This window comes from Musca autumnalis, unplaced genomic scaffold (assembly GCF_047663935.1).
Source record: "Musca autumnalis isolate F117 unplaced genomic scaffold, ASM4766393v1 scaffold_3, whole genome shotgun sequence".
Taxonomy (NCBI): domain Eukaryota; kingdom Metazoa; phylum Arthropoda; class Insecta; order Diptera; family Muscidae; genus Musca; species Musca autumnalis.
The window spans coordinates 106,833,196-106,934,389 of record NW_027411866.1 but is presented as its reverse complement, the minus strand read 5'-3'; the positions used below and the strand labels follow the sequence as shown (position 1 = coordinate 106,934,389).

Sequence of the window (101,194 nt, the reverse complement as noted above, 5' to 3'; positions counted from 1 at the left end):
TGGTGGAGGGTATGCAAATTTACGCTCACTGAAATTACAGTGCGCACTTTGCATAACCTTGTTATAGACCATGTAATCCAAAGGTCTCCATCAATTTTCAAAGCGAAGTATAGTACATAATATGAGGGACCCATTGCCTTCGGCTAAGGTTATATAAAGGGCTCTAAAAAGTATTGCCAGAGAACCCAAAACCCTTTTGGGGTTTTGATCTACTCACCGAATAATATCATTCTCACTTGGAATTTTCCATAGCCCAGCTGCGATAGATGGGGGATGTTCTCTGATTCACACGATAGTTGTTTATGGGATCTGAGACGGCATCTGTGTGAACGCTAAACCTGCTTGATAGGCTTGTTAATCGAGGGGTTCTTTCTTGTAACGCCTATCCTCCATATGGTGATGGTGGATGGTTCGCACGGTAACACCCGAACAAGTACAGCAACGGGTATATGCCATTGTGTTGCTGTACTGGAAGAATCTTTGTCTTCTCATGTCGATGATCCACTGCAGACAAGAGGGGGCACCCTGTTGCACTTCTCAGGGTGGAATTCTGACAGGATTGAATATTTTTCATCGCCTTGCACTTACTTATATTCCCTGACCAACAAGGGTTCTTTATCTGCACCCCAATGGCTACCGGCTAGGGCCTTGAACAGATGGTTAATGGAGCCTGGTTGTAGGATATTCAAAGTCATTCCAAAGAATCATTCCCATTCTCCGCCTTGATAAGTTAGGGATGAAGATCACAATAGGACTTATAACGCGTCGCAGTAGGGTCAAATGTGTAACTTCAAGATGGGAAGACAGCGGCGTTGGCTACTGCAGAAGTGATAGATACGGTCGAGCATTTACATTGCAGGTGTCCTTTGCGGCATACTTCTGTTCCAGTATTAACCATGGAGCAAATATATGTATATTTATATCCGGCACTTGTTTTATCTTCACCAGCAATAACCTGGAAGCTTTTCATTATCATCCTCAGATCTATCCAGGAAGAACACCATGGCTGCGCATCCTTAAAACTTACCAGTTCCACTGACATACTTCCGTTGGTTTCGGTAATTTTTTGCCCATTATCCATGGTGTATGGACCTTCTACAATAATAAAACCAATAAGGAAAGGATGAAAGTCGGGCGGTGCCGACTATATGATACCCTACGCAACTGTGACTATGTAAAATATATATGGGAGATATATATAAATCTGAACTGATTCTAATAAACTTATTACTAGACCAAATTCCGTCACACATTCCAAATGTCATCAAAATTGGACAGATATAGGGTATTTGGTGCAGTAAATACGTCAAATCGGCCGAAAATATATATGGGAGATATATCCAAATCTGAACCGATTTCGATATAACTTAGAACAACTATTTTTAGGCCGAATTCAGTCACACATTCCAAATGTCATGAAAATTGGACATAAAAATCGGTTACTCCTTTGGACAGTAATCAATCGCACCAGCCAGGCAAACAGACAGATGGAAGAACACAGCTAGATCGACTCGAAACTGTCTGAAACCAATTTGTAGGTTTCAAACTTATAATTTTTATAAAGAAGAAACAAACATTCTGGTACAGAAATTTCTACTATTTCTAGGATGTTTGATATTAAAAATAGGTTATATCGGTCCACGTTTTGATATAGCCCCTACACGGAGGAAAAAAGGCCTCTCTAACATATGTCCCAAACATATTTTGCAGCAAACGTATATTTGTTTGCAATCAGTCCCAAACATAACATATTTTTGGGACCTGCAAACAAATTTATGTTTGAGTGCAAACAAATTTATGTTTGGGTGCAAACAAATATTTGTTTAGATATAATATAAATGCAAACCCGAAATCCACAAAAAAAACAAACACATGCCCCAGTGGGCGCTTACTGAGAGCAAGAGAGCGTAAATTTCAATGTAAAACACATTGAGATATATGCTCACTTGCTCTCAGTAAGCGCTCACTGGCTATCTCTAACATATACACACATTTATAAATGGTTGTGGTTTATTGAAAGGCATAGAAATGCCAAACACAAAGGCAACAACAGACACATAGATACATAAAAATTCCAAAGAAATACATAACAGACTTTAATATAAGAAAAACGGAATGAAATTATTTATAAAAGAAAAAATATATAGAAACATCGTTGAATTCTTCTCCTTAGTTGTGAAATAAAACACATTTTCCTCAAAGTTGAAATAATCAGCGGGAAATCGGCATCTGTAATCAAATGATTATATAATGTAATAAATAGATACATCCATATTTCAAATATACACATGTATGTATATGAAAAATGTATTGATGTAATTACCAATATTAAAGACGATTTCTTCCTTGTACAATAAAATATTTCCATTCACCTTTTTGATGCAATTATAAAATCTCCATTTATTATTGTCTTTTTAGGACGAAGGCCATTATTTATGAAAGTTTTTAATTATTTAATTGAATTAATCGAGCTAACATGGCCTAAGGAGTTTGTATTGAAAAAATTTCCAATTATAAAATGTATTGGGCATTTAATTTACTAAAAAACACAATTTCTTAAAGAAAACACAAAACACTGATTTATTCACTCACTTTACTCTATTTACTCAACGATTGTATTTAGAAAACTAAGCACTCCGCAGCCGCGAGAGCCCTGTTGTTGACTCTCTTTGACAAAAATCCTCTCTCCACCTATAAAAAATATATGTTGGTACCCAAACAAATAAAATTGAGATATGTTGCAAAATGTTGCAAACAAATTATGTTTGGATCCAAACATATATTTATTTGCAACCAGTCCCAAACAAATATTTGTTTGGATCCAAACATATTTCTAACATATATTTTTCTGTGTGTATAGAACAGCACCACCTGATTTTCGGTATTTTTCACGTTATATTCACATTATTCAACCGAAATGGCTAAAATGTTGTATATATTTGTTCTCCCTTGTAGACCGTCAAGGGCCATTCTCCCACAGAGAATTGAATTGCAGGCATAGGTTCACGTTTTGATTTAGCCCCTATGGAACGGTACCTCCCGCTTTGATATAACCCTAATAGAATGCCGCCCGATTTTGAGTATTTTCAAAGTTTTAGCCACATTATCTGACTGAAATTACTAAAATGTTGTATTTAGTCTTCATTGGTAGAGTTGTTAAATCTAGTGAACTACTTCAGTACCATAGTTCGTTTGCGTATGATTGATTTCATAAAAATAAAAAGATAATATAACTCATTCACAGTTCGTTTATACAAACGACCGGTGTCCACTGAACTATATATTGAACTAGGTCGTTCAAACGAACTAGATTTTAACAAGACTATTCATTGATGGTATCATACCATTGCAGGGAATTGTCGGTATAGATCTACGTTTTTATATAGACCCCCATAGAAAGGCATTATCCTACAGAAATATGTATGTCGATAAAACTCGGTATATAGTCTTCGTTGCGGATATACAACATTCCTGTAGAGAATTGGGTATAAAAGTACGTTTTTATGTAGCCTCTATAGAAGAGGTATGTCCCGTTTTTTATATTTTTTATCCCCTCCACCATAAGATGTGGGGTATATTATAGTTGTAATTTTGTCAGAGATTCTAAAAAGTATCATTTTTTACCAGCATGTTTGGTCAATGGTGACCTGCTCATAACCACTTAAGGCTCCTGCAGTATGTTAACAGGGCTGCAGGGTCAATGAAGTAAACATAAGGGAGAGAAAGAAAAAAATACAATCTCATGCAAACCAAACAACCTATGTCTTTTGATGGACAAATCTCAGATAGCCTACAATACTGTTTTGCAGTGATGCAGGTTTATTTGCACCATGTTAAGACCATGCTGTCTACTTTCTTCAATGTGACTCCCGGACGCGGAGAAGTACAGCCTAAAGTACAGCTGTCACTTACAGTTCTTTATGTAAATTCATCCATATAGAGTTTATGATTTAGTGAATGGAGGGATCTGGGGACGGTCTTGGATGGCATAGCCCTACACTACCATGATTAGGACTTGGCTACTACGCCTACCATTCGCTGAGGCGAACAGGTATTCTACTGCAGTCAGTACCCTGACAACAAACCTGAAACACCGATGGACACGTTATCGCTTAACATCCTGGTGTTAGGGGATGACCAGCATACACAATTTTGGTACTGCCCTCATATAACGGTACAATCTGGTCTTATTTTTTGAAGGTGTTAAGATTTTAAGAACATTTACTAATTAAATTAACTGTAATTTCACAATGAAAGTTTGTTTTTCAAGTCATATATTTGAATAAAGTAGTAACGGGATTAGATTCTTGACATTTTGGACCACTTAATAAGAAAAACATTTCAACGTGACAACGCTTCATCATCACATACCGCGCTGTCAAAGATATTACATCTAACATTGTAAAATTTTATAATATTCAATGAAACGAAGAACAATATTGTTTCGCTCGACAATTAAAAATCGGACGCGATCGGGGTATTCTACTTCCAAATCATCGATTAATGATGGAGGTCACAATTACTATTGTAATAATCTCTCAAATTTCGCGATTGGCTAAAAACGGTTGTGGGGGAGGTCCCCCGTCTCATCCATTTTTCGGTATAAAAACTACCTTACGATCTATTCTAAGACCTAAAGAATCTACACACAAAATTTTATCAAATTCGGTCTAGCCATTTCAGAGGATTTATATTTCGAACATCATGGCAGACATTAATATTTTTTATATATACACTAGCGGTCATCTGAATAGGTTTGAATTTTTTTCTTTTTATTTGTTAAGGTATCTTCTGATGTGTTCGTATTGCAGATCCATACTATTTAGTTTTTAAGAGTCCTATACTATGCCAGCATTCCCAAGAAAAAACTTGACGGTGTTGCCATATTTTCGGAAAATATCCCAATTATAATAAAAAATGTACAAAAAAGTGTCAAATTTTTGCGATCATCAGAATAGGTTTGAATCAAAAAAAATTGAAAAATTGTACTACCCAAGCAAATATTGCGCAGTTTTTTGGTTTAGTTTAGTAAAATGGAACATTCTGATAAATCTTACAACAAATTTGACCCGCTTTATTTGGAACGTGGGTTCAATTCTCAACATGGAAAAGTTACCAAGAACCTTCAGATAAAATCAAGAAATATTCAAACAACAACGTTTTATAAACTTGCTTTAAATGACTTTTTGATTTCGTTAGATCTCTTCTGAGCTTCGAAAATTGTTTGAATGCAAATACCAAGTGTAGCCATATTATTAGGATCGATAAATTAGAAAGGTCATTGAAAATAGTTGGTATTTTAGTTCAAGTTTCATTTTTTAACTATCCCTGCAGTACAAATTTATGTATTATCATGCTCACAAATCCACCATAGTTGCCCACATGTATCATAAATGTTCGAACCTCAGAAGTCCATTCTTTTGTACTTATTCGTGTTTGTTTCATGACTTGTGAACAGAAAAACCTTTTTGACCTGAATATATAGGTATTATTATATATATGTATATATATATATATATATATATATATATATATATATATATATATATATATATATATATATCTGAACCGATAAGAAACGTGATTCTAAATTGAACAGAATTTACCATATTATATTTTAAAGCGATCGGATGCAAATTGTGACCTTTGTGCGGCTTAAATATAAAATCGGTTGAAACATATATATGAAAGCTATATCTATATATGAACCGATTCCTACCAAATTCTGCAGATGTATTTTTATGCTCATTAGCTTATTTTTTACACAATAATTCGGCAATTAAGGTTCCAGGAGGTCCACATTTAGGTATAACCCGCATACAATGGTACCTCACGATTTTGGCTACTTTGTTATTGTTTCCGACCAATGGACAAAATTTGAACTTTTGCAATTAAAATGTACTTAAACCCTATAAAAAATTACCATTTTGGGGAGGGGCCGGGTCCCCCGCGCCTCACCCTGGCTACGTCGGTGATTCACACTGTATTTGTTTATGGCCTTGGCAACTGCGTCCGTGTAAATGCTATTCAGACCTGCCTGATATGCCTGTTGATCTAGGGATTCTCTCCTATATTGTTGGACCACCCTCTCTAGAGCATGAATATCCTTCCTGATATGCCTGGGTGTGTCGTGCCGAGCTAGCAGATGGTGATTGGGATGGCTCTCACGGTAACACCCGAGCAAGTACTGCAACCTAAGCATGTCATTGTGTTGCTGTACTGGAAGAATATTTGCCTCCTCATGTATATGGTCCACTGAAGACTTGAGGAGGCACCCTGTTGCTGTTCTCAGGGCGGCATTCTGACAAGTTTGAATTTCTTTCCAATGCGTATCAACTAAATTCGGGGATCAAACTGGCGCCTCATAGTTTACCACAGACTGCACCCCAAGTGCTGCCGACTAGGGACTTTAGGACCTTGTTTCTGCATTTCAATTTGTCGCAGATAGCTGCGGCATGTTCGGATGACGTGAACGTAGTGTCGAATGTGACCTCTAGAATTTTGGGGCAGTTTGTGGTCGGAATTCTACTACCATCGACCACGACATTCAACTCTCTTTTATACTGCGCCGTCCATGTGGTGAACAGAGTGGCGTGGAAAAATGTGGTAAGATCGGCTAAATAGGAGTTCAGTCTCTCAAAGATGTCATCAGGGTAGGTACCTGACGCCAGGATCGAACAAGGTTTCACTCTACGGGGTTTGGACTTCTTGTTCCTGAATTCAACGAACGACTGGCGTCTACACATATAATTCAGACTTGGCCGGAGGGTTGTCTGCTCAATGTCCTCAAACAGCGTGGAGTGCCTGACAGTATCAAAGGATTTTGATAAGTCAAGCGCCACCATTACCGTTCTATCACACCGTGGTCTCTGGTTGAGTCCTTGACAAATATATGTGAAGATGCCGTGCAGCGCTGTTATCGTGCTGTGCTGCTCACGGAATCCATGATGATCGGCAACTAGATATCTATTTCTAACGCTGGGGAGGACTCAAGAGTTTTTGCTACAGGCGACAAAAGCGAAATTTTGCTGTCATCCTTGCCTGGTTTCAGTAGCGGGACCACCCTGCCAATTTTCCAGACTTCGGGAGCAATGAGTGTGGCTAGCGACAGGTTAAGAGCTTTAGTGAGATTCTCCACTCCCGGCTCATCCAGCTGTTTCAGCATTACCATGGAGAATCCTTCATGGCCCAACGCTTTCGATGATTTAGCGTTCCTGATGACACTCGCAACATCATCCATTGTAAACTGTGGTGGATCTTCTTCGGCCGGAAGAGATCTGATGCGACGTAGTATTCTTCTCTTCGCCCTGTCACTCCCGGCGTGCTCGACAAACTGTCGATAGAAATAACTTGCGCACCTCTTTGGGCCAGTCAACGTAACGTCGCCAAACGTGACGGGGGTCCTATCGTCCCTCCTTCTGGGGTTCGAGAGTGACCACAATTCTCTTAAACCGGCACCAATTTGCAAATCTTCAGATGTTTTAACCACTTGCCCCGCTTATGCTCGCCGACCAGCCTATTAAGTTCCTGTGTCAGCTCCCTGACTCTGAGGTCACTGGGGTTGGCTCGACAAAGCTCATCGCGCTCATTTGCTAATCCCGTCGCCTCTGCTGGGAAGTTTGGTCTTACTTCGGGTATTCGACCAGCAGATATATGGCGAGCGGCTGCAGCAGTGATGCTGTCTCGGAACGTCCTTTCCGCTACCCGAAGATCAGAAGGATTGGGCAGTTCTCTGAAGCGGTGATTGGTGAACTCTCTGAAACCTGGTCAATCAGCTTTCTTATGATTGACGAATGTGCGGCGTTCAGAGGTGATGAAATCGGCTGGTCTGCTTATGGAGACAATTACGGGGAGATGGTCTGATCCAAGGGAAATGATTTTTTTTATCAAAAATAAATAACAAATATTTCGCTTTTATCAAGAATATATGCGTACGACATTTTTATTTAAGTTTCGCGAAGAATATTTTATCGTTTTCTTCTTCGTTTTGTGCATTCTTCGCGTAAAAACTGTTGACAGCAAATAAAGACTACGGGCTGAATTCGCCTTTTGTATCACCTTCCTAAATTCGCCTTGACTGCAATATAGGTTTATATCATGGTGCCTTGGGTTTATATTATAGTACTAGCAAGTGCCCGCTACTTCGTTAGCGGAGAATTCACACGAATATAAAGGAGGATAATAAATAAATTAAAATGCATAGTATAGTTTCACCCGTTCCTATTTACAAATTCTTTAACCAGTAAAGTACGACAGTTTAAGGTATTACCACATATTCTTTCGGTAATTACCGAAATTATAAGCATTTTAATTTTACCGACACTTGTCGGTAACTCACAAAATTAGTTTGTGAATCGCACTACTGAACAGATTTCATTACACATTTGTTTTAAAATAGTTGTTTGGTTGGATAGAATATACGGAATCGGGAGAATATATGGGAGCTATATCCAAATCTCAACCTATTCTCGTCAAAAGCAATGGCTATAGTCCTTTGGTCAAAATTGCGACCATCATAAATTTTAGCCCGGATAGGATAATAAATGCGACAAAAGTGCATTAACGGATGGACGGGCACGTATAAATGGACTCAGAATGTGATGCTATGTAGATCATCGAAAGGAACCATTGACCTATTTCGTTTCCTTTTGCATGTTACATACAAATGCACAAATTGATAATACCCCTTAAGCTACTTTGCTTCATCAAAAAAGTCATCCCAATGAGCAGTGGGAAAACAAATATGATCGGGAACTTTGTTTCGCAACTATTTCTTAAACTGGGAAAGAAAAGGCAATTCAAAACATATTGCACGATTCATCAGTCTTCGAATCTAAGCAAAACCAAATGATAAACTTGCTGATCTCTACAATTTTATCGTAGTTTGCGTTCGATCACCACAAAAAATAGTTTAACTGATATTTTTCCTCATAAACCACTGTTTCGTTTTGACACATTGTGTGCGCAATGTAAAAATATAGTGTACTTCAATAAGAGCGCTGTTGAAAGATATTGTTTTTTAATTCGTTATAGGGAGGTTCTTTTGTGTGGAAAATATAACTTGTGCTTAAAAAAACTTCTTTATAGAGAAGTATTCGTTATAGGGAAGTTCGTTATATAGAGGTTAAAATAGGTGAGCATGGACTGAAAAAACTTTGTTTTCAATATTTCTTCGTTATAGAGAAAAATTCGTTCGCGCCATACTTTTTGGGTCCCCTCGTAATAATACAACATAATGTTCGTCTCATTAGAAAATATAACGTCATCAAAGTACTTTAAAGGGCTTGAAGTCTTCTCTGTAGAAAATTCGTTTCCCTATATTTTACGGGGAGAGCAGTGGTTTTTCCTATCCCTTCGTGATAATGCTTTTCTGACTTTTTCACGTAACGCACATATTCCAAAATCGTTTTCAATTACAAAACCAAAATTTGATTCTGGTTTGTGGTCTATTATTGATTTCCTAAATTATTTAGTGACGAAAAGTTATAGACTCTACATTTCTATATACCAAGAACGCCATAATAATTCTTAATTGCAAACTGAACAACTCAATTAAAAACACAATTTTTAAAACATCTTCTTCTAACAAAAACTGTATGGGGTTAGTTTTTGACGGAATCGACATCCTCAGATGTAAAAGAAAATCTTGCAATTTTTCTCAAAAATCGACTTCGAAAAATGTTGAATATTTTGGTTTCAGTCTGTTGACAGCACTCAACATGAGTAATCCTTTGTCTACACACTTCATTTGTCTATGCCCTTACCATAACTTACAGTTCTCCGAACTTTACAGTATGTATTGCATTTTTATTTTCCAGGGCTGTGAGAGGGTTGCGCCATATTTTTTGGGTTCCGTCGTCATCTCATCAGAAAATATAACGTTATCAAAGTACTTTAACGGGCTTGAAATCTTCTTAGTAGCAAAACTGATTCGTTCCTTTATATTTTGCGGGGAGAGAACTTTTTCCTACCAACATTATTTATTGAAAGAATTTTTGTTTTAATTTTAAATTGAAAATCAAAATTTTTACAAATACATCGTTTGTAATCATTTTTTCTAACTGGACGTTAACGAATGAAAATCTGTTGTGCGACACCTGTTATGTGAAAACAAAATCAGGATCGGTTTGTCTTTGTCTTTCTATTATTTAGTGGTTTACGATAAAATAAGTGCGCCTAGAAGTAAATTACAAAATTTGAAATTATGTCAAGAAGTTATAGCATTGTTAATTTGACACATGTCTTGCAGAGGGCCAACTAAGTGAATAAGTACGTAATAATAATGAAAAATAAGGATTTTTGTTGTTGTTATTTTTGTGGTTCCAGGACGAATTTTCTAAAACCCGGCCTTATCTCGCACATTTGCATCAACATCAACAGTGACCCACTGGTAAAATTTCAAGCTCCTCAAGAAATCTACATCCTCAGATAAATTTATAAATGAAAATATTGCATTTTTTTAAATCGCCTTCGAAAAACGCTGAGTATTTTTGTTTGGGGCGGTTAACAGCCAACATTAAATGAAAGGAGCTTACAACTGGGAATAAAAAAATCGCCTGAGCGCTTTTTAAATAAATCACGGTCAAAGTTCACATTTTTTGGGGGTTTTTAGGTTTTCACGCCCTATCAAAATGGAATAAAGAAAATGTTGTAGCATCGAAAATTCTCTGCAAAATTGTCCTTTATGATATTTTTGTAGGTTTTACCATTTTTAAGATATAGATGTTCAGATTAGGACAATTCACTGACTGTATCGTCTCCATATGAAACAATGTCAGGACTGCAATTTCCCTACTTTAACTTATATATCGCAATTTTTTTTTTAAATTCGCCTTCGAAAAACGTTGAGTATTTTGGTTTGGATCGGTTAACAGCATATAACATGATACGGTGCTCTTGAACCAACATTAAATGAAAGGAGCTTACACCTGGGAATAAAAAAATCGCCTGAGCGTTTTTTAAATAAATCACGGTCAAAGTTCACATTTTTTGTGGTTTTTTAGGTTTTCGTGCCCTATCAAAATGGAATAAAATGTTGTAGCAGTGAAAATTGTCTACAAAATTGTATTTTATGATATTATCGTAGGTTTTACCATTTTTGAGATATAGATGTTCAGATTAGGAAAATTCACTGACTGCATCGTCTCCATATGAAACAATGTCATGACTGCAATTTCTCTACTTTTACTTATATATCGCAAAAATGGTACAACCCAGGAAAAAATTACGAAATTTTCACAGCTTTTCAAATTTTTTTAGTCCCATTTTGACAATACTTGCCGTTTTCAAGCAAACTCGCGAAAACCTAACATAAAACCTAAAACTGTGACCTGAACTTCTATATCTCAAAAATGGTAAAACCTAGGAACAAATCGAATGAGTAACATCGATTTCGTTTTCAGAACAACTCAATTAAAAACACAATTTTAAAAACATTTTGTTCTAACAGAAACTTTATGGGGTTAGTTTTTGACGAAATCTACATACTCAGATGTAAAAGAAAATCTTGCAATTTTTCTCAAAAATCGACTTCGAAAAATGTTGAGTATTTTGGTTTGAGTCTGTTGACAGCACTCAACATGAGTAATCCTTTGTCTATACACTTGATTTGTCTATGCCCATACCGTAACTTACAGTTCTCCGAACTTTACAGTATGTATTGCATTTTCATTTTCCAGGGCTGTGAGAGGGTTGCGCCATATTTTTTGGGTTCCGTCGTAATAGTGCAACATAATTTTCATCTCATCAGAAAATACAACGTCATCAAAGTGCTTTAACGGGCTTGAAATCTTCTTAGTAGAAAATCTGATTTGTTCCTTTATATTTTGCGGGGAGAGAACTTTTTCCTAACCCTTCGTGATGAATACTTGTTATAACACACATACTCCAAAATCGTTTTCAATTACAGAACCAATCTTTGTCTCTGGGCCTATTATTGATTTCATTAATTATTTAGCGATTTCTTCAAATTACAGATTATGAAATTGAATAGTTATGACTGTACATCTCCATATACGATAAAATTCTTAATTGCAAATAAATCGTGGTAATATGCACAATTTTATTGCACTTTAATTGATTTGCAAACATTTAGTTATTACCAAAAAGTCAGGTCCATACAGTTTTTAGTTGTTGTTATTTCTGGCCGATTTCTGAATTTATTCCCCTAATGTTGTCTTCAACAGCAACTCATTCGTTCAACAAACCCAACATTATTTATTGAAAGAATTTTTGTTTTAATTTTAAATTGAAAATCAAAATTTTACAAATGCATCGTTTGTAATCATTTTTTCTAACTGGATTTTAACGAATGAAAATCTTTTAATTGATGTTTATACCACTATCACCAACTGCGACATCTGTTGCAATGGAAGATAACAAATGTCTTGTCTTTCTATTATTTAGTGGTTTACGATAAGTGCGCCTAGAAGTAAACTACAAAATTTGAAATTATGTGTGATTTCTTACGGTATCAAGAAGTTATATCATTGTTAATTTGACACATGTCTTGCAGAGGGCCAACTAAGTGAATAAGTACGTAATAATAATGAAAAATAAGGATTTTTGTTGTTGTTATTTTTGTGGTTCCAGGACGAATTTTCTAAAACCCTTATCTCGCACATTTGCATCAACAGTGACCCACTGGTAAAATTTCAAGCTCCTAGCTTTAGCCGTTTTGGCTGGGCGTTGATGATGAGTCAGTCAGTCAGTCACTTATCACCACGCTCATTTATATATATAGATAGATATACCCAATATGAAGGAACCGGGAGCGTAATGTGGTATTTCGGATTTGAAATTGGTAGAAAATGTCTATGGGCCATTATTATATGTATGTGTTCTTTTACTATCTGATGGATTTGGATTGGATTTGAAGACGCAAAATAAACCAATTTAGAGCCATTAAAAATATAATTTTTACATTGAAAGTTATTGCCAAGAAGCTCCTCCTGGAAATTCAATCATCACTTTTAACTTTATGTTAACCGGAAAGCTATAAATCTGTTCGGTAAATCCAAACTATAACAAAAGAAGACTTATAATAATTGGGGTATGTCTCATCCGAATCAAACCTTGTTCACAAGTAATTGATATTCTTCAGTTAGCATATTCCCCTTCATAAACAATAGGAAACTAATTTTGCCAAAACAACTCGTGGTGGAGGATATAAAACGCTGTTCTTACGTGTTATTTATCAGTCATCCATTTACTTTGTGTTGACATGAACGTGATCACGTTCATTCAGCCTTTTATTAGCCTCCCTCACTTGACGTTTACTACCCATAATTATGTACATTCATTCATACCTAATCTAAAAATGTTTGTTATCCGACTGTCTGATAGAGTCCAATCAACTATAACTGAATTACTCAAAACTTCAAAGATTTCACAAGTGATGTCTGAAACATTTAATATCACTTTTTTTAGCAATCAAACAATAAAACAGCAAACCGTAACATAATGAATAGAAATTTAGCAAATATTATTTTTGTAATTATCATAGTATTTTCTTGGAATACCGCTTTGATATGAAGCTATACACACAGAAAAAAGGCCTCTCTAACATATGTCCCAAACATATTATGCAGCAAACATATATTTGTTTGCAAGCAGACCAAAACATAACATATGTTTGGGTCCTGCAAACAAATATATGTATGGGTGCAAACAAATATATGTTTGGGTGCAAACAAATTATATGTTTGGGTGCAAACAAATTGTATGTTTGGGTGCAAACAAATTATATGTTTGGGTGCAAACAAATACAAACCCAAAAACCACAAAAAAGCAAACACATGCACCAGTGGGTGCTTACTGACAGCAAGGGAGCGTAAATTTCAATGTAAGACACATTGAAATGTATGCTCACTGCTCTCAATAAGCGCACACTAGATATCTGTAACATATACACACATTTATAAATAATGGTGGTTGTTTATTGAAACGCATGGAAATAAGCAGCAATAGACACATACATAGGTACATAAAAAATCCAAAGAAATACATTACATTAATAAAAGAAAAACGGAATGAAATTATTTATAGAAAGTTACACTTTTAAAAAGAAATAAGTAGATAGAAACATCGATGAACGCTTCTCCTTAGTTGTGAAATAAAACACATTTTCCTCAAAGTTGAAATCATCAGTGGGAAATCGGCATCTGGAATTAAATGATTATAAATGTAATAAATAGGTGCATCCATATTTCAAACATATATATCACCAATATTTTTGAAAATTTAACATAGCTGAAGCCAAGGTTTACAATTTCAGAATACGCGACTTGTGATTCTATATTATACAAATTACATATTTTTGGATAAAATGAAATGTTTTTGGACGTGGCAAAAAATATTGGCCTTAAAAGATAATTTGGGTGGAAGCTGTGGCTATATTTATGTTAAAAAATGGGTAAAAATGGGTTGAAGCCACCATGTCTTTTTTTGTTTTCTCTCGATTTGTGATTAAACCACATTTCTCTCGATTTTCCAGTCAAAGTAAAAGTAGAAGCAAACTAAATAAGGATCATCTCACTAATGTATTACTTTTCAAAATTTGAACTGCTTCTACCGTTAAATGATGCTGACATTTTGAAGCCAGATTTAGAGTGGTTTTTGAAATTTTCTTCTAATTTCATTCCGCAAACAGGTTTTTGAAAAAATTATATATAGGATTGTAGTACTTGCGATTCTGAGTTATTTGATACGACTAATGTGAATGTAGTCTGCACAGCTTCATAGAAATCTACATCCAAATGCGGAAATTTTGTGTGAACATTTTTGTAAAAAACATATTTTTCGGGCCTAATTTTTACAATAGTCATTCGATTTCCTCGTACTTGATTGCACATTTTAGGTTTTTACGTTCCGGATCTAATAAATCATTCCCCGTAAAAATCCATCTACTAAAACGCGAGTTACAAGAAAGTCCAAAGTAGAAAAATCACCTAAAATTGTTTTTGGAAAAATCGCGTATTTTATCGCGTTTTCTGCGGTTCGTTTCCACTGCAATAAAACAACTAATACAGCATCTTCGTTTTAGCGGAAACAGAGATTTGAAAACTTCACTGATAAGGGAGCTACATTCATTTTATCCCAAAAAATAGTGTGTGATGCTACATCCACGGTTCTTAATTGATCGCCTTGAAATAGATATATATCGATGTAGATTTTCATGGTGGACATTGAAATCGGATGCGGACAAAAATTGTATGCACTTTGCGCAAATTAGCGATATTTTATAGGTATTTTAATGGTAAGATGCAGCTGATGCTACATCTTAGCCACCAAATTAAATTTCGAAAACTATATTCAAATTAAAAGATACGGTATTGCTGTACATGAAAATCACATGCGGACAAACTGATTTTGATAATTACGCGATTTACACATATTTTAAAATGCATATAAATAAAAATGGGTTATTTGACCTCTATTTCCATTTCAGAAGCTTTGACATATATCCCCATCAACCCAATTAGCTTCCCTAATGGGAAAGCTTTAATATGAATGTCAATAAAGCAAAATCCGTCTATTTTGTTGGGAGATTTAAGCAAAATGAAGGAAGTATTCCTATAAATTTTTACAATATTTTCTACTACATTATGCATGTGAAAAAATATTTTTTTAAACAAAAAATTATTTTTTTGACCGAAATATGTGCTTATTTTGGCTGTAACATCCAAACTAAAACACCAATCTGTATGATTGTAGTCTCATTTGATTTGCCGTGAAGTTTGGATCCACAACAATTTTTTATGTAATTTTATGACCACTAAATAGGCCTTAATTTTGAAAAAAAAGTAGACTTATATTCAATAATTTATCAATTTTATGTACATTCCGCGAATTCTGTGTAACATTTTGCAGGTATTATGCAATCTACTCGCTGAAGTCACTTCGAGAGAACCTTTTTGTAACAATTGTGCTCATTAAAATAATTAGCGTTTTTATAATATTTTCTTTCTTAAAAAGCGAAATAAAAGCGCCATAACTTATGTCCGCAACAACCAAAAATTGGCTCGCGACCAGATTCGTACTGGGAATTTTTTTCTTAACCTACATATCAAAAATCGTTGATGTAGCGCGAAAAAAATTTATCCTTTTTTTCTGAAATGGAATATGAAATAATTGACAATATTCGTGATATGTATGTATATGAAAAATGTATTGATATAATTAATATAAATGCGATTTATTCCTTGTCCAATGAAATATTTCCATTCAGCTTTTTGATTCAATTATAAAATGTCCAATTATAAAATGTATTGGGCATTTAATTTACTAAAGAACACCAGTTCTTTAAGAAAACACAAAACACTGATTTATTCACTCACATTACCGTCTTACTTAACGATTTTTTTAGACAACTGAAAGAAAGAACTGCAAGATTAATGTGTTTCTTTTCCACTTCGCTTGCTACGTTGGTTAACAACAACAAAGCACGAAACACAGGTGTTTTGCTAAAGCTTCTGCGTCTCCTATTACACCATACACACAGCTCTTTGTTATAAAACAGCATTCCGCATCCGCTAGAGCCCTGCTGTTACACACTTTGAGAAAAATCCTCTCTCCAACCATAAAAAATATGTTCTAACATAAAAAAATTGTTGGTACCCAAACAAACAAAATGTTGCAAACATATATTTGTTTGGTCACAAACAAATTATGTTTGGATCCAAACATATATTTGTTTGCAACAAGTCCCCAACAAATATTTGTTTTATTTTTTTATTTCATATGGAACGTTTAGTATCCCAAATGAAGACCAAATACCAATATTGAGGCCGCAACCTTCAAAATACCTTCAAATATGGGGGCTATACTAAGACGTGGACCTGTACGGACAAGTTTCTGGGGCGAACGTTGTATACCCCTAACGAAGGCTAAATACCAAATTTCAGCCATTTCGGTGGAATATTGTGGCCACAACCTTCAAAATACCGAAAATCGGGAGGTACCGTTCTATGGGAGCTATATGAAGGCGTAGACCTATACCGACAATTTTTTGGGGAAAACTTTTATATCCCCAGCGATAATGAGGCTAAAACTTTCAAAATACCGAAAATCGGATGGTTCAGTTCTATGGAGCTATATCAAAACGTGGACCGTTTGTCATACCAAAAATCCTAGGAGTAATAGAAACTTCTATACAAAATTACAAAGCTCTATCTTAAAAACTGCGAGTTGTATCTTGATTTCAACAGACGGACGGACATGGTTATATCGACTTAGAATTTTACCCTGATCAAGATTATATATACTTTATAGGGTCTGACAAATTTAATTATACCCTCCATATTATGGTGGAGGGTATAAATACAAAGAAAAAGAAAAACCACCCCCTCTAAATTTGACGATCTCCGAAAAAGTTTTAAGGAACATGATCTGCGAATATGCACCTGGAATATTCGCACTCTTTGTAGGGAACTACGCATTGGCAGATGAAGCATGGATTTGTAGTTGGTTGGAGGTTAAAATATCCGGTGTCCACCTTCACCCCAGTGAATGAAAGACTTGCTACCATTCGGATAAAGGCTACATTTTTCAATATCAGCTTTATTTGCGCTGTTGCTTTCACTGAAGACAAGGACGAACAGACCATATATATTTTACGAAACATATGACCGTTGTCCTGCCCATGACATGCAAATTAATCTAGACGATTTTAATGCAAAAATCAAAAATTGGAAATGAGAATATCTATGGCCCAACCGTTGGGAATTTCAGTCTCCACAGTAAAACATCTGACAATCTCGACATTCATAAGGGCACCTGGCTGTCTCCAGACCAAAGAACATTGTGATAGATGGAAGTCGTTCCAAGGAGCAAACATAGACTCGGACCACCACCTTGTTTCAACAAAGATGCGTATTAGTTTAAAAGTAGAAACTAAAGTAGGAACAGGCACAACACGAATGTTCGGTGAGCTGCAATTACAACAGATAGCCATAGCATATTCAACTCAACTGGCCCAATTAATTAATCAAAGCAGCCCTCGTCCCGATAGCTTGTCAGCACAGTTGCAAAGAGCTGCAAAATCCCTACTTGAAACTCATGTTATGACCAGGAGTGTCGTGCTGCTTCCGAAGAAAAAAATCCAGCATATAGGGCTACTCTACAATCAGTAGCAACGAGGTATCGGAAGTAAAGAGAAGAGGAGAAACGTCTTTTCCGCAGGAAGAAGAGAGAAATGGAAAAGCGGAAGTGTACAAAATCGAAATGTACAGGAGCCAGAATGAAGTCCGAAAATTCTACCAAAGAGTGAAACATCAAACCAATCCATTAGTTTGGCACAGACACATGCTCCTGTAGAGACGAGTAAGGTAACCTGGTAACAGATACCGATAGTGTGCTCGGGATATGGAAAGAACATTTTTCCAAACTGTTGGTATCCCATAATAGCAAAGATTACGAAGATACTACAGATCGAATTCCAGAAAATGGCATCGAATGTATACCGGCCCGGTCAAGATGAGGTAAAGACTGCAATAAACCGGCTGAAGAATAATAAGGCAGGCGGAGCCGATGGCTTTACAGCCGAGGTGTTCAAAATCGGAGGCGACACGTTGATAAGGTTAGCACCATCTGGCAGGAAAAACGCGTACCCAGCAATTGGAACCTGACCTATCCTGTGTCCCGTCCACAAGAAAGGAAATAAGAGTGTATGCTCTAACTATAGGGGTATAAGTCTTCTCCCTATTGCGTATAAGATAGTGTAAGGGGTATTGTGCGAACGCCTAAAACCTATGGTCAACGAAATATTTGGGTCATGTCATGGCAAGATCACCAGTGATCAGATATTTACCCTGCGATAAATCCTGGAGAAGACCCAAGAGATGCAGATCGACACTTAATAGAAACATTGTGGCGTTTTTATTGGGATAGCGTTTGCAATTTTGTTTTTTTTTTTTTTTTTCAAAATAGTCTGGCTTAATCCCATTGTTGTTGTTTTAATATTTTAAAACAACTAGTTTATTAGTGAAAAAGATTTGGCATTGTTCGCCAAGGGACACTTAATATATTTTATAGAGTAGCCTTCGACAGTCCCTTACGTTCAGAAAACGTTTAATGAAATGCTGATGATATTGACATCAAGTAACTGATACCTTTAAGATGGAAGGAGAATCCGCTAAAGTGAGTCTGTCAGTAAACGACAACAGGCGCTAAACTGCACATAAACAAAAATGTTGAACTTTTGTTCAACTGGAGTAGACCGATATATATTCGAAGTTTATCTAAGATTAGCAGAAATATTACGATGTGCAAAGTATGGACCAACTCGGTTAGTGTCTTCGAGAGTTATCGTGAGCACAATTTTAGCGAAATGTTTTGAACGTTTGTGGGGGAGATACCGGAAACAGTGGACCGATATGTTTCATCTTCGAATTTAATCTAAGTTTTTATAAAATATTACGAAAGTCAACTTTTGGACCAAATCCGTTCACCCGTTCGTGCGCTCCAGTCACTACACATGGTGCCATAGGGTTTGTTTTACACATTTCGGGCCATTTGCTCAGGAAGTATGGACTTGTCCCTAATAAAACTTGTACTGGCGTAATGGGGGCAGCGAATACAAGTGGTAGCAAACAGAATCAAAGCGATTCGAGAGCAGATCTTATACTTCACTATTTCCGAAATTTTGTGTGGGAGGTACTCGAAGGCACTCGTCCTATATAGTCCATATTCGAGCTTTATCTAAGATTCGCAGAAATAGTACGATGTGCAAAATATGGACCAAATCGGTTATTGCCTTCGAGAGTTATTGTGCATACCATTTAGCGAAAAGATTTTTGTGGGAAAGAGCGGATCGATATTACCCATCTTCGTACTTAAACTAACGGGAGGACATTGCTAAATCGACTCCAAATTGTCTGAAACTAATTTCGTCCAAACATACTTGCGGTCTAAAACCATTATTTAAATGAGGCAAGACTAAGGGTAGTTATATACCTACGGTGACCAATATTTTTGAGTGAAAACAGACAACAAAATACTTTTTGAGTTCTTCTATAGACAGCCTAAGACCTTTGGAGGTCTTCTATAGACAACAGAAGACCTTTGGAGGTCTTCTAAAGGCAACTGAATACCTTTGAAGGTCTTCTATAGACAACTGAAGACCTTTGGAGGTCTTCTAAAGGTAACTAAAGTCCTTTGAAGATCTTCTAAAGGCAACTGAATACCTTTGGAGGTCTTCTAAAGACAACAGAGGACCTTTGGAGGTCTTCATAAGACAACAGTAGACCTTTGGAGGTCCTCTATAGACAGAAGAAGACCTTTGGAGGTATTTTTATAGACAACAGAAAATATTCTGAGGTCTTCTAAAGACAACAGAGGACTTCTTGAGGTCTTCTAAAGACAACGGAAGCCCTTTTGAGGTCTTCTAAAGACAACAGAAGCCCTTTGAGGTCGTCTAAAGACAACAGAATACCTTTGGAGACCCTGAAGACCTTTGGAGGTCTTCTAAAGCCAACTGAGGACCTTTAGAGGTCTTCTTAAGACAACAGAAGACCTCCGGTGGTTTTTATAGACAATAGACTTTTGGATGTCTTCTAACGACACAAGAAACCCGTTAAGTTCGGCCGGGCCAAAATTTTTATACAATCCACCATAAAATAGTCTTAATTAAAATGGAACAATAAGTTTCATTTTATACTTAAATTATCTAATCTAATCTAAAAAATGTGTTCAGCCAGGTGAAAGGTACGACCTATGGGGCTATATCAAAGTTTCGACCTTAGACTGGTTTTAACTCAAAGGTAAAAAATTGATGTCGGAGTTTTTTATGCGGCACCCACTTAAAGTATTTAGTTGTGTTAGATTTTTAGATTGCCAAAGTTTGAGCACAATCGAAATATGTAAACACGTGCCACTGGGGCCTCGAAGTTTCCGTAGTAATTTGTATGGGTCCAAAGGCGAATTTTCACGAAATCGCTCTACAAACCACATTTATTGTCCAATCGATGAAAAATCCATTGTTGTGGATGCTAGAGTGATTACCACAGGCGGACAGACGGACATGCAAAGACCGACTCAGAATACCCTGATATTGATTATATATACTTTATAGGGTCGCAAATGATTATTTCAATGTGTTATAAACGGGAAAACAAACTTAATGTACCCTCCATACTATGGTGGCGGGTATAAAAATGTGTTCCGCCAGGTTAAAGGTACCACCTAAAATGTTTAGCTAAAATCCTCAAAATACCAAAAATCGGGAGGTACCGTTATATGGAGGCTATACCAAAACATGGACCTACGTTGTCGGTTTTTGATGGAGAAGTTTCGTGACCACTGAGAACCTCAAATGTCAAATTACACCTAATTGGGTTAAAAATTGTAGCTAAAATCGCGAAAATACCAAAAATCGGGAGGTACCGTTATATGGGCGCTATACCAAAACATGGACCTATGTTGACGGTTTTTAGTGAAGAAGTTTCATGACCACTGAGATCTTCAAATGTCAAATTACAGCTAATTCGGTTATAAATTGTATTTAAAATCGCCAAAATACCGAAAGTCGGGAGGTGCCGTTAAATGGGTGCTATATCAAAACATGGACCTATGTTGACGGTTTTTGGTGGAGAAGTTTCGTGACCACTGAGAACCTCAAATGTCAAATTACAGCTAATTGGGTTAAAAATTTTTAGCTAATATCGCCAAAATACCGAAAATCGGGAGGTACCGTTATATGGGGGCTATACCAAAACATGGACTTATGCCCATAATTTTTGGAATATAAGTTTTTTGATCACTAGTAACCCTAAATGTTACATTATAGCTAATTCGATTTGAAAATGTGTCTAAAAACGTCAAAATACCTGAAATTGGGCGGTGCCGTTATAAGGGGGCTATACCAAAACGGCACCTTTATAAACAACATTAGATATGCAGATGATACTACTATAATCGCTGATAGTATATCAGGACTCCAAAAATTAGTAACCCAACTCACCTTATGTAGCGAATCATATGGACTAAAAATTAATACTAACAAAACAAAGCTAATGATTGTTAGTAAGAAAAATCAACATAATGAAGCTAAATTAAAAATAAATAATGCATATGTCGAGAGAGTACATACCTTCAAATACCTGGGTGTACTTATTAATGACCAATGGGATTGCTCGAAGGAAATACGATGTCGGATAGAGATGGCAAGAGATGCATTTTTTAAATATAAGAAAATCCTTGTCAATCATGATATAAACATCGAAACAAAAGCAAGGTTTATAAAATGCTACATCTGGTCAGTTCTACTGTATGCCGTGGAGACGTGGACTATTAAAGCTGATGATATACGACGATTGGAAGCCTTCGAAATGTGGGTCTACCGCAGAGTTTTAAAAATACCATGGACTGCGCACGAGACAAATGCCGAAGTATTGACAAGAATGAATCAAAGAAGAGAACTCATAGCTACAATCAAAAAACGAAAAACCTCATATCTGGGACACATCATGAGAAATGTAAAATATAGATTATTACAAAAAATCCTGAAAGCAACAGTTGAAGGTCGGCGTACCAGAGGCCGAAAAGAGATGACCTGGCTAAAGAACATAGAAGAATGGACAAAATATAATAATTCGGCAAACCTTCTAAATGCGGCAAGAAATAGAAACACTTTTGAGATAATTGTTAATCTATATATATAAAAATGGTGTAAAAAATGTATAGTAATTCATAAAATGAGAACGGCTAGGCCGATTTCTGTAAAATTTTTTGCCAGTTATTCGTATTTCGAGGAGAAGGTCTTTACGGAAGAAAATTTTGGAAAATCTCTCTGGAAAAGTCGGAAAATTGGAAAAATCGAAAATTGAGTTTTTGTATGAAATTTTATTCCTTAATAGCGAGACGAAGTTCGCCGGGTCCGCTAGTAATTTATAAATATATAGTACTAAATAATATCAAATTTAATATGTATATAAATAAGTAAATGAAATGTACCTCGATATGTATTGTATTGTATGGTCGCTTACATTCGAAAATCGAATTAGCAAATAAAGAAGAAGATACCAAAACGTTGACCGATATAGCCAATCATCGAACTTGACCTGTCTGCTAATAAAATATGCATCTTCCCAAAATTTCAGCGTCCTATCACCATTTTTGTGGTTGCTAGAGCGATTACCACAGACGGACGGACGAACGAACATGCATTGATCGACTCAGAATTTTACCCTGATCAAGAATATATACTTTATAGGGTCGCAAATTATTAATTCAATGCGTTACAAACGGAAAAACAAACTTAATATATACTATGGTGCGCCTGAACTAACTTGAAATGAAAGATGCTTGTACCTGGGAAGTTTTTGCGGATTCTGAAACTACAATGTTCATAGATGACAAAAAAAACAAAAAATCGCCGGAAGGATTTTTAAATAAATAGCGTTTAAAAGTCACATTTTTAGGGTTTTTAGGTTTTCACAATTTTGCTTGAAATCAGCTAGACCTATCGAAATGGGACTAAAGAAAATGTTGTAGCTGGCCTTTTTGATTTGTTCCTAGGATTTACCATTTTTCAGATATAGAAGTTCAGTTCACATTTTTGGGTTTTGTTTTAGGTTTTCACCAGGGTTTAAAAGCCAGCATCTAAAAACATTACCATTAGTTGTACACTACAACTGCTACACAATATTCACACACACGGCTAAATAAGCAACCGAACGCATATTTATTTTTGTACATTTTTGCTTACTTCGTTTTTTACGTCTAATCTTTTTTTCGTTAGGCATAATCGACAACCACGCTACATATTTAGCAGTCGGCTGACCATTCGTCGCAGCGAATTAGCCACAGAGTGTGTTTTTTGTGATTAGAGTTGCCAATGCAGTAATAAAAAATATGTCATTTAATGTCATAATGCTCCCATCATATGGTAGAACCTAAAGAATACTAATTATTATTGTTTAAAAATAAAAATAAAAATATTTTGAACGGCTTCACCAAAAATTCACATGTCCTTTGAACGAAAAAGTGGAATTAATTATATCGTGATTTTGAATGCATTACACTGGTAACCCTGATCTCAAAAACAATTGTTTGCTGAAAACATGGCTAAGCCGTTGAAACTTTGTTGCTTATTCTCTTTTCTGATATGTGTTGATCATGTGTGCTGCAAAATATGAGTATGCGTCTCCGATGCTTTTTTATTACAGCAACAATATCGAATAGCATCAGCATCCCTAGCAATATTTTTGTGAAATTTGTTGCTACATGTTGCCGTTGTTCATTGTTGCTAAACATATTTCGAAGAAATTTTAGCAGGCAACGCTGCAAATATTCGGTGCTTTTGCTAATATGGCGTTAGCATTTTAAACACTGGTTTTCACGATTGTGCTTGAAAACGGCAAGTCTTATCGAAATGGGACTAGAGAAAATCTTATAGCTGTGGAAACTCTCTACAAGATTGGCTTTTGTAATCTATTTCTAGGTTGTACGATTTTTGAAATATATAAGTTTAAATTGGGACATTGCAGTTATGACATTGTTTTATGACCAGGCGATGGAGTTAGTGCAATGTCCCAATTTCTCAAAAATTGTAAAACCTAGCAAGAAATCATAAAGGTAAATCTTGTAGAGAATTTTCACAGCTACAACATTTTCCGACAATTTTAACAGTATAGTTTCAGAATCCACAAAAAACTTCCCAGGTGTAAGTACCTTTCAGTTAGTATTAGTTCAGACGCACCGTGGAACATAAGCTGTTACCTCCTTCGATCACTAAAAATATGTTTTAAACTAGGGGGCCCGGCGAACTTCGTCTCGCAGTCTGTTAGATACTGAAGTCGATGGCTTTGGTTCAAACCTATTATACTATTATTGCTATCTCGTGTCGAGTTCAATTGCAAATGTTTCTTTGTTTTGAACTATTTAGGACGATCTTTGACACAGATGCATATTAGACAATTGTACTTTCGATGTCAGTTTGTCGAAGAAAGAGGCAAAGTGTTTCCATTTTCCTCGAATATCTGTCCCATAAACTGACAATTGGGCAACTGTAAATCGGGACTAAGATATACAGTCTGTCGCAAAAATTAGTATACACCGCTGAAACCAAAATGTATTAGGGATAAATATCACTATAACTTATTGAAAACAACAAACAATTAGTTTTATTTGATTGACAAGAAGGTTGTCTTCCGTAATAACAATTAAAAGTGCGCAATATTTGCATGCATTAGCAAATGTGCGGTTCGAATCTCAAAAAGACCAAAATTTATGTCGCAAAAGTTAGTATACAATGGAGAATCCTCGTGGAACCGTGTAAAAAATTCTTGATATTTTTGTGACATGTCCAACGTACACTGGTATGGTATGGTTTTCTTCATATCATTTGATAATTTATTATTGTGATGGAATATTGTAGTGCTTCATTACTAAGGGCTACTTTACACGATATGCTTTTAACATATGTTTTGTCACTTTGTGTATATGTGTAAATACATATGTAAAAAACATATCACGTAAGTAGCAAGAAGTAATGAAGGTGATATTTCTTACTTGTTTCATTCCAATTTTGAATATCATACTTTTTCGATATACATACATATGTTTGTATTTGACCATTTGCAATTGCGTTCCAGCTCTGCGGGAACTAAACTAATTGAATTCATACTCCTTTTCAGTGGGGATATAATTTTTTAGTAACACAACAGGACCTAGACAGTATCAATGTATCAATTTTTATACGACAAAAATCGGAAGTTGATCTTTCGAAGATGTTTTTACTTAGGGTTTAAAAGTATACATATGTACATATATGCCACAACCTCATTTCCAATGAAATTACCTCCGAGCTCTAGATTTTTCAAATAACCCACCAATATTGTGGATTTTGTACTTTTTTCCTCAAAACTGTGGAAACCATTTCCTGCGTTATCATCTTCATCTTTTTAATCGGAATCTGACCAAAACCACTACTAATCTTTAAAAACTCTTAACTAAACTCTCTCTTTTTAACAAAGTTTTCGCTGTTACTTTTCTAAAAAGACGCTTTAAAATAAATGAAAATCGATTTGATTGTGAATATACAACTTTTAGAAATTGACAAAACAGAGTAGTACAATTGACCCTGACAGTCGGTGCATATACAGTTTTTGCCAAAACTGTCAAAAAAGTGTCATGGTATACTCCTAACACTCAAAAATATTTTTGCACATTTTTCGCAGATTTTCGCGATTTTTTTTTTTAAGTTTTATCCTTTTCTGCCATGGGACCATTCCGAATTGGTGCGAATTGGCAAAATCAGTTCAGCGGTTCTTAAGTTATAAGCGTAGTAACTAACATCATTTCCTTTTATATATGGTCTGTTCCTTTACTTCTGAAAATGGTAAAACCGGCAAAAGTAGTAAGAGTTGTAAACTGCTCCCATATGAATTGTATGTTGTCTGAAGTAAAGGAACGCTTTTCGAGTAAAAAGTGGTAAAACTTGAAGATTCTTGAACGTAAAGGAACAGAGCTATATGTATATAGATTTTCTAATTGGGGGATATTTTATGATAAAAGTCATGCCCTACCTTATTTACCTATTTATGGCAACTATTGCGAACTTATTTCCCCTTGGGTTGGATGGTATTACAACAACACAGTGATTGGCGTGGTCTTCTTCGCTAATTGTTTGTGGCGTTTGCTGTTGTTAACAAGACCGTTAACGTCGACGACACAGCGCTGCCAATAAAATTGCGATATCAGATTTGGATGCAAATGAGTGAAAATGGGATGCCCTCTTTTTTTAGTTTTCATTGAGGAATCGACCGTTGTCGATTAAAGAACCATTCAAAACAGAACAAAATCATCTGCGGTTTGAGAAAAAGGGTTCTTGTCACCCGAGTATACTACGGAGATTTGGCGTGTGTGTGTGACGTGAACGTGAAAAAGAAAATTTACAAAAAGAAACAAGCGAAAAAAAACCAAAAAATCGACTATAATGCGGTATCATTAACTAAAATTGAAAGTGATTGCATAGAGAGATGTATTGCAAGTTTTGACAATCTCTATTTTTGTTAATTCGAAAAGAGTTTTATATAAGTTCGCTTTAGAAAAGTGCATGCGTTTTGAAAACGCTTTAATAACTGTGATATTTTTGTTTGTAATAAAAACAAAGTGATAAAACAAGTGCTTAACAACAGCATGAATTCCATTGAAGAAGGCAAACAAACTCCAACAGCATCATCAAATAAAGCCGACACCACGCATTCAGCAAGTGATTCAGACTCCGAACAACCTTCGAACAATGGAGAACGTCAAAATTGGGCCAGCGGTTTGGAATTCCTCATGTCCTGCATATCAGTCTCGGTTGGTTTGGGCAATATCTGGCGTTTTCCCTTCACCGCCTATGAGAATGGTGGCGGTGCTTTTTTAATACCCTACATTGTGGTGCTGTTCTTAATTGGTAATTGATGACGACGACATAATTGAATGCAAATTGATTTGGTCAATTTTGTTAAATTGTTTTTGCTAGTTGTTTTTGTGTCTTTTGCTTTTTTATTTATTTTTTTGTTTTCCCAGAATTTCGGAAAGTAAATTATTTATTTACTACTGTAGTTGGTGAACTATGTAGATTTAAAAGAAAAGAAATATGAATAATAGCAATTACATATATTACATGGAATTTATGACCTACATTTAGTCCAGATTTCCATTAGGTAATTGTCCTTGCGGCATGTGTCAGCATGGGAACCTTTTACCTCTCAACACCATCTCTCACCGACAAATTGACAATTGCCGCAAGGGCGAACGAACAAACAACCTACGTCTCAGCGTCTGGCGGACACAAACAATTTGTATGCCGATTCTGAAAAGTCTTTACACGTGAACTGATGTTCGTGTAAAGGTATTCGATATATGTACATACATATTGTGTGTGCTTAATCATCATTGACGTGGTATTAGGCTTTTGCAAAATGATATTTTAATCATCGAACTAAGAATATATTACTAACTATTCCGATCTATTACTTTGCCTTTCCAATTTTACATACCAGCTTTTTCAGCCTCATCGGTCAGTTGTTAAATTCATCGGAGTCTTGGCTTTACCACTATTTTCGTATGCCTTCCTAGTAGGGACATCGTTGTTCGGTGTCCGCTGAAGTTCTTATGATAAAAATATCATACGAAAGGCTGAATTTTTTATAAATATCGGTACATATCGGTCATCTCATTATCTGCTCAAATATCGTTAATGGTAATGTTATCTATTATGCGAAGGGTCTTATTATCACTTAGAGAGTCCGAAAACAAAATAAACAAGTAAAAAGCATTATGTTCGATCAAACCGAACTTTTTATACCCTTCTGAACTTTCATGAAATTAATAAACTTTCACATGTTTATGTGGAGTTTTTTTTGAGAACTGGGAAATCGGGCGGTAGCGTTCATGGGGGCTATACCACAACGTGGGGCTATGTTCACAATTTTTTTATAGAGAAGTTTAGATACACGTAGATAAAAACTAAAAATCTTGAAATCAGGGGCCTAATTACGTGATTCGATTCGATCGAGAATTTGCTCGTGAATAAGTTTTCGACATGATAAAAAACGGCACGATAAGACTCGATCGAAAACGTTCAAGCAATGTTATCGATTTTTTCGATAGTAACCGGTAATCGAACTATGGAAACCTATGTGTTCTTCAAGCAACATTATGATAGTAGACGCCAAAAAATCTGTTTATTTTAAAACAAAAAATTAAAAAACAAAAATATGAATGAAGAAATGTAAATACATATGTATTTGTGGAATTTGCTGAATAATACAGCTGTGTTCAAAATAATAGGAGTGCCCATTCACACCAAGGGAATGGTAGAATAAACGTGGTTAATCTTACCCATTTTGGTTTATTTTTAATTTATTTAACATTGTTGACATCCCAACAGTTAATTCATAAGCAGAAATGTGGTAATCTGTTTTAAATTATTTACTGTTTACACCAACATTATAAATCGCCTAAAAATTTGTTGTTCAAAAAATAGGAGTGCGGAAGAAAAAGGACAATAAAAATATTTTTAGTTGAGTTTAAGATCAAAATTGTCTATATTTTAGTTGACAGTAGTGAATCCAAAAGATTTTAAGAGATTTGATGGCTGTTTGAAAACAAAAGTTCTTTTGGAGGTAGCCTAAAAACAGGTAGCCTAAAAACAGTGCTCAATTTATGGAAAAAATTTCTGCAAGGATAATCGCCTGTTTTTTGGCTACCTCCAAGGACTTTTGTTTTCAAACAACTATCAAATCTCATAAAATCTATTGGATTTACAACTGTTAACTAAAATATTAAAAATTTTGATCCTAAACTCAACTAAAACTATTTTTATCGTCCTTTTTCTTCCACACTCCTATTTTTTTGAACAAAAACTTTAAACACGATTTATAATGTTGGTGTAAACAGTAAATAATTTAAAGCAGATTGTCACATTTCTGCTGATGAATTAACTGTTGGGATGTAAACAATGTTAAACAAATTTAAAGTAAACCAAAATGGGTAAGTTTAGCCATATTTTTTGATATATTTCTTTTTTTGTATGGGCGCTCCTATTATTTTGAACGCAACTGTACATTGAATAATATTTTCGGAATGAAATAAGAAAAGAAAAAGAAAATAAGAAAATTATTTATGTTTACATAAATTGTTGTAACAGATTGCTAATACATCTACCTTAATAGTTCTCTCTCCAAAAATGAGAGAGAATTTGGTGAGTTTTTTGATTAGCCTCTCTGAGAGAGTCTTTCCTGTGGTAAACAACGCCGGATGTATTCTATTAAATGTTATTCACCTATAAAAAAGGCTATTAATATTACATATTTTCTTTTGCGGAAATACTTCCATTTTCAAATTATTTTTAAATTTTGGCTAATGAATGCATAATTTTGTATATTTATTTTAATTCTAATTTTACTACTATTTATCATACGAGTACAAAGGACTTTTCCCAATTTTGTAAAAAAAATGCTGTGATTTATTTACTGATTTTATTTTTTTCTATAAACCGACAACAAACAACAATTTTTACATTTTAAACAGAAAGACATTAAGAAGTCTTACATTTTGTTGGTTTACGATAGGCAAATTAGCTACGAGTCATTTCTCGCAAATTTGTGCTCAATAACTCGATAATTTTACTCGATAACGAACGTTGTTATACCAACTTTGAGTACTCGGTTGGAAACAACTCGATATCGAATCATATAATTCGGCCCCAGTGCTACCTTTTTATAGGGCCATATCCAAATGTTGTCCTATGTTGACAATTTTATTGAAAAAGTTTTGTGACCACTGGCAACCTCAAATATCAAATTACAGGAAGTTCGGTCAACAAATATAGCGAAAATTCTGAAATTACCTAAAATCGGGAGGTACCGTGGTATGAGTGCTATAAAGAAACATGGACCTATGTCTACAATATTTGGTGGAGAAGTTTCGTGACCGTAAGGAACCTCAAATGTCAAATTCGGTCAGAAAATGTAGCTAAAACCCTCAAAATACAAAAAATCGGGAGGTACCGTTTACGTGGGCAATTTCAAAACATCTTCAAAATACCAAAAATAGGGATGTACCATTATATGGGGGCTATACCTAAACATGGACCTATGTTGACAATTTTTGGTGAAGAAGTGTTGTGACCAGTGTTGCCGAATTTGACGATTTATCGTAATTTTGACGATTTTTTGGCCCAAAATTGGAAAATGACGATTTGACGATTAAATGGTCCAAAATGACGGTTTTTCACGTAAGCCAGAATTGCATGAAATAAAAGGCAATAACTATATTTTTACCAAAATTTCACGAAAGACTTTAAGAAAAACAATGTTCCAAACTCGATTTTATGGGCTTTTTTAATGTTTTATAGCAAATTCGATACGGATTGGCTATATTTAGACACATATGTATCTGTAATACAGGTATTTTTCATAGTTTTTGACTAACCTTCAAATTACATCAGCTGAAAATGTTCGTTTAGGATTGTAAATGGATGAAAATCTTCCTTGTAAATTTTCGAGATAAAATTGGAATTATATCTATATCGTTGTAAAAAAGTTATAAGTACAGCTTTCTTAACTTCCTACTAATGCCCCCTTTAAGCGGTTAGTCAGTTTTGAATGACAGTTTTTGTCGATTTCCGACAACCAAAATCAACGGCATAACTCCCCTAATATACTGTCCCATGGGTGGGGCGGCTTTGCCACTTTTTAGACATTTTGTAAATTCCCAAAAATTATATATTTTTTTAAAACAAAATTATAAACATTTATATATCAAAACTTATAGCCAAGATATGCTTATATTTTTTCCAAAAATAATATTTGAAAAAAACTTTAACGGTGTTGATATTAGAACATTTTGAACAAAAACGTGGCACACCTTCCCCATGTTACCATATATATACTTTATAGGGTCGCAAATGATTATTTCAATGCGGAAACAGAAAAAACCGACTTACTATACCATCAATACTATGGTGGAGGGTATACAAACATTTGCAAGCGCTTCAACTATATAAAAATTATATTTTTATACCCTACACCTCAATGTGGAAAGGATATTATAAGTTTAAAAATTTTTGCCTATTTGGCCGAAGATCATTTTTAATATAAATTTTTTAATTAATTTCTCGTTATAATCGGGCTTAATGATTATTATGTAACAAAGGAAAGCCGAAGATTCGAACCCACACAACCACCACCATGTGACATGCATGTTTCGCCTTTGGTAGAGCGGCTCATCAGACATATCGGTTGTGGAGTGACTTCTCTGTCATCGAACTTTTATTCTTTCAAATGCAATTTTTGTTTTTACAATAACAATGGGTATTCCCCATTCAAAAAATTTTATGGCTATCGATAACAGTGATGCAACAATAAATGATGCAACAATAAATGATGCAAAAATATCAATTATATAAATAATATAAAGTGTCGCAATTATATAAAATAAATTCCGTGGAAAATAGTGCCCAGAGGAAGTGGCCCCGTGCGACTATAGTCCCTCCTCTCTTACTTGTTTTGATATATTTTTGATTCTAAATTATACGAACACTATAATGTATCCCAAAAGGGCCTAATCTGTGAGTTATATATACTAAATATAGATTATTTTTTTTTTCTCAGAATTATACGAATTCATGAGTTTATGGTTTAAATAATGAAAATATAATAATAATGCAGACTTAAGAAACTGTGCTCATTTTTCCTACCCACAATGGTCCAATGTTGCACACAGGCAACATTTGGTAACTCCCTAACCACAAGAAATTGAATTTAATTTTTTTCGCTGAGGATAGTAGATATAAAAAATATGTTTATCTCGACGGAAAAAATCGGATTTCGAACTTGCTGTAATTTGTTATTTGAGGTTCTCTGTGGTCACGAAACTTCTCCACCAAAAAAGTCAACATAGGTAAATGTTTTGGTATAGCCCCCATATAACGGTACCTACCGATTTTCGGTAGTTTGAGGATTTTAGCTAAGTACACTCGGTCAAGTTTCACACATTGCCTTTAGGATAGGTGCGAACCTAACTTGGTAGCTACCTGGGTATAGTCTCTTTATTCCTCTAACCTATCGAAAATGTATTTCACAGTACATGTGGCTCAATTGCTGTAGTATTACTTTTTTTTGTAACAAACATTTCCGCTTATCTGTCAAATTCAAATATTAAAAATTTTATAAATGCTGCCTTATAAAATTAGATGCCTATAATAACGATAAGAGTGTATGGAGTTATAAAAAAATTGTTAGGCACACATGTGTTTTAAAACCAAAGCAAAATCTCTGAACGTTAGACATCTTATCTGGATGACTGACTGGATAATAAATAGATGATGTCTGAAAAAAATTCAATTGAATGAACAAATCTCGCTAAACGTTCGTTGTCCGTCGTACATATCAGATAAGATCAATCAACAATGACAATGCCACTCAATTGTTTTTTAATTGATTTTATTAAATATTCGTAAGGATTTAACGACAACATTTGCTTCCGTCTTTGGCCGTTGAAATATGTGCATGGTAACGCATCTACAATGTAAACGACACGAGTAAGATAGAACTAAATATGTAAATAGATGACGGTTGGAGTATGTAATCTCATTGGTTTTAACATGGTAAACATTAGGTCTAGACTATCATTAAGGTCTCGGTACATAAGAAGCTTGGCATTCTTAATTCATTTCTAGAGATGGGAAATGGGTAAATACGCAAATGGTAAATACCCATTAAAATGGGTTTAAGACAATTTTTCAATCGAAAAGGCCCTGAACGTTTGCCTGTGTGTCTGTCGGACTGGTGCGAACGATAACTCACGAACTAATAAACCTTATTCCAAGTTCGAAGATGGGATATATTGTTCACTCCATCGGCACCTTCCCCACAAAAGTGCGAAATATGGTGCGCACGATAATTCTCAAAGGGAGTAACCGATATGATCGAAACTTTGCACATAGTAAAAATTCTTCCTGACATTCATTCGGTTCGGATTAGGCTCTTATGTCGGTTCACTCCTTCGGGTAGCTCCAACACAAAACTTCAAAATTTTTCGAAAATTTTTTTTTCAATACAATTTTATTTGAAGGCAATAACATACTTCGATGTCTATTTCGGTTCTTGTGAGGGAGAGGATAAGTTCGGCAGTCGCCGCTTAACAGTGATGCAGGTTTATCTGCACTAAGTAAAGACCATGCTGTCGAACTTATTTACTGTGACTGCTGGATACGGAACCGAAGTCCAACCAATCCGAAGTACAGTACTCTCACAGAGTCCTTAATGTAGTTCGCGCTCGCTCTGTCACTAATCATCAATGTTCGTTCCCCATCCAGAAGGAATTGACAATGTTCACACTGTCGGGTCAGAATACCTCCTTTTTATTTGCCGATCTTCTTCAACACTTCCTCCACGTCCAAGTCTGAAGGTGGCATCCAAGTTGTGGCTGCAACTCTGCGGAGTATCTCGTAGGAACCGCAACTAGCCTGTCACCGCCCCAAACTGCACAAGAGCAATCAACCGTTTGGATGAGAAAATCCTGTGATTCCTTATCCTGGCAGTTGATGACTTTGACGCCCTTGTAAACGGCTGGCCTGCCAAAACCGGTCTTACTTACTCTTACTACCTCATCAGATGTTATAACATTCCTTAGAAGACGTTCCACTAGCAACCAATGATCAATGATCTTTCTGATGATGATCAGATCTTTTTCCACTACAAGGTTGTGGAGGTTTCAAGCCTTGGCAGGCATTCCTCCAGGCCACTTTTGCGTATGAGGCCGAGCTCACCATCCTTTTGGCGACCGGCGGTGAATCCTCAAAAGTCCTAACTCTCTTCATGCACTACTGCAGCGAAGACGTGTTCGATTTTTCACTGGCCTGCTTTGAGGTTGATGGTCCGTCATCACCACTGTTCCCAGATATGCAAGGGGTCTGTGGGACAGTTTGCTAGACGATCGGAGCTCCTAATCGATCTCCGCTCTTCGATTAGGGGCATTAGGCGGCTGCTTGGCCTGCGATTGTCTCTTTTGCAACGCCGACTTCGATACGGGGGTCTCCTTTATAGGTTCCGACCGTTTCGATGTCTTCGGGGCCGAAGGTGTCGGTTTACCCAATCCTACCGCAGACACTAATGACTCGAGCAGCGCGACACCACCGGTTTTCCGTTCTTACCTGCAACCGGTGCACCGTTCCAAGAATTGGAATCTGGTCGACCAGAAGGAAGAGTCTCTCAATGTGAGGTTATTTGCTCTCAGCTTCAGTCCGATTTCACGAAATTCCGCCTGAGTTTCCTGCTGATAAATGTGTTGCAGTAGTTAATAGCCCTTTTATAGGTGTGCTTGTCATTCCGTTCCCTGGTATTATTACTTACTCTTGGAGGTTTTGAACGTGGGGGAGGGTGTCGTTTTCTCCTCCACAACCTCTTCTACCAAGGCGTCCTATCAGGAAATGGAAGGCTTAGCAGTTGCGATCGACAATTTATCCCCCAAGGGAGTTAGACTGCGAGGCTCCAGCTATCCCGGACGACTGAGCAAAACGCCTCTTTGGACGGTTGAGATGGAATAATTGTGATATCCATCTCATCGTCTGCCAGAGGGAAGTTTTTGCACTGGGTGCAGCGTTGTCCGTTGTCATAGCAGAGGTCGATATCGAGGGTGCATCAAGGTTTGGTTTTTTATGCGTTATGCGATCTCTTATAGCGTATGAAATCACTAACTGAAATATATGTCGCTCGTCGCAGAGGAGTATTGTGGAATAGTCAATTCACCTCATTGACTCGCGACAATCCCTCCTCCTTATTCAACCGGGCTTGGGACCGTCTTCGGCCATACTTCTTTCGACCATACTTCTTTCTTCCGATAGTTGTCTCAATGTTCACAAAATCCCACCTAAGTGGTATTCTTGCAATTAGGTCCACTGTTAATGATGACTACCTCACAAGCTCCCAAATTTCGTCACATTGGGAAACGCAATTTATTTTCAAAATTAGGGATGTGTTCATACTACAGTTAGGTCCACCTCTCCTGACTGAAGAAATTAGTTGTCGGCAAAGCCGACATACTCCTTTTTACTTTTTTTTTTTACAACAACTCTTGTCCTGCATGATGTGTGTATACGCCAATTTAAATAGAAAAATGTAATACAAGAACGAATCTGTTTCATGTTTCAGGAAAGCCAATGTACTATCTTGAAGTTCTTTTGGGACAATTTACCAGCCAAAGTTCGGTGAAAGTGTGGTCAATATGCCCCTCATTTATAGGTATGTTGAAAATGTCAATGCAGTTGCAATTATCTGAAAGAAAACTTTTTTTCCTTATAGGTGTTGGTATTGGTCAAGCATATGCAGGTGTTATGGTACTCACTTATTATTCCTCGCTGCTCGCCTTGACACTGTATTATTTTGTCGCCTCATTCTATAACCCCTTACCGTGGTCATATTGTCGTGAAGAATGGGGCTCGAATTGTGTAGATTCATATTCCAAAGCCAGTAATGGAAATAATTTCACGGCGCTAAGTGATAGACTGACAAGTAGTTCGGAAATGTATTTTATGTAAGTATTGCGTGAGGATTTTTAAGAATAGAGTAAAAATAGTATTATTTGTAACATGAATCTGTTTAAGATAAGTTCACATTAAGCAAATATTTGATCCAAATTTGTTTTCCCATATTTGCCCAAACAAATGTGAATTTCATACAGAGTTGATTTTGGGTTCACATTGCGCTCATTGCGAATGAATATTGGCGGCATATATGTACATATGTTTGTTTTCCTAAAATCAGCTGTTTTCTTCTTGTTTGCTTTTGTGGCAAATCATTTTTTGACACTTTTTGTTAAATATTTGCCCAATGTGACCTTACCTTTATTCAAATCTCTACTTTAGTCGTATATTAACCCATGTTTTCGTATCTGGTATTGAAATGTCAAACTTATTAAAACGTATTTATTCCTCTTATCAGTAAACAGGTCATTCAAGAATATGATGATATATCGGAGGGAATTGGCCTTCCAAGTTGGAGATTAACACTTGCCTTATTTGTCGCCTGGCTAACCACATTCCTGGTTATAGTTCGTGGTGTGAAAACAGCCGGTAAGGCGGCGTATTTTCTTGCCATATTTCCATATGTGATACTCATAACGCTACTGATAAGAGCTGTTACTTTGGATGGTGCTTTGGATGGTATTATATTTTTCCTAAAACCCAACTGGGGTGAATTGCTGAATTTAAAGGTAAGATAGATTTTGTAGAATTTTTTATTAAGAATTTATGGTTTTACCTCCGATTATTATATAATTCCTTTAACTCCCACTGGAGCATAGGACGCTAACAATAACAGTTTTCCATTTTACTCAGTTTGGAGCTATATACATATCTAAGTTGTTCCCAGGTTAGTCCGATAGTTTTCATTTCGGCTTCCGTGGAACGTCTTCAGGTTTTCTTAGCTCTTACAACACTTTCTTCGTCTTGGCTAAACGGATTCCAAAGTAATGCTTGCTTTGCGATATTATTATCATTTTCAGTAACTTAACAACCAAAATAATGTTGTCGTTAACTCCTACCCATAGCAACAGTGCTTCAAACTTTTATTGATACTTTTCATTCATAATTTTGCATTTTAATTTTACCGATATTTGTCGGTAACTCGAGTTATGAGTTACAGAATTCCACTACTGGAGATAGTTCTTGGAATGAAGCTGCTTCGGTGAGATGTAAACACAAATCTACTGAAGTTAGTTTTGGCAGGGCAGTTGAAAAGGTGCAGTGTATCGTGCGGGCATGTGCCTCATGCTGGGCAGATGTTTTGCACTGTTTCATCGATGCCTATAGGAATTCAGATGGCTGCATCATCCCGAGCGAGGTTAAGCCTAAACTACTCTGATTTGTTGAACCAAAACTACTCTGGTCTGTCGTGGCAGCTGACGCTCCTGTGCTGCGATAGATGAGAGATTTTCTCCGAGGACCGCATTCGTGTTTATGGCATCTGCGGCTGCATGCGTGTGAATAGACCCACTTGATCTAGGGGGTATTTTTGTAACGTTGGACCTCTCTTTCCAGATCATAAAGACATGCCTGGTAGGGGGGGGGAGGGGGGCTGTCCTATTCATTACATGGTGATTAGGATGGCTCTCACAAACACCCGAGGATGTACTGCAACGAAAACATGTCATTGTGTTGAGGTACTGGAAGAATCTTTGTCTCCTCATGTAGATAGTCCACTGAAGACATGAGGCGACACCATTGAGCAGTTGTCAGGGCGGCATTCTGACAGGTGTGAATATTTTTCCATAGCGTTGCACTTACATTCGTGGACCACACTGGCGCCGCAAATCCTACCACAGACTTATCGCGTTATATGTGGTCAACAAGGTTTCTTTATCTACACTTCCGGTGCGATCCTTCCTCAGTACATTGTAACCATTACAACCCTGTAAGTTGTAATTGTTGTTGACCTTGGTTTTCTTCACCCGCCGCGATCAGGATATTCTTCCGACTCATAAAATCCACTATTTCCTCGATCTTACCTCGAAGTCCATTGCAATTAAATTACAAAAATTATTCGTTTTTAGGAATTTGAACAGCAACGGCTGGTGTTAGGTGCTGCGTGTGAGGCTGCTGTTGGAGAGTCTATGCGGGAGTCTCGTATTCTGATGACGACGACGACTTACTGGAAGCTGTGTTCACTCAGCATGCAGCAACATAGTCCCTGTCGTAGTCACTTACATGGACGAGTTCAAAGCAACCCCTGAAATGCACCCACTCCCGGCATCTATTGCAACTCACCGAAGTTTGAGTGTGGTGGATGCAGATGGACCAAAAGAATCTGGAGCAGGCATTCCGGGATATGCTGCTGATCCCAACACAGAAAAACGATCAAAATAAAAGCATATGTACACTGAGGAACACAGGTGTTGTGTGGTTCCGAGTCAATACGGTATCCGGAAGAATACGCCGCCGGGGAATTTGTTTCGTCCTCGTAATAAAAACTTTCGCATTATTTCTAATCTCCTTCATACCCCTTTGTTCTCTATACTTCTCTCTATAACATTGTTTATGGTTGGTCTTCTCTGCTACATCTGTAGTGGAATTCTGTAACTCAGTTTTCGAGTTACCGATAAATATCGGTAAAATTAAAATGTTTATAATTTCGGTAATTAACGAATTTTTCCGGTAAGTTAACAACCAAATTAAAGCTGTTGCCAAATCCTACCGATAGCAACAGTGTTGTCAACTTTTATTGATACTTTTCATTCATAATTTTGTGTTTTAATGTTACCGATTTTTGTCGATAACTCCAAAAATGTGTTACAGAATTCCACCACTGGTCCCTAATGATCTGAGGGTTGCGATCATTGGGAAGGCTAATCCTAATAGGTATATCCGTGATAGTCGTTGGTTATTAATAAAGGATGTCCCTGAGATCATCCTCATCCCAGACGAGGGGTCATCTGTCCTTGAGATCCTAATCTCAGACGATGTCAACCCTGTAAAATCGAGTCATCATCATTAACTGAGGAAATAAGGAATGGGTTGATTTTGTTATACAAGCAGTTAATGGCATTGGCTCACTTTGGGAAGGCAGTAATCGCACCTGTAGCGCCGATCCCGTGTGGGATGATAACCTCAGTATGGTTTCCTCCTCGTTCTATGTACAAAATACTAAAGTTAGTCGAAATGCAGAATCAAAGAACGCAGACAAACAAAACGATTCCGGTACCAATCACACAAAGTCACAAACTTTTCAGTTACTCCGAATCGTTTCGTTCTCAAAACAAAAGAAAATCAAACAAACTTTTCAATGCAGAAAGATGAAAACCGTACCATTGCTGAAATGTACTTCGGTTATTCTGTGCCGAGATGTTTCATTCAATAACGAAACAAAAAGAATTGTTGGCAAACATTTACTGTTGCGAAATGATCAATGATACACACAAATTTGATTGCTTAACAACCCTATAAGCTAACATCAACATACTTGGAACATACTACGGTGGATGTTTTTCAACCACCAACCGAATCATTCATTGAAACATTCATGTGTTTTGAATTTTTCATTTTCTCTCTGTTGTTGTGGAATTGAGAACTTTTCGCTATTCGTTTTGCTCGCACTCACGAATGTAAACAAAACGAAACTAAACAGCGAGTTCGGTCAAGGTGGGTTACGTTTCGTTTTGTATTGTTCCTATAGAAAATACGAAACGAAACCATTGGAAATGATTCATAAAGTTTTTTTACGTATGCTGTGCAGAATATCGGTCTTACGATGGGATTCTAAATTCCTATTCGAAGAGTGGCGGATTTAACATAAAGTTTGCCATCGATTAAACTGGTAGGAATATTAAAGAAGTCAAGGTGGAGCGTAACTTCAATAGTCTTTTAAAGGATAATATTATTTATAACAATACTATAATTCACTTACAGTTGGAAATGTAATAATAATAATTATTTTTCAGGTTTGGAAAGAAGCCGTGGTACAATGTTTCTTTTCGCTGGCTGTGGGTCTGGGTCCAATTGTTATGTTCTCTTCCTATAATAAATTCAATCACAATTCTCATAGGTAAGAGAAACTATAACAAAAGTTCACACAAAATAATTTTAAAACTTTTTCTCTCACTTTCTCTCTGACTTCCAGGGATGCAATAATTGTCACAAGTCTGGATACGGTAACCAGTCTCATTGCAGGCATTACCATATTCGGTATATTGGGTAATTTGGCCCACAATCTCAATATTAGCAACATCGATGAAGTTGTCCGCAGTGGTACAGGTTTGGCATTTATATCATATCCCGATGCCATAGCGAAATTTAACGGAGTTCCACAGGTATTTTGGAATTTTGTTTTAGTGATTTCGTTTTCTAATAATTTTTCCTTCCCTTTCAGTTATTTGCAGTGCTCTTTTTTATTATGCTTTTCGTCTTGGGCATTGGAACACTGGTTGCCCAGGCCAATACTCTGGTGGCAATCTTGTGTGATCATTTTAAATGGATGAAGGCATGGATGGTGGCATTGGCAACATCAATTGGCGGTTTTCTGTGTGGCATTATTTACGTTACACCGGTACCTATGAGCAATATTTAAACGCTTAGCACTCATACATACTTCACTTCATACCGTCATGGATCATAGGTGATGTATACGTTATGACCATACTCATACGACTATTGCAAATTTTGTGCGGATATTTGCTCTGTTTCAGAATCTACAAGATTTTTTTTTGAGATGTGTGATTTGGGAGGCTAGTTAATCTGTCCATCCTCTTCCGTTCGGGATTGATTATGGCTTGCTAATCTTTAGTCCAGACTTAGTCCACGTACCGTCCCTCTTAATTTCACTTTTGCTCTTATTGAAATTAAGCTTATAGACATTCCGAATTGTACTAAGTTTTGTATAATTGGCTTTGTTATATGATCTCCTAGATGCTTTACGTAGAGTAGCTTATTGTTTGCTAGCCTAATGCGGTTAGGGATTCCTCCCCGGATAGGGTATTTGACAAGAGCCTCCCACAGATCTCCCGACCTCTTCAACTGTGTGTAGACCATTGTTTTGGCACAGCTTTGATGCCGCCAGATCTCTCTCAATGCCACTTAATACTCTTCTCTTCGCGCTGTCACTCTCTGGGTGCTCGACAAACTGTCGAATGAAATAACGTGTGCACCACTTCGGGTCACCTCGCACCTCGTAACGTCGCCAAATGTGACTGAGGTCCTATCTTCCCTTCTTCCATGGTTCGAGAGTGACTTAACCGTTGCCCACAATTCACTAATACCGGTTCCAATGTTGCAACTCTTCAGATGATTAAACCACTTGTTCCGCTTATGCTCGCCGACCAGCCTGTTAACTTTCAGTGTCAGCTCCCTGACTCTGGGGTCATTGGGGTTGGCTCGACGAAGCTCATTTGATAATCCCGTCGCCTCTGCTGGGAAGTTTGGTCTTACTTCGGGTATTCGACCAGTAGCGATATGGCGAATGACTGCAGCAGTGATGATGTTTCGTAACGTCCTTTCCGCTACCCGAACATCAGAAGGATTGGGCAGTTCTCTGAAGCTGTGATTGATGAACTCTCTGAATCTCGGCTTATCAGCTTTCCCATGATTGACGAATATGCGGCCTTCGGAGGTGATGAAATCGGGTGGTTTCCTACTAGAGACAATTATGAGGAGATCGTCTGATCCAAGGGAAATGACAGGTTGCCAGGTATCGGCCAGCGTTCGAAAACTTACATTAAGGTACCGTACAATAACGTTTTGTAGCGTGCCTAGCATGAAAAGTTACACTACGATAAGGTACCGTACATGTACACAAACTTTAAAAAAAATTTTAGCGTTTGTGTACATGTACCCAACGAAAATCGTAGCGTACATGTTTGGTACGCAACCACCATTGTAAAGTAACAACCACGTACCCAACCGAAATGGTTGGGTACGTACGTTATAAATGTTGCGTGTACATTAAAAAACCACGTAGCGTACATCATTATGTACCCTAAAAAACAAATAGAGGTTGCGTACACCTGAGTGATGTTTATGAAGAGGTTGCGTACACCTGAGTGATGTTTATAAAGAAATACTAAATATGAATGGCATGAGGAAAAATACAACCATAAAAATAAGAGTGAATATCGTATAAATAAAATACAAAAGTATATATATTTATATTTAACCAGTAAATATGAACACATTTATTTATTTTATAAAAAAATAACGAATATATAAAAGATTAACATGTGAAAACATATGTAACAGATTATATAAAATACTAAAGAAAATAGAATTTAACAGGAGAAAGCTCAACTTTCATAATTGAAATCCCCATTGACTTTAACCATTAATATATGTTCAAGATTTGTTGCTGACATGCGGTTGCGCTGATCAGATAATCCCCCTTATTACGGTTGGCGTAGTCGTATGCATTCAAATGTCGTAGGCGTAGTCGTAGTTTGCATTTTTTATATGATGAAAAATTATATAATACGAACATTTTTGTTATTTTACAGTATCATAGATCCATAAAATATCGAAAGAAACACATTCATCATTCCCTGGACGGATTTCTTAAGCTATAAATAAAATTTATTTTTTTGATACGACAAATCGGTATCACGTATGGCGTTGAAATGCGAGGAAAGAGTCGTGACCGATTTTGTTAACGACTGCATATAAAAATAAAAACAAATCAATTTCAAAAAAAATTTTTGGCAATGATTAATGAAATATATTGGAAAATAACTAAAATAAAGAAAAATTGTACTTCTTTAATTCATTTTCGTATGACAACTTTCGTGTTTTATCAGATGACAAACTTCCTATTGAAAATCTGTTGGAGTCCTCGTATAAAGATTCAAGCAATGCAAATTTCTTAGTTCTTGTCCAAAAGATGATTTCGAACGAATTATTTTACAATTAAAAAAAATATTTTTTTTTTAATTTTGTATGAGGAAAAAATTGTCGTTGTCGTAAATTTTTCGTGATACCATAAATTAGCCCTACGACAACGACTACGCCAATGACTACAAAAACGTCTACGCCGAACAATTATTTTGATTGTAAAAACTGTAGGGCTGGTTTTTCTTCTGGATTAAAAGCTTAAACATGATCTACTAATAATTCTATTAATTTTTTAACCAAAAGAATTCTTTGAAATGTGATATTTTAACTTTTAAGAACGAATATATTCATAATACCAATCAGTCGTTTCGACACGTCAACTTGCAATTCTGGATACGACTACGCCAACCGTAATAAGGCTGAATATGTATTTAATAGCAGAAAATAAGCGTTCCACACTTAATTGGGTTGACGGTACAATATTATCAATCTCACTGATTATGGTTTTCTGAGAGTACCAAAATGCTATTATATTCTCATTTAGTGGCAATCTTGATTGCCGCACATAAGTGGCAAAATCAGCTTCTAAATTGTGTAAATTAGATGAACTCGGAATTTTTGTGGCAGGATCTATCATTTGCAGATAATCGGAGAAAGATTTGGCTGCATGTGGTCTGCTCGGTGATGGAGTTTCCTCTAATATTGGGTGGCTTGTATTGTGTTCTGAAACATAAACGATCATTGATATAAATAAATATGCATTGTTTTGGTTTACTTTAGAAAACTTTGCTTCTGTTGACTTCATGCGTTTATATAACGATAGTATGTAGCTCTTCGCCCTTTGTTTTTGTTCGTAAGTTATGCATACTTTGATTCGTGGATCCAAGAACACAGCTGCGTTAAACAGTTAATTTTCTAAAAGTTTATCCTTTCTTATCTTCATGGACTCCTTGAGAAGGGTTTTCATTTTGCTATCCGGTAAAGCGTCAATTTAAAATGTTATATCCATAACAATAATATATAGTTCACTATAGCACAACTGTTCGCTTTGTAACTTAATAGGTTTATATAGTCCCAAGAATTCAGTTGCGAAAGACCATTCTTCAGATTCAAGAAATAAATCAGGATAATCCTTGCTTAGTGTTTTTATAATATCCTTCATTTCCAGGATTCTTTATATGTTGAATTCCAACGTGTTGCACAATCAATGATAGGTTTTTTGTAGAGTTCACTTCTTAGAAAATTTAAAATCATTTTCCCAGCAAAATGTTCGATGCCAAAGATGACATTCAATCATGGGTGCAAGTGATCTAGCATGTCATCTTTTTAGCATCTTCATCGATGAATTTTATATGAGCGTGGACCCCAAAAGATGACGTTCTTTTCTGGATCCTAAGCATGTCATTTTAACCAATGCGTTGACATGTCATTTCCACCAATGCTTTGGCATGTCATTTCCACCAATGATTTGACATGTCATTTTCACCAATGCTTTGACACGTCATTTTCACCAACCCCTTGGCATGAAATTTTCATGTCTTGTTTGGAAAATGGAAATGCTGTATTGAAATATGGTTTTGATGAAAAACAAAACTCTTTATTAATTCAAACGAATTCATGAAATAGCTACAATTAATTTATCAGTTTAGTTTTTCAAAAGTTTACATCCAAAATTGCAATGTAATCACCACCGCTGCAACGCAAAAGATTACTTCCTCCCTTCTCCGCAACTGATATTCTTTCATCTTACAAAAGGTTTTTTCAATTATCTTCCCATCACCAGTTCAGATTTCGACATGGACTCCAAATGCACTCCTTTAAGTATTTTTATTTCGTAAATTACTTTTACTTTATAATTTTGTTATTTTATAACAACATTTTGGTAATTTATACTCTTTTGTTTAGTGACGGAAATATGTAGGGATCTACAACCCGGCTTGCTTTAGGGATCTCTAAGAACAAAATGTAACGAACGGGGAGGAGAGACTTTTTATGGAAAATACCATTTATGCTTAATTAATTTATTTTTAATTGTTTCTTTCCAAAAGTAGTTTCTTCTTTATTTTCAGATTCTTGTTCCTTTTAGTTTCGGACTTTTTTTTAAATTCCAAGAAGCGAGATTTGATTGATTTCATTCTACGTCAGATTTAGAACAGACAAGGGAACTTTTAAAATAGCAATGTGTGCAGTCCGATTCTATTTTTAGCTCGATGGTTGGGACTTCATATAATACCAATTGTTTAGAAGTTTTAGTTGTTTGTCCCAATTTACATTAGGCGAGTTTACTTGCGGCAATTGTCAGTTTGTAGGTGAGAGAGGGTGCTGAGAGGCAAAGGGTTACCATATGCCTCACCTCTCTCTCCTACAAAATGACAATTGCCGCAAGTAAACTCGCCCAATGTAAATTGGGACTTTGATATGCAGGAAATGTAAGACAACATCACGACGACAGTTCTAACAACTTTGGTCTGTTCCAGAAACTGCAAGAATCTACTTATTTTTACTACGATAACAATTTTTCCTTTATGTTATCGGAAAAAAATAGTAAAAATTAGTAGATTTTTGCAGTACTGGAACATACCAAAATGAAAATAAACAGGTGTGTAAATAAAAACACAAACATCATCTCTGTTGGATCGATGGAATGGGTACAAATGCTGATGAAAAGATCGGATCTTTCACGACTTCCTCTGCATTGGTTCAAATCCTAATGAAAAGATCGGATCTTCCACGACTTCCTTTGAACCAATGCAAAAGATGACATGAAATCACGTCATCGCAAAGAACCCCTTCCATCAAATTTTGCTGGGTTTACTTCTAAGTTTTTTTTACCACGAGTCGTATCTTATCGACATTGTCTTTTATTGCCGACTGTTTCAGAACATCGTTTACACACAGTTGGAGAGTGTGAGCACCACAAAGAATGCTAGTAATTGTGTTCGATGAGATGTTAAAATCTATTGATTCAATAGCTATTCGGCAATCGATATAATCTTCATCTTCTTCGAAATTCACGGCATCATTATCTATCGACAATTGCATTTCAGAGTTCAGGATTCGTACAGTTCTGAGCATATTTGATCCGTTGTCGGTTGTAATCGTTAAAATATTACGTAAATCAACATCATATTCCTTTAGAACATCCAATATAACTGTTTTTAAATATTCAGAAGTGTGACTTGATCTAAGTTCCTTTATAGCCAACGTTTTAACAACGATTTTACCATGTTTAATGTATTGAACAGCATACTTAAGTCCAGCCTTGTTGCGACATCCATCTTAAGGGAAAATAATATCCCTTTAAGATAGTTTGAGATTTCCGTTTTAATATTTTTTGAGAAAGCTATAAATCGTTCCATTCCGTTATGTTCATTTACCGTTATCCCGAGTACACTTAAAACAGGTTCTATAAGAACTTTGAAGGCTTTATCTTCGTCCATATGTAAAGGACGTTAATTTTTTTTTTTTTTTTTTTTTTTGTAAACAGTTCCACCAATGCTGTTTCAATGTTTTTTGGATTCACATTTTTTTAATAATACTTTGACGTCACTTTGTTTCTTTTACGTTTTCCCGCTTTTGACCAATATAGTTCGCATACAAATCTGCGGAATGCCAATTTAAAACATTGTTGACGAAATTTTGTAAATTACACACTGTTTTATTTGATTCGTTTGTACTGAATATATCACGAAGAACAATATTTTTTGCTCTTGGCATTTTTATAACTATTCTCACTTAACGTTTTAAAATGAAATAAATAGCATTTGCGGGGTTCTTTTGCATATATAGTTTGCAAAAAATGAATTTTCTTAAAAAAATTAATTACCTGCAACTATTCCAAAGAGTTTTCGCGAAATTTTCCATAAATTATACAATAAGACTACGAGTGTAACAAACTCAAAAACTAGATCATAGATTCATGTGGTAATGGTTATAATTTATTACAATACACAAGAAAGGTAAAAATCAATATTGTAGTTTACAATTTTTTAACTCATAATTTTTATGATGTCAAAAAGAAGGGACAGGTACTTTATGGTTTTGGTGTGCGGGGAATAATTTTTCTACCTAATTCTGACTTTCTAACTTATCAGAACCAAAATTCCGATAATTCTATCTGTAAACAAACTTTAAAAATATAGCAGACCCAAAGAACAGATGTTGCCTTCACAGCTAGGTACCAGTCCTTGGTTACCTCAAAGGAAAAACACAAAAAAGCAAAAAGTAAATCTTATTGTGGTGTAGCATTTCTTTTTGTAAGATGATGTTGATACTGAAAACAATTTACTTGAAACTGTTCTTCGATGCTTTCTTGACATTGCTAAAATTTGAAAATGAACCACCTGTTTTCACAATACAAATGATACGATTTTTAATAATAAAAAACTCCTCCATAAACTACAGCCCTATAGCAACCCTTTTGAAAAATGTCAAGATTTTAGATATTCGATGAGAGCGTTTTGTTTAGGCATTCCTAACTTCTTGCATAAGTATTTATGACATTTATAGTCCTAATTAATTGAAGATACATATTAATTTATATTTACTTGTATTTCATTTGTATATATTCCACAAAAATTAAACTTAATATTTTTAATACCTTATTAACCAAACAAATGTAAGTGTAACCTACCAACACTTTCTTTCTAAAGGTACATTATGATGTACTCTACGTGGTTTTTTAATGTACGCGCTGATGTACGCAACCTTTTCGGTTGGGTACGTGGTTGTTACATTACGATGGAGGTTGCGTACCAAACATGTGTGTTTGACGAACTTTTCGAATCTCGTTGGGTACACGTACACAAACACTAAAATGGATTTTTAATGTTTGTGTACGTGTACATTAACTTTATAATTTTTTTTAGTGTTTGTGTACATGTACGGTACCTTATGATAAGGTACTGTTTGTTTCCGAACACTGGTATCGGCTGGTGTTAAATGTTGCGTGTGCGGTTGCTGTCGAGGGGACTGCGGGGGAGTTTCATAATATGACGACGAGGGAGTTTCGTAATCTGACGACGACTCACTGGGGACTGAATTCACGCAGCATGCAGCAACATAGTCCCTGCCACAGTTTATACAGTTGGCCATTCAGAGTTCTGTTAACAACATTTGACAACAAACATAAGCGGTATTCACTCATTGTGGTAGATTTACAACCCTTGTTAATGTACTATATGTACCAGGGTTCTTTACAACGAAGTGTGAATGTCTTTTTTTGTGAATATCGTAAACAAATCAAAGCATCTTAAAGTCGTCGTAAGTCTATCTTTTAGTTAAGTTTTATTACACTTTTTTCATAAAAAATAGTTTTTATTATTTTATTATTCTTTTATTCTTTTTATTTTTCCCATTTTTCTACAAAAAAACAAAACTCCGACATAAAATAAAACTCACAACAAAGTGACGGCACAACAATCAGCTGTTCTAACCCTTGTAAAAGTACAATAGAATGTTTACAATACTTTTAGGTCGAGTAAATTAACAACCCTGTGGTAAATTAAACTTTCATGTATTTTGTTGTTGTGGTATTGTAAACACTTGTAGATCTACAATATTAACAAGATGTACAAGATCTACAATGCCACTTTACAAACATGAGTGAATACCGCTATAATATATTGTTCATTATTGTGATTTGATTTCCTTTGTATTTTATGTATTTGACAGCAAACTAAATAGTCAGGGCTAACTAGTTTGGGCTGAATGTCCAACTGTATAAACTGTGGTCCCTGCCGTAGTCCCTCACGAGGACAAGTCCAAAGCAACCTCTTAAATGCACGCACTCCTGACATTTATTGCATCTACCTAAGGGTGGATATGGGCGAAGATGCGGATGTGACAAACCGAGCACAAATATATTGGTCCTGGGTTTTCCTCCGTCCCGGCACGGACCAAAAGAATTCCGAGCAGGCATTCCGCGATATGCGTCAAAATTGTTACCCATGGCAAGGTTAAGAATATATCTAACCCACTAAAAACTACATAAATACAATATATTGACTACTACTACGTTAACATGGAACCGGGTTTAATAAATCCATTGGATTTCAAATGGCAATTTCATTGCGTATACGTCAAATAAATCCTCATAAAGAAGGTTAACCCGACAAAAACTCTCAACGTGTATGGCATCTATCAATCATCAACTTTTCAACGTCATTTCTATTTCACTCATATGTATATTGCTTGCAAGTTGCATCGCAGATAGCGCATAATAATGCCACCTTGAAACGCATATGATCGATGTAAAATGTTTTATATATTTTCATAAATTCCCCAAAAGGCTGGCCAATGGATTCTCAATTTAGTGGATTATTATGGTGCGACATTTGTTATATTCGGTTTGGCTCTATGCCAGATAATAGGTGTTGCATGGATTTATGGTAAGTAGAACATACATTCCGTAGCTGAAGTGAAGCACTTTTCTTATACAATCTGAATTTTTTTTTTCTTTAAGGTTTACAAAATTTCTGTGATGATGTTGAATTTATGAGTCGAATGCGTGTCTCATTCTATTGGCGTATTTGTTGGGCCGTTATTACACCACTATTACTTCTGTTCATCTTCGTTTATTCCATGGCTGAGTTGAAAACTTTACAATATGCTGGCATGGATTATCCGGAGGCGGCCAATAGTAAGATAATTTATTATAAATAGCTGCGCTTCATTGAATATTTACTTTGTTTTGAATTTATCATTGCCATTAATAGTTGCTGGTTGGGTTCTTCTGGGCATTGGATTTATACAATTCCCATTATGGTTCATATGGACAACGTCATCAAATTGTAATGTTTCACTGTGGAATGTAAGTATTCAGATCTGATGTAAGTATTGAGATCATATCTTTGATACAATTCTTCCATTGCAATCTCAACCTAACATCAAAATTTAAATGTTATTAAAATTATTTACAATAACATGATTTCTATATCACTTCCAGACTCTGCAAAAGGCCTGTTCACCCAGTGAAGAATGGGGTCCCAGTAATCCCGATATACGTAAACAATGGTTAATGTTCAAAGCGGAAGCTCGAGAAAAACGAAATGCAAAATTAAAGTCGAACAAAAGTTCTTCGCTATTTTGGCAGAAACTTAAAAATACCTTCTTTAATAACACATAAGAAAGGACGGGAGGGATAATTGCATTTTTCCACATTGTTTTTGCTTCTTTTAGGTGATATTTTTTGTTTGTTGTTTTGGAGCATTTATTCTTTTCATAGAAAAACACGAAAGAATATGCGAAAGTACTTAAAATTTGTACCTAAATGTGTATTGCAATAGAAATGTATGTATGTAGTAGTATATATGTAAGTAGTAAATAAGTAATAAACTTCTAATATTTTGTTAGCTAAAAGTAATTTTAAAAGTGTGTTTATGGACACCATGCCATCGAATCGAGGTGGAGGATTTTCAATGCTTCTCTATTTAGTTTTGAATATTTTCTGAGTCGAATATTTAGTTGAATACTCAAGGCAAATTTCCTGTTTCCCAGAAGGACATAATAAGCACTGTACAGTATATATGTGCTCTGTACAGTATATATGTACAGTATACATATATATGAGAACTGCAAAAGTGTGACTCCTCATGTCTTCAGTGGACAATCTACATGAGGAGACAAAGATTGTTCCGATACAGCAACACAATGGCATGCTTTCGTTGCAGTATTTACTCGGGTGTTACCGTGAGAGCCATCCTAATCACAAAATGGTGAATAGGACCCCCCACCCAGGCATGTCAGAAGGGATTTTCATGATCTAGAAGAAGAGGTTCAACGTTACAAGAGAGAACCCCAAACAAATGGGAAAAACAACTACCGTGTGAATAAAGTCCTCGGAGAAAATCTCCCATCTATGGCAGCTGAGAAGCGTTAGTTGCCACGACAAACCAGAGTTGCTTTGGCTCAACTACAATCGCATGCGGCACAAGCCCGCACGACCATCTGCACCTTTTCAACTGTCCTGGCAAACCTACTCAAATAACTGCAGTAGATCTGTGGTTACATCCCATCGAAGCAGCCCCATTCCTTGAACTGGAGATAGACCCAGAGCCAGATTGAGCGGGAAATGAACGTGGGGATAGCTGGGCAGCTTGTCGAGGGATCCCAATCCACTTATCGTAACATCAATTCAGGCCCAATACCAATTGAGGCGGCTGCATCGTCCGGAACTTAACTGGACAAAATCACTCGTGTTTGCCTTTGCAGATGGCGACTGCTCAACTGCATCAGTATGAATTTTATTCAAGCCTGCCTGATACGCTCGTCGATCTAGAGGTTCTCGTTTATACCTTTGGACCGTTCTCAACTGACGTTGTGTTGATGTAACGGTAAAATCTTCGTCTCCTCATGAATATGGTCCACTGATGTCATGTGGAGGCACCCTGTTACAGTCCTTAGGGCGGCATTCTGTCTGGTTTTAATATTCTTCCACTGCATAACGATAACATTATGTTCAGTGGATTTAGCGTCGGATATTTTCATATTTCTCAGATGGAAGATCTGCACTATGTCAACTGTGTAGGCATTTAACCTATCACATATGTCATCGACGATGGGACCCGTCGCCAAGATCGTACAATCATCTGCATACATCACGATCTCTATGCCGTTTGGAGGGTGCGGAATTTCAGAAAGGTAAAGGTAAGACACGTCTACTATTCCACTGCACGGGTCTTGGACATCTTATTTCTGAATTCCAAAACGACCGTCGTCCACACATATAGTTGATTATCAAATGTTTCAAATACGACTGGAAGGAAGTCTTCTCTATCAGGTATGTGATGAAAACGGAATCGACTCGATTTGCAGAATCGGAATGGTATATAATCGGAGTGCCGTTGATGATATATATATTTTTGCTTCACAAACACCCCTTATTTGAATAATATTTTTATAATCCATTTTCAATTCCATTAAAATATTCACCAAAATTAGAGATATACGATTTCAATTTATGGCAAAACGAGTCGAATCGTTTTCCATCCTGTATATCCTTAAGCAGTTTGGCATGGCTGACGGTATCGAAGTCCTTTGACTGTTTCTGGTTCTGTTCTGGTTCTTTCCTCGATTGATATGTGTTGATATGGAGTGCAATGCTGTTGTGGTGCTGTGAATTTTCCGGGATCCATGCGGATGTTTAGCAACTGGAAAACAGTTTCTCAACGTGGGGAGGAGTAGTGCCTCTAGAATGTTCGCTACTGGCGACAGGTGGGAAACCGGTATCTGATGGCATCCTGGCCGCAGTAGCGGAACAACCCTGCCAACATTTCATGCTTCTGGTATAATATGGGTGACTAATGATAGATTGAAGACACTTCTTAAATACTCAACCCCGGGTTCATCCAATTGCTTCAGCAATAACATTGAGATACCGTGTGGGCCAAACGCTTTGGATAATTTCGCGTTTCGACTGACATTTGCAACATCGCCAATCGTAAATTATGGCGGTACCTTGGGAGCCAGGGATTTTATAGGTCGTAGCACACTGCTTTTTGCCCTATCACTCTCGGGATGCGCTATAAACTGCCGGTTAAAATAACACACGCACCTCTTCGGATCATCCTTCTTTCCCGGGTTAGAGAGTAAGTGAACCGTTGCCCACAAATTGGTTAATCCTGTAAAAATTTTGCATCGCTTGAGGTGGTCTAGCCACTTTTTTCTGCTTATGTTCGCCTACTATCCTGTTGACTTCAACAGTATGTTCTCTAACTCATGGGTATTCAGGGTTCGTACGACGAAGCTCATCACACTCATTTCCTAATCGCGTTGCCTCTGCTTGTTCTGATTTCGGCAAGCAGGTATGTGGCGAGCGGGAATGGACAGCACTCTGCAGCAGTGATTGGTAAATTCTCTGAACCATTGCCAATCAGCTTTTCCATGGTTCAGAAAAGAATGGCGATCAGACGTTATGAAGTCGAGAGGTCTGTTCCCGGAGTCAATGATTGGAAGATGGTTTGAGCCAAGGGACGGACAAAAAGAGCTCGGAGTAAGCATTCCGGGATAAATTACCGCTCCCATGAAAGAAATTCACGAACACATAATTGTTGAGGTGACGGCCCTTGTTCGAATATTCCTCCCAGTCAATCCGGTGCATAGAACCGACCGCCGCACACTGGTCGAAACCACTGATCTAGCGGCGCGAAAGTCCAAAAGTCAAACTATAAAATTGCGAAATATTTTCCATTGTATAGATTACAGACACTTTGCTGACAAAAATTTTGTTTTTTTTTTTTTCATTTTTGTTGTTGTAAATATTCACTCAGTTATTTACTATCAAATACAAGAAATTTTGCTCCATCAGATTTTATAAAATTTGTTGCTAAAAATTGTCTTCATATTTGATTAAATGTTAAATAAATTCGTAATAAAACTGAACATAATTTATGTTTAATTCATAGCAGAGGGTGTGACTTAAATTATAAAAAATAGTTTTGTTTCAGGAGGTACATAGTTATATAGCAATAAATTTTGAAAAAAATTAATTTTTATAGGGTTTTTATTGGTTTTACGCGCTTTTTCCATAGAGTGCATCTTCTAAACTTGACAGTACTTGGATTCGATTATTTTTTGAGGAATTAAATTTGACTCTTTGGATACGGAATAAACACATTAGGGCTGCAAATATTTGCAAATCTTCTGATAACTGCACTTTTAAAATATTGGATTTTGCTTGAAATTAATACTAATTTAGCTGGGCATTTGTATGTGAGCTATATCAAAATATGGACCTATCATGAGAAATTTTTGCAAGGAGGAGTTCCACCCCCGAAGGCCCTAAAATACCATATTATAGCTAAATCCGGTAATAAATATGTGATAACAAGTAAAAATTCAGTGAATCGGGGGTACCCTAAAAGGGGGCTACATCAAAACATAAATCCACATTGAAAATGTTTTGTAAGAAGATTTTACACGCAGTGATAACACGGAATGAAAAATAACAGCCAAGTCCGTTGAAAATAGTGGTCATGATATTCAAAATGCCTTAAATCGGGAGGTACGGTTACTTGGGGACAATATCAAAACGTGCACATATGTCCATAATTTTTGGTGGAAATGTTTTGTGACCACTAGGAACCCTAAGTACAAAATTACAACTAATTTGCAACGAAAATGTGGCTTAAAGGCGCAGTTCAATATTTTTTATTTACGTTGGGCGCCACTTTTTTTTAGCGTAGACCACAGTTTATGCGAATCAACATCACGCTTGTTTGGGAGATTGAAGCAAGTTTCTCGACGGCAAGTTTGTTTGGCGTAGGTGGTCTCGCTGATCTGCTATGTGTGCAGCCGCAATGGGATATAATACTTGACCGCCCGGAGTACCAGTTTTCTTAAGATACTCTCGATACGATTAGTATGTGATCGGAATCTTAGGCCACATGGTATAGATGATGTTGCAAGTAGCGACAGACTGAAGATAGCATTGTCAGGGGAACTGGAGTATTTGGCCTTTATGCGACTGCTGCTAATTCCGAGTCATCTATCTGGTCAGCAATGCTGAGCCGCCGTTGATCTGGGAAAGTTGGAAGTACCAAGTTTCGTGGTGAGCGTTGAAGTCACCGATCACTATTCTACTATCACCCACGAGTAGATATCCAATTAAGGGTTGATAGCTTGGCCCTATCTGTTAACGGGCGGGATGTATATATTCACAATCTCTAGCTCAGTATCTCCAGCTGGCACAGGGACTGCCATAGCCTCTAGGAACTAGAGATTAGGCGGAATATGGGCTTGCCGATAATTAAAGTTATTGTTAATTATGAACGCGGCATTCTGACAGGTTTGAATACATTTCCATCGCGTTGCACTTATATATTTGCGGACCACACTGGCGCCGCATAGCTTCCCACAGACCGACCTATTGCGTTATATGTGCTCAACAAGGTTTCTTTATCTGCACCCCATGTGTTTCTACATCTCAAGTTCTCACGACAACGACGACATGAACATGCTGTCGAATGTAGCCCCTAGAATTTTGGGGTAGTTTATGGTCAGAGTTCTGCTACCATCGACCATGACATTCAACTCTGTTCTCACCTCTGTCGTCCTTGAGGTGAACAGAGTGGCCATAGATTTAGTGACGGATATTTTCGTACTCTTCGCGTGGTAAGATCAGTCAAATAGGAGTTTTGCCTTTCACAAATGACATCAGGGAAGGTACCTGATGCCAAGATCGTAGAATCATCCGCATACATTATGATCTCAAAGGCGTCTGGAGCGGACGGAATTCAGGAGAGGTAAATGTTAAATAGTTCCGGAGATATCACCCCATCTTGGGGAACTCCCAGCTTCACTCTACGGGGCTTGGACTTCTGATTCCTAAATTCCACATACGACTGGCGTCCACACATATAATTGATTATCCAACGTTTTAAACTTTGCCGGAGGGTTGTCTGCTCGATGTCCTCAAACAGAGTGGAGTGCTTCACAGTATCAAAGGCTTTTGATAAGTCAAGCGCCACCATCACTGCTCTATCGCACGCTTGCTCTGGTTGAGCCTTCGACTAACATTTGTGGAGATGGCGTACAACGCTGTTGTCGTGCTGTTACGGCAACAGAAATAGACCTTTCTGATGATGTGGAGGACTAAAGGCTAAAGGGTCTTTGGTACGGGCGACAGAAGCAAAAAACGGTCTGTACGACTCACCTTTGCTGGTATCCTTCCCTTGCTTCAATAGTGGGAACACCCTGCCAATTTTCCAGACTTCAGAAACGATGTGGGTGGTTAGCGACAGGTTTAGAACTTTAGTGAGATACTCGACTCCCGGCACATCCAGTTGTTTCAGCATTACCATGGAGATTCTATTAGAGGGTCTAAAGCTTTGGATGATTTAGCATTCCTAATGACATTTGCAACATCATCCATTGTATATTGTGGTGGTTCATCCTCGGCGGTAAGATATCTAATGCGACTACCGGGGTGCTCGACAGACTGTCGATTGGAATAACTTGTGCACGTCTTCGGATTAGTCGGCGTAACGTCGGAAAACGTGACTGAGGTCCTGTCTCCTTCTTCTTAGGGTTCGAGAGTGAATTAACCGTTGCCCACAATCCACTTATTACGGCTCCAATGCTGCAACTCTTCAGACGATTTAACCACTTATGCTCACCGACTAACCTGTCAAATTGCAGTGTCAGCTCCCTGACTCTGGGGTCACTGAGTTTGGCTCGACGAAGTTCATCACACTCATTTGCTAATCCCATCACCTTTGCTGGGGAATTTGGTCTCACTTTGGGTATTCGACCAGCAGGTATATGTCGAGCAGCAGTGATAATGTCTCGAGACGTCCTTTCTGTTATCCAAACATTTGAACTCTCTGAAACTAGATCATTAGAGCCAGGCTCAAGCGAGATAGGCCTGTATTGAACATACTGATGCAATAGGAAAGCTAGTACAACGCTGTAAACTGCAGTTGTTGTTGAGCTTGATTTCATGCACCACCGCGACCGTGGTATTCTTCCGACTTATGAAGTCCAACATTTCCTCGGTCTTACCTCGAATTTCATTGCAATTGAATTGCAAAAAAGTTGCATTTTCGGGGATTGGAGCAACAATGGCTGATGTTAAGTGCTGCGTGTTCGGTTGCTGTTGGTGGGACTGCGGGGAAGTCGCGTAATCTCACGACGACGACTCACTGGGGGTTGTGTTCGCGCAGCATGCAGCAACATTGACCCTATCGTAGTCCCTCGTATGGACATGTCCAAAATAACCACATAGATGCTTCACTGAAGATTGGTTTTGGTTGAAGATGTGGATGTGACAAACTGAGCACAAATATATTGGTCCTGGGTTTTCCGTCCCAGCTCGCACTAAAGGAATCCGGACCAGGCATTTCAGGATATTCTGCTCTCAACACAGAAAAACTTTACAAATACATACAAACATGTATACACTGAGGTGGCAGTCGCTGGCCGGAACAAGGGTGTTGTGTGGTTCCGGGTCAATCCGGTATGAAAAACCCGCTGCCTTGGGATTGGAAAAAACGTGTTTCTACAGCTGTCGGCAATCACTGGCCGAGTTGGATTCGGGTCGTTTCGAAACATATATCCAATGGAAAACTAAGCTGGTGGATTATGCTGAGAACCAATTTCCAGTAATCAAAATTCAAATTATTTCACAGATTAATTAGTTTTATTACAAAACAAAATCACACGAACCCACAAACAAGTTATAAAAACATAAAGCATTACAAAAAAAAAAAAAAAACATTTTACAAATATGGGTCCCAGCCCGGAAACAAAGAAAATAGGTTACGTGGATTAATGGCATCGTTAATTAAACGTTCAACTTGTACCGGTACACTGGATGTTCCAAATATACCACTTTGTTTGCCTTCTAGTTTATTTTGGACCACAATTAAGGCACGTTGAGCTATGAAGTTTTTCTCCTCACCTAAGTGGAATAAATTGAGACAATTTATTAATTATTTATAAACAATAATTTCCAATATACTCACTTGTATTGTTATTGTCATTATCATTGACTTGTGGTACAACTTTCCAAATATACAGTGGATCATAGAGCAGCACTTCCAATATTGTGGTTATAACATCTTGATGGCGTCTCAATATTTCCATTGTTGTTTCGCAGGATTTTTTAAAAACACCATTCGGACCACTTATACCCATTGGTGCCAACATGTCTCTTGTTAAACGGAATGGCACCGTTTCTGGTGTGGGCATAATTTTACCCTGTTCAAATGCAATTCCTTGATAAAAGAAGTTAGGTTATGTAATTTGACACAAAAACAAATCGTTTATACCTACCAAAATCAATGTGTATTATTTCGGCAGTTTTTTGGTCGATTAATATATTTTGTGTATGACGATCACCCAGACCCAAAATGTATCCCACCATGGAGGTTGTCGCCACACTACAAAGGTAACAAAAGAAATTAAAAAATATATATAAATAAAACAATGGGGGTTATTCTGAACGAAAATTCCGTGAGTTTTGTGTTTACGTTCAGAATAACCCCCAATAGTTTCTTACCTATTAATGTAGGCCAAACGACGTTCGAACCATATGCCGGGCTTCAAAAACTTCTCATAGAAAAAGTAGTGAAATACTGGTTGAATATTTTTCGTAATATGCATATGTGTCTCATAACGTTTTTCTGGATTGGCTTTTAATTGTGCCTAGAAAAGGAAGATAATGTGCCGTTTATAACATTTTTTCGAGGACGAAACATTCCATTAACACCAAACATACCATCGCTAATTGCCTGCACTTGGTCACCGTGTAATCATTAGGCCGATATTTTTTATGAGCTGTTCCCAAATACATGCCAATAGGTACAGTATTCTGACACCATTCCAATAGTCCACTACGTGTAGAGAGTGGTATCACTTTATAGGTACGAATAAGCAGTTTACGCTGTACAGCTTTTGGTTCTTGTTGCAGCAGATTATTAATCATACAAAACACTTGTTGCATCACAGCATCCTGACGCAGATCATCTTTGCCTTTTAACAATTGTGGCCGTGTTATGCCATCCGTACAAAGACATGCCAATTTTTTGGGAGCATTTATACCGCCCACTAAACTAACTTGCGACTCCCATTTGACAATGCCTGGAATGTGAAAACAAAAACAAGTTTATACCTTAGACGGACCAATATATTTCGCAGAATTGAATGTTTTTCCACAGCATATCAGTTGCGGCTGTGGAGCACCAGTAAGTAACCATATCCTGGAAAATTCATCAGACTATTCTATCAGAATGAACGAAATGCTTTAACAGTATTGATATCCTGGAAAATTCATTAAACTACCCTATCGGATGAACGGCAATCCCACGGCGGCGGGTACTTCGATACCAGGATGTTCTGGAACCAAACAACAGCCGTGTTCTAGCCAGCGGCTGCCACCTCAGTGTACACATGTTTGTATTTGTATCGTTTTTCTGTGTTGGGAGCAGCATTTTTCGGAATGCCTGCTCCGCAGATCCGCATTTTCAGCCAAATCCAATCTTCGGTGAGATGCAATAGATGTCGGGAGTGGGTGCATCTAAGGGGTTGTCCTGGAATAGTCCATGCGAGGAACTACGACAGGGGATATGTTGCTGCATGCTGCGTGAACACAGCCCCTAGTGAGTCGTCGTCAGATTACGCGATTCCCCCGCCATCCCCCCAACAGCAGCCCGCACACACAGCACGTAACTCCAGCCGTTGTTATTCCAATCCCTGAAAATACATCCTTTTTGCAATTTAATTGCAATAGACTCCGAGGTAAGATCGAAGAAATAGTGGACTTCATGAGTCGAAAGAATATTATGGTCGCGGCGGTGCAGGAACCAAAGCTCAACAACAACTGCAGCTTACAGCGTACTGAGGAAGTATCGCACCAGAAGTGGAGGTGGGCGGATTAGCTTTCCTATTGCACCAGTATTTTCATACAGACCTATCTCGCTTGAGCCTGGCTCTAATGACCCGTACGTGGAATGTATGGAGGTAGTGGTCAGGTGTTTAACTGTCGAGGTAGTGCTGCTGAACGTATACATCCCGCCGGTAAATAGCTGTACTTCAAATTATAGGCCCAACATTAGCCCGCTTTTGAAAGGTTATAACCGTCTGGTCTTGGGGGACTTTCGTGCTCATCATGAGTTGTGGCATTCGGTCCTCGTAAATGATCAGATGGGTAAAGTGCTGGCTGAGCAGATAGATAACTCTACGTTGTGTACGGTTAATGAGGACGCCCCTACCAGAATTCTCTTGGATCAGACCAGCTCCACATAATTGTCTTCGATTTCATCACCTCTGAATGCCGCACTTTCATCAATAATGGAAACGAGAATTGGCCGAGTTTCAGAGAGTCCACTAAACACCGCTTCAGAGATCTGCCCGCCTTTCTGATGTTCGGCTAGCAGAACGGACGTTCCGAGACTTCATCACTGCTGCAGCCGCTCGCCATATACCTGCTGGTCGAATATCTGGAGTGAGACCAAACTTCCCGGCAGAGGTGACAGGATTAGCAAATCTGCAACAAGTTGAAATGTAGGAACAAGGTCCTGAAGTCCCTACCGGCAGCACTTGGGATGCAGATAAAGAAACCTTGTTTACATATAAATCGATAGGTCGATCTGTGGTAAGCTATGCGGCGCCAGTTTAGTCTGCGAATGTAAGTGCAACGCGATGGATAATCAAGCAAACAGGGTGTCTCCACATGTCTTCAGTGGACCATCTACATGAGGAGACAATGATTTTTCCGGTACAGCAACACATTGGTACATATGCTCATGTTCCAGTGCTTGCTCGGGTCTTACCGCGAGAGCCATCCTAATTATCATATGGTGGATAGGACCCCCACACCCAGGCATATCTTGAGGGATCTTCATGATCTAGAAACAGAGGTCCAACGTTAAAAGAGAGAACCCCTAGATCAGCAAGCCTATCAAGCATGTTTAAATAGCGTCCACACAGATGCAGTCCCAGATGCCATAAACAACTGTCGTATGAATGCGGTCCTCTGAGGACATCCCCCCTCTCTATTGCTGCCTAGGAGCCACGATAAACCAGAGCACTTTTGAGCTCAACTACGCTCTGAATGGTGCAGCCGTCTGATGTCCTACACATGCCACATTTCTAGAACTGGAGATAGACCCAGAGCCAGATAAGGCAGAGAAACGAACTTTCAAACAACAACAGCATCTCTGTTAGGGTTCTACTGTAAACAATCAGAAACTAGGCATCATTGTTATTATACATACACACACACACTTGCTACCCTCATGATATACTCTTTCTCACTCAGTCAGTCTCTTTCAGTCATTCAGACAACACAGTCATTGTATTACACCACAAGTATTAACACGCACATCAACTATTGTAACGTATTTCAGTTTCCAGAATTAAACAGAATAAATCTTGCTTAAGTTTGTTAATTTATCAATAAGTCTTTTATTTATAACATAAAAGCACACCTAAATCTTATACTCAAACATAAGAGTACAACAACTGGCGACGAGGACGGTGAATAAAGAAATAAATTCTTTAATTTCAATTCATCTACGCAAAAATCAACTGCACATAAAATGTCAAGCGAGAACATTGTGAAATTACTAGCTGAACAGCAAGCGGCTATGAATCTTCAAACGCAGTTACTGCAACAATTAACAAATCTACTTCAAGCACAGAGTACTGGAAACACCAAAGATGCTACGAGTCCCAGCACTTCAAAAGCAGCATTGATGGAATCTCTTTCACATTCCATGACAGACTTCGTTTATGAACCGGAAAGCGGATTAATTTTTCAAGCGTGGTACAATCGCTACCAACATGTCTTCGAAAAAGAAGCCCAATCTCTGGACGATCATGACAAAGTTGCGTTACTCTGGAGAAAGATGTCAAACAGTGTTCACGAAAGATTCAGGAACTACGTTCTTCCAAAGAATCCAACAGAAATGAGTCTCAAACACACACTGGAGAAACTTAACAAACTATTTGGTAAGGTAGAAACTCAAGTGTCTCAACGCTACAAGTGTTTGCAAATGAAAAAACTTGACGGAGAAGACTATAAGGAATACGCCGGTAGAGTTAACTTACAGTGCGAACTCTTCAAGCTAAATGAAATGCAAGTGGATCAATTCAAGTGTCTAATCTATGTCTTGGGTTTACAATCAAGCAAAGACAACGACATTCGCTTACGTTTACTCAAATTGCTAGACGAAGCAAAGGACTCCACAACTCTAGACACTCTTGTAGATGAAACTCAACGACTCATGGATTTGAAAACAGACAATACATTGATCGAGCATCAATCGCAATCAATATGCGCAGTCAAGAAATTCGCCAAGAACAACAACAAGCATTCCCATAAAATTCCTAAAACGCCCTGCTGGTTATGCGGAGACATGCATTACTCAAAATACTGTCCATTTAAAAATCATAAATGTTCAAAGTGTCAGCAGACAGGTCACAAGGATAACTTTTGCAAAAGCGCAAAACGAGGCAAGTCCACTACAGACAAAACTGCAGTCAAGTCGGACAAAACAAAATACAACGCCAACGCTGTATTCTCTTCAAAGCAACTCCAATTTCAACAATTGCGAAAATATACCACCGTGGAAATAAACAAGAAACAAGTCAAATTACAAATCGACACAGCATCCGATATTTCAATCATATCACGATCAACATGGGAATACATAGGTAAGCCTCACGTACACAAAACAAATGATACTGCAACAGACGTTAATTCCAACAGCATCAGCCTAATCGGAAAGTGTCAATGCAACACAACGGTATCAGACAAAACGCTAACTCTACAATGTTACGTCACGGAAATCGATAACTTAAACATAATGGGTATCGACTGGATACAAAGTTTTAACCTTTGGGACAAACCAATTTCAGCTTGGTGTCGCCAAATATCAAACGATGAATACATATCAAACCTGAGAAGCAAGTTCAAACCTGTTTTCGACAACAGCAGTCTTGGCCTTTGTACAAAAACCAAAGTGCATATTAAACTTCTTCCAGACGCAAAAGAAACATTCATTGCAAAACGCCCAGTACCATATGCCGTGAGAACAGAAATAGAAACAGAGCTAGATAGACTTGAAAAAGCAAATATCATCACACCAGTCAATTCTTCAAAATTTGCAGCGCCAATAGTCGTAAGTAGAAGGAACGGAAAAATTAGAATTTGTGCAGACTATTCCACGGGTCTCAACAATTCAATTGAACCAAATCAGTATCCTCTGCCCACTCCTGAAGAAATTCTCTCAGATTGTCACGATTGTATGATATTTAGTCATTTGGATCTCTCTGACGCATATCTACAAGTAGAAGTCGACGATCAAAGCAAAGACTTGCTAACTATTAATACTCACAAAGGGTTATACAGATTTAATCGCCTCACTCCAGGTATAAAATCAGCACCAGGATCCTTCCAGCGAATCATGGATGAGCTATGCACAGGCATCCAAGGAGCACGAGCGTACATAGACGACATAGTCTTGGCAAGTAGATCTCTTCACGATCACAAAACTAATCTTAATTTGTTATTACAGAAAATTCAAGATTACGGGTTCAAACTCAAATTCGAAAAATGTCAATTTTTCAAACCATCAATCAAGTATCTAGGTCAAATCATAGATAAAAATGGCATACGGCCTGATCCAGATAAAATTCTTGCAATACAGAATCTGAAGGTCCCTGAAAACATTTCAGAAGTACGATCTTTACTTGGCTCCATAAACCACTATGGAAAGTATGTCCACAACATGAGAAACATCCGAAAACCACTAGATGATCTCTTAAAGAACGATCACAAATTCATTTGGACCAAAGAATGTCAACAATCTCTCAACGAATTCAAACGCATTCTAACATCGGATTTACTACTAACTCATTACAATCCAGCATTGCCAATTCACATTGCAGCGGACGCATCATCACATGGCATCGGAGCGGTAATATACCATACTTACCCAGACAACAGTACCAAAGCCATTCATCACGTCTCAAGATCACTTACTCCAACGGAGCGAAATTACAGTCAAATCGAAAAAGAAGGACTAGCACTAGGACTACAACGTTTCCACAAAATGATTTTCGGAAGAAAATTCACCCTACATACCGACCATAAGCCATTGCTCACCATATTTGGTTCCAAAAAAGGTATTCCGGTCTACACCGCGAACAGGTTACAACGTTGGGCTCTCATCCTTCTCACCTACGATTTCGATATAAAGTATACCAATACAAAGGATTTTGGACATGCAGACGTTCTGTCAAGATTGATAAGCGCACATGAAAAACCATCAGACGAGTACATCATAGCTTCAATCAACCTAGAAAACGACATAAGATATGACATCACAGACGCCGTATCAACACTGCCAGTTAGCTTCAAAATGATACAGGATGCAACCAAAAAGGATTCAACCTTACAAACAGTTTCAAACTACGTATACAACGGCTGGCCAGAAAACAAAAACAGCATAGATTCTTCAATTCTTCCATATTTCAACAGGCAAGATTCAATATCAATAACAGATGATTGTCTTATGTTTAATACGCGCATAATAGTACCCGAATGCTACAGAAAACAAATTCTCAAACAACTGCATCGCGGACACATAGGAACAGAAAGAAGCAAATCTATCGCACGCAGCTACGTATATTGGCCAAACATAGACAAGGACATAGAGACTTACGTCAAGAAATGCAACAATTGCCAACTCGCAGCAAAAAGTCCCATCAAAACCAACCTTTGTCCTTGGCCCACAACAACACGCGTTCTCGAACGTGTTCACATAGATTACGCAGGTCCTGTAAAAAGCATTTACTACCTCGTAATAGTGGATTCATATTCCAAATATCCCGTCATATATGAAACTTCATCAACCACGACCGCAGCAACATTAAGGTTACTAACAACTTATTGTTCACAGTTTGGAAATCCTGAACAAATCGTATCCGACAATGGAACACAATTTTCCTCAGCGGATTTTGAAAATTGGTGTTCTAAACGAGGAATCAAACATACACGAACAGTTCGATATCACCCAAGTTCCAATGGTCAAGCAGAAAGATTCGTCGATACTCTCAAACGATCTTTAAAAAAATCAGAGGGAAAGGAGACGGCATCTAATGCGCTACAAACATTCTTAGAAGTGTATCGTTCAACACCGAACAAAAACTCACCTAATGAACTCTCTCCAGCGGAATCATTCCTAGGTCGAAAAATGAGAACAGTTTTCGATTTAATAACAAAGCCTCCACCAGCGAGCAGAGAGAGAAACATTCAAATGGAGAAACAATACAACCGGAAACATGGTACAAAACAACGAAATTTCATCACTGGAGATCTTGTCTACGCTAAACACTTCAAAGGTAATAAAAGCTACTGGGTTCCAGGTGAAATTATCAACAAAGTGGGAAATGTTACCTACAACACTCTCATTCAAGTGGATAAGAGAGAAATTCTTGTGAGATCTCACGCAGATCAAATCAGACCAAGAGAAACCGATGAAAATGTACCTGCAGAGCAAAATGATAATCTTCCTCTTCAAATCCTACTAGAAGACTTCAACATTAGTCCACCAATGGAAGAAGATTTCACAACTCCACCATCATCACCGGTTATGCACCCACAACGCATCACTTCTCGAAGAAACCCTGTACAGCCAGTATCCCGGACCCCCGAGAAGTCTCAAAAAGGGAGATGTTAGGGTTCTACTGTAAACAATCAGAAACTAGGCATCATTGTTATTATACATACACACACACACTTGCTACCCTCATGATATACTCTTTCTCACTCAGTCAGTCTCTTTCAGTCATTCAGACAACACAGTCATTGTATTACACCACAAGTATTAACACGCACATCAACTATTGTAACGTATTTCAGTTTCCAGAATTAAACAGAATAAATCTTGCTTAAGTTTGTTAATTTATCAATAAGTCTTTTATTTATAACATAAAAGCACACCTAAATCTTATACTCAAACATAAGAGTACAACAATCTCTAACGTCAAAATGGGACATTGATTATTGTATATTATGTGAACATGCAGAATAGATAGAGGCATATAGAAGACACCGAGTCCGGGGTTGATAAAAGATAGTTATTCTCACCTTCCTAGCAGACATAGATATTTGTTCCACAAACATCCCAGAAGGAACAAGGGGAGACTTTTCTAATATCAATGAGTGCACCCCAAACTCGGGCATTCAGCGGCCGAGGTACCTTCCTCCCAGACATAGATCCCATTATCCTTTTTAAATTTGCCAAGCAACAATCATAGCTTGACAAAAACACCTAACTTCTCAACTTACTTCTCTTGATCTATTTCCAGCACAAGCCATCGGAAACTTCCTCTTCATCTTATATTCAACCAGCAATAAACATATAACTCTCTCATCATCATCTTCAAACCTATTCTGTATGAACACAATAAACCAAAGGTCTTCGAGTAAAGCATTATTAAACCTAACCTAACCTATCTTATACAAACAGAACCTTGATAAAAAATAAATTTGTGCTTATAGAAATTCCCACTCACCTGTTACATTATAGTTCATATCAATTCTCACTGGTAAATCAATTGTGGGACAATGTATGGCATCAAGATTTTTCATTCGTTTCAATTTTTCACTTAGTGAAATTGAACTTAATTTATGATCCTTTAATTCTGTGTTGGCAAATTCAACCAGGGCTGTAATACACATCACACTTCAATATGCAATTTTAAAATATTTACCAAGACCTCCACCATACCTGGTATAACAGATTCCAATTGCCTAACTATATTGCCATTTATTTTCGATTTTCCCTTTGCAATGATTTCTTGAGCAATTTTTGAACGATAATCGGTTTTATTCTGTGTCCCATCGATGTAACCATAAACAATTGGATACAATTGATACAGTGTCTGATGGGGATGTTCTTGGACACAACGCACCATAATCTCCTTGAGTAGTTTTATAAATTCATCATGTTTAGAATTCAAGCGTGCAGTCATCTGATTAAGGGCGCAAATGAATTTATAACTTGGAACTGCATCAATGTGTTGCTGTATGGTCGCCCGCAAGGTGTCGTTTTGTTTATTTGCAAACCATAAACCAATTATACGATATATCACCGGACTTGCAATGGCTGTATCCAAGCAAGAAAATTTCATATAATTTTCCACAGCTGTGCAAAGATTCGAAGTAACCTTCTGCTCAATTTGTGCTATTTCCTGTTCATCGATGGTCGAAGTTCTTTTCATGAAACTTACGGCAACGCGTTTATCGTGATCCGCCGATCGGGGATTAATAGTTGATACTGCTTGACGATTTAATTCCATGGCTTGTCGTCTTATGGCAAATTGATCGGAATTGGCATAGTTATATAACTTCAATTTTATAAGAATTTGCAGAATATTAGAAAAAAAAGGAAAATTATATTACCAAATATGTTCTTACCTGTGTATACTCCCTGTCGGCATATTTAGCTATAATTTCATAAGCACTTTTCTTACTTTCAGCTTCACACTTTTGGAATTCTTCCAAGGTAAATAAGTTTGGAAACTTTTGAATAATGATCTCTTTTGAATTGTTATACTTCTCCAGTACATCCAGCGAGCCCATAAAGTATTTTCTTAAGACATGTTCAAACGTTTCGGCATTGGTATCCATCAAATACTCTCCCTGCAGCTGCATAGCTCTCACACGTTGTAAACAATATTGAAATTCTTTATTTTTGAAGACGTGATGTAGGATTGATTTCGTTATTTCAGATTTACCCGTTTTCATGCATATGTCGACGTCTTCAAGTAAAGCGCTGATCTAGAATAAAATTGTCATTACATTCGAGTACATTTCGAAAACTAATGAAAATATCTAAAAGGACACTCATACTATTCAACAGGAAGCACAAACTTCCCGAATGCTGCCCTGACGACTGAAACAGGGCGCCTCCTCATAGCACCGGTGCACCTTATTCATGAGTAGACGAAGGTTTTACCGGTGCATTAGCTCAACAGGATGTTGTCGATGCAATACCTGCTATGGTGCATATAGAATAGAAGACATCCGTAGGAGGCTTCCATAGAACTAGATTGCCCAACTCTAGTAGGAGGCTTCTATAGAATAAAAGACCTCCGTAGGAGGCTTCTATAGAATAGAAGACCTCCGTAGGAGGCTTCTATAGAATAGAAGACCTCCGTAGGAGGCTTCTATAGAATAGAAGACCTCCGTAGGAGGCTTCTATAGAATAGAAGACCTCCGTAGGAGGCTTCTATAGAATAGAAGACCTCCGTAGGAGGCTTCTATAGAATAGAAGACCTCCGTAGGAGGCTTCTATAGAATAGAAGACCTCCGTAGGAGGCTTCTATAGAATAGAAGACCTCCGTAGGAGGCTTCTATAGAATAGAAGACCTCCGTAGGAGGCTTCTATAGAATAGAAGACCTCCGTAGGAGGCTTCTATAGAATAGAAGACCTCCGTAGGAGGCTTCTATAGAATAGAAGACCTCCGTAGGAGGCTTCTATAGAATAGAAGACCTCCGTAGGAGGCTTCTATAGAATAGAAGACCTCCGTAGGAGGCTTCTATAGAATAGAAGACCTCCGTAGGAGGCTTCTATAGAAAGAACAGAAGTCCTCCGCAGCAGGATCCTATAGAATAGAAGTCCTCCGTAGGAACCTTTTATGGAATAGAATGCCACTGTAGAAGCATTTTTTTTAAAATGCGTCCGAATGAAGCGGTTACTGGATATTTTGGTATTTGTGAATTCTTAAACCTAATCTAACCTAACCTATCAAAAAGAAACATTGTAATAGAATTTATATAACCTTCATCTAAATTCTGATACGTTTTTGAGGTCAACTTACCTTCAGGGTAGCACTGCTATTGACGCACATATTATTAAGTATTGCCACATAACGTTTGGCAAGATTTAGTTCACCAGCTGCCTTACAATCACGTATACACTTGAGTAAACATTTCTCAATTGGATCTTCCTAGGGGGGGGGACAACAGATATACCATTAAATTATTATCCAAAAAAGGATCATAAGGTATTTCAAACCTTATAAAATTCCTTAATTTTTCTGCTAGCACGTATACCAGCTGTTTGGAAAAGAGAAATTTGATGCGACAATATTAATTCTTTACTCGAAAAATGGCCATATTCCAAATCATTTGACTCCAGTAGCCATTTACGGAAAATGTGATCAACATCTGAAGATTTGGAAAATTGTATCTAAAATATAAACGAAAGAGGATCTTTATAAAGATTCTTTTAAATTCTCTGGCTCGTATTACCAAACAAAAATCTTCACATTGCTGTAGCAATTGTAACCAAGTCAAATATTTATAGACACTTTGCAGGCACTCCACGCTAATCTCTTTCAAAATATTCAAAACACAATGACGCGACTTTTCAATGGCTGCCAAAGTGTTATTCTCTTCTTTGTTGTTGAGACATTTTAGGGCATTGAAGTGATGTTTTTCAAATTCATATTCCATATCATTTAATGTGTTCACTTTGGAGTGACCTTCGACCACAGTATCCCAACGACACAAACGCCAACATATTTCATAATCAACATTTTGTGTAGAATTTCCGCCAGCAGAAGAGGAACAGACCAAATTTAGCATACCATTACGTTTTAAAACAGCATTACACATATCCGAAGAATCTGTTGTTTCAATTAATATGTCTGACCAATTATTGGTTAAATTCAAATATTCCATGCGTGTTGTCAAAGGATTAATAAATCCCGAAAGGGCATCGTTACAACCAATCGATTCATAGGCCTATATACAAAATACAATCTTTTTTTATAAGTATGTATATCACTAGAAGAGAGATATAAGTAGAGGACTTACCTTTCTGGCAAGTTCTTGAAACACATCATTTGAAAGAATTTCAACATTCGTCTTCTCAACCGAGGATGTTTGACTAAAGGCCCACATTTCCAAATAGATTATGGACAGAAAATAGGCTTGGCAATAATTGCAGGCCTCTACAACGTTCAAGAGTTGTAATGGTAACTCCCTTTTAAAATGTGAGAGAAAGAAAAACAGTTGAGATTATAACGTGCGCTTCGCGTTTCTGATTCTTGGGATTGTACTGAGCAAAAAAATCCACAAGTGCATACGTGTACGGTGAAAATCGAGCTTCCACATTTTGACTTGCAGTTTTTTTTTTTTTTTTTGAAAATTTGCAATACTTGTATACTATTTGAAAATTCGACTCATTTTCAAAAGCAAAGTAGCTATTGTCTCGGGCTATAATTTCTCTGAACTTATTACTTAAAAAACTTCTTTTTTATGGTTAAAAATTCGAAAATGTAGAAAATTCACCATTTTTAACACGTTTTTTATTGAGGTACTCGATCCAATTCTAAAACAAAAAATTTAGCCAAGACAATAATAGCTAAGAGCTCTCTAGTAGATAGAAAAAGCATTGGAACGCTTTATCACGCAGTTTTGACCTTGTAAAGTGGACATTTTTTCGTGAAAATATTGTTAAATTTCCAAAATTTGCACAAGGCCAAAACTGCCTATAGGAATGTTCCAATGCCTTTGTAATGTTCTATGTTCTATTGTCTTGGCCACATATTTTGTCTTAGCTAATGGTTTGGCTGTTATAGGCCAAAACATAAAAAAGTCACAAAAAATTGTGATTTTTTTCTTATTGGATTTTTGTCCATGAAAGCAAAGTTTTTTCTAAGTAATATATTCAGAGAAATTGTAGTCCCAGACAATAGCTACAACTTCAAGTAGTTTACAAAATATGAGCCCAAGAATATTTGCAAAGTTTTAAAAAAAGAAAAAAAAACTGCATGTTTGAATGTTGAAGTTCGATTTTCAACGTAGACGACGTATTGTCTAATTGACTCTTTTTCGCAGTACGTGAAGCGCCCCTTAAAATGTTCAAATCGCCCACCGTAATGTGTATCTCATATTTACCATGAATTATTTATACGAATGCATTCACATATGTTTAATATTAAATTCACAATACGTTTCTCTTTGTAAATCATTTTGATATCACACGCCGACGCCATTTCGGTTTTATGTTGCTGTTGAAATGTTCCAAAAAAATATTCCAACATGTTTATGACCGCCTTTTTATGATCCTGCCCTCCTTGTTCACATTGTAAAAGTAGTTTTATAAATGGTACAATGGAATGTTCTGCAAAATAGAGATCATTTTTGGCTAAATCATGAAATTGCTTCCAATTACAGTGGTCATAGATTTTTGCAACAAATTGTCGTATAAAATTGTCATAATCCAAATGTTCATATAATTTCAGTATTTCACACCAATTAGCCGGTTCTATACTATCATATAGATCCATATAGTTTCGGGCAAGGTTTGCTCGAAATACCATGAAGTGGGGATATTGTTCTGGAATAAAGCAACAAACAATATTGTTAATTATTAATTTAAAAAGTTAAGTGGTCAGTAAGATGTTGAAGTCTATATCGTCACCATAAATGCCCAAAGATTTTAAGAGAAATTAGTCAAATCGTTTTTCGATTGAATCTGATACATACAGCCAAAAAACATGCCTTGCAAAATATCACGCTTCTACGTTTAAAAATAGTGATCCTATCAAGAAATAGCATTTTGGAAAATGGTAAATCATTGCAGATTTTGTTGTAATGCGTTTCCGCAGTATCGGTTTCATTACTTTCTCCCTTTCGTACATGATTGATAATACTTGATTGAAATTCTACAACACAGTTTTTCATTTAATAACGTTTTTTGCTTCTCCTCTTAACTCATGGTATTGTTAGTTACGTCATTGGGCATTTATGGTGACGATATAAAAGTATTAAATTATTATAAATCGTTGGCACTGTCAAGACATAAGGTTCCAGGCGATGGTAATTATAATGGATCTCAAACATCTGTCTTTAATGTGGCCCTCGGACTTTGAAATTATTAATTATAAATAAATAAAGTATAAAGAGTTACACATATTTTTAGACAACTTACCAATTAAGTCTTGGCCATATTTCGAATTCACCAGGTATTGGGCAACATCTATGACATACATATGTGTGGTGGGATTAAATTTGTTCAACAGATGTTCCAGAATTAAGTAAATGCTATTATAAAAATTTACAATATCCTTCTCACTATCATTAACCTGTAAATAAATTAAGACTCATTCAAACATTTGTTTTACACCACGGAATCGGCTTTACAAACCTCATTTGGAGAATTTTCAACTTCAAAATAATAAGACATTTGATAGAGATTTAGGGGACCAATTTCTCCCAAGCATTTCAATGCTTCCAAATTTATGCTATCATTTTGATTTTGACGTAAAATTTGCAACAAATGGCGAATTAGACGATACAGAACATCTTTGTCGCTTTGTAAATATTGTTTATTGGAGGAAATCTGAAAAATTGTAAGGTTGGGATTATTTTGATTATAATTACCCCTACACCACTAATGAATTTTTATGTATATCTTGGATTTTAAAGCTTAAGTTCATATCCAAGAATTGTGTAGTAAAAATAGCAGTGTTTTATATTCAGAAAAATCATACTGGTCTTCTATTTAGTAACTTATAACCTTCCATAAAAACTATATAGCTTTGAGAAACCTAATGGCCTTCTCAAAAAAAAAAAAAAGGCTATTGATCATCATATGAAAAGGGACTTATGAGCAATGCATTTCAATACTCATCACACCCCGTAAGGTTGAAACTAAAACGAAAAAGAACCACGAGATCTCATGCTGCTCTTCAAATGAAAGCAACAGATTTGTTCTGCATTTAACTAAACCGATCAGCATATGTTTTTGTAGGATCGTTAAGAACCTAATAATCTAGTACTTAAGCGAAGCGGAATTGACAAATATCAATTTAAAAAAAATGTTAACTTTTAAAGTCAAAATTCCGATTTTAACCCACTTAGCGCCGAGAATTTTTTTTGCGAGAAAACTTAAAATTTTTTATGAAAATTATATTTTTGAGATTTTTTTTTTATTTATTTTATTTATTTCAATTCTCTTATGCCCAGTCTTTCGACCTTAAGGCTGTACACTCAATATAATGCCATTATAATTTAAAATTAAGTAATTTAAGGGAGGGATAACAATACCAATCCAAAACTCAATTACTATGTATAAAAATATATGTAGTAATTATAATTAATCTATATTGAATAACATTTTGATTGAATTATTATACTCCAGGAAATGAAAGGGATGTTAAACTACTCCATAACAAAAATACAGAGCTTTAGTATAAAATAAATATAAATAAATAACACTGTGCAGCAGCATTTTTGGGGGGTGGAAAATTTCTTTTGAATATGAAAGCACTTGATGAGTATACTAAGAACCCAAAAGGAAATTTTCGCCATAGGTCAAGTTTCTGAGATATCGCGCGATGAAGTTTTTGATTTTTTCCCTATAATACTTGGTAAAATAGCTCCATATCTCTATTTGGCGTTGTTGTAGCTTCATTTTGAGGTGACATGTCTTCAGTGAAATCGATTGGCGAATCTTTTTGTAGAACATTTCATTCTTCTAACTCAATGCCTTTCATGTCCTTTTCGTCCTTTATTTCTTGAACCGTAGTGAAAGTACCACAAGATGAGATTTTTCAGCATCCAAATATTCTACAAAAATGTTGATCAGAAGATTTTAGCTACGGTTCTCTTTGACAGCTAATCGATTCTGTCACATTTTCATTGTCCTTTTTGACATTTAATCGGTTTTGGTTCAGAAATAAACTATGTTTTGTTTTTCTGTATATTCGGCATTGGTTATTTATTGGTATGTAGACATAACAGTTGGTTATTGCTTATGTAGACATCTGGGGTGCTTCTGAAATATTTACCACAAATAGCTCTTGTAATGGTGAACACGTTAATAACAAATTTTCTTGGAGGATAGATCCGGTTATCTCAATTTTTGATCCGGATATTCAGACATTAAAACCGATTTTTGAACCGGTTTTAAGTAACCGATTTAACATATATGTATACCGTTAAAAAGCTTATAGAGTTGTCAATCAAATTAAATTAATTCGTTTCTGAAAACATTGTTAGTTGTAGTTCTAGAACAAAAAAACCGATTTCTTAAACCGTTTTTAAGGAAAAATATCAAAACGCGCAAATATGGAGATCAAAGGCTGGTAGCAAACAATTCTTTTTGGCGATGAAAGTCGATGATGATAATAATACGAACGCGGAAGGACAGTTATGCCGTAGGTCAAACTTCTGAGTTATAGCGAAATGAATTCTTTCTTGACAAACTATACATACCTACATGACAAAAAACAAGCGAAATTTGATCGCGCCATAACTCAGAAGTTTGACCTACGGCATAACTGTCCTTCCGCGTTCGTATTATTATCATCATCGACTTTCATCGCCAAAAAGAATTGTTTGCTACCAGCCTTTGATCTCCATATTTGCGCGTTTTGATATTTTTCCTTAAAAACGGTTTAAGAAATCGGTTTTTTTGTTCTAGAACTACAACTAACAATGTTTTCAGAAACGAATTAATTTAATTTGATTGACAACTCTATAAGCTTTTTAACGGTATACATATATGTTAAATCGGTTACTTAAAACCGGTTCAAAAATCGGTTTTAATGTCTGAATATCCGGATCAAAAATTGAGATAACCGGATCTATCCTCCAAGAAAATTTGTTATTAACGTGTTCACCATTACAAGAGCTATTTGTGGTAAATATTTCAGAAGCACCCCAGATGTCTACATAAGCAATAACCAACTGTTATGTCTACATACCAATAAATAACCAATGCCGAATATACAGAAAAACAAAACATAGTTTATTTCTGAACCAAAACCGATTAAATGTCAAAAAGGACAATGAAAATGTGACAGAATCGATTAGCCGTCAAAGAGAACCGTAGCTAAAATCTTCTGATCAACATTTTTGTAGAATATTTGGATGCTGAAAAATCTCATCTTGTGGTACTTTCACTACGGTTCAAGAAATAAAGGACGAAAAGGACATGAAAGGCATTGAGTTAGAAGAATGAAATGTTGTACAAAAAGATTCGCCAATCGATTTCACTGAAGACATGTCACCTCAAAATGAAGCTACAACAACGCCAAATAGAGATATGGAGCTATTTTACCAAGTATTATAGGGAAAAAATCAAAAACTTCATCGCGCGATATCTCAGAAACTTGACCTATGGCGAAAATTTCCTTTTGGGTTCTTAGTATACTCATCAAGTACTTTCATATTCAAAAGAAATTTTCCACCCCCCAGACTTTGAGTTCCATTTTGTGTCACAGTGTAATAAAATTACAATTTTTTTTTTTTTTTTGAAATATGTTGATTTTAGTGAAATTTCAAAAATGAAGCATTTAATGCAAGCAATCGAAGAATTTGAACTACTCCAATAACAACTGCATTCACACATGAATATGAACTAAACCACCAAATCGTTCATAAATCACGAAGTACGGGTACACCCACATTCAAATGTATACGCAGCATATAAATTTTAAATTGTCTCATAAAGAAAAATGTTGAGTATTTAGTGGACCATAAAAAAATTTAAAAAAAAAATGATTTAAAACACAAGATTGCAAATAAAGATATTGAATATAAAACATTTTAATTGGTCGAATTATTATGCTCCAGGAAATGAAGGGGATTTTAAACTACTACATACATTTGTTAAAAAATAACTTCTTTCTCTAAAACGTATAGTTTTCCTGCAATCGGACCTTCTTTTAAAAGATCCAAAAACTTTGGAGGGTAATATAGGTGTAGCCTTACATGCCAATCCCTTGGTTTTTGATTGAGAAAATATTCTTACTATATTCCTAACAAATCCCTGACTTTATATGATTCTAACATTTTTGATTAAATTTTTATCGCATATTTAAATTTTTCATCAAAAGTCGAAAATTACAAAAAAGTCAATTTTTTTGAATAGCTTTGGTTTTTGGCCAATTGCGTGGAATTGCGTTTGTCAAATGAAGCGGTATCAGCGTGAACTTACAGATAACAGACAATACTATAACAAAATGCAAAAAACCCCACAAAAATATTCGAAAAAACCAGAGTTTTACGTCAATTTTTGCAACCATTTTTTGTGGCGTTTAAACGACCAGTGGCTTTATCTGGGTTAACCAAAAAAATTGACAGTTTTTTAGCCATAAATCCGCCCAATTTTTTTTAAAGTCTCTCGCTTAAGTACAATTTATGTATAATAATCCCACAAAACCATATGAAGATCGGATCATTCGTTTTCGAGCTGTAGTGGGCACCGCATTCCAAAATGCCATTTTGAGAAAATCGCGTTTCAAGCTTCGCTATTCTATTCTATCTGTACTCTAAAATGAGCCAAAAACAAAATTTTCCACTTCGTAAAATTTGTAAGTGGCCACCCCCACACGTTCCATGTATGTCACTAGAGTCAAGCTCAAGCGAGATAGGTCTGTACTGGACAGACTGGTATATTAGGAAGACAAGTCCTCCCTCCTCCTTCGCTTTTTGAACGACCTTGTTGCGGAGACCGTTGCAACAGAATTTCAGGTGTTGATGTATTTTCGGGGCGTTGAACAACAACATGGGATGTTAGATGCTGCGTTTGTTGTTTTTGGGAGACCGTGGGGATGCCTCGTATTCCAACTACGAAGTTGGAGACACGCTGGTAGATGCTGTGGTGCACCAAACAGCAACATAACTCCTATCGCACTCGTCTAGGGTGTCCAAAACCGAAACCGGTTACCCGATTTTAAGTTACAAAACCGAAACCGGTTTTCGCCAAAAACGTAATTTTCGGTTAACCAAAAAAACCGGTTAATTGTGTCGGTTAACCGGTTTTAAGAAAATAGTAATATTTTTATTATTAAATTGAAATTTTATTCTCGACAGTAAACTAATCTTAACTGCCACAAGGTACGGGCAGAGTTGTAACTATCAGTAGGGGAATTCTATTCAAGTTACCGACTAAAATCGGTGAAATTATAATTCTTATAATTTCGGTAAGCAACAGCGACCAAAATGTAGTAGTCGTTAAGGCCTACCGATGTCAAGAGTGCTGTCAAATGTAATTAAAACTTTTCATTCATAACTTTGCGTTTTAATTTTACCGATTTTTGTCGGTAAATTAAAAAATGAATTCCAGAATCCCACTGCTGATACCTTTAAATTTGAAAAATATTTTGCGTAAAATGTATAGTTGTGCCAATATAGTTACACTGAACGATCTATGAAAAAACTGCGAATACTTAGATAGTTTGAATGCCGTTACTCCTACGGTTTTAAATTAGTACAGTAAACTAAGAACTTGTCGAATTTAAGGTTGTAAAGGGTAACGATAATAAAATACATGTTTGATTCTGGCACAATAATTTGAGGTTCTCAACACACGAGAGAGAGTCCAGACTTAATAAAATGCAAACCTAATTCTTTTGGTACACAATTTTAACATATATATGTAAGAGTTATTACAATTTTTAGAACACAATTTCAGTCTTAATTTTACTGTCCCCACTTCGAGGTTGAATATCAAATAACAGGGATATTATGAGACAATTAAATTATAACGAAGTCGTTTTACTTAATTTACCCCTTTCTGCACATATTTCATCGAATACTTATCAATTATGAGCAATTTTGTACCTATTTTACAAAACCGGTTTAAACCGGTTAACCGGTTTTGAAAATTTTTTAAAACCGAAAACCGGTTTTAGAAAAATTTGAAAATTTCGGTTAACCGAAAACCGTTTTGTTTGGAAAAACCGGTTTTTTTGGACACACTACACTCGTCCTAGAGGCCAGAGCAGCTTTCCAAACATCCATTACATCTAACCGAAATCAATCCGATGCATAGAATGGATTAGCAAAGTTATTATGAACAATTGGAAAACATTAGACATTTTAAAGCCGTAGTTCAAACCTTTTTATTATTACTTTTTAAGAATGTTTTAAAAGGTTCAACATTAGGATGGCGCGACTAGTATGGAAGGAAAAAATCTGAATGGGCGCTTTGCTTTTTTGATTCTTGGGATTGTACTAAGGATAGAAGTCCACTATATACCATACGTCTACGGTGAAAATAGAGCATCCACATTTTGACTTGCAGTTTTTTCTTTTTGGAAAATTTGCCAATTTTCAAATAATTACTGTCTCGGGTTACAAATTCTCCTAACATATTACTTCGTTTTCATGGTCAAAAAGTCGAAAATGTAGAAAATTCACAATTTTTTGCCAGTTTTTTTATACTGGCCTATAACAGCCAAATCATTGAGATTTTCGATCTGATACTAAAACGATAATTGCAGCCAAGACAATAGTTAAATGCTTTCTCGCACGCACATCTCTAAAACATTGGAATGCTCCTTCATTGGACTAAAACAGCCAAACCATTCGATCCAATACTGAGACAAAAATTGACCCAGCTAGCATTTTGAAGATTTTTTTTTTCAAAAATTACATTGCGGAGTCTTTTTAGAGTCCTTTTGGTGATCGAAAACTGATTAAGTCTCTTGTATGATCAGAAAGGGACTCGAAAGTGACTACCTGTAATGATTAAAAAGAGTTCAATTTAAAATACAACAACAAATGTGTAGCAATCACAAATAAATCATTGAGGCGTTTAAAATGTGACTATTTTTTCGTTATTTTTGTCACATTTTGATCATCAAAAAGTCATGCAGGTGTTTGAAAAGTGATTACAATTATGTATCTTCTGATCATATTTTGAACAGCTAGGCAATTATTAATTAATTAAACACAGATTGTTTTTTTAACATAACGGTTTGGTTGCATATAATTCTCATATACACTTTCTACAAAACTTTAATATAAATATCACGTAGAAAGTGAATGAAGAAACAGTGTACTAAAGGGATAATTAAAAAAGTCATAACAAAGCAGAAAACAAAACAAAGGAATGAAACAAAAAACAAAGAAGAGTAAAAACGAATATTCTTTTAACTTTTTCGTCTGATAAAAAGACTCATAAATGACTCCCTAAAGACTCATAAACGATTATAAACAGGACTCGAAAAAGAGTCACTAATTAATCAACAAATCACCAATAAATGATTGAAATACCACTCGAAAACTATTTTATAAACCATCAGAAAATGGGCAAAAATGACTCGAAACTAATGCAGAGTAAGACTCATTTGTGATTTGTTTAGAAGAGTCGATGAGGTTATGTTTTCCTCCCGACAAAGGAGTAATTTATTATCAGAAAATGAGCTCGTATTCCAGTTTTTTATTTTTTTTTTTTCTTTTTTTTGCGTTTTCACAAAACGTGACAAAAATGGAGTATTTTTGTTGGCTTTTTGCTCAGTACCGATTCCTAATTTCGCATCTCGTAATATTTATTCCAGACATTTCGGGTTATTAGTTTCGAATATGGACTCTATCGAACTGATACAATTAATACTAACTTTTGCACAGACTTTTACCTACAAAAACATTGCCCATTTATTATACCGAAGTGAATTCACATACATATATTTAGTGGTGTAGGTTCTGTCCTAGCGCTAAAATCTTTTACATACTTACATGTTGCTGTAGGAGCTTGAAAGAATCCACTGTATAATTGGTATTCTCTGTAAAAATAGACAAATATTTCTTCCAATTCTCTGAATCGCCATCAGTATCAGTTATATCTTCACTTAACGTCTCCAGAATATTATTAATATTTATGAATTTCTCATTATTTGCAAATATATTCAACATATATTGTTTATCCAATACTGTTTCTTTATGGTGAGTTATCAAATGTTCACATATCATTGTAATTTTGGTCTGTTCCTCTGGGCAATTGCTTCGCTTGTGTATGTAGACCAAAGATTTGCAAATATAACATAAATGTTTTTCCATAAATGAATTGATATTTTCAATGTTAGTTATTTTCGAGGTGATCTTTTCCAAAGCTGTTAAGGTCACCCGTCTTAGATTATCTAAGCAGCTTGTCGATTCGAGACAATGTAAACAATAGTGTATAATATCACGTATAAAATAAAAACATAAATGTTCCGGAACTTTTGCAGATTGATGAGAAGACAGAGTGTCTAATACCATATCGGCTAATTTATAGAATTTATAAAATTGTTTCAAAGCATCCATGGGATAGATGCATTGGCTACAACTTTTCTTGAGAGCGCCAAATGTTTTAACCAAACGCAATGGATGCTTGCCAATGTAATTTAGAAGTAACTCGGGTCTTACATCGCTGGTATTACCATTCTGAAATGAAATTGGGCATTAGCTATTCTTAAACTGCACATGTGTAGACTTGCCATATACACATTTAGAGCCGATCGCAGGCAATTTTCATTGATGTTATACCATTTGGGAGATTGCAAAAACATTGGAAACCCCGCCAGTAGCTTTGAATCGCCATCATCGTGTAGACCATCAAACAAGCTAAATACCACTTTCCAGGTATTGGTATCAGATTTGGCTTTGCTAAAATCAAGTTTTAATTTCAACATATTTTGTACATTTTTCTTAAGTTCATTGTTTTCATTGGCAGGGCACTGGGCAACCAATATGAAAAAGTTAATAATAGGCATAGCAATCTGAAGAGGATTATTATTTAATATTATTGATCTTAAATTTTATTATTTCATATTTAAATACCTTTAAAAGATCCTGCATATCTCCGAAGTGTTCCAAAGTTTTAATTTCATCGGACTTATTATAGAGCAGCAGACATGTCGCTATTAAATCAATATTATCACTGAGAAAATCGTTTTTGCTTTTGTAACAAAGATAGAAAGGAAATCTGTAAGGAAGACATAATTGGATTAAATGCAACAGACCCTGAGCTGTCAATTTACTTTAATATTGGATATGATTTTGATATCCATGTGTGTATGGCACTGGGAATGTTTGCTTTCAACAACTCAGTTGTCGATGTTTTAAAGAACAAAGCAATGTGATGATATTCTAGAAAATCAGCTAAAACAAAGAAAATATACGAAAGTTTAAAAAGAAATATGCAAATACATGTTATACCTTCTGTAAACTTATAAAAAGCACAAACATGTGACAGCTCCTGTAAAGCATTTGCCCGATGATAACAGCTGAATGCCAAAATGGCCACCAACAGCTGAACATTTAACGACTTGGCATTTTGCAATTGATCTGCACTCTCTGCTTGCGTAGGCGCCACTTGTAATTTTTTCCACTTAATCGATTCATAAATATTATCACAAAAATCATAATACAAATCTACATCACATTTGGTATTCTTCAACCAATTAATATCCATTAATGCTGTAATGGTATTAATGGCAGCATATTGTATATCCAATGATGGAAAGGGCAGAAAATTCACAATCGAAAAACAAAGATTACGAAAATTATCTTGAACATAAATATTACGACAATCACGAGCAATATAACAGATGCTGTTTATGATTTTAGCAGTCATTTTTGTTGAATATGATTTTCTAAAAGCAATTTTGAACAGAGAATACATAGCCAGCAGCATATCGTCCAAACAGTCTTCATAGAGTTGTATATAAACAAAAATAGCTAAAAAGGAAATAATTAACAGTTTATGATTAAATCAATATACATATGTATGTATGTATCACTACTTTACCTGGTATAATTTCTAAAATTGTATTCATAATCTCAATATTGGAGTAATACAATTTAAATATTGTTTTTAATTTATTAACAAACCACGATCCAATATTGACATAATGGGATTTTTGCATACAGAATATCTGAAATGAAAAATGTTATGCCATTATGAAAAAGGAAATGTTGTTGAGTTCGGCTAAAAGGTAATAATAACACTGTTCCAGAATTTACTAATTTTTGCAGGTTTCCTGTACTCAAAATGCTTGCACTTCTTTTGATTTGTTACACCACAATTTTCTACGAATTTCGCTGATAGGAAGTTTTCTCTTAGCTAGGTGAGGATAGTTCCTTTCAAACTTTCTCATAAACTTCAGGTTGCGTTCTTATCAGCTGAAATTCCACTCCACTGATGGTTTTTGGACCCTTTTTCATGATACTGCCGGTACTATGATGGAATAATGCACCCTTGTCTGATGAGGAAATGGACTTCACATGTTTTTGTGTTCGTATATTCTTTTTCATCATGCGAGCGGCAATATATCTCGGAATGCTTGGTCCCACCACTTCTGGTACGCACAGGGATAAAGAAGAACTTCGAGCCATGGATCTGATCCATTTGCCAGATCCGCATTCACCATATGTCAACTTCGATTAGATGTAATGGATGTATAGAATGGGTGCACTTCCGAGGCTGCTCTGGTCTTAGCCGCCTCTCCCGCAATCTCCCCCAACAACAACGTAGCATCTTACACCACATGTTGGTGTTCAGAGCCCCGTAAATACATCGTTGACGCGATTGAATTGCAATGGTCTCAGCAACAAAGTCAGCGAAATGAATGGAAGAAACATAATGGTCGCCGCGATCCTGAAAACAAAGCTCAATGTCACCTGTAGCTTGCAACGATGCGATGGTTACAATCTTTGGGGAAAGGATCGTGCAAGACCAGTCTGTTCAGTAGAGACCTACCTCGCTTGAACTTGACTCTAGTGACCCATACATGGATTCTATGGGGGTAGGTAGAGCTGCTTAATGTGTTCATTCCACCGACATCACAATTGTGGCACCCGCTCTGAAAAATTACGTGGTCTGACAATCCATCATTTCCCTTAACTCAGACCAATATCCTTTAGAATTCATAAACTCTGGCCGGGCACAGCACAATGGTTCAAGAAACCATTTTCATGGCCAAAAATCAAAATTTTGTTTTGTCACAGATATTTAATTTCTATATGGGATTCGATAGTAAACATATTAAAACTAAGAAAACCAAAAAATTAGGTCAAAATATTGGAAGGTGCGGGCGCGGGGTGCCCCTAAAGACGAAAAATTTTCCCATGTTTGAGAAATACGTAACTTTTGAAAACTTCTGGAGTAAGAAATAGCTATTTCTCGGAAACTATAACATGTATTGCGTTCGCTGTTTTTTTGTTAGGTAGATAGGATTGTGGCCTTTTAATAAATTACCGTGGAGTTTACACAACATGAGCTATTTTATTTTTCCTCAGGTACTAAATTGTATGAAATTCCAAATTTAGTGGACTAGAACTTTTGTGCAATAACATGGAACAATGTTCTGTTTTCACAGAAATATGTCCGAAAGTCTCCTCTTTCAGCTCATATATACTTTTGTTCCAGTTCCGTTCCGTCCGTTAAACACTTTTTTAAATTACATGGGTAAAAATGTGTGTTTTTCCATACCACTTCGCTTTTTTACACAAATTAACATTTTTTGGAGTATATGAGTTTTTATATGAGTTATATAAGTTTTATGAAAACCCAAGAAGCAATTTATTTTAATTTTTGAAAAAATTTGTTTGTATTTTTTTTTTTTTTTTTTTTTTGTGAAAAAAGTTTAAAATTTTTTTTTCGATTTTTTTTTTAGTTTTTTTTTTTTTAATTTTCACCCCCTGTTTATATATGTATTTCAAAACGAAAATGTGTGCGCATGAAACACACCCAAACTTTAGTTTAGGAAATATTAGTGCCTTTGTTTTTCCTTCACAACAAAAAACAAATTTGAAAAACACACTCAAATTTGGTAGTTTTTCTTGCGCATTCATTTTCTTATCGACATACATGAACAGGCCCTTATAGTTTATTTATTGGCGTTTGACCATCTTTAATATATAAGCAGATATAAAAAACACAAAAACACTGATATTTTGATCAAAAATTGTAAAAAAAATCAAAAGTTTAACTTTGACCTTGAATTCCTCTGCAACCAACAGACCGAATTTGACCGCTTATAAAGCTGATTGTGTTATCTGTCCAACAAAAAAAGAATCTCCATCCGTTAAAAAGTTACAGAATTCTGGCCAGGAAAAAACGATTCTGAACCACTGTGCGCCGTAATTTTTGTGATTGGCAAGGGTCCGACACTTTACCAGACACCTATGAGAGAATTTCCGGACATTATCGCAGCTGCAGCCGCTAGCTACATATCTGCTGATCGAATATCTGAGATAGAGGTAACACCACAATTTACGATGAACGATGTTGCAGATGTGATCCGAAACGGGAAATAGTGCAAAGAGTTGGACCCACACAGCATCTGAATGGTAATGTTAAGCAATAACTCGGAGTTGAGTAACTGACAAGTGTCTTCGATATATCGTTAGACACCCATATTTTACCAGGAAAGGACTGAACCCAGAACATATGTGACAGGTAAAATCTTTACTTAGCTAACCTAGTGCAGTTCTTACATCTGAGGAATATGAAATTATCCGCCGCTAAATCCACTGCCACACTGTTCACCACTTGGACGGCTAAAATTAGGTTCCCACTGAACACTGTTCGATGGTGTCACTACCTACCCCAACATATTCAGGGTAGACGAACACGAACAAGTAGTCCATCCACCACCCGTGGCAGCGGAAGAACCGCAGCTGCCAAGACAAACGAGAGTCGTGTTGGCGCAACTTAGATCTGGTTGGTGCAGCCGCCTTAATTCTTACTGGTCCAGGATTGATGGCACGCTGAATATCTGCCCAGCATGTGGCATCGGTCCGCATACTACGCAGCACCTGTTTAACTGCCCAGCCAACCCGACTGACTTAACTCCTCTCTCTCTCTTTGGACAAATCCAATTAATGTGGCGTCCTTTCTGAACTTGGAGCTGGAGGCAGAGCGGATCAATAAAATAAAGATTTACATGTACTTGTAGAAGCTGCTACAACAACATATTCAGGGTGATTTTCAATATAAACTCCCCTTGAGTTTTGTTTTTCTGCCGTTTTAACTCAATGGAAAAAGTGAGAAAACTCACGGGGAGTTGATATTCATAATTGGGCTGATTGGGTGTAATGTTCGATAGCATGTTTAAGTCATCCGGGCAAGTCACAGAAATTTGGAGAAGAAGTAGGAACAAGTTACAGATATGTTAGAGATACCCGGTGGATATTCAAATAAATCTGGGAGAATGCCGGCCGCAGGACTTTAACAGGCTTCCTCCTAATTACATCACTAGACGTTCTTTTACAAAAGCGCGACTCCCCAAATGATATAATTAATTTTTTAATCCTAAGCATGGCATGTTCACTAACCCCATGAAATGGCATCTTTGGCAATCCTAGCCAATTCCCTATAATAATAATAATACTAATACTAATACTAATACTAATACTAATACTAATACTAATACTAATACTAATACTAATACTAATACTAATACTAATACTAATACTAATACTAATACTAATACTAATACTAATACTAATACTAATACTAATACTAATACTAATACTAATACTAATACTAATACTAATACTAATACTAATACTAATACTAATACTAATACTAATACTAATACTAATACTAATACTAATACTAATACTAATACTAATACTAATACTAATACTAATACTAATACTAATACTAATACTAATACTAATACTAATACTAATACTAATACTAATACTAATACTAATACTAATACTAATACTAATACTAATACTAATACTAATACTAATACTAATACTAATACTAATACTAATACTAATACTAATACTAATACTAATACTAATACTAATACTAATACTAATACTAATACTAATACTAATACTAATACTAATACTAATACTAATACTAATACTAATACTAATACTAATACTAATACTAATACTAATACTAATACTAATACTAATACTAATACTAATACTAATACTAATACTAATACTAATACTAATACTAATACTAATACTAATACTAATACTAATACTAATACTAATACTAATACTAATACTAATACTAATACTAATACTAATACTAATACTAATACTAATACTAATACTAATACTAATACTAATACTAATACTAATACTAATACTAATACTAATACTAATACTAATACTAATACTAATACTAATACTAATACTAATACTAATACTAATACTAATACTAATACTAATACTAATACTAATACTAATACTAATACTAATACTAATACTAATACTAATACTAATACTAATACTAATACTAATACTAATACTAATACTAATACTAATACTAATACTAATACTAATACTAATACTAATACTAATACTAATACTAATACTAATACTAATACTAATACTAATACTAATACTAATACTAATACTAATACTAATACTAATACTAATACTAATACTAATACTAATACTAATACTAATACTAATACTAATACTAATACTAATACTAATACTAATACTAATACTAATACTAATACTAATACTAATACTAATACTAATACTAATACTAATACTAATACTAATACTAATACTAATACTAATACTAATACTAATACTAATACTAATACTAATACTAATACTAATACTAATACTAATACTAATACTAATACTAATACTAATACTAATACTAATACTAATACTAATACTAATACTAATACTAATACAGTCTACCTTTAGCATTCATTGTGAACGGTCGATTTGTGTTACGCGCGCATCTTTTAACAAAATTGACTGCTATTACAAACTCTTTACTCTATTTTGTCATCATACAGGGTGCCTAATATCCTTTGGTGATAAATAAACTCATTATGTCTTCCTCCTCTGGAGGAAATTATTATGGGATCTTGGATCCCGGGGGGTCATCCCCCAGAAGGAAAAAACCGAAGAACCAGACAACATACAGTTTGGGTAATTCCATGGATTATCCACAACTTGCTCAACCGAGACTTAGAAAAGCATGCCCAAAATACGTTATACTAAAGACCACAGATCCAGACAAACCTATTAAATCATACAATATATTTCTGATATCAAAAGCCATAAAAGGAATATCAAGTGAACCTACCTTAAAAACAGTAATTACAAGAGACGGAAATTTACTGATACTGACAAAAAATGAAGCTCAGGCTAACAGATTTATCAAAGCCAAAAATCTAGCTGGAATTTGCCAAATTGAATGCAGTTTGCATCCCAAACTAAACACCATTCAAGGATTTGTAAGATGCGACCTACTAACAGATCTTACCGAAAACGAAATTGTCGATGGTTTGAAAACGCAAGGAGTTGTCGGATGTAAAAAAATCACATCATACCATGACGGTAAAGTTTTTAACACTTCCTCATGTATCCTGAGTTTTGATCTTTATGATCTACCAGATAGTATTGATATTGGCATTATAAACTGCAAAGTCCGAGATTATGTTCCAGAACCTATACAATGTAAAAATTGTTTCAAGCTAGGTCATACAAAAAAATTCTGTAAAAACAATCCCATATGTGAAGTATGTTCTGCTCTTGAACACGATCCAACACCCTGTTTAAAAATTGAATGCACCAACTGTAATCACGCGCATAGATCCAATAACAAAAAGTGCCCAGTCTTTCAACAAAGAAAAGAAATTTTAAAAATTAAAACAACAAAAAAATGTTCCTTTAAAGAGGCAATACAAGATGCCCCTAAAGCAGAGACCTTTGAAATACCAACTGAGACTCTTGAGAATGCAGTCGCAGAGAGAAAATTGAGAATTAATAAAATGCAAAGACACAATACCGTTAATGAGAACATATCACAACCTACTAACAACGACCAAAGAACCAAAGAATTAGAAATAACCTCAGAACGCAGAACCAACAACAAATCATCAATACCCACAACATCAACACAAATCATAACAACAACTTTCAACGAACAAAACACTCAAAGCACAACTTCAAAAGCAAGTGAAACCACAACTCCAAAAGCAAAAGAAACCACTTCTCCCAAAACAAACCAAAACCAAATAAATAGAGAGAAAATAATAAAAGATTTTCACTCAAGAATAGAAACACTCTCTCGGAGTAATTTAGATGCTCCAAACAATGTATCTACAAACATCACACACACAGCGGAAAACAAAGCAACACCAGCAAAAATAACATCAAGAAGACCAGAAATGGATTCTAAAGATTTAGATATGATGGATGAATAAATATGCTTCCGGTTGAGCCGAAGACACATCAACGTCTGGGTAGAGTTATGCATCTTTTCTGGCGCGGAATGAAGACAAAGGCTACCAGGTTCGAATTTTTCTTTATTCTTTTGCCGGGGAAGGTGCGTGGCACTGCTCAGGCGTTGATTGTGTTTTCGGCTTTAACTTTTGTATCTTTATTTATATTCTCATGTCTAATTTTAGAATTACACAGTGGAATATAAAGGGATTAATTAACAACTACATCGACCTACAGTTACTGATAAAAGACCATAATCCAGATTTCATATCTCTTCAGGAGACACATATACCATATAATACGACTCCAATGCCTCCAAACACATTTACTTCACACTCATCCAATCACATCGGCAACACAACTGCCAAAGGTGGAATAGCTGTATTTATAAAAAACAGCATTCCACACAAACGAATCTTCAATTCATCAAAAATCTTAAATATTGTAATAGAAGTTACTCTACATATTAAAATTACAATTATTTCAATTTATATTCATCCAAATGAAGTATTTGATGAAAACGATATACTCGATCTCTTCGAACACATAAATACACCAACCATTCTGATTGGAGATGTAAATAGTTGGAATACTCTATGGGGCTCCAACAAAAACAACACAAGGGGCGTTATTTTGGAAAATGCACTAAACACACAAAATTTATGCATTCTAAACGACGGAAAACCTACTCATTTTTCCACTTTCCATACATTTTCCAACATCGACATTGCTTGTTGCTCACTATCATTGCTACCATTTACATCAAGCTTTACATTACCAGACTTGTACCATAGTGATCACTACCCTATAATCACTAATATCACCACTCCCACGAATATCTCACAAAGCAAACCCATCGCCAAATATAACTACAAAAACGCTAATTGGGACTTGTACAAACAATTAGCTGATGAACAATTCAAAAACAAGCAATTGAATGGAAACGTCAACAAAGTCAATGCTATAATCACTAAAAGCATAAGAAATGCAGCAAACCGAAGTATACCCTTAAAACAAAACAAAAAGAAGCTTTCTGTCCCTTGGTGGAATCATAAGCTTACAATTCTCCGAACAGATAAGGTGAAAAAATGGCGTATTTTCCAAAAAAGACCGACAATGGAAAATTTTCTTTCTTATAAAAAAAGTAATGCCAAATTCAGGTTTGAGAACAAAAAGGAAAAAATGATTTGCTTTGAAAAATTTACAAAAACCATAAGTAGAGACACTCCTCTTTCAACAGTCTGGCAAAAAATCAACAGGATCTCTAGTAAGAATATGGCACATCGTATTTCAGCAATAGAAGCAAACAATGAAATTTTAACTGACTCACTTGATATTGGTAACTATTTTGGGCATCGTTGGTCGGAAGACTCCTTAGACAGAAACTTTCAACCGGACTTCTGGATCGCTAAAAATAATTTTATATCGAACTTTAATAATATACCTGGTAACCGGCACGCATCTGTTATTGAACAAAATATTTCAATAATAGAGATATCTCAAGCGTTGAGAAAAGTTACGGGAAGCAGTCCTGGACATGATCGTATCACATACCTTATGATACAAAATTTGTCAGATTACGGTATATCTGTATTGCAAAAATTATACAACCTAATTCTTAACACAGGCGTAATTCCCCACTCATGGAAATCGGCTGTTGTATCAGCAATACCCAAGCCCAACAAAAGTAAAACCGATTTCTCCGGCTATCGTCCGATTTCATTGCTACCATGCATATCCAAATTAATGGAACGAATTATTTCCAAAAGAATATCATGGTTTTTAAAAAGTCGCAAATTAATAGCAACAAACCAAGTTGCATTCAAAGAAAACCAAGGCTGTACCGATGCATTGTTATACATCGATTACTTCGTTACGAAAGCGCTATCGTCAAGAAATCATGCGTCAATTTTAGCAATTGACTTTGAAAAGGCTTTTGACCGGATAGGGATGCACGTTATTCTAGAAGCACTAAGATCTTGGGGAATCGGAGGAAAAATTCTAAATTATGTAAAATCCTTCCTAACAAACAGAAGTTTTAGAGTGAGAATTAATAATCAATATTCCCGGAACTTTCAAATACACAACGGAATACCCCAAGGATCACCACTATCCGTGATTCTTTTCCAAATTGCATTTAACGAAATAAGTGTTATCGTAAACAAACACAGCAAAATTCACCACTGTCTATATGCAGACGATTTATACATCATAAGCCTAAATAAAAATAATGATGAAACCAATGAAGTCTTTTCCGGAATAATTCAGGAGATCAATAATTGGGCAAAAACATCAGGAGCAAAAATATCGCCATCTAAATCCTCTGTATTGCATATTTGCAGAAAACATAACTGCATATATCCCAATCTTACAATTAACAACACAGTCTTTCCCTGTGTCAACAAATTAAAAATCTTGGGAGTTGTTTTCGAAAAAAACTATCGTTGGAATGAACACATTTTAAATCTAAAAAGGAGCCTTGTCCCCAGGGCGAACATTATTAAATATCTATCTAGTCGGAGCTTTACCCACATAAGCACCCTAAAATATCTTGTCAATACCTTGGTGTTGAGCAAAATAGACTATGGGCTATTTCTCTTCGGAAACAGTCCAAAAACTACACTGCGCCACATTAAAACTGTATATCACAACAGTATCCGGGCTAGTATTTACGCTTTTCGGACAACACCTATAAGCATCCTGTATATAGAATCTGGGTTACCATCCTTGGAAAATCGATATATAGAATGTAGAAACATGCTGCTACCCAAAATCATGGCTACAAATTCTTCAATTTTGGATGAAATAGTGACAAAGGTGATTTCAGCCAAGAGAACCCCCAAAATGAAGTCCACAATATATAATTGCGTACATAACAACATTTTGCTTTTTAAGGAAAAATTACCCCATTACCAGTCAAAATTCGCTGTATGGAAGTACACAAATTTAAGTTGTATACTTAATTTTACTCGATTTTCGAAAAAAGACACTTCGAACGAAGTGTATCTTCAACTTGTTGCAGAATATATATCAAGGCAATCCGATTGGGTGTTCTTATATACGGATGCGTCAAAATACAATTTAACTTCTGCTTATGCAGTTGTTGATGAAAATGGAAGAACAATTGGAGCAAAATGTTTAAAAGACAACGCATCAATTTTTACTGCTGAAGCAGCTGGAGTATTACACGCCCTAAACTTAGCTTTGGAATCAAATAAAAAAACTGCTATATTCACGGACAGTCTATCTGTCGTAAAAGCTGTTTGTAATATTTCTAATAACAAATGGATATCAATAAATAAAATACGCGATATTCTAATGGAAAATAAAAGTAATGTGCAACTTGTTTGGATCCCAGGACACGTTGGGCTAACCGGAAACGTTTGGGCAGACACGGCCGCAAAATACGCTTGCTCTGCGCCATTGATAATAGATGATCTAATGGAAAAATGTGACTTAAAAAAACAAATTAAAACAACGTTACAACAACACGTTGCAGAACAAAGTATAAGCTTTCAACACAGGCACTACAACCTTGTAAACCCAGAATGTCAAAGCCCATCCTATCCCTCCAATATGGAAAAAAGAAAAATTCGAGTTTTCTCGCGCCTTCGAATGGGACACACCATCACAACCCACCTCCACCTGATTAATAAAAACCTTAACAACAAATGCCAAAGATGCGACGGGGACATCATATGTACGGTTGAACACATTTTTACTGAATGCAATTCCTTACGCCATCACCAAAACAAATTTCTTCAAAACAAAGGAATAGATATCCTACAAATCCCAACTGTGGAAAATATTGATGCTGTATTCAATTTCATATCTTCTTGTAAAATTCCTATATAATACATATATCCAAATGTATATTATTACATAGCTGATAGCCATTGCTGCTAATGCTATTTTCCCATATTATTTACCTTATATTAAATATAAGTTAAATATGAATAAATAAATAAATAAATAATACTAATACTAATACTAATACTAATACTAATACTAATACTAATACTAATACTAATACTAATACTAATACTAATACTAATACTAATACTAATACTAATACTAATACTAATACTAATACTAATACTAATACTAATACTAATACTAATACTAATACTAATACTAATACTAATACTAATACTAATACTAATACTAATACTAATACTAATACTAATACTAATACTAATACTAATACTAATACTAATACTAATACTAATACTAATACTAATACTAATACTAATACTAATACTAATACTAATACTAATACTAATACTAATACTAATACTAATACTAATACTAATACTAATACTAATACTAATACTAATACTAATACTAATACTAATACTAATACTAATACTAATACTAATACTAATACTAATACTAATACTAATACTAATACTAATACTAATACTAATACTAATACTAATACTAATACTAATACTAATACTAATACTAATACTAATACTAATACTAATACTAATACTAATACTAATACTAATACTAATACTAATACTAATACTAATACTAATACTAATACTAATACTAATACTAATACTAATACTAATACTAATACTAATACTAATACTAATACTAATACTAATACTAATACTAATACTAATACTAATACTAATACTAATACTAATACTAATACTAATACTAATACTAATACTAATACTAATACTAATACTAATACTAATACTAATACTAATACTAATACTAATACTAATACTAATACTAATACTAATACTAATACTAATACTAATACTAATACTAATACTAATACTAATACTAATACTAATACTAATACTAATACTAATACTAATACTAATACTAATACTAATACTAATACTAATACTAATACTAATACTAATACTAATACTAATACTAATACTAATACTAATACTAATACTAATACTAATACTAATACTAATACTAATACTAATACTAATACTAATACTAATACTAATACTAATACTAATACTAATACTAATACTAATACTAATACTAATACTAATACTAATACTAATACTAATACTAATACTAATACTAATACTAATACTAATACTAATACTAATACTAATACTAATACTAATACTAATACTAATACTAATACTAATACTAATACTAATACTAATACTAATACTAATACTAATACTAATACTAATACTAATACTAATACTAATACTAATACTAATACTAATACTAATACTAATACTAATACTAATACTAATACTAATACTAATACTAATACTAATACTAATACTAATACTAATACTAATACTAATACTAATACTAATACTAATACTAATACTAATACTAATACTAATACTAATACTAATACTAATACTAATACTAATACTAATACTAATACTAATACTAATACTAATACTAATACTAATACTAATACTAATACTAATACTAATACTAATACTAATACTAATACTAATACTAATACTAATACTAATACTAATACTAATACTAATACTAATACTAATACTTATACTAATACTAATACTAATACTAATACTAATACTAATACTAATACTAATACTAATACTAATACTAATACTAATACTAATACTAATACTAATACTAATACTAATACTAATAATAATAATAATAATAATAATAATAATAATAATAATAATAATAGTAATAATAATAATACTGTGCAAAGAACAAAAATTGTGAACACATATAATAAATCAAGCTTCATCTGCAAGGTCAAAATCGCCATGATCAAATTTCTATTACAATTTTTCTCAAGTTTTGTAACACAGCATTCAAGCAAACCATTTGAAGCAAACCACCAACTACAAGAATGTACCTCAGATCTCAATAAACACCTTTCTAGAATATACGAACTCTGTAGAAACGGATTTTAATGGTCAAAATAGCAAAACAATTGCGATTTTTATCCTCTTTTCTAGGATTCTGCTCCATAGATATTAAACCGTTCAAAATTCAAGAAAACAATCAACCACAATAGTGTAGCAGAGGCTTTAATAAACAACTTTCTGTGTCTATGAAGGGTTCTTAATGGTAAAAATGATAAGCTCTTTCACTACTTCATTTGAACTAAAGCAAAAGATGCAAAGATGCACCAAATATCAAAGCCAAAAATAGATAATTAACTTCTATATAACACAGGATAATGATTTTGGATGTTGAGCTATTTCGGCTTTTAAAACCTTTAAGAAAGCCGTTATTTTTGGTTAAAGCTAACAGAAAATATCTATCTATAAATATTCAAATGTTTCAGGAAAAGGTTTTCGAACAACAGAGAAGTTACAATATCAATTTCAATTGTGTTGCACGAATCTAGTACTTCGCCACTTCCATCTAAGAATATTTCACGAAGCTTTCCCATAAAAATAATAATAAGTCCATATCTACATTAGGCAATTTTCCTTGCGGCAATTGTCAGTTTGTCGGCAAGAGAGGGTGTTGAGAGGCAAAGGGTTACCATATACCTCACCTCCCTCACCTTCAAGCTGACAATTGCCGCAAGGAAAATTGCCTAATGTAAATATGGACTAAGCTTTTCGAAATAAATACTTTTGTCCCAAACTAAATTTTGGTAATAAAAACCTAAGTGCTTAAAAGATTGGTATAATTCATACCTTTATCAATTCCAAAATTATTGGCGTTTGAGTTTTTGTATTGAAATTATATTTTGCTAAAAAGTCAAAAGCTTCCTTCCAATGAGTTGAACTGGCGCACAAATTAGCCAACAAACATAAAATTTTGTCAGATATTGCTGACCAGTCATCGAATTCTGATTGATCTCGAGAATTTTGAGCTGAAAAGAAATTGTAATATAAATAAATATTAAAAAGCAAAAACGGAGATCTTGTAAAAAACCAACCACAAAATTTCAAAGATGTTCCCAAAAATTGTATCATTTCCTCAATGGGCTGCTTTTCAAAGTATTGCAAAAGTGTAGCATTACAGGTGAAACATTCCATTATGTTTTCCAATAAATTCAATATTTCACCCAATGTTGGACGATCTATGGTTGTTGTGGAATTGTTTTTAAATTGTAACTAAAAGAAGAGAGCATTTGTATTAATAAATTAATAAAAAACAAGTTCATCTAAAATCAACACACCTCCAAGTGACTTAAAAAGAAACCAATACGTTTAATAAGTGGACACTGAATAAACGAGTTATCATCAAAAACTCCATGTTCTAAAAGAGCTCGCATTAGCATTGCTATCTTTTGCAGTGATGTCAAATCCTCAAGAATATCCTTGGAATTTGTTCCCTGTGTAGTTTCAAAATTTACCGTACGCATAAGAAGTTCATAATTACATTGAAATAAGCAATTTATGGGAGATTGTAGAGTTTTGGAGTTTGCATTTACTTCAAGTATTTGTAAGGCTTTGGCATGGCATTCTAGGCATAGAAACTTTCGTATATATTTAAATTGTAGATTTTGCAAGTTATCATTAGTACTTGACTCCTCGCCTGGCATTGATTTTGCTTTTAAGGAAGTTTCATTTAAAAAATTAATTACAGCTATGGCACATGTTTCGGCTATTAGTTGAGGTTTTATCGGTTCTATATGCAATAATATACTTTTGGCTTCATTTCTATCCTTATCGCCATATAGCCAGGTAATGCATTGTCCCACCATATTTGATGTTTTATCCAAACCAATGTGATCGGCGCATTTGAAAATTTCCTGCAAAGTTTGTACACATTCAGTCCGTCTTGAAGCGGCATTTGTTATAAAAGAATTTATAAGGGTAGTACAATTATCAGCGGAGAGCTTTCCAATTAAAATAAGCGTTTGTAAAAGTTTTTGTTTTTCTGCAATAACATCGGAACAGGATGAGGTATCATTTATTATAGTTTGTATTGCTTTAAGCCATTCTTCTTGACAGTAATTATCAGGTATAGATTTTGTGGACATAAATTGTTTTTCTTTTAGCAATAATTTAGTTAACAATAAACGTAGGCAATGCATATTTTTGCCATTAGTATAGTCTTCCAGGATGTTGAGAGTTACTTTCAACAACTGTTGATAATTTGCAACATTTATAATGTCGTCGATTTCGTTTACCATTTCAGCCAGTATTGACAACCTAAATGATAATATACAGATATTGTTATAATATTAATGCGAAGCCTCAGGTACCTACCAAATATCATTGTATTTCACTTTTTGTGGCTGCACCAAATCCAATAAAATTTCCAGCTTATCTGATGATCTTGCCACTTTGGATTTTTGTGCAGTTGCTTGCTGATCAGTATTGCCACCACTTGTGTTATCAATATGCCACAAGACCTTAAGCAAATTAAATCTAATTATAGCCCAATGTTCATATTTTCCTCAAAAAGTTCTTACCAAATACATAACCAATGCGGACATTTTTACAAAAACCTCTAGACTTTTATCGGCTTGTTGTGAACGACTTAATTGATAGTGACTACTTTTACGTTCCTTTATTTCAATTTCAATCATTGTTTTGAGTTTCATTAACGTTTTTGGCCATGTACTGTGCACCGTAATATTGATGGTATTTGTATCTCCTTGTTGTATATAGGGGTATAAGGTTTGAAGGGATATAAGTACAGATTTAAATAATAATTCCTGGCAAGAAATAAGACATATAAGTACATCTGTGATTTTATTAAGTGAATCATTGTGTAGACCTACCTTTGTTTCAGCTTTCATATTGTATTGATAAAATCCAATAATGATCGGCAAAACAACTTGGAAATCATTACAAATTAAGTTGTGATAGTCAACCGAATGCTAAAAGTTGTAGATTATTAATTTTAAGTTGTTTATGTGGCAATCGTAATGGAATGAAAAAAATAATATAAATCAATCAGTTCAAACAAGAATCCGAAGGATATGTCATACTTCTAAATGACGCTTTTTTCCCGAGTGACGGATGGTAAGGTTGATGTGTTGTTGATTCAACATGTCTCTTTAACCTTGCGGTTCTATTTGATTCTTCAGTATTCAGGAAAGCAGGATCTATCAGGGGAAAGTAGAGCAATCTCTAAATGATGCTTGCTCTACTTTTCCCAAAATACTGAGGATTTGTAAAACCCCCATAGACCAAAAATTGAGCGGTTAAATCCTCTAAAACAAGTAACTACGATGGAGAAGTCCTATAAGAGGAACAAGTAAAGCGTTTAGTTAGCCTGGCCGAAAGTACCAAAGCCCGCAATTTTAGGTGAGGTTTTGTGACCACTGCGAACCTCAAATATAAAATAGCAGGTAGTTCTGACAAAAAATTAGCTAATATCATAAAAATACATCAAATCGGAAGTTATCGTTCTATGGGGGCAATAACAAAATACATATGCATATTGTGACCACTAGGAACTTGAAATGTCAAATTACATGAAGGTAACATCTTCAAAATACGTAAAATCGGCAAGTACCGTTATATAGGGGCTATTCCAAAACATTACCTATTTTGAAAATGTTTGTGACCAATGAGAACGTTAAATGTCAAATTACAGCTAGTTTGTTCAAAAATTCCTATATAATCCTCAAAAGGTGTGAAAATTCGTAGGTACCGTTACCTGGTGGGCTATATCAAAACATGGACCTATGTTGACAATTAGAAGCATAGTTTTGGTGCTGGGTTGGCAGCCGCTGGCAGAAACACTATGGTTTCGGGTCAATCCGGTACGAAAGAACCCACTGCCGTGGGATTATTGGTGGAGAAGTGTTGTGACTACAGGGAATTTTGTTTTCGGGAGGACCAAACAAGAAATAGAAACAAGATAGTATAGAGAAGAGGGACGTAGTCAGAAATGCATCTTGACACCATTTCAGGAGTGCTCAGCGGACAAAACAATGTCTAAAATATACCTCCCCCTGGCTGCGTCGGTGATAGAGAAGTAAAGTAGGGAACTTCTAGACCATGTGGTCTAGTGTCCCAGAAGAGCAGAACCAGGTCATAACCCCCCACATAGTCTACTAAGTCTACTAAGGAAGAAGAAGGTGATGTGAAAGACGAGGTTATGGACTCCTGTGGACAACTGACACATGCCGAAAAAAACTTCGTAGGCAGGATTCCACAGACACATTGGAGAATTAAAGGAGACCTCAACAACAGTCAACGCCTCTAAGGACAGAAATGCCAAAGAAGTTGGGAATTAAAAGTATCTCCGCAAATTCGGGGGAAGGGATCTGAATTTGCACTCTGAGAAAGAGGCCTTCCTCATCAAAAGCAAACTCTGGCAATTTTGAAGGAATTTTGTCCTCATGCGCACTTGAGCTACAGGTCGATAAGCACTTTTCAACTATTTTAAACCGCCAATTTGTCTAGCATCAGTGATTAATAGGATGAAGAGCTCTTTTACTTTTCTTTTCCCCAGCAAAAGAGGAAAGTGCCCCGTTGTCTATCATAAGCATTAATTTTAGGAATTATTAATGTTACCTACCTGAGAAACCATTAAATAATACAATTTGATAACATCAGATTTTTGGCCATCTTTTTTAGCCCTATTGGCGAATTCGTGGATCTCTGGAAAATAAGCAATAACATCTGCACTCATTTGGACATATTCATGGGACAACTCGATAGTTTTTGTTATGGCCTTTAGAGATGCAAAACGGAATAAGTCATCGGTACCTTTGTTCGTTTCGAACAGATACGATAGTATAACTAAAATAAAGCAAAGATATTAGAAAAACATAAATCCAATAACGCCCATCATTACTTACGACTAAATTCATTGACCTTCATGTCTCTAATATATACAGGTGACTTGAAAAGGGCCTGATTCAAAATGCACAAGAACATATCGTTGAAATAGAGGATAGCAACACGACTCTTAAATCCCTCTTGGAAACCATTGAACAATGTGGATTTTGTAAACAAATGTTCGGGATCTAAAAAGGCAACAAATTAATATGATTTCTTGAGAATCCTAATTTCAATCGTACTTTCCAAATTGTAATTAACCAACTTATTCACTATGGCACTGTAAATATAGTTTTTGTTCAATAAAGTCGACTGGCTCTTCGTGTCCTTTGTTTCATCCACTTTAATAGCATGTTTAATGGTTGCATCAATGACGCTATTAAAGACTGTAGTCCAAGAGACATTATTCTCATCTCGTTTTGGCAATTTGGCGAAAAGTTCATTTTTTGAGGAGCTTAAATGATTCTCTAATTGTTCAGCAGCTTTATTCCGTGTAGTGACTTTTTCCGAACGTAATTCAGCGCACAAAGCATTTATTAAACAAACAATACTGGACATAGTGGTTAAAAAGACATTCAAACACAAATAAATAATGAAAGTTAGTTTAAAAACCCCGCGAACATACAGAAGGAAATTTAATAGCACACAAAGAAGGCCGGCATCGGAATATTGGAAAGAAGAATGGCAAATCTAAAGGTAGAATTAGACGTGACATAACCATAACGCCATAAGGCCATATCAATCAGCTGATTCAACCAAACCTATGGAAATCAATGAATTCGATTAGTAGTAACATAACATAATGCCATAGCCATAACCATAAGAAACCAATTGGGTTTTGGTTTTCTATGGTTATGGCGTTATGACTATGTCACGTCTAATTCTACCTTTAAACTCTTCTTCTTTTTGAATTTTTTTAAGATCCACTCACTAATCATTAAGTACCAATAAGTGTTATCAATTATTGGTCTGTTCCAGTACTTCAAGAACCTACTAATTTCTACCATTTTTTTGGATATCATAAAGGAAAATTTGTTATCGTATTAAAAATTAGAAGCTTCTTGCAGATCTGTAGTGGGATTCTGTAACTCATTTTTGCTGTTACCGACAAAAATCGGTAAAATTAAATCACAAAATTATGACTAAAACATAAAGAAAAGTTGGCATCACTGTTTGTGTCGGTAGAGGCTTGCGACTACTTTTTATTCATCGTTAACTAACCGAAAAATTTCGTTAATAATCGAAATTATAACCATTTTAATTTTACCGACAATTATCGATAACAGCAAAAATGAGTTACAGAATCCCACTACTGGAACAGACATTATTATTTTTGGTGCATCAAATACTTGAAATCGAACGAAAATATATATGGGGGCCATATCCAAATCTGAACCGATTTTGATATATTTTGGCACATTTAGTCCCGGTCCACACTAGAGTGATTTCATTGAAAAAATTGCATGAAATTATGCGTCTCTAGATCGACCTCCATAGTAGAGAAAAATCATAAAATGCTGTGGTGGGGAATTGGATTTAAGAACACCTAATTTCATGAAATTTTATAATGAAATTTACGCTAGTGTGGACCGGGACGTTGTAATACATTTGGAGGTTCCTCCGATTATGATGCTTTATCTCCGGATCAAAACTTTTTAATGCCTATGTTACTTTCAGGGGATGTAGTAATATACCCTGAAAATTTCAGCAAGATCGGTTCGGCGGTTTTTGAGTCCATAAATTTCAAACAAACAAACATACAAACATTTTTCTACTTTATATGTATATAGTATTTCATGTATTCGTTTGAATAAATAAAGAAAATCATATTTCAATACAACACATGGTAGATTTAAATGGAAAAAATCTATATAACCCTTGTTTTTCCTGAATTCCTAAAACATCAACATTAGTAAACACAAAAGCAACAAGTGGGTTTGTTTACAATACCAATGTTGAGCATTTTATAAAAAAAACACGAGAAATGAAGGGCCAAGGCCACATAATCGAGTTGTGGATATGATAAAATGTTTGTTTCAATGCAAAGCTGAAGAATTTCTTCCATGCTTATGTTCTAAAAACAATTTTAAAAACCATTGAATATTCGATTGCTTTAAAATTGTTTGGCATATTCAAACAGCACACACACATACAAATATTGTGTACATTGTTTTGACGTTTTAGGAACAGTCGAAAGAAAAAAATTAAATTGACAGGAAGCTTTAGCTATCCTTTCTTATTATTTATGATACAACATTTTCCATTTTCCAAACAAAACATGAAAATTTCATGAAAAAGGGTTGGTGAGAATACGTACGTTGCCTAGCTTCCTTACTAAGCGTTTACACCAGACAATTTGTCTTCAAATACAACTCTGATTTACTAACACATACCATGGTAGAACAAACAAGGTAAAGTAAATACTACAACAAATACAACTCAAAAACAACCACATAGAAAATTGTTTATGTTTGTATTTTTACTGTCACCTGTATATGTAAAGCAAAGAAGGAAATGTCTATAAATTATTGGAATTTAAAAAACTAATATTTTTTCACATTTTATTAAATATGAAAATTCGTTACATTTTCAATTTGAATGTTTCCATATCATTCCACTAAATGGATAATTTCTCGCAGAAAGTAAAATTCTTGCAAAAACGTTTGGGATCGCTGGAAAATCATTGAAAAAGCAGAATTTGTTTCAGTCTTTTGAAATCAAAAGGCACATATTTATTAGGGCTTTATTTTTTAATTTGACAAAATATCACACATATTAACAAATGTTAGCTCTGTTCCTTCCTTAAAGAATCTTCAAGTTTTACCACTTTTTACTCGAAAAGCGTTCCTTTACTTCAGACACCATACAATTCATATGGGAGCAGTTTACAACTTTTGCCAGTTTTACCATTTTCAGAAGTAAAGGAACAGACCAGTTGTACCGCCTCTGTAAGTGGTATTTTAGTGTGCGGCACGCCGTTCGGACTTGGATGAGGTTACATGTCCTCGTTATAAAGAAGTCTTTATGGGAAATAGTTTTTTTTGAATGATATATTTTTCCTCAAAAATATCCCTAATATATAGACATCGGATTTTAGCATGTTTTTTATTTCTTATCCGATTGGACTCAAATTTTGGATCTAGGCGTTTTGAGGGTCAATTTTTCGATATTTGGGGTCATATCAAAAATATGCAAAAAATATGCAAAATATATGCAAAAAATATGCTAAATATG

General features: G+C 35.6%; 2 protein-coding genes across 2 annotated transcripts; one reads left to right on the top strand and one right to left on the bottom strand.

Moving 5' to 3' along the window:
- Positions 1 to 26,729: 26,729 nt before the first annotated feature.
- On the top strand, positions 26,730 to 50,165 carry LOC141397351 (sodium-dependent nutrient amino acid transporter 1-like). Its single transcript, XM_073973497.1, has 11 exons — positions 26,730 to 27,400; positions 35,649 to 35,738; positions 35,799 to 36,030; positions 36,438 to 36,708; positions 39,931 to 40,034; positions 40,110 to 40,299; positions 40,359 to 40,535; positions 49,092 to 49,191; positions 49,266 to 49,442; positions 49,519 to 49,613; positions 49,749 to 50,165. The coding sequence occupies exons 1-11, from the start codon at positions 27,139 to 27,141 to the stop codon at positions 49,926 to 49,928; spliced, it is 1,878 nt and encodes a 625-aa protein (XP_073829598.1). The 5' UTR covers positions 26,730 to 27,138; the 3' UTR covers positions 49,929 to 50,165.
- A 6,755-nt stretch (positions 50,166 to 56,920) lies between these two features.
- Positions 56,921 to 98,771, bottom strand: tefu (Serine/threonine-protein kinase tefu). Its single transcript, XM_073973490.1, has 31 exons — positions 98,722 to 98,771; positions 98,203 to 98,510; positions 97,981 to 98,148; positions 97,698 to 97,921; positions 95,947 to 96,045; positions 95,635 to 95,880; positions 95,429 to 95,574; positions 94,393 to 95,371; positions 94,150 to 94,327; positions 93,905 to 94,083; positions 80,851 to 80,977; positions 80,259 to 80,780; positions 80,081 to 80,201; positions 79,881 to 80,025; positions 79,538 to 79,819; positions 78,798 to 79,484; positions 71,473 to 71,667; positions 71,257 to 71,410; positions 70,221 to 70,662; positions 69,135 to 69,303; positions 68,568 to 69,062; positions 68,332 to 68,505; positions 68,135 to 68,263; positions 66,729 to 67,091; positions 66,040 to 66,658; positions 65,825 to 65,977; positions 58,020 to 58,381; positions 57,801 to 57,946; positions 57,575 to 57,681; positions 57,265 to 57,516; positions 56,921 to 57,200 (listed from the first exon to the last, which is right to left on the bottom strand). Exons 1-31 carry the CDS (start codon positions 98,754 to 98,756, stop codon positions 57,019 to 57,021), a joined length of 8,388 nt encoding a protein of 2,795 aa, XP_073829591.1. The 5' UTR covers positions 98,757 to 98,771; the 3' UTR covers positions 56,921 to 57,018.
- Between the last annotated feature and the right edge of the window lie 2,423 nt (positions 98,772 to 101,194).

Bases quoted from the DNA above. Each gene is read 5' to 3' on its own strand.
- tefu (XM_073973490.1), bottom strand. From the start codon at position 98,756: ATGTTACTACTAATCGAATTCATTGATTTCCATAG. The intron at 80,202-80,258 runs GTATAACATGTA...TCTTTGTTTTAG, and splicing joins TTTTTATAAGTTTACAGAAG to CTGATTTTCTAGAATATCAT. The intron at 69,063-69,134 runs GTAAGTCCTCTA...TTTTGTATATAG, and splicing joins TTCAAGAACTTGCCAGAAAG to GCCTATGAATCGATTGGTTG.
- LOC141397351 (XM_073973497.1), top strand. From the start codon at position 27,139: ATGAATTCCATTGAAGAAGGCAAACAAACTCCAACAGCATCATCAAAT. The intron at 27,401-35,648 runs GTAATTGATGAC...TTCATGTTTCAG, and splicing joins TGTGGTGCTGTTCTTAATTG to GAAAGCCAATGTACTATCTT. The intron at 40,300-40,358 runs GTATTTTGGAAT...CTTCCCTTTCAG, and splicing joins AATTTAACGGAGTTCCACAG to TTATTTGCAGTGCTCTTTTT.